The sequence below is a fragment of the Perognathus longimembris genome, chromosome 3, assembly GCF_023159225.1.
Source record: "Perognathus longimembris pacificus isolate PPM17 chromosome 3, ASM2315922v1, whole genome shotgun sequence".
Classification (NCBI taxonomy): Eukaryota; Metazoa; Chordata; class Mammalia; order Rodentia; family Heteromyidae; genus Perognathus; species Perognathus longimembris.
This window is the reverse complement of record NC_063163.1, coordinates 120138349-120278514: the sequence shown is the minus strand read 5'-3', so window position 1 is coordinate 120278514 and position 140166 is coordinate 120138349. Positions and strand designations below refer to the sequence as shown.

Below are 140166 nucleotides of genomic sequence, written 5' to 3'. Positions count from 1 at the left end.
GTTCCCGAGTCAGTTCACATAGTCTTTGGAGGAAATATCTCACAAAGGCAAACCGCTTCTACCTCAAGACTAGAAAGGTGATTGCCAGAGTCAAGACATTCTCAAGTCAGGACTATTTTTCCAGGATTTGTTTTCTTTGAGCATGTTTATACTTACGAGTTCTTGTGCTATCTGTAAGTTACAATCTCTTACGTCACCCTCTGAAAAATAACAGAAATAAAATTATGTTTACAATGAATGGAAACCCCGACTTTGTAGATGAGGTGCTATGTTAGTTAGGCTACCTTACATGCTATGTTTCATAGACATAACTTCATCGTCTGTAAACAACGGAAACCATAATAATGGAAGCATCCCCGTTGGCACCAATATATCCTGGTATCACAGGAAACGTGAAGAATTGACCATGAAGGTATCTGGAAAAATTGAAAAATCCTGATGACTTATTCTATGCATCTCTTATTCTACACATCTCTAATCAATGTATCGGAAGCTTAGTTCTGTGAGTGCTTTTGTTTAACGTTGGAGCTCTGTCATCTGCAAACCACTTTTTATGAAATCACTGTATGGAGTTGACTTAGTTGGCATCTTGTGTCCTGAGCACTAAGATTTCCACCACACACACACGGACACAGATACACCTATACACCATTTCAGGATGTTTTACTATGTTTCAGGACTGGCTCCATGTTCTAAAAGTATGATTTATCTTAGAAAAATATAAGAAGAAGTCACTGTTATTATGCATCTTCAAGTCTACAGATAGAAAACTGAAGCTCAGGAACATGAAGGAAGTTGCTGACGTTTGCAAAGCAATTACACGGGTGCTTCATTCTTTCAACTCTGCTCAGCACCACTGCTGCACTGGGCCCTCTAAGGAGGCCTGCTGCGCAGGTGCACCAGGACGCTCCTGTAAGTAGTTCTTACTGCTGCCTGGTATGAAGGTGGAGAAAAGCCTTCTCGGTTTTGAACGCAGAGCTTCATGCTTGCACATCTGGTATTCTGCTTTTGAACCATGCCCCCAGCCCACTTTTTCCTAGTTGTTTTGGAGATGGAGTCTTGTGGACTTTTCTGGGCAGGCTGGTTGTTTTCCCTCTTCTTGGTCATTTACTGCCCTGACTCTAGAGTTCTCTCCGAGGTGAGTGGCATGCTTCTCCCACTCCTTAGCCACACATTCGGCGCTGGCCCCACTAGTGAGCTTCCGTGGGGTGCAGCCGTCGCCAGAAGCTGGCAAGTACCACGAGAACACATCTGACCCTAAAGGTGGAGACCGAGTGCGTGTGTTACACAGCACCGTCCTAGAACTGGGCAGGAGGAAGAGTCCGGAGACGGCCCGGGATCTGAGGGCGCTAGCAAGCCCAGCCGCACAGCCTCCGGGAGCTCGTCTCCCTCCGTGGTCAGAATGTGCTCGGACCCCACACACAACCTCGCTCCTGGGCCGACACCCGCACACACTGACTCCAAATCTGGGTGGATTTTAAAGCCCATTTCAGGAAAAGAGAATCCCTCAGAGCCAGAAAGGTCTCCATGGGTGTGCATGCATGAGTGTGCGCGTGTGGGCATGCCTGTGTGAGGATTTGTCGGTTACGAAGGGGAGAAACAAAGAATGAGACACAGGGCTGGGGATATAGCCTAGTGGCAAGAGTGCCTGCCTCGGATACACGAGGCCCTAGGTTCGATTCCCCAGCACCACATATACAGAAAAACGGCCAGAAGCGGCGCTGTGGCTCAAGTGGCGGAGTGCTAGCCTTGAGCGGGAAGAAGCCAGGGACAGTGCTCAGGCCCTGAGTCCAAGGCCCAGGACTGGCCAAAAAAAAAAAAAAAAAAAGAATGAGACACAGAAGTTCAAATACTCACAGCTCACCTGGAAGCGGTTGTGTTTTCTGGAACGCGGTTACGGCCTGACCCTCACCACTTCTGTGAGGAGCACAGTCCCTGCCTGTAAGATGGGGAGCCCAGGGCTCCCCCAGTCCCTGCTGTGAAGATGGAGATCTCAGCCCTCCCTGCCCACCACCCCGCAGACTCTGCCTGTGAGGATGAAGATCTCAGGGGCTCCCGCAGACCCGCCCCCCCACCACCCCACACTGCTGCTCTCCACATAGTTGGCTTGTCAGAACCATTTCCCTATTCTCCTAAGCCTGACTGGGGACCCAGTGATGGCGCTGAGGGAGAACGTGTTTGTCAACTTCATTCCTCGCGCAATCATGAGCAAAAAGCAAGGACCTCACTGGAAAGAGATGTTCCACGAGAGAACTGTGTCCATGGATTGCTCACCTCACAGAATGGATGCTTAGTCCAGCACCAGCATGGACTCCAGAGCATGGTCTCCAGGTCCAGCACAGAGCATAGTCTCCAGGTCCAGCACGGAGCATGGTCTCCAGGTCCAGCACAGAGCATAGTCTCCAGGTCCAGCAGGAAGCATGGTCTCCAGGTCCAGCATGGAACATGGTCTCCAGGTCCAGCACAGAGCATGGTCTCCAGGTCCAGCACAGAGCATAGTCTCCAGGTCCAGCAGGAAGCATGGTCTCCAGGTCCAGCACGGAGCATGGTCTCCAGGTCCAGCAGGAAGCATGGTCTCCAGGTCCAGCATGGAACATGGTCTCCAGGTCCAGCACAGAGCATGGTCTCCAGGTCCAGCACAGAGCATAGTCTCCAGGTCCAGCAGGAAGCATGGTCTCCAGGTCCAGCATGGAACATGGTCTCCAGGTCCAGCACGGAGCATGGTCTCCAGGTCCAGCACAGAGCATAGTCTCCAGGTCCAGCAGGAAGCATGGTCTCCAGGTCCAGCATGGAGCATGGTCTCCAGGTCCAGCACGGAGCATGGTCTCCAGGTCCAGCACGGAGCATGGACTCCCAGTCCAGCCCAGGAGCACCTTCAATGCTCTCTCTATGCATTCTTACACCTCCCAGACTTCACTTCTGACCTTATTTGCACATCCAGTTACTGATACCCAGTTACTACAGCCAATACTGGTGCACATGCTGTGTAAATGCAGTGGTGGAGGGGGCAAGGCGGTGATAGAAGAAGTGAGGGGGTGATGGAGGAGGTGAGGGGGAGCGATGCAGGGGGTGAGGGGGAAGCAATGGAGGAGGAGGGGGGTTGGAGGAGGTTGGGGGAGCGATGGACGGGGAGGGGGGATGGAGGGGGTGCGTTGGTTTAGGTTACTTTGTGTGATTACAGGGAAATGTCACAATGGAATCCACATGTATACGTAATCGATGCTAATTTTTAAAATCTTCAGAAAGCACATATTAAGGAAAAATGTATTTCGGGAGGCGCGGTCCACGCAGGAGAGAATTCAAACGGTGGGGCTCTTTTCAACACCTGACCTTCTGTCTCACAGAATGCATACCAGGAGGCTGGAGCTGGAGCCGCGTGGGGAAGGCTGGGGGGGGGGGGGACGATGAGTGAGGAGGGGACCGGAGGATGCAGCGGTGGGTTTCGGAGCACAGCTGATGACACTAGGGACATCGCAGGGAGGGGTGGGGTGGGAGGAACGGGAGGGGGGCACGCGAGACATTGAAAGCAGTGGTATCCGTCAACGTGCACGATGCTCATAAACTGATGGGTGGATTGGTCACCCTTCCATACAACTGCTTAAAGAGTAGGATTTGAAATTAAATAAAGCTGATAAGCAAATAAAAAAATTGCCATTCAACGCAGAATTACAGTCATTTAGTAAACATTCATTGTGCATCAACTATCAGAATAAATCCTAAAATAATAAGGCCCAACCCATAACATAATTAAAATAAAAGTTCTAAATAATTATTTCTTAAAAGAAAGTAATACATAATATTTAATTAACCAATTACTGTAAGCACTTATCACATGCTGAATGCTATGCTAAATTTTAAAACTCATTAGTGCATTCCATCCTTCAAAAAACTTTATGAAGTAGACTATTATTTAACAAAAATAAATTTAAAAAAAAATAATAATAATAAAAAATAAAAAATAATAATAATAATAATAATGATCTAATGCAATAGAAACAAACCTTCGAATTAATGCTGAATTCAACTAACTTATGCAGTAAAAGACATTACAAATATACACAATAGTCGTCACAAAATGACTGTGGGCTGTGACCATTACCTCTTTCAAATCTCACCAGAAATGTCTTGAGCCAGCAGTATTTCCCAGATTGTCGTTGCTGTTACTGTTGGTCGTGGGGCTTGTACTCGGGGCAAGGGGAACACCCCTTAGCTCTTTTGCTCGAGGCTAGCACCCTACCACATTGAGCCACAGCTCCACTTCTTTCTGGTGGTTGATTGGAGATAAGAGTCACTCAGACTTTCCTGCCTAGGCTGGCTTTGAACTGCAATACTCAGATCTCAGCCTCCTGAGTAGTTAGGATTGCAGGTGTGAGCCACCAGCACACCCGACCCCAGATTTTTTGGGCAGGAAAACATTTAGTATCAATTGAATCATTTTAAACAAGGAAGCAGAGTTGAGTTAATGGTTGAGCTGCATCTCAAAGTGGAAATGATGTGTCTGTTTTCTTGAAGCTACCAAAAAGATACGTTCACTACTCCTTCTGGTTTTCAACTTTTCACTCACTGCAATCTCATGGAGCATGGTGGTAGCTCGCATTTTTCAGTGGATTAATTATCAAAGACTGTCAGGCAGATCATCCTAAACTCATTTTATAAAGAAAGGCCCTAGGACCTCAGATGACTCCTCTAACGTGAGACCCACAGGAAAGCCCGGGCGTTCCTAAACTTAGCTCACTTTCCACGACATCACTGACTGATTCCTGAAGTTCCTCCGCAGGCCGGCCAGCTGTCCCTGGGACCGGGGCAGGGGGAGGAGGGGGGCGGGGGCTGGGAGCTTGTCTTACAGATCAGGTCAGGTCTCCTGCCAGCCTCAGACTTAAGGGCTTCAAAATGGGGACTCTAGAGTTTTCTGCTGAAATAAAACTGTCGTTCACAGTCACCCTCTTTTTTTTTTCTATAACAAAGTATAGCAGGACTAACTTTTGGTTGTTGTGGTTTTTTTGGGGGGGAGGGTGGGCGTTGCAAAATAATTCTAGTCTCAAGAAACTTGGCCTATCTACAAAACTTCAGCAAGGATGGTAATTCTATGCATAGCTGAAAAGGTGGTATTTTGGGCAAAGACTTGATAATATTCGAGGGGACTTAGTATATCCATTGAGCTAGCCTTAGTGGTGTATTTGTGAAGTGGAGTCTCAGTTATACCTGTAAGCTTTTATGCTCTGCCATGCTAGGCAGTCAATCCCAAGCCCTTGCCCAGTGCTGTCACATTACAGGAAGACACTCGTGGTCAACTTATACAAGTGTGGATCTTTCCTTGAAGGTGGTAATATTAAATAACGCTTTCAATGCTGGAAGAACCCGGTAGGGTGAAAATAAGATAAAATTGTATTTATTTATTTATTTGGTCTTGGGCGTTTGGGCTCAGGGCCTGGACACTGCCCCTGAGCTCTTTTGCTCAAGGCTAGTGCTCTAACACTTTGAGACAGCGCCACTTCCAGTTTTCTGGCGATGAAATGGAGACAAGTCTCACAGGCTATGCTGCCCAGGCTGGCTTAGAACTACAATCCTCAGATCTCAGCCTCTTGAGTGGTCAGGATTACGGGAGTAAGCTACTGGCATCTGGTTCAATAAATTAATCTTTAAAAGACTAGACTTAACAAAGAAAGCATAGGCACGATCATTTTAATAACGATACAACATTGGTTTTTAAGGAACAACCCATCAAGGAGAGTGATTTCAATGAAGCCGAAGGGTGAGAACCAATCATGGTGAGATCCAGTTCAGGTTCAGACTCGACTGCCCTTAACCCTGACTTAGGGTCCTGGGAGGTGGTGGGGGGGGGGGTTTGGAAGGGGGGCGCTGTGGGCATCCATTACAATGACGGCACAAAACTGACTCAGAGGGGCAGAGCACGGCCAACCCCATCCCGGCAGGAGGGCTGGAGAGGGGAGCGCTGCTCCTCAGCGGAACAGGCGAGGGTTCACGGAGCACTTCAGGAAGGCGTTGCCTTTCTTCACCAGCATGGGTACCCCGGGGCCTGGGGAGGAAGGCCAGAGGCGGGCTGAGGGGCGGCCAGTGGGCGGGACGCTCCCCCCACATCTCTCCCTTGAGCCCTATGTTATCCTTCCTCGGTACCCCCCCACCCAGTTTTCTTCTCCGTTCTGGATCCTCCATTGATCTCCTCTGGTCCCAGAAAGCCATGGGCACTGAGATGATGAGCAAGGGGCCTTGGATGGGTTCAAGGCTCCAGGAATCATCTTGGTGGAGGGCGACAGTGGAGGGCGAGAGGCACCGCGTGCCTGCAGTTCCCGAGTCCCGTTCTTTCTCACCCACGGCCCCCGCCCCCCTGACCACGCCTCCCGCCCCCCCCCACGCCTCCCGCCCTCCTCCAGGGAGGAGCCAGAAAAGGCCTGAGCCAGGCCAGTGGGCACGGGGCTGGGCTGTTACCCTCGTGGCTGTGGAGTGGGCGCGGGGCTGGGCTCTTAGCCGCGTGGTTGTGGAGTGGGCGCGGGGCTGGGCTCTTACCCGCGTGGCTGTGGAGTGGGCGCGGGGCTGGGCTCTTACCCGCGTGGCTGTGGAGCCATGCCACGGCCTTCCTTTCCAGAAGGTGCCACTCCCCTTTCCGGTCGCTGCAGTTCGCGTGCAGCCAGAGCACGGCCAGCATGGTCGCCCAGTCCGAGCCGTCCACTTGCTACATAACAGACAGAGACCTGGAACTCCCGCCCCGGCAGCGAGCCCTGCAGAGGAGGGGAGGCCGACACCCCAGCCCCCCCTGCCACACCAGGAGAGGGCAGGCCCTCCATGGCTCTGCTTCCATCACCAGCTTGCAAGGCACAAAGCCAGGTCCTGAACCACAGCAATGGCCCCTGGCTCTTGGGGTGAAGGTTCGTGGGTTCTAGACCCAGGGAAGTACGGAGGACGCACTGGAGGGCCTCGAGAGGTTGTCACGTCTTCCGCTAGGAGGACTGGCCGGGAACATACCCCGAGTGGAAGAGGGGCTTGCTGCCCATTGCCACCATCACTCTCGACACGAATTCCTCATACCGGTCCTGCTAATTCCTCGGGCTTCCTGCCTTAGCTTCCAAACGTTCGGTGTCTCTTTTGCTAGCCACCAGTTTAGTTGAGGACAAGCTTGTGTTCCCCTCTCTGAAGCGGGCTCCCCTCCCCTCCACGCCTCTTCACCCGCCTCCCTCCCTCAGAAATAGTCGTCTGTGTGTTTTCTTGAACTCTTACCTCGTCAGGGTAGGAAGTCTGCATATCTTCCAGCTTGAGACCCAGGACCTGAGCCAGAGACCCATCCAGGTTCCAGGAGCCATCTGCATTTTGCAGGTAAATCAGGAGCACCATGGCAGTCTCTTTGCGGACTTCCGAGAGAGGGTAAAAGGAGAAAAGCTGGGTGGTTAGGGGGCGATTGCCTCCTCCGCCCCCCTGAGATGAGCTGCCCATTTCAGAGACCAGCCGGAGCAACCGCAGCCTGTGGCTCTGTCCGCAGAGCCGGGGCGGGAGAGGACCATCCGCGATCGCAGACCCGAGCGGGGCGGCAGCCAGTCTGCCCAGGCGGAGAGGACGAATGGGCTCCGCTCAGCGGAGCCCCTCTAGGCTCCCGGGGGGGCCATGGTTTCGGGGCCTGCGGCGGTAGCTCGTGAGGCTGGGCCCAGCCTGGCAAATCTAACCGCTGGACAAGGCTCACCTTCCGCCTCACTCGCTTCAGTCCTGGACCCCCGAGGAAGAGAAAGCTCTGGGACAGCAGAGCAGCGAAGATGGAGGGCTCGGCCCCCCGACATCAGAGACGCCAAGCAGGGCTCGCTCACCTTTATGGCCGCCTTTCGAGCCGGAAGACTGGGCGTTCTGGCTCAGGAAAGGGGCTCTCACCACATCTGGAGGGGCAACACACACAGACACGGGTGAGGCCGCGTGGGGGGGGGGGTGGCGGAGACGGCGCGCGGTAAGCCCACTCACCGCTCCTCTGGTAGGTCAGGGCGGCACAGACACCGGACTGGCGCCCGCGGTGGTGAAGGAGAGACGATGAGGTGGCTGCCAAGGCTGAAAAACACGCGTGGGGAGGTTGAGGCAGGCCGCCGCGCTCTCCGTGGCAGGGACAGACAATCAGGGCCGGTGGCCTGCGGCCCGCCCTCCACTCTACCCCCAGCCCCCCTCCACCGCACCCCTGCACCCTGAGCTCCCGTTCAGCTTCGCGCTGCGCCCTCCGACGTGCCCGGCACACAGGGCGCGGAGCCCCCCCGCGCGGATCTCCGTCCGTCCCGCGCGGTGCTCCGCCCCGGCGCTCACCTCTGCTGTAGCACTGCGCCCGCGAGGCCGTGGACACCGACGAGAAGAGCACGGGCCTCGGCATCTCCCTGTGCGCCATGGGGCCCTGCACCGGCTCGTTGAGCTCCTTGTTGATGGCCACGAACGCCGTGAAGGAGCTCATGACCCCAGACTCCAGGCTGGTCCTCAGCACCTCCATCTTGCTCCTGCCGATGGTCTCCCGGAAGCCCAGGTCCTTGGTCTGGATCAAGGACTTGGCGGCAAGGCGGTGAAGGGTGAGGCTGAAAGGGAAAACTCCTGAGCTGCAGAGGAAAATAAAAGCCACCCCCCTGCCGGGGCCTTGAGACCCTGCTAGGCTGTGCTAACCGAGAGAGGGAAGCGCAGGGCTGAACACAACACGAGACCAGAATGGGCTAGAAAAGAAAACGGATTACAGCGAAATGACGGGGTTCAGGAGTTTAATCAGAGCAGGGAAGAGAAAAGAATGAAAAGGGAGAAAAATAAGAGAGTTCTTACTTGGCATCAGGCTTGGGTTGTAGCAAAAATGTCACCTTATTCTCGAAACTCTTGCCCTGTAGGGTGTACTTCAGACATACCTCTCCGGTCGCCTCGGTTGGCTACGAATAAGAGCAGAGCAGGCGTGATCAAAGGGAGAGCGCCCCAGAATCGCTCCCCAGCTCAGGGCGTGAAAATGCCCGGCTCGGGCGGGAAGGGCTGGGAAGCCGGTATGGGAACGCCACCCGACAGGCAGGACAGCACCTCGCTGAGAGCTCTACCGCAGCGAGAAGAGAAGGGGATAGAAGCGGGGCTCACCGGCATCACCCCGCTCAGCTGGGCATACACGATTAACCTCTGACCCCTAAAGATGGCCGTCTGCTCTGGAGAAGTCAGGCTTACAGACAGACCGGGAGGCAAATCCCAGCTCAGAGAGACGTCTTCTACCACAGACTGGAGAGACCGCTCCAGAGACCTGAGCGCCTAAGAACAGAAGCCAAACGGACCAATAAGAATAACATGACGATAATGTTATGTCACTTGCCGAGAAATGGGAACCATGTCAAGTGCGGTAAGCCAAGCTCAGAGAGACACACCCTCCATGTTTCCTCGCAGGGGCAGAAGCTACATGTAAAATGCTGGCCATGATAAATGATACAGGACTCTAGGCATCCACACACAAAATAATGACCGTGACAGCTACTACCAGTTAAGTATTTATTCTGATATGGTATGTGTTAGGTTTCATCCTTAACCTTATATTTGGATTAAGGATTTCTTTTGCTCTGCACGCAGTGGAGCTAAAGTTGAAAGATTTAACATAAATATGAGCGAAGAAAATGTTTAGGAAACATTCCTCTAAAGAAGAAAATGATATAAACACCAAGTGAAAAAGAGGGTCTTGAAAACTACAACCAGGGATGATGTCTCTTTATACATATGAGTAACATCAGGCATCATTTTCCACCCTTCCAGCCTCCCACATAGCACTTGTGCTCCTTTGCCTACATTCTATACTGTTTCCATGGGTGATGGGCTACAGTACCGGAGAGACGCGGAGTCTCAAACTTGACACCAGAACTCAGCGTTCCCCAGTCCGATTTTCAACGGAAGCCCCTCAAATTCTTTTCAGTATTTTGATTCTCCTCTTGTGGCTCCCAGGGCCAGATACCTGACGCTGCTGCCCCTCACCTTCGCCTGCATCCTGTCCTTGCCGGTGATGAACTCGGCAGTGCCCCCTGACACCCGGGCAATGTTTTTTATTAAACTGGTGGAGGCGCCTTCTCCAATACCAAATGAGAAACACCTGCAATCATTAAAAAAAAAAAAAAGACAGAGATTAGTGACAGGTACTCAAGAACGGAATTAGCAAATTAACACTCAAAGGCATACGCATAAGGAGAGAGATAGCATCCTTTCTTAACCAAAAGTAGATAAGCACCATTGACTGAGGGCATGTCAGGACCCATTTTACAAACCGCTATAACTCAGTGCTGCAGTTGGATGCTCGTGGGTCTCCCAAGGAGAAGCCCTCTGCTTTATTGCAGGTGAAGATCTCAAGCTCTGAGTATCATGGGAGCCAGTCCAGAATCACTGTTGTATTCAATGGCAGAGTGGGCATTGGAGCCCTGGGCTTTCTGGCTACCAGGCTTCCCTGAGAACCATGGGAGGGAAATGGCCCCACCCCACACACCATCCGGCAGCCCTCTTCCCAGCGAGGCCCTGGGGTGGGGGGAGGTGGGGGGGGGGCACTGCTCTCCCGGCAGGCCGGGAGGGAGGGCCTCCACTTGCCCGGCCCCTGCCACCAGCTAAGGGTGGTTCCTTCATCACAATTTGGTTTCTCAAGCAGAGCTGCCTGGTCACAGAAGCTTTAGATACAATATCCAAACTCCCATAAAAACAAGAACTCGGGAAAACATGAATAGTTGACAGTAATTCCTCACAAATTCCCTAGGTCCAGATAGCTCCCTAGTAATTTCTAATAAATAATCTAAGAAAAAAAATCTTGTAGAAAACAAAAAAAAAAGCAACCTATGATGCCATTTCAGATGGACAGAAAATGTGACAAGATTTTGTAAGAAAGAAAAGAAAATTCGCCCTCTTCCTTCTGCAATAAGGACAAAATAACATTATTTTTGAAGTACTAAAGTTAAAATGGTCAGTCCCTTGGATAAAGTAACACTGTGTCATACCTGTGCCTCTTGCTGTGGAACTTAACTTGTTTAATTACATGGAAAGTCTCAGCCACCTCTCCATCAGTGAAGACAAAAACCTGGACAAAGAAAGACAACACTCAACAACAGTCAAGTCTGAGGACTTGAAAAATGAACTGATTTTAGAGGCGTCGAGCTGGCACTGGCTCCTCCGTGTTCCAGGATGAAAGAAAAGAACGTAAGCTAAAGCCCTTCCTGCCTGATTTTCACATGGACCCCAGTTGGAAGGGGCGTTGAGCTGTTTCCCCCTCCGGCCTGAGGACGAGGTGACAGCCGGTCCCAGGTTGGCTTCGTGGGTAGAACTGTTGGACCGTCGAGTTGTCTTTCTGCTTGCTTGCTTTTCTTGCACACCTACCCTGTGTTGGTTCGAGTCTGTTCAGACCCCTGGGTGTCTCCGCCCCTTCTAACATCAGCGTCCCCTGAAAACCTTGTCCCTGCGTGGTGCTGAGGAGGAAGAGGAGGAGTGCCCGTTCTCCTTCTCCTTTGCTACGTGAGAGGAGGCCGGAGCAGACACCGTGTTCACGTGTGTGTGTGTGTGCGTGTGCGTGTGTGCGTGCGATCGCACAGCCCCGCCCGGGCACGCAGGGGCGTACATTCGGGGACAGGCCCCCCTCTCTCTGCCTGCCTCTTACCTGCAGCGGGTGGCCCGGGATGGGACACCCCCTGAACACATTCTGGAGTGGGGTCAGGATCTCGGTGCCCCCTAGGTCTGCCGCCATGAGCTTCACCCTCTCCACCGCCTCCTCCATCGTCTTCTGAGTGTACTTCACGCTCTCCCTGACAGACACGCACAGCCGCAACGGGTGACCCCACGCTGCCCCACGGGGCCCTGCCAGCTCTCCACTCCCCCAGCCTTTCTTTCCAGTGTTTTTTCTTTTCTCTTCTGCTGGCCTTTCTAGGAACTTACGGGAAGAAGGCCTCGTAGGAAGCGCCGAATCCGTAGATGTTGAAATAGCAGCCCATGGGCAGACTCTTGAGCAGCAGGACCAGCGTCTCCTGAAGGTGACAGGGCCGGGAGGCGGCATGAGAGGCCCCGTGGGGACAGACAGGCGCCCCATTGGGCTCTTGACCCTGATGACCTTGAGCCCAAGGGCGGCCTCCCTTCCCTCCTAGCCGATAGAGAACGCATCCACGTGAGCCTCCCCGAACCCCCCAGACTCCTCTCCATTGTCACACACACGCGCGCACACACACACGCACACACGCACACCCGCAGCAGAGCGAGCATGCCTCTACCTTGGCAGCCTCTATGCGCGTTTGGGAGCGGTTCTCCTTTCCCATGGGGCACTGCATGCTTCCGGAGCGATCCATGAGGAAGACGAACTCTCCACAGGTCCTCGAGGCCTCCACTTCGGGGATCTCCGGGTAGAAGCTCACCATGGCCCACGCGTCCCCCATCAGACTGTCTGCACACACAGCACAGAACCCCGGGGGTGAAAAGGAGCTCGGGTTCCCAAAGGCACCCCCACCCCACCATCAAAGGCAGTGGATTTGACTGGGGAAACTCAAATCCAACGCCCAGGGATGTGTCGGCTTGCAGCGGGCCGGGAGGGAGACAGAGTCCTATGAAAGCGAAGGAAGCCGGGCTCCCGGGCAGGCGTGATCCTGACAGTACACTCCCTTAGCAGCTTAGCAAGCGAAGGGATGGACTAGGAGGCACATCCCAACCGTCGCCCAGGGGGCACCCATTCATCTGAGAAGGGAAGCCTTCCCTCCACGCCGCCTCAACGGGCATCCATCGCAAGGGCTCAATTGTGACTTGACCAGAAAGATGGCTGCTCCTGAGCATCAAACAGACGATCAGAGCAGTCACGAGGATGGAAGGGAGCCGAGGTGCATGTGGGGGGGTGGAGGGGTGGGGGGGGGGGGTTCGTGCCGAGACACAGCTGGTTTTAGTAAGCGCAGAACTCTGACATAATCAGCAAGGCTGCCAGGAGACGCGCGTGAGTGCATGCACGCTGGATTCGTAACGAGCACCACGTGTGTTTTCGCTCTGTGCTTCTCTCGGGCAGACGCGGATTGTCTGTTCCTCCGCCGCTCCGGGTCTCTCGTTCTCCAGTGCGCCATGACAGCCCCTCCTCGGACGGCCTGGGCTCTTCCTCGCGGGAACCCAGGGGCACCGGGCACCGCGCACGCGCGTCCGAAGGTCTCTAACTGCACGTGGCGCGCTCTGGTTCGGGGACCCGGGTGAGGGCTCGGCTCAGGGTAAGCCCCGGCTAACATCATGGAGTTGGGCTTGCGTTTGTTGCATCAGACTATCATGTGAAATGATAAAGGCGAGGAAGAAATACCTGGCTGGGCTTCCGGGTCCCCCATCTCCACCACCACGCTGGGGCTGTGCACCTCCGTGTAGTAAACCAGGAGCTCCACGTCGCGATCGAACTTGTGCCCTTCCTCCAAGGAGACCTGAGCGGGGGCCCGCGAAGGACGGGGTGAGAGCCGGGCCCGTGGCTCCCCCCGGGGGTGGCGTGATGGGAGACGGAGAGGACGGCGCCCGGGCCGGGGCTACCTGAGCGCAGGTCTTGTCGCCGCCCGGGAAGGCCAGGGGGCTGAGGGCGCAGTTGGACTGGACCCGCTGGACGCCGTGCTGGGAGCGGAGGGCGGCGCGCAGCCGCAGCGTGTAGGGCAGCTGCTCCAGCGGGGCGAGCGGGCTCTTCAGGTCCAGGCTGCTGTCCCCCGGCAGCGCTGCAAAACCAGACCTCCGTGCCGGTGACCTCGCCGGCTTTCTGTAGCCCGTCTGTGGATGCGGGGGGGGGGGGCGGGGAGGGCCCCACTGGGGACAGGGCGGGGACTCTCACCTGCCAGGTGGTATCTGGGATTGAGGACGGCGGGGAGCACGTAGCGCAGGGCCCCGTCGGCTTCCAGGGGCAGCTCCTGGACGTACTTCAGGGTGAGGGCCACCTTGGCACCCGGCTGCAGGTTCCCCACGTTGCAGCGGAACACGTCCCGCGAGCACGCGTCCTCTTCCAGCAAGTACGCCTGGTAGCCCTGGGCCAGGGCCTCCTCGTACTTCTGATGGGCCTGGGGAGGGCAAGAGGACAGAGCGCTGAGGACCAAGGGCCCAGCACCGCCCAGACAGCATCAGTCGAGTGCAGAACACGGCCCGGCAGTCAGCGCCAGAGCCAGGGAGGCAGTGTGATTGATGGCCTGTGGATTTCACAGGATGCCTCTAGTTCCGTCCCCTCCTCGCCCCTTCGTTATTATTCGTGTATTATTATTAATTATTATTACCCTTTTAGGCAAATAATAGAAAGTCGTGGACGTTCCCTGCGGGAAAGGCTGAGTTTTATGGCACGGTAGAGCATGTCTTCAGGAAATAGGAAGTGAGGCGAGAATGGACTCTCCTCCTCACCTTCATCTTGTCCTGTAATTCCGCTACAATTCTCTTCTCATCCACAAGCGCCTCGAAGCTGTAGACGGCGGAGTCTTCATCCATGGGGAACACGAAGAAGGCCTCCAAGGGGACGTTCTCCTCATTTTCATAGTTCAGGGTCGCAGACACGCTGGCCACAAACTCGCAGATGGACAACTCCACGGAGATGCTCTTCAGTGCCACTGAGGCGAGACCAGGCAGCAGAGTTCAGCAAGCTTTCCTACACCACCGCCCTCGAGCTCAAGACCTGGCGGGGCACCCCAGAGACACGGCAAGTCGGAGTCACCAGCCTGGCTTACCTGGCTTGTTCTGACCAGCAAGTAGGCCACTGGCACGCACCATGGTGGAATGAAGTTTCTGTGGAAAAGACTCATTGTGAGCAGAGGGACTTACCGGGCATTATCCATCCAACACCAGCATCTTACGCGCGTGTCTCAAGCAGACGAACACAGCCAGAGGGGTAGTGCTGACGCTAGAAAGGCAGAGAGAAGTGGGCAGAGACGCCAGTAGGAAGGCCCCTACTGAACACCTACCCGGGCTGTAAGACTTACCCAGTGCCACTCCACAGGAAATCATCCGAACACATTGAGGCTGCCTCACGCACCAAGCCCACCTTTGCAAACGTGTTTACTCCTGGGCCTTTATCCAAAGGGCGCAGCCATGTTCACTGCTGCCCTCTTCACCATAGCCAAGTTACATTTTATATATAAGTACATATGTGTACATAAGAGAGAGAGATACATACACACGCCTGTACGTGTGTGTGTGTGTGTGTGCGTGGAGAGAGAGGAAAAAAACACTTTCTTGACCCGTGTATATGAGTATATACAAGAAAATGTGATGAATGGATGGACAGACAGACAGACAGGTGTCACATTCTGACAGCAGCGCCAAGCACACGCAGGAGCATGGAAAAGGCTTCCGTACAACGCATCGGAGGGCAGGTAGAGGAGGCTGGGGCGGGGAAGGAGAGAGTCCCTCGTCACAGCTGCAGAATCAAGCAGGAGACTCCCACGAGCGAAGGGTGGAAAGCCTGACCCACTCAGAGCTCCCAGGGTTGACCATCAGACGCCAGAAGCGCGCCTGGGTCCCTTACGGCGAAAACAGCATCCACCTCCCGATTCTAAGTCCAGAGCAAACCCCTGGCCGAGGGAGCCCCCCACACCGCACCCCGCCCCCTTCCTGCTGCGCACGGCGTTATTCAGAGGAAGAATGACTGTCTCTCCGCATGCAACCTCAGATTTCCACCAGGAGAGAACGGCCCGGGGAGGCCACCGAGGAGAGGCCTTGCATTCGAGGTGTGGAGGGAGGAGGGAGGGAACCCTCAGACATGAGATGCCAGGGTGAGGGCTCAGCCGCAGCAGGGGAGGGGGGGGGAGGAAAACGCAGCCGGCCACACCCTGCAGCCTGTTGCTGGAAGAAGGAAGCACGGAGGAGGAGATTTAGGACGACCCTGGCCTTCTCAGCCCTGAAGTTTTCACTTCCCGGGTATTTACAGAAAGGACAGCGTGAGCCCCACGTCCTCGCCCAGCGTGGCTGAGCCCTGCAGGGCGGCTGAAAGCCTGGCTCCCACCGCACAAACCCCGGATAACACTGAGAACAGCTCCTTGAGGAAGAAGAGGTTGGGGTCAGGAGTGGGGGAGGCGGAGAGACAGAGGGGGATCGGGAAGGGGATTGCAAGCAGACGGCGCCTCTGTTCACAGCTTCACCACCACCCGAGATCACAGACAGCATCACGGATCACAAACCAGGGCAGCCCCCGCGGGTCAGGTCGGAAGGCCGGCAGTGGGGAGGCCGCGGGGCGGGAGGTCCCGGTGGTCAGACGCAGCCTCCGAGCTGGGCTGGAGCTGGGCTCCGCTCACCGCCTTCCCTCCGCAGCCCCAAGCTCTGAGTCACCACCACCCAGCCAGCTGCAGCCCAGCCAGCGGCAGAGGCAAGGCCCGCCCCCTGCTAGGGAGCCCGTACAATGCAGGGGTCTATCCGGCTAAGGGACTGAGGGAAAATTCTTAAGCAAATACTCAAACATCTGCTTTGGAAGGGGAAAATCAAAGTCTTTAAGCGTAGCACCTTTGCATTTTTCTTCACCCTGGCCTCAGCAAAGTTCTGATTAGAGGATATACTAATGGAACAGATCTATGTGTCAGCTGGAAATGTTACAACCACCTCCCTCTCTATCAGTCTTCATGACCAAGGCTGTCTTTGTGAGCACTCCTGCTAATAAGACTCTGAGGGGTGCTCTACCCTTGCCTCCCAGCTCTGACTTGAAGCTCCAGCCCTTGGTCAGGCCCAGTGGCAGGCAGCGTATGGCAGGCAGCATACATTTCTGCTCAAGTGTGAAAACACCCAGTCACCAAAGACCCAGTTTTCCTGGCCTGGGTTCCTTACTGAGCTTCTCATCAGGATAATGAAGCCAAGTGCTTGTATAACAATGTATACACACACACACATAGGATAGATGCATATGTAAGTACGTGTGTGTGTGTGTGTGTGTGTGTGTGTGTAGGTAGGTAGGTATGTCTCCTCAGATCTCAACCTCTCGAGTATCTGGGGATCACCATAGCCTGGCCAGTTCCTTTTTGATAGGGAGAACACAGTATAAATTACACGCCACGTGTGGCAGTCCATGCCTATAATCCCAGCTACTCAGAAGGCAGAGGGAGGAGGATGGCGATTTCAACACCAGTCCCGGTAACGTTAAGGTGACCCTAACTCAAAATACAAAATACACAAGATGATTCTAAGCAAAATGAACCCCAAGTTATGGAAACAAGTAGTTTATCATTGTTATTTTCAACATACCATGTGAAATTATGCCTTTTTCTTTTGTTTTTCTTCTCCATAGTTTTACCCCTGATATCACCATAACTGATTTGGTACCCTGGATATTGTATATATGTGTATTGGAACTAAGGAAGGGAAGGGGAATATCAAAATGGAGGGGCAAAGGATAAAAGGTGAACCAATGCAACAGCAATACTTACAAAACTATATACTGTAAACCAACTGTACAACTCATAGTGGGGGAGGGAAGGGGGAAAGTGGGAGAAATGAGGGAGGAGGTAACAAGTTGGATAAGAAATATATTCATGGCCTTATTATGTATGACACTGTAACCCCTCCGTACATAACTTTGACAATAAAGAAATAAATTTTAAGAAATACAAAGTGATCATGATTCAAGGTCAGCTGGAGCAAAGCACTTTGGGAGACTCAATTGCAACTGGGCCCGATGGCCCACGCCTGTTTACCCAGGAGACAGAGGCACAGAAGCAGGCATGCAACATTGTGCCAGCCATCCCCAGAGATGCAGGAAGCACAGCAGGAGAAGCACAGCCCGGGCTGCACCAGACATAGAGAGAAACTGCTTGGAAAATAACCAGTGTGAAGAAGGAAGCATGGTTCAAGCTGGAGCATCTGCCTAGCAAGCAAGCGTGAACGGATTATATGCAGATTGGATCGATAGATGACAGACGATAGATAGATAGATAAATAGATAGATAGATAGATGATAGACAGGCAGACAATAGATAAACACACAGAGCTATGCGAACCAAAGGCTCTGCGTGTGACTGGGTGGTAGAGCACCAGCCAGGCAAGGGGAGGGCGTAGTAAATCTGTAAGCAAACAGGAAAGCCTGGCTGTGGGCCGCCCGTCCCAGGAGTCTCGGCCCTCTTTGTGGGTGAGGGTAGCACAGCGCAGGGGCTGCTCACGTGAGCCTGACGAGTTACCTCATTGCACCATCGTGTCATGAGACTGAAATCACTGGACCACTGGTGCCTTCCAGCCCCGTGGTACCTGACTGATCTATTGGGCTCACCTCGAGGCACCTCAGAATTGTCCGGGACAATGATTTTGTTTTGTCTCTGGGACATCTTCCTGCTCCCCAGAATCTCTCTTACGGGAATGTCACAAACTAGAACATTCCCTTCATGTTGTCTCTCTCCTAGGACACACTGGAACACAGACTGCTTAAACTGGGCAAATGGTTCCTGAACTTCTAATACAGGAGTTCTAACTTTAAGGTGACCAGTGCGCCCCTGGATTATCATCGCTTTTGCACCCTGTGCCCTGCTGTGTATGCAATGTCCCCCTAAAACTGTGTGTCCTTCTTGGCTAATCACAGATGCTTCATGGACACTTGCCATTCAATGTTTGTTGGAAAATAATGAATTGTGTACACATTAGTAAATAAATGAATGAATAACTACAAATGGATGAATAACCCAAAAAAGAATTAAGTTTCACATGCTTCTTCCCAGAATCTTTATTGAGTGGTCAGGAGACGTAACATAGAGGCCACAATAAACACCAACACGTGAAGGGTTCCAACACTTGGGGCCTCCGGCATCTCCCGCCCTGCCCGGCGGACACCGTCCAACTCTGCTCCCCTGTGTTCCGGTCTGGGGCCACCAGGACCACATCAGCAAAGAAGCTTGCTTTGCTCTTGAGCCTGCGGAAGTGGAGGCTGCTGGGAATGAGGCATGCAAAGCCCGTGCTCTGGGGAAGGTCATGGCCCCAGGACGGCCCCCATTCTCACGCTCCCTAGGCCGGGCTTGAACCAGGGCTTCCCGCCTCTCAGCCAGCTGAGCCACTCCTGCCCACATTTAAGTCAATCAGGTTAGTACGGTGTAGTGGCCTCTGAATAACTGTTTCACAAACACACAGCACATGAAAAATAATAAACATTAAAGTGAACACGTAGATATGAGATAGAAGTATCAGGTGCGCCTTTCAAAATGTACCACTCCATAAAGAATATTGTATGCAAAGAAATTATATTTATCTCCCATACAGTTGTCTACCTGCTCGCCCTCTTTCTCCCCCCCCCTTCAAATTGTATCAAGTAGTTAGTTGTACACGTGCTTAATAAGGCTCTTGACTTTGGGGATTTCAATGATTAATACCCACAGGAAGACCAAGATGATTTAAAATTTTCCTGGTTGCGATATCATTGCAGTTCCTGGAGAATAGAGGACATCATCGCAAGGCTGCTGAAATTCACTCCGATGGGTGGCCTTCGGCTCGACCCTGAGTGAAGAGGAGGGGAATTCTGCAGAGCCTCTCCCAGGCCGTCGGGGAGGGGGCTGTAGGCAGGAGGAGCTTCCTCCTGCGAGGACAAAGGAGAACAACTTGCGGCAGCCACAAGGGCTCCCTGCCTGCCATGTAAGTGCCAGGGTGTATTCTTTGTTTTCACCCTAGTGCCCAACCCGGAGATCAGAAAACAACAGGCACACAGATTGATATAGATGAGAGATGACAGACAGACAGATGCATGCATACATATATGCATTCGTATCTATGTAGACAGGTGCATGGGTAGATGTAGAGGTTGGTAAGAGATACAAGATAGAGAGACAGAGAAACACTGAGGCAAATACATTCTCGTCTTAGACAAGGTCGATGGGTTGATATGTAATGTACAGATGTCTCTTATATTGGAAAACTTGAAACCAGGCCGAAAAAGATCACCATTTTTCAAACTAGGGAACTAAGAGAGGATTCTTGACTTGAGAGGACTCGAGTCTCCCTGGGATGAAATGAGTGGTGTTGAGCATGGATCTGATTAGATAGAGCGTTGCAGTCTGGATCCTGAGGCAGACGCGGCCAGCTGCTCATCTCTCCCGAATTCTAGAAACTCCGCAGCTCGCAGTGGGAGTTCCACCATCAAAAGATTGTTTCCCTTGACCACGTGCTCACCGTGGGCCCTCTGATCTAGGGGGACAGTGCGGGGAGGCACTGTGGCGCTTGTGTTTGTGGCTTCCGTAAGCACGGATGGAGACGTGAGGGTGAAGATGGGGCCCCGGAGGCAGCCCCCCGCCCGGCGCTGTAGGCACAGAGTCTTGGGTGTGGCCCCCTAGAATCACCAAGGAGCATGCGCATTGGGCGGGAGGCCACACCGGGCCGCACACACGCAGCCCTGCAGGCATTTCCGGGGCGGCTGGAAGCCAGCGCCCGGGAAGCCCGCTCCGCTCCCCGGGCAGGGGCCCCTTGTGCCCTCCCGGACGCCCTCCTCCTCCCCTTCCTCCCCCCGCCACGGTCGCTCCCGATCCCCGCGCGGGGGCCCCGCACCTGCCCACCCATGCCCCTGGACTCGCCGGCCGGAGTGGCCGCCTGCGGGAGGCTGGGGAACCGGTCCTGGGTGCGGGAGTTCGTCCTGCTGGGCATCCCGGGCGCGCGGGGCCGGGAGCGCGCGCTGCTGCTGCTGCTGGCCGCCGTCTACGCGGGCGCGCTGCTGGGCAACGCGCTGCTGCTGGCCGCCGTGGGCACCGCGCCGCGGCTCCGCACCCCCATGTACTTCTTCCTGGGGAACCTCTCCGTCTTCGACCTGGGCTTCTGCTCCACCACCGTGCCCAAGCTGCTGGCCTACCTGTCCGGCCGGAGCCCCGCCATCTCCGCGCGGGGCTGCGCCGCCCAGCTCTTCTTCTACCACTTCCTGGGCTGCACCGAGTGCCTGCTGTACACGGTGATGGCGTACGACCGCTTCGCCGCCGTCTGCCGCCCGCTGCGCTACGCGGCGCTCCTGCGCCCCCGGGCGTGCGCCGCGCTGGCCGCCGGCACCTGGCTGGGCGGCTGCGCGCACGCCGCGCTGCTCACCGCGCTCACCTTCCGCCTGCCCTACTGCGGCCCCGCCCACGTGGCCTACTACTTCTGCGACATCCCCGCCCTGCTGCCCCTGGCCCGCGGGGACGCGGCGCTGGCGCGCCGGGTCAGCTTCACCAACGTGGGCCTGCTGTCCCTCGGGTGCTTCGCCCTCATCCTCGCCTCCTACACGCGCATCGGGGTCGCCGTCGCCCGCATGCGCTCCACCCAGGGCCGGCAGCGGGCCCTGTCCACCTGCGGCGCGCACGTGGCCGCCATCGCCTGCGCCTACGGCCCCGTCATCATCATCTACCTGCAGCGCCGCCCCAGCCCCCTGCTCGGGGCCGTCGTGCAGATCCTGAACAACCTGGTGGCGCCCGCGCTGAACCCCCTCATCTACAGCCTGAGGAACAAGGACGTGAAGGACGCCCTGCGCGCCCTGCTTCCCGGGCGCAGCCCGCTCCGCGAGAGATGAAGACACCCGCAGCTCTGCTGCCTCCCCCCGACCCCACATCGCCACCTGGGGGGAGGGGGGGCTTTCACCTGCTGCACCCCCTCCCGCCCGGACAAGTTGAGCTAAGCCCTACCGTGCTTCACTTTCCTACGAGGGAGAGCAGGGAGGAAGCACGTGACCTTTCCTAGTGGCCCTCCACCAGCATTAATGGAGAGCCAAAGCAAACAAATCGAGCAAAGGTAGAAATTGCAGGGGGCCTTCGCTGTCTTCCCATTGTTTATCACTACAGCCACCTGGTTTTCATCATTTCCCTGTGCTTTACATGAAAGGTAAGGCCACTTAGCAGACTTACGCTGCCTGTGTTTCGGAGCTTACTGTGCCTGCATTGGGGGAGAGACAGGAGGCCAAGTGTGGAGTTTTATGAAATATTTTTACTAGCATGCTGGAGTTGTACATGAGACTTTCATTGTGGCACATATACTCTTCGTAGTGTCTTCGGATCACCCTCCCCCCCTTCTTCCCTCCCCTGGCCCCTCCCCACCTCTTAAAACAATTTCAACAGGTTTCAGGGTTTCATTTTCATTCATGGATGCCAAGTACTTCAGCCATACCCATCCTCGGTGCTCACCCTCCTTGCTCCGAATGGAGCCTCACTTTCCGGTCGCCTTGTATCCAGTGTAGGTGAATCGCTCAGGGGTTTCTGCCGTGGTGCCTCCCACACTCCCTCGTGAAGTTCCACCCACGTCTCCTCCTCCCGTGGCTCCCGCCCCCCTCCCTGTGCCTCAGCTCGCAGTGGGTTTTCTTATGCAATCTTCATACACAGGTGGAAATGTATCTCGGTGTTAGTCACTCTTCTTCATTTTCTTTACCTCTCCCCCAATCCCATCATGCAGTGGTACTCTCGTGAGATATATATGTATGTAGAATTGTGCATACATTTATGTGAATATCTGTGTGCATTATAAGGACCACGTCTGCATATCAGACACAGAACACTTATTCTTAGGCTTGGTGGGTTCTCTTCCGGCACCACTGTCACCCTGAGACATTTCTCAGTTAGTAAATCTTCGAGAGAATTGAGAGAAGGCACCAGGTCCAGGATGGGCTCTGAGCCACACTGTGCTCCGCTCTGCGCTGTGCCCCGTCAGGACTGACTTGCTATAAATTCCCCCGCTGCTGGTGAAGTTGGTCCTGGTGAAGTAGGAGGAGTGTAAGCTAGATTACCCAACTGCAAGGTGATTCTGCTTTGTCTCATTAACAATGAACTTGTGGTCATGTGTAACTATGTAACAACCCTTTAAACTGTTTCCTGCCAGCTTTAACATCCACTGTGATTTGGGCCTGAGTCAATTAAACATATTATTTAGCTTATGTTTGTTATGCCCCCCAAGGAACCCCTGGAAATTGTACATATGAAGCTAAAAATGCATTTACACTAAGGAACTTCCCAAACCTCCAGCGTAGGTATAAACTATCCCTTAACCATGCTCAGAATACTTCCGGCACACCGTACGTGGATAAAATCAATGAACCTAGCACCTGTCTTATTTTTCAAAGTGTTGAGGGCCTCCCACCCACACTCAGATGGGCGTTGATGAGTACACAAAGCTCAGTACCCGGAAAGTGCTGTCAGCACAGCTCAGAGGTCCCGCCGGGGTCTGGGCGGCCCACAGCTGACTGAGAGCAGCAGCTGGCTGCGGCCGGCTTGGAGTGGGTCTCACACCGGCGTCCTGTGGCAGGACAGGGTCAAAATCCCAGCTCTCAATAATGGCCGCCATTGAGCACACGCCCCTCCTTTTTTTTTTGCATCATCATAAAACCAAAACATCATAAATTATACCACTTTAGGCAGGGTACCATCTTTATTATGATGATAATTGCCAAATAATTATATCCCCGTGGAATCTCTCCTCCACTCACTCATTGCCTTTATGCTGGAAAGAAACTTTTCTCTCTTTCTCTCTCCTGTTACTTTTAACCAAATGACATTTGCAATACTGAATTAAGTACAAGACACTGATTTTCCTATTGTTTGAACTTTTAGTTGGAATAATAAATGAGATAACTTACTAGGTAATTGCTCTCTTTGAAGAGTATTCACTCGGTTTTTAGTTGAAGTGATTAAAAAAAATCAAAGAGTATCTTTGCCCTAGTCTGGATAATTCTTATTCTAACCCAGGTCTCAAATGATAAATCTATGATTTTATAGAAATATCTCATTTGCGTGCAGGTGGCTCATAGCTGTAATCCCAGCTATTCAGAAAGCTGAGATCCAAGGATCACAAGTCAAAGTCAGCACAGGCTGAAAAGTCCATGAGACTATTAGCTCCAATTTGTTGCTTTAAAAAGTAAGCAAGAAGTAGAGGTGGGGCTCAAGTGGTAGAGTGCCAGCCTTAAGAGAACCAGACAAGTGAGAGCGTAAGGCATTGAGTTCAAGTGCCACAAAAAAGAAGGAGGAGGAGGAGGAGGAGGAGGAGGAGGAGGAGGAGGAGGAGGAGGAGGAGGAGGAGGAGGAGGAGGGGGAGGAGGGGAAGGAGGGGGAGGAGGGGGAGGAGGAAAAGAAGAAGAAGAAGAAAGAAGAAGAAGAAGAAGACCTTTTAACTCTGGACTTGCTTACTTACATGGATTAGAGGTAACAATAAGACTAGAGGAAGGACTGTCAAATATAAGCTGATAATGAGATGGAAAGAAACATTTTGGAGGTCTTGAAATCCTTCCATACAAATACTTGCCTGTGTTTGCCTTTTACAAATACTGGGTAAAATGCTGATTAGGTAGACACCAGTCGAGCAATAATAGGGTTGATTTGTTTGTTCATTTATTTATTTTAGGACATAGGGGACAAGTAGCAAAACACGGACATTATTAAAGAGAGGTCAACAACATTTTTCAAAACAGAAGTTTCCGCTTCCTGGACTTCAATCTTGACAAGAGGGGCTACGTAGGATGCCATAGGAAGGAACGTAATGGTGTTGATGCCTGGCAGACTCAGGCTGTGTTAGAACCTAAGGCTACAATGTTCTCTTATCTGTGTGCTACCAGTGACCCCAGCCTTGCAAACCTCAGACTGCACGCGCACACACTGGCTGGGAGATGCAGGGCCCATGAACGCGAGACTTCAACCCAACCGACAGCCACCCCTCCCACGCTCTGCCCCTTGTGGTCTCTGCTGTGGGAACATTCCTGCCCCCCGACTGTGGGATAAACAGCCAGGTTCCCAGTGCTCTAGCAGCATCACCCCAACACCCCAACACCCGTCTCAGGTGCCACCTTGCCTCCATCTGTGCCTTGAGGCTACTTTTCACACTGCCTACAAAACATCGCCATCCTAGAGCTTGTATTATCCAAGAGCCTTCCATTTCAATGACCTGGGGCCCAAGCTGGTGGGTGTGCCCACTGAGATATTACCCAGCCTTCGCCGTGTGTGCTAAGTCTCACGAATGAGCCCATGGCATGAACAACTTTGCCTATAACTCAGGTGGTGGGCAAAGAAGGGGGACGCGACAGGGCCTGGCGTGGATTTGATGAACAGTATGGGATGGAGGGACACAGTCAAGGAGTGATATTCACCTCTAGAAAAAAGATTTAGGGGAGAGAATGCAAAGCCATAAACACTGCTACATCACTGTAAATGTGAGGCATCCTGATTGTGAATCTGGATGACTATACTCCGTTCTCAACTGTGGTCACAGAAACACAAGTCTCAAAAGGAATAGAAATGACCAGGCTAAGCATAGGTTGTTCAAACATGCGAAGTGGTTAGCGTAGTTAGGGTACAGAAGTGCATCCCATGAACATGAATCTACCTTCAAGAAATGTGTGTCAGAAGAGTGCCAGGGGCTCACACCTGCAATCCCAGCTCGTCAGGTGGCTGAGATCTGAGGATCATGGTTCAAAGCCAGCACCGGCAGGCTCATTGACCCGGGTCAAGGGACAGGTACATTGTCCAGCAGGTTATTCAATGTTGCTTTATGCGAATAGAACTAAGAGCAGGGACCGTGGAGACAAAGGCATCCGAGTTCAGTTGCGGTGGATTGATTTGTGTGTGCCTTGAGTCTATTCTGGGAGGTCTCTGCTACTCGTAGCTCTTATGGAAAATATGGCATCTACATGTGAGGTGATAGGAAAACGCAGTAAGGCAATAACTGAGAACAATTTCACAGTTCCTGGGTCACTGTTCATGCTCTATATATGTTACTCACTACTCTTACTTGTCAAGTAGAGGAGCCGAAACACTTGCAGACAGACAGAATAAAATTACATCCTAGGGAGGAAGAATTGAAGGTTTGTTTGGCACAAAGCACAGGGAATGAAGAGTCGCCATCCTCTCCTCCTGTGTGGGCCTGGGTGGGCCTGGGTTTCTCCTGGCACGGAGAAACCAGGTCTGTCCTGCTGTCTGCTGTGGCTCTTGTCGTCCTACAGAGGTAATCGTGAGGGTCAGAGCTGCAGAAAACACCACCACAAGAAGTCGAACTACACATACCGTTTGCAGATGCAGTGATTCCTCCCTGTCGGGTTTGTACGAGAAGGAAAGGCGGTGGGTGTGTAACGTACCGCCCAGCCGTGACAGCAGCCGGGCCGCTCATTCCCTCGCGCGGAGGACTGCGCTTTCCAGCACCCTTTGCAACCATCTTTTCACTTGCTTGTTCCTCAAGGAGTGGATGAATGAGTTGAGCACGGGGGAGACGGTGTTGTTTAGCATTTGCCCCACAGCGCCGAGCAGGGGGTCGGGCAAGGGCCACAGGTAGACGATGATCGCGGGCCGCAGGTGGATGATGATCACAGCCGCAGGTGGATGATGATCACAGCCGCAGGTGGATGATGATCACGGGCCGCAGGTGGATGATGATCACAGCCGCAGGTGGATGATGATCACAGCCGCAGGTGGATGATGATCACAGCCGCAGGTGGATGATGATCACGGGCCGCAGGTGGATGATGATCACGGCCGCAGGTGGATGATGATCACAGCCGCAGGTGGATGATGATCACAGCCGCAGGTGGATGATGATCACGGGCCGCAGGTGGATGATGATCACAGCCGCAGGTGGATGATGATCACGGCCGCAGGTGGATGATGATCACGGCCGCAGGTGGATGATTATCACGGCCGCAGGTGGATGATGATCACGGCCGCAGGTGGATGATGATCACGGCCGCAGGTGGATGATGATCACGGCCGCAGGTGGACGATGATCACAGCTCTAGGTGGACGATGATCACGGGCCGCAGGTGGACGATGATCACGGGCCGCAGGTGGATGATGATCACGGGCCGCAGGTGGATGATGATCACAGCTCTAGGTGGACGATGATCACGGCCGCAGGTGGATGATGATCACAGCTGCAGGTGGATGATGATCACAGCTCTAGGTGGACGATGATCACGGCCGCAGGTGGATGATGATCACGGCCGCAGGTGGATGATGATCACGGGCCGCAGGTGGATGATGATCACGGCCGCAGGTGGATGATGATCACGGCCGCAGGTGGATGATGATCACAGCTGCAGGTGGACGATGATCACGGGCCGCAGGTGGATGATGATCACAGCCGCAGGTGGATGATGATCACGGGCCACAGGTAGATGATGATCACAGCCGCAGGTGGATGATGATCACGGCTGCAGGTGGATGATGATCACAGCCGCAGGTGGACGATGATCACAGCCGCAGGTGGATGATGATCACGGCCGCAGGTGGATGATGATCACAGCCGCAGGTGGATGATGATCACAGCCGCAGGTGGATGATGATCACGGGCCGCAGGTGGATGATGATCACGGCCGCAGGTGGATGATGATCACAGCCGCAGGTGGATGATGATCACAGCCGCAGGTGGATGATGATCACGGGCCGCAGGTGGATGATGATCACAGCCGCAGGTGGATGATGATCACGGCCGCAGGTGGATGATGATCACGGCCGCAGGTGGATGATTATCACAGCCGCAGGTGGATGATGATCACGGCCGCAGGTGGATGATGATCATGGCCGCAGGTGGATGATGATCACGGCCGCAGGTGGACGATGATCACAGCTCTAGGTGGACGATGATCACGGGCCGCAGGTGGACGATGATCACGGGCCGCAGGTGGATGATGATCACGGGCCGCAGGTGGATGATGATCACAGCTCTAGGTGGACGATGATCACGGCCGCAGGTGGATGATGATCACGGCCGCAGGTGGATGATGATCACGGGCCGCAGGTGGATGATGATCACGGGCCGCAGGTGGATGATGATCACGGCCGCAGGTGGATGATGATCACGGCCGCAGGTGGATGATGATCACAGCCGCAGGTGGATGATGATCACGGGCCGCAGGTGAATGATGATCACGGGCCGCAGGTGGATGATTATCACGGGCCGCAGGCCAGGTGGGCGCTGCAGGGGGAGAACGCCTTCTGCCTGCCCTCTGCCGAGCGCACCTTCAGCACGGCAACGCCCAAGTGCGTGTAGGAGACACACGCAGAGTAGGAGCAACAACGCCAGAAAGCCAACGCCAATGGAGCCCACCTTGTGGGCCAAGGAGCTGTCAGAGCACGCCAGGGGCAAAACCGCAGGCATGTGGCAGAAGAAGTAGTCCACGAGGCTGGGGCCCCAGTACGTTAGCCTGAAGGTAAAGGCAGCGAGGATGGAGGCCTGAAGGCTCCCCACCAGCCGGGCCGCAGGGCTTCATGATGAGCATGTACCGCAAAGGTGGCGGATGGCCACGAAGCGATCGTAAGACATCACAGAGTACAGGCACCCTTCAGTCGCACCCAGAAAATGGTAGAAGAAGAGCTGGGCCGCACAACCCTGGAAAGAGATGGCACGGCTCTGTCCGTAGAGGGAGGGCAGCATCTTAGGGAAGAGCACGCCAAACACCGAGAAGAGTCCCAAGAAGAAATACATGGGGGTGTGCAGGGTGGGAGAAGAAGGGATGGTGGTGAAGATGAGCAGCTTCCCCAGCAGGGTGAGGAGGTAGAGGAAGGAGAAGAGGGCCAAGAGCCCGGCCTCCAGTCCTTCCGTCTGCGGAACTCCCAGCAGAACGAACTCTCCCACCGACGCGCCGTTGCTCATGGCTTGGAAGGGCGTTGGTGCCCACCACCAGGGAGGTCGGGAGGAGCAGGGGGCGGGCGATTCCAAAGCAAGGGAAACACATGTGTATTAAGACTGAAGCTCAACTGGAAGGAAACCTGTGGGAAATAACTCATGAACACAATTGCAGATGGCTACATTCATCATTTGAAAGCAGTGCTTGTCCTTATGACTCTGTATGTAACTTTTTTAAATATAAAACAAACATCAGGGCTTCTTGCCATTTCTATGCCTACCACTAGACAGGGTAGTGGCCACCAAAGACACATGGAGGAGGGGGGGAGAATACTTCAAATAGGAATTAATGTTTTCCCCTAGTAAAAGTGGATCCACCTTTCCTAGGACACTGGACTGAAACTTAAACATGAGAAAAGACAATGTAATGAATTCGTTCTAGAGACTTAATGGCCTAAGCGCAAATGTGAATTATTTCTTCACAGGTGGGTATGGAGCCCTGTGCTTCACGCATGCTAGGTAGGAGCTGCGCCTGGAAGCCTCCAGAGTCTGACTTTCTTTGCACTTATTTTCATTATTCTTGGCAGTACTATGGATTAAACTGAAGAGCTCACACTTTCTAAGCAAGCAATGTGCCATACCCCCAATGCTTTTGGCAAGTCAAATCTCAAACCATAATCTTTCTACCATCTCTCAAACAGCTGGGATTACAGATGTGAGCCACTATGCCTAACCCCAAAATTCAGTTGTTTTTTGGCCAGTCCTGGATCTTGGACTCAGGGCCTGAGCACTGTCCCTGGCTTCTTTTTGCTCAAGGCTAGCATTCTACCTCTTGAGTCACAGTGCTACTTCCAGCTTTTTCTGTTTATGTGATGCTGAGGAATGAAATCCAGGGCTTCAAGCACGCTAGGCAAGCACTGTACTGCTAAGCCACATTCCCACCCCTCCAAAATTCTGATTTTTGATGGTGTGATTATGAGTTAGTCATTCTTAACCTCTAAACTTAGTTTCTCATCTTAAGAAAAAGGAACTGCAGAACACAAGAATACTGAAAATTGATGACTTAAAAAGAAATTATGTATATTTTTACATATATAATGTCTAGGGTCTATATGCATATGAGTGTGTGAGGCCTCAGAATTCTATTTGGTATATACAAGGCACCCACCTACTATCTGATTTTGCATTGAGTGACATAATATTTACCTCATAGAATTGCCATAAAGATTGAATATGATGCAGTCCTTTGGTGTTTACAAAGATTCTATATAATGGCTTGTCATTATTACATTCATTATTGGAATGCCATGCTAGTTACAAAATTTGAGAACTTACCTACAACGGTGATTAAAAAAGTGCTTGTCTTCGGCTTGAATGAGATCATTAGAGGAGAAGAGGTAAGGCCAGACAACAGTGGAGGGAAGGGATGGTTTAAGAAATACTACAGTTGAGGAAAAGCAATCCATTCAGAACAAATGCATTTTTTTTTCAGAGAATTTGGACGACTCTTCAGAAAATGACTTTTATGTATCATTGCCTGATAAATACTAATTTCCATTCCTAAACAATTCTGTGATGCTACAGAACACGGGAGATGCGGAATTAATTAGCAATGAACAAAGAGCTAATAAAAGAAGGCTCATTTGCCTCTCCCCACCTGCTGGGCGAGGGGTGGGGGTGGGGGGCTGGACGCTGCCACCACTTCAGAAGGAGAAGAAGCCCTGGGTGGCAGCTCTGCGAATTTACGTGGTCAGGTGGCCCCGCTGGCCTGGCGCAATCAAGGAATACGTTTTCCTTCCGTCTATCTTCGTCTTCTTCCATCAAGTGGTGGTGGGGCTCTTCACTCCAAACTCCTCTTACCCACAGATGGCATGGGGTCAGGCTTGGGTTCTGTAGCTGCAGGCTGTGCGTGCTCGTTCTTCATTCAGAACCATAGGAAGACGGAGCCCTGCATGCCAGCACTGGGCTCATTCGCTCACTCCGGGAAATAAAAACTCCCAGGGTCCCTGAGGAGCCTCGTTCATTGGGGGGCGGGGGGGGGAACGTGTCCCGGCACCAAGGGAGCAATTACATGTACAACATCGGGAGAACTGCAAAGTTACAACATGCAGCAAAATGATCACGATCATCTTTATTCTTTTTTACTGTAAAGATGTGTGGAGGGGACACAGTTACAGAAGTCTGATACTGAGTACAGTCCTTTGGAACAGTGCCACCCCCTCCCTCATTTTCATTATCACCTTAAAAAGGATTGGGAAACCAGGGGCTAGGAACATGGCCTAGTGGCAAGAGCGCTTGCCTCGTATACATGAAGCCATGGGTTCGATTCCTCAGCACCACGTGTGTAGAAAACAGCCAGAAGTGGCGCTGTGGCTCAAGTAGCAGAGTGCTAGCCTTGAGCAAAAAGAAGCCAGGGACAGTGCTCAGGCCCTGAGTTCACAGCCCAGACTGGCAAAAAACAAAAAGGATTGGGAATGCAAGAGTTTGTGAATCACTCCTGACCACCTCATTTCCTTTTGGAGACAAATACCTCATTTGCTCTCATTCCTTGTTGTTGTTGTTGATGTAGCTCTCAGGGATTGGGCCTACCACTTGGGCCACACCTGTCATCTTTATAGTTCGTCCCTGTTCTTTCATCTTAATATGATGCCAGCTTTCAGGGACGCTTGACAATGTCATGATTCTGAGACGCCATGTACAGCTCCACTGGGGCTTCCTAGTCCTATTTCCAAAAAGCAATAAAAGGCCAGAAGCATTATTGGAAGATGCCTGACAAATCTAAGTCACCATCACAGACTTCTGCATGGTGGTATCCATTGTGAAGTAGCGTGGACATGAGCTCTTTCATCCTGCATGCGGCTGTGCCCCAGTGCCCTGCATGCGGACACTTCCATCAGAGAAGAAACATACCACGTCCTCGTGGTTCCACAAGATTACGATGCTGAAAATCCTCATTGCCAGCTGGGTGCTGGTGGTTCATGCCTGTAATCCTAGCTACTCAGGAGACAGAGATATGAAGATCGTGGTTCAAAGCCAGCCAGGGCAGGAGAATCCATGACACTCTTCTCCCCAATTAAGCACTAAAATCTTGGAAGAAGAGCTATGGCTCAAGTGGTAGAGTATCATCCATAAGCAAAAAAGAAAAAAAATATATATATATATAGGACAGTGCCCAGGCCATGAGTTCAAGCCCTGCCCCTCCTCCAAAAAACACACAAAGTGTTGTTAGAGATTCCATGGCCATCATTATGCCTTTCATATAAAATAAGTGCAGAGTTGGATAATCAAACTTTTGAAAGAAAACCACGTGACCCCTCAGGTGGCCGTGTGCTGGTCAGGTTTGTGTGCTCCCTGCAGAGTTCTGCTCATGCGCTATGGGGTAGCAGCAGGACAGATGAAAACCTGAGCCTTGGGGCTGGAACTGCAAGAGGTGAAGTATTGGAAGAACAAAATATTAACGAAAAGAGACTTTAAATATCTGATGGGGACCGTGTTTGGAAAAAACATCTTGCGTGTTGTTTCACTGCAGACACACGCTCCAACTGTGAGCACTGGCTTCGCGCTGTGACCTGACAGAGTCCGGGGCCCCCCCAAGTGAGGCCTGGGTTCCACCAGGGTCTCCACACAGTGAACACTGTGACCAACACACCGATACACAGAGAGATTAAACTATTTTACCTTTAATAAATAATTTTAATTTATAATGAAGTAAACACAACATCAATTTCTGTAATCTGGTAACTATCCTGCTCAGTTTCACTGTGCCAGTTACACCATATTCAGGGCGCTTCCTTCGGATAAATGGTGACCCATCTCTGTCACCCACACCGGCACCTGTACTTGGTGGAAGAGCTCAAGCCCTCAACCTTCCTGAGGATTTGCCTGTGCACGAAGCAGAGCACGCACAAGGGCCTTTCCTGTGGCGCTCGTGTGGAGCCAGGGTGATTGGATTTGCTTATGTGAGAGGAGAACATGTAGTCAATCCCACTGAACTCCTCTGCACTGTGGATTTGCCTTCAGGGTTTACCCAGACCACTGTAGAACATGCTTATAATTGGGTTTTCTTTCTCCCACCCCGATTTTCTTACATGACTTGATTCAGCATGTTATACTTTAACTCCGAGTCCCATAAAATGATGATTGCTATGATGTCAGACACAGAATATCACCCACAGGTAGCTAATGAGTGTTGCAGACAAAGATTAAAAAGGAAATTTTAATGACTTCCCAACAGCTCATCCCTGGTGAAAGGAAATCTTGAGGGACTCTCCTGCCGTCTGCCTTATGACACCTCTTCCACCTCCAGACTCTTAATGCAGTTCACATTGGCTGCTCAGAGCCTGGACGGCAGGAGGGGGCCATGCCACTTACTTCACCATGCGTGTGAGCACCTCACAACTTGAGGTCTGCACCCTGACCCCCAGGTCAACAGAGAACAGGAGTCTTCATTTGTTCGGCCACCAGCATCATCCAGATACTCCACGTCGGAGCACAGGATCTGTCACTCGCTCACAACCAGGACGACAAACACTGAGTACAACAATTCCTGATTAATTGAATTCTTGATTGTATTCTCCCTCCCCATACATGGCCAGGTGAATGAAGAGGAACAGGAAGGGGGGTGATACAAGTTCTTATCTGGATTTTGAGTTTCATTTGACTGATCTGTTCACGAGACAATATCATGCTATGTTGAGTATTGTAACATTACCACAAGTCTTAAACTGTAGAAAGGTGAGCCTTCAAACCTCTTTTTATTCTTTCAAGTTTGTTCTGAATATTCTGCATCCCTTCCACTTCGTGAAGAGGTAGCATGTCAGAACCTGAAACACACAGCTTGGATTTTGGTAGAGACTGAGCTGAGCTGGTAAATCAGTTGGGGAAGTATTATGGTTTTCACAATATTGAGTCCTTTGAGTGATGAACACAGGATGTCTTTCCACTTATGTAAATGTCTAGTCCTTTTCAATAATGTTTTGTTATTTTATAACTACTACCTGGCATTTTTAATTTAAGTGTTTGTTTCCAAAACTTTTTATTAATTTGCATAGTATTACCATGTATTTTATGGTTGTAACTTTTACTCATTGGGTCTTCTGTTCTAATTGGCTGAACTTCCTAGGTTCTGATAATTCTTTATCATAGATGCTTTAAAATTTGCAATATAAAAAAGATACTTTACATTCTAAAATAATGTATAGATACTTATATAGTTTACTTCCAAATTGGGAGTTATTTTAAATTCCATTTCAAATATCTGTGCCTCTAATCAGAGTATCCAGTATAATGTTCAATAAAAGTGCAAGGATTGTACATTGCGTTTTATCCACTGACCGATGGGAAAAGTCTGTCAGTCTTTCAGTGGATTTGTTACTGGATCTGATGTTCCTGTGTCCTGGCACTAAGTACTAGGCAAGACTTAAAGCAGAGATTGCAAACAGTGGGGGTCCTAGCTTGTATTTATTAGCAAGTCAGGTATGTTTAAGATCCTGGAGTCTCTGTCTTGCTACCACACATGAGGAGGGATCAAGGAACGAGAGATCACCTACATCATTTTCTTTTTCCCAGGACAAAATGGCAGAAGGAAACCACTCCCTAGTGACTGAGTTCATCCTGGCTGGGTTGACGGAGAAGCCAGAGCTGCAGCTGCCCCTCTTCCTCCTCTTCCTGGGGATCTACGTGGTCACGGCGCTGGGGAACCTGGGCATGATGGCCCTGATCGGACTCAGCTCTCACCTACATACCCCAATGTACTACTTCCTCTGCAGCCTCTCCTTCATTGACTTCTGTCAGTCCACTATCATCACCCCTAAAATGCTGGGGAACTTTGTGACAGAGAAGAACACCATCTCCTATGCTGAGTGCTTGACTCAGCTCTACTTCTTCCTTGTCTTCGTTATTTCAGAGTGCCACATGCTGGCCGCCATGGCCTACGACCGCTACGCGGCCATCTGTAATCCCTTGCTCTACCATGCCACCATGTCCCACGGAGTCTGCTCCTGGATGGTGGCTGGCGTGTGTGGTATGGGATTGATTGGTGCCACGGCTCACACTGTCTGCATGCTGAGGGTGATTTTCTGCAAAGCTGACATAATAAACCATTACTTCTGTGATCTTTTTCCATTACTCGAGCTCTCCTGCTCTAGCACATTTGTCAATGAGGTAGTGGTCCTGTGTTTCAGCGCATTTAATATCATGGTCCCCAGCCTCACCATCGTGGGCTCCTACGTCTTCATCATTGCCAGCATCCTGCGCATCCGCTCCACGCAGGGCAGGGCCAAGGCCTTCAGCACCTGCAGCTCCCATGCCTCTGCTGTTGCTCTCTTTTTTGGTTCTGCTGCCTTCATGTACCTGCAGCCATCCTCAGTCAGCTCCATGGACCAAGGGAAAGTGTCCTCTGTGTTTTACACCATTATTGTGCCTATGTTGAACCCCATGATCTACAGCCTGAGAAATAAGGATGTCAAAATTGCCCTCAGTAAGTTCCTGGAAAGGAAAGGTTTGGTATGAAAAATAACATTTTCCTCAACAAATGTATGTTTTCTAGAGATCTGATTAAAGATTCAGCAATGAGGCACAGAAATGCATATCCTCAAGTCAGTGAGTATGTGAAAGTAAGTGCCCAGAATAGGAATCCATCCTCAGAGTCCAACACAGGGGACCTCACGGCCCTACGGCTCCCACACTCCACCCGCTCAGATCCACTGCATCTCCTGCAAATACAGTTCCTTTCAGCTGCTCAAATCCTCCTTACAATTGACTAATCTTAGGCTTCAGGTATTTGAAACATGAATTTTTACAGTCTAAATTCAATTGTCTTATTGAAGCGACTAAGTATTCATCAAAAACTTAGTTCTCGCATATAATCCACCTATAATGAGAAATGTCTAGCTTTGTCTTTATCTGGAGGAATATTTTATGAATGTATGTTATAAATAAAATTATTTTAAACCCTTTAAAACCTTGTTTTGTTTTTATTTCCATACCATCAACAAATCTAGTGACTTCTATGGTGCCATGAAAGTGCTAAAGAATTCTTACTTTGACTTCTGTGTACCTTTCATCTGACTTAACTTTGAATATGCATGCAAATTGAGGTATGTTTGCATTCTGACTTGACTCACCGAATTCCAATTTCTACAGAAATGACTACAAATATGCCTTTCCATTCTAATTTTAATGTTTTATTCAACACATTTATTCTTTCAAAAAGTGTATACCAGCCTCCCTCCACTGATTGGGTGAAATGGGGACTGGATGCTGGCCTTCACATCAGAAGAAAAAGAAGCCCTGGGTGGTAGCTCCAAAGCATAGGGGTTTGTCTGTCCTGTTGCTGTTCCAGGGCCCATGAGCAGAACACTGTGCTGAGCCCAGAAACCTGACGAGCACGCCGCCACCTGAGGAGTCACGTGCCTTTTCCTCACAGGTTTGATTATCCAACTCAGTAGTGATTTTATATGAAGAGTATGAAACAATTCACTATGTTTAGCCAAAATATGAAGAAACACAGATAAAACACATTTTACTTTAATAATAATTTTAAACTATACTGAGGTCAATACAACATCAATTTCTGTAATCGGGCAACTATCCTGCTCAGTTTCACCGTGCGAGTTACACGTGTTCAGGGGACTTCCTTCAGATAAATGGTGACCCATCTCTGTCACCCACACCAGCACCTGTACTTGGTGGCAGAGCTCAAGCCCTCAACCTTCCTGAGGATTTGCCTGTGCACGAAGCAGACCACGCACAGGGGCCTTTCCTATGGCCCTCGTGTGGAGCCAGGGTGACTGACTTCGCTTATTTGAGAGGAGAACATGTAATAAATCCCCCCAAACTCCTCTGCACTGTGGATTTGTCTACACAGTTTACCCAGACCAGTGCAGAACATGCTTATAATTGGGTTTTCTCCCTCCCACCTCGATTTTCTTACATGACTTGATTCAGCGTGTTGTACTTTGACTCTGAGTCCCATAAGATGATGATTGCTATGATGTCAGAAACAGAATATCACCCACAGGGTAGCTAATGAGTGTTGCAGACAAAGATTAAAAAGGAAATTTTAATGACTTCCCAACAGCTCATCCCTGGTGAAAGTAAATCTTGAGGGACTCCCCTGCCGTCTGCCTTATGACGCCTCTTCCACATCTAGACTCTTTGTGCAGTGCACGTCGGCTGCTCAGAGCCTGGATGGCAGAATGGGGTCATGCCACTTTCTTCACTGTGTGTGTGAGCACCTCACAACCTGAGGTCTGCACCCTGACCCCCAGGTCAACAGAGAACAGGAGTCTTCGTTTGTTCGGCCACCAGCATCATCCAGATACTCCACGTCGGAGCACAGGATCTGTCCCTCACTCACAGAGCGACAAACACTGAGTACCTCAATTCTTGATTCATTGAATTCTTGATTGTATTCTCCCTCCCCATACATGGCCAGGTGAATGAAGAGGAACAGGAAGGGGGGTGATACAAGTTCTTATCTGGATTTTGAGTTTCATTTGACTGATCTGTTCACGAGACAATATCATGCTATGTTGAGTAGTGTAACATTACCACAAGTCTTAAACTAAAGAAAGGTGAGCCTTCAAACCTCTTTTTATTCTTTCAAATTTGTTTGACTATTCTGCATCCCTTCCACTTCGTGAAGAAGTAACATGTCAGAACCTGAAACACACAGCTTGGATTTTGGTAGAGACTGAGCTGAGCTGGTAAATCAGTTGGGGAAGTATTATGGTTTTCACAATATTGAGTCCTTTGAGTGATGAACACAGGATGTCTTTCCACTTATGTGAATGTCTAGTCCTTTTCAATAATGTTTTGTTATTTTATAAGTACTCCCTGACATTTTTAATTTAAGTGTTTGTTTCCAAAACTTTTTATTAATTTTCATAGTATTAGCATGTATTTTATGGCTGTAGCTTTTACTCATTGGGTCTCCTGTTCTAATTGGCTTAACTTCCTGATAGGTTCTAATAGTTCTTTATTATAGATGCTTGAAAATTTGCAATATAAAAAAGATTCTTTATATTCTAAAATAATGTATAGATACTTATATTGTTTACTTCCAAATTGGGAGTTATTTTAAATTCCATTTCAAATATCTGTGCCTCTAATCAGAGTATCCAGTATAATGTTCAATAAAAGTGCAAGGACAATACATTGTGTTTTCTCCACTGACCTATGGGAAAAGTCGCTCAGTCTTTCAGTGGATTCATTATTTGATCTAATGTTTCTGTGTCCTAGCAATGGGTACTAATAGCAAGAATTAGAGCAGAGATTGCAAACAGTGGGGGTCCTAGCTTGTATTTATTAGCAAGGCAGGTATGTTTAGGATCCTGCAGTCTCTGTCCGCTACCACACATAAGGAAGGATCAAAGAACGAGAGATCACCTACATCATTTTCTTTTTCCCAGGACAAAATGGCAGAAGGAAATCACTCCCTAGTGACTGAGTTCGTCCTGGCTGGGTTGACAGAGAAGCCAGAGCTGCAGCTGCCCCTCTTCCTCCTCTTCCTGGGGATCTACGTGGTCACGGTGCTGGGGAACCTGGGCATGATGGCCCTGATCGGACTCAGCTCTCACCTACACACCCCCATGTACTACTTCCTCTGCAGCCTCTCCTTCATTGACTTCTGTCAGTCCACCACCATAACCCCAAAAATGCTGGGGAACTTTGTGACAGAGAAGAACACCATCTCCTATGCCGAGTGCCTGGCTCAGCTGTATTTCTTCTGTTTCTTCATTATCGCCGAGTGCCACATGCTGGCCGCCATGGCCTATGACCGCTACGTGGCCATCTGTAATCCCTTGCTCTACCATGCCACCATGTCACATGGAGTCTGCTCCTGGATGGTGGCTGGCGTGTGTGGTATGGGATTGATTGGTGCCACGGCTCACACTGTCTGCATGCTGAGGGTGATTTTCTGCAAAGCTGACATAATAAACCATTACTTCTGTGATCTTTTTCCATTACTGGAGCTCTCCTGCTCTAGCACATTTGTCAATGAGGTAGTGGTCCTGTGTTTCAGCACATTTAATATCATGGTCCCCAGCCTCACCATCGTGGGCTCCTACGTCTTCATCATTGCCAGCATCCTGCGCATCCGCTCCACGCAGGGCAGGGCCAAGGCCTTCAGCACCTGCAGCTCCCATGCCTCTGCTGTTGCTCTCTTTTTTGGTTCTGCTGCCTTCATGTACCTGCAGCCATCCTCAGTCAGCTCCATGGACCAAGGGAAAGTGTCCTCTGTGTTTTACACCATTATTGTGCCTATGTTGAACCCCATGATCTACAGCCTGAGAAATAAGGATGTCAAAATTGCCCTCAGTAAGTTCCTGGAAAGGAAAGGTTTGGTATGAAAAATAGCATTTTTCTCAGCAAAACAAATGTATGTTTTCTAGAGATCTGATTAAAGATTCAGCAATAAGGCACAGAAATGCATATCCCCAGGTCAGTAAGTATGTGAAAGTAAGTGCCCAGAATAGGAATCCATCCTCAGAGTCCAACACAGGGGACCTCACGGCCCTACGGCTCCCACACTCCACCCGCTCAGATCCACTGCATCTCCTGCAAATACAGTTCCTTTCAGCTGCTCAAATCCTCCTTACAATTGACTAATCTTAGGCTTCAGGTATTTGAAACATAAATTTTTACAGTCTAAATTCAATTGTCTTATTGAAGCGACTAAGTATTCATCAAAAACTTGGTTCTCGCATATAATCCACCTATAATGAGAAATGTCTAGCTTTGTCTTTATCTGGAGGAATATTTTATGAATGCATGTTATAAATAAAATTATTTTAAACCCTTTAAAACCTTGTTTTGTTTTTATTTCCATACCATCAACAAATCTAGTGACTTCTGAGGTGCCATGAAAGTGCTAAAGAATTCTTAGTTTGACTTCTGTGTACCTTTCATCTGACTTAACTTTGAATATGCATGCAAATTGAGGTATGTTTGCATTCTGACTTGGCTCACCGAATTCCAATTTCTACAGAAATGGCTACAAATATGCCTTTCCATTCTAATTTTAATGTTTTATTCAACACATTTATTCTTTCAAAAAGTGTATACCAGCCTCCCTCCACTGATTGGGTGAAATGGGGACTGGATGCTGGCCTTCACATCAGAAGAAAAAGAAGCCCTGGGTGGTAGCTCCAAAGCATAGGGGTTTGTCTGTCCTGTTGCTGTTCCAGGGCCCATGAGCAGAACACTGCGCTGAGCCCAGAAACCTGACGAGCACGCCGCCACCTGAGGAGTCACGTGCCTTTTCCTCACAGGTTTGATTATCCAACTCAGTAGTGATTTGATATGAAGGGTATGAAACAATTCACTATGTTTAGCCAAAATATGAAGAAACACAGATAAAACACATTTTACTTTAATAATAATTTTAAACTACAGTGAGGTCAATACAACATCAATTTCTGTACTCCGGTAACTATCCTGCTCAGTTTTACCGTGTGAGTTACACCATGTTCAGGGGGCTTCCTTCAGATAAATAGTGACCCATCTCTGTCACCCACACCAGCACCTGTACTTGGTGGCAGAGCTCAAGCCCTCAACCTTCCTGAGGATTTGCCTGTGTACAAAGCAGACCACACACAGGGGCCTTTCCTATGGCCCTCATGTGGAACCAGGGTGATTGGCTTCGCTTATTTGAGAGGAGAACATGTAGTAAATCCCCCCAAACTCCTCTGCACTGTGGATTTGCCTACACAGTTTACCCAGACCAGTGCAGAACATGCTTATAATTGGGTTTTCTCCCTCCCACCTCGATTTTCTTACATGACTTGATTCAGCGTGTTGTACTTTAACTCCGAGTCCCATAAGATGAAGATTGCTATGATGTCAGACAGAATATCACCCACAGGGTAGCTAATGAGTATTACAGACAAAGATTAAAAAGGAAATTTTAATTACATCACACCAGCTCATCCCTAGTGAAAGGAAATCTAGAGGGACTCCCCTGCAATCTGCTTTATGACGCCTCTTCCACCTCCAGACTCTTTGTGCAGTGCACGTCGGCTGCTCAGAGCCTGGACGGCAGGAGGGGGGTTGTCACTTTCTTCACTGTGTGTGTGAGCACCTCACAACTTGCGGTCTGCACCCTGACCCCCAGGTCAACAGAGAACAGGAGTCTTTTTTTGTCTGGCCACCAGCAACGTCCAGAAACTCCACATCAGAGCACGGTATCTGTTGCTCACTCACAACCAGGACGGAAACTTCCAGGAGGATACAGAGTGTGTACCGGGATTCCACTGCCTCAGAAGCTTTCGGTGTTGGATGCGGAGGGCTTCCTGATCTCCAGGCTCCACATGCCACAGGAATTTCCCAAACCTACCTGACAGTGATAACCCATATTTGCTATGACACAACGAATGAGAGAAAATTGCCTGTCATGTTTCAACACATATTTCCTTCATTTGTGGTTCACACAATTGGGCTAACAAGACAAAACGAACCAGGTCAGCTGTAGCTGTGCCTTCCTAAGTAAGTCCAATCTTTATCTGTGCTGTGAGGCATGAGAATTTCTTAGCACACTCTATCAGTCATTGGATGGGTCCCTGGTTGAGACACTATCCAGATATTAACATATCCTATTGAGAGCCACTCTTACCTCATAGAAAACAAATAAGGATAATTTTTATCTGGTAGTCATTTACCTATCTCCTATGTACTGGGATCCCAAGCTCTAACACTAACACATAGTTCAAACTTTCAGAGAATTAGAGATACCTGGCTGCTCTTCACATCTCAGTGTTTGGTGAGGCAATACATTCTTACCTTGTTCTTGTTTTTCTTCTCTCCTTACATGCAATGTCGCAAGGAGAAATGTCCCCAGGAAACCACTCCCTAGTGACTGAGTTCGTCCTGGCTGGGTTGACGGAGAAGCCAGAGCTGCAGCTGCCCCTCTTCCTTCTCTTCCTGGGGATCTACGTGGTCACGGTGCTGGGAAACCTGGGCATGATGGTCCTGGTCGGACTCAGCGCTCCCCTGCACACCCCCATGTACTACTTCCTCAGCAGCCTCTCCTTCATTGACTTCTGTCATTCCACCGTCATCACCCCCAAGATGCTGGGGAGCTTCGTGACAGAGAAGAACACCATCTCCTATGCTGAGTGCTTGATTCAGCTCTACTTCTTCCTTGTCTTTGTTATTTCAGAGTGCCACATGCTGGCCGCCATGGCCTATGACCGCTACGTGGCCATCTGTAATCCCTTGCTCTACCATGTCACCATGTCCCACGGAGTCTGCTCCCTGATGGTGGCTGGCGTGTATGGTGTGGGATTGATTGGTGCCACGGCTCACACTGTCTGCATGCTGAGGGTGATTTTCTGTAGGGTGAATACAATAAACCAATACTTCTGTGATCTTTTCCCTCTACTGGAACTCGCCTGTTCCAGTATTATTATTAATGAAACAGTAGTTCTGAGTTTAAGTGCTTTTAATATCTTTATCCCAACCCTGATCATCCTGGGCTCCTACGTCTTCATCATTGCCAGCATCTTGCGCATTCAGTCCACGGAGGGCAGGGCCAAGGCCTTCAGCACCTGCAGCTCCCACCTCTTGGCCGTTGCTCTCTTCTTTGGTTCTCTGACATTCATGTATCTGCATCCCTCCTCAGTCAGCTCCAAGGACCGAGGAAAATTGTCTTCTGTGTTTTACACTACTATTGCTCCTATGCTGAACCCGTTGATCTACAGCCTGAGAAATAAAGATGTCAAAATGGCCCTAAATAAGTTCCTTGCAAAAAGAATATCCATATGAAAGGAGTATTACACTGTAGCGAAATATTATAATTCAAGTCTTCAGGTCGTGTGATTCCTACCACTGCTATCTGATTATGTGGAAGAACATTGTTGAGGGTAAGACAGGAGTCATCCCTCAAACTCACTTCTATCACATCCAAACAGTTCTCAAGGCTGCTGATAGCCTTCTCACGGCTGATTCTGCTTCGTGTGCCTGGACTATGGCTGCCCTTAGGCTCGTACCTTGGCTCCAGGATCTGTATGATTACTAGAATGATCCGTGGCTTGGGTCATTGAGGCTATGGTTACAGCCTGTTGAGAATCCTGCTCCACACATCAAGTATTTCTGATTCATGAGCTTCCTAGGCACCTGTCTTCTGCATAACTTTCATGAGGATTTCATACTTAATTCATTTATTATAATTAAAATACAAGGTTAAAAATTGATTCTCATCAAACAAAAACAGGGCAAAATCATAACCACCAGGCTGCCTTGGTGGCCCTTGTTTTTGTCTACCCAGATGCCTCCTCAGACCTGCTTGCCTCTGCATTGGGGTGAGCATGACAGAGGTGTGGCTGGTCCTCTGCTCCTCTCAGTTGCATGATTAGAATTTATTTCTGCAGATTTGATGTGATCACTTCCTATTTCCTTGATCTTCCTCTCCTCTTAAAACACTCTTGCTCTAGTGCCTATTTCCCTGAATTACTATTCTTACTTGCTGGAAAATTAGTATCCTTGGGCTGGGAATATGGCCTAGTGGCAAGAGTGCTTGCCTCGTATACATGAAGCCCTGGGTTCGATTCCCCAGCACCACATATAGAAAAAAAAAACCAGAAGTGACACTGTGGCTCAAGTGACAGAGTGCTAGCCTTGAGCAAAAGGAAGCCAGGACAGTGCTCAGGCCCTGAGTCCAAGGCCACGACTGGCAAAAAAAAAAAAAATTAGTATCCTTATCCCGAGCCTGAACAACCCAGGCTCTTACAACTCCATCATTGTCAGACCCTCCATGGAGGAAGGTCCAGGTCTGCACTTGCATCATCCAGCTGTTCGTAATTGTCTTCACTTTGTTTCTGTAATGTTTGTGAACCTCTGTCCACCATCAGTCAGCTCCATGGATCAAGAAAGAATGTCCTCTGTGGTTATTCTGCAATTATCTGCTGACTTCCAGAATGAAGATTCCAATGTTGCCTGATGAAAATGCGAGATAAAGATTATTGTGAACAGAAACAATAGGGAAATGATGCATTGAATTTCAGTCATTGACTACTATAATGTTCAAATTGATATTCAATTAATGAATATTTAATTAATTAGTGGTGTGAATTAATGCTCCATATGAGTGCATTGTAATGCTTTCACCTTATTGAGTCGAATCCTACTGTCATTATTATTTCTTCTTCCTGTGGACGTTGACCTCATTGCCGTGTGGCCTTGTTCTCTGACACACAGCACTGTGACACTGATTAGAAATGCTAAAAATTATGTGAACCCGATCCTTTCGTTCACCTTGCCTCTCTTTTCCTTTGCAGTTGGTATGAACTTGTCTCAGTCCTCCTCAACTACAATGAAAACACCACCCCCACTAAAAGTTAACTTCCTTCAGTGTATCTACTCAAAAAGGTAACAAGTCATAGTTATGTCATAGCTGCAACCTCTCATCTTTGCACAGTCACAGCCTGTCCTTCCTTCCATGTTTTAACTAACATGCGCCTTATATTCTCTACCACAAAATCAGAACTTTAAATCTGAGATACAGATATAGGCCTGTGATCCAACAAGCCTCTGGTTTCCCCTTTAGCTTTCTAATTTGTATTTGCTTGCCTGTTCTTAGTTTTCCACTCTAGCTAATTTAACTTGGCTCCATACTGCATCTCTGCAGGAAAAACAATGAGCTGTCACTATACTATGCAAGTTCGGGTAGCAAACACAGTCCTTTCTAAACATGGACACACTGTCTTCCATATAACTCAGCTGCACCAGGGGGAGTGGAGTTCTGATTCTGTTTTCATTTAAAACAGAAACAAAACAGCCAGCACCAGTGGCTCACACCTGTCATCCTAGCTACTCAGGAGGCAGAGATCTGAGGATCACAGTTGGAAGCCAGCCCAGGCAAGAAAGTCCATGAGACTCTTACTATCAATTCACTACCCAAAAGCCACAAGTGGAGCCACAGCTCAAGTGGTAAAGAGCTTGCCTTGAGCAAAAGAGCTAAGAAAGAGCATCCAGGCCCTGACACACGCAGGCACACACATACACATGCATGTGCACAAAGACACATGTGTACATTTGTGAGGGGTGTTTCTGATATATGACTGCCTTTTCAACTTTCAAATGGTTTCTAAAGTGAAAGGAAAAACATAAAGTCAAATTCCAGTGTTTGTAAATAGAGTTTTTTTTGGACATGGTTCTGCCCCTTCATTACAATATCGTCTAAGGCTGATTTCTCTAAAGGGAAAGAATCAGATAGTTGCAGTAAAGACCTGAAGATGTATAAATCATCAAGTGTTCACTATCTGGTTCAAGGAAAGAGAAAAAAGGAGATGATTGAGACCACCCGGGGAGGCCCTGCTGTGTTGATTTCCAGCCCCTATGTATGCTTCCTCCAGAGGGAAAGCCACCATTAACACACTTTTACCTCCATTGGTTTGCATTGAGTATGCTGGCACTTAGAGGAAAATGAGCAATAATACATTACGTACACATGCTTCCTGGCCTTGATTACAGAACTCAAAACGTGAGGCCACTGTGAACCGGGCAGAGAGTTCCTCCCTTCACGGTCCACAGACACCATCCCCAAGAGGAAGGTCAGGCGGAAGAGCCCCTGAGCTGCTTCCCATGCAAGACCACGTGTGACTCTCGCAGGTTTGTGGGAACTACAAGGCCCAGGAACGATTGTCTGCTGCGTCATTTTCTCAGGGAAGCACCCAGAAAGCGCACAGCAACGTGCACTGCCAAGCGTGGATTCACGGCTGCTTACACCGGAGGGGGAGAAGGTTGACAGGGGCAGGTTCCAAAGAAATACAAAAGGATTCTCATGTGCTGCATGTGTTTATTTTTTGTTCAGTTCAGCAAATGACTTTATGGGTAAGCACATATGTCACGTTTACCTAAAATTATACACTTATAATGTGCTGCAGCTGGGAGTCGATTATACTTCTCATAGACCCATTAAACTTTTGACAAAGAAGTGAAAAGGCAATGTACAATTATTTTCATTGACAAAAAATGTCATGTTTGCGGTTAGTTCTGAGCTAGGAGAATGTATAGACATACAGTTCCCAGAGAGAGCAACTGTTTAGAGACAGCATCTCAGAATTCAGATTACATCTTTTGAAATTACAAGACGGAAAATGGGTCACTCATTCTCTATTTTTTCATCCACGGGTAACACTCCGAAATGCAAAGAGGGTTAAAAATAAAACACATTGTTCACATGTTTGGAAGCTAATGAAGTGAGCTTGAACTGATTTATAGAAAACTTTATTATTTTTTATTTATTTTTTTTTGGCCAGTCCTGGGGCTTGGACTCAGGGCCTGAGCACTGTCCCTGGCTTCTTTTTGCTCAAGGCTAGCACTCTGCCTCTTGAGCTACAGCGCCACTTCTGGCCATTTTCTGTATTTGTGGTGCTGGGGAATCGAACCCAGGGCCTCATGTATATGAGGCAGGCACTCTTGCCATTAGGCCATATCCCCAGCCCCTATAGAAAACTTTAAATTGTAAAGAAAGGGTATTATTTTTTTGTTTTGACGAAGCAATTTAATGTTTTCACATAGTATCGAAAGTGTGCTCTTTCTTTTCTTTTCCTTTTTTTTTTTTTCTTGCCACTAGGCCATATCCCCAGCCCAGTGTGCTCTTTCTTAAAGAAGCATTATTAATCTCTCTCAAACACAGGGGGGAGTTTGATCTTTTGTTTTCCATGCCTTGAGGATTATTAGGAATACTTCTATACTGCCAGGAAACGTGAACTTTGTAATTGTGTCTTCCCGGTAGAGTCTACTGGGAAGAGGAGCCCTCCAAGGGGAGCACCGGCTCAGGCTCACCTCCTGAGGTCCGAGCAGAGCCAGGCACAAATCCCCTGGAGCAGGGAAGACGCCTGCTCTGCTTGGCTGAGTCTTAAACTGCTCCTCTCCATCAATATTCCTTGACTTCTTATACAGAATCAACTCCATTACTTTTCCAGGATCTGAAGGCTATGGGGCTAATCTCATAAGGGGTGTGTGTGTGTGTGTGTGTGTGTGTGTGTGTGTGTGTGTGTGTGTTCACATGCATACATTCCATGAACGTGAAAATAAAAGCATACACAACCAGCAACAATATTCCTGGTGATTATTTGCAGGTAAGTCTGATCATTCTACAGAGCTCTGATAAGAGTATGGCTCCTAACAGTATCTGAATTTTTTTTTCACAAACATTCTGTGCACTTGTGTTTCATTGCTATGGGGCAGATCTTGGTATATTCTGTTCCAGTCTATTTCCTTATATTTTACCTAGTATATTTTTACCTTCCTGATCTCTGCAGAGGAAATATTTTTATTTCACATCACTTTCTAAAATTGAAGAATTAAGAGGGGAAGGTTTCTTGCTGAGTTGCCTTTCTGATGTTTTATGAGAAGTTTATAAACTCCTTATTTTCAAATCACCTCTAAGTATTTGTACAAAGGGGCTTCAATTCCACATGTCACTTTATGAGTACAATGCATCTTGATCTGTGTCACCTCTTTCATCATTCTCCCCTGTCTCTCCCAACCCCACCCCTCCCCTCTATCTTGCTGGTTTTATTTTCACAAACATACATTGACTATTATAGCTGCATTCTCCCACCCTTCCTTCTTCCTCTCTTCATTTGTCACCCTGTAACTTCTGCATCTCTACATGTCTGCTTTTCTTAAAGACAGTGAGGTGACAACAGTCTTTTTTAATATAAGACCAAAATAGCTTCAGTACTTACTGGAGGCTCTAAAAGACTAGAACTCCATTGTTAAGAGTTAAGAATATGGAAAATAAACCATTAGAGGCAATGGTCTAGAAGCAAGGGTAGTGTGCAATATATAACTAAACTTAGGAATGAATACACTTTGTCTGGATTCAGGGAGAGAAAGGTGTTGTACAGGGTGCGCTGGCTTGTAAATAATCAGATGGAAGAAGTCCTGGTCAGCGCATTTTCAAGGTGACCTTGGAAAATTCTGCACGAATACATTTCTGTAATTGTGACAGAATAGCATCCCCAGTCTTTGGGGCTGAGAGCAAGTGCTTAATCCCTTCCTCTGTCAATGTCATCCAGTGGAGGCAGGAGCTCCGCCCTCTCGTGGCATGCTGTGATTCAGTGGTCACAACCGCGTGGCCTCCACACTGGCCGGCGTGCGGAGGATGTGTACGCTGCGGCCATGTCTGTGCGGTCCCAGGACAGCTTTCCCTGCGGCCGTGGCCCTCTCTCTCCTTCTCTCTCTCTCTCTCTCTCTCTCTCTCTCTCTCTCTCTCTCTCTCTCTCTCTCTGTCTCTCTCTCTCTCTGTCTCTCTCTCTCCTCGCTCACAGGCTTCATTCCCCTCACCTGCGATGCAGCAGAAGCAAGGAAATGCCAGTTTACAAAACAAAACGACAGAGGAAGGGGAGGCGAGAACCTCAGAGCAGGGCAAAGGGCTTCGTGGAATTAGGATCTGAGGAGCTGAATAAAGACGCCGACACAGGAGGGGAAGTTCAGGGGACGGGGGCAGAGAAGACAACGAGCTGCAGGTGGAAAAGCGGGGAGCTGAACGGCAGGTCTGTGCACATGCTCCCTGAATAACACTGGGTATTGGCTGTTTTCTTTTCCTTTATAGGGGAATCTGAAGCTCATTTTGCAGAGACAAAATGAATTTCACCTTTAAATGCTACCTGGAAACCATTAAAAAAAAAAAAAACCTGAAGCAAACTGAGTTTCACTTCTAAACCAGGGGTTGACGAGAGTCCGCTACAAAGTCGATTTTGCCTGCTGCGTGTGGACGCTGAGTGTGGACACTGAGTGCGTCCTCTGGGCCCCGGGTCGCCCAATCCCCGGGATGCCAGCGGGGGTCTGACGGGACCGTCCCTGCGGAACCGCTGCCCCGCCACAGCCCCGGGAAGAATGGACGCTGGGAACTGCTCTTGGGGCTCTGTCTTCATCCTGGAGGGGCTCACGGACAAGCCGGGCCTGCAGCTCCCGCTCTTCCTTCTGTTCCTGCTCATCTACGTGGCCTCGGTGGCGGGAAACCTGGGCTTGGTCCTCCTAATCAGGCTCAGCTCTCCGCTCCACACCCCCATGTACTACTTCCTCTGTCACCTGTCCTTCATTGACCTCTGCTACTCCTCTGTCATCATCCCCAAGATGCTCGTGAACTTCGTGTCCGAGCGAAACCTCAGCTCCTTCCCCGAGTGCATGGCCCAGCTCTTCTTCTTCTGCTTCTTTGGCATCGACGACTCCTACATGCTGGCCGCCATGGCCTATGACCGCTACGTGGCCATCTGCAGGCCCCTGCTCTACCACGCCACCATGGCCCGCGGGGCCCGCCTGCTGCTGGTGGCCGGCGTGTACGCGGCGGGGACCTTCGGGGCGCTGGTCCACACCAGCTACATTTCCAGGCGCTCCTTCTGCGGGACGAACGTCATCCACCATTACTTCTGCGACATCCTCCCTCTTCTGGCGATATCTTGCTCACGAGACTACAGCAAGGAGCGCTGGGTGATGGTTCTGGTTGGGTTCAACGTGTTCGCCTGCGCCTTAGCGATCGTCGTCTCCTACGCCTTCATCGCGGCCAGCGTCCTGCGCATCCGCTCGGCAGAGGGCAGGGCCAAGGCCTTCAGCACCTGCAGCTCCCACCTGGCTGCCGTGGGCGTCTTCTACGGCTCCATCGTCTTCATGTACTTCAAGCCATCCGCGGAGGACACCACCCAGGAGAAGGTGGCCTCGGTGTTCTACACCACCGTGATCCCCATGCTCAACCCCCTCATCTACAGCCTGCGGAACAAGGACGTCAGGGAAGCCTTGAAAAACATCCTCAGAGGTGGCACACTCCCAGAGTAAAAAAAAGAAAAAGGGAGGGAGGGAGGGAGAGAAGGAGGGAGGGAGGGAGGGAGGGAGGGAGGGAGGGAGGGAGAGAAGGAGGGAGGGAGGGAGGGAAGGAAGGAAGGAAGGAAGGAAGGAAGGAAGGAAGGAAGGAAGGAAGGAAGGAAGGAAGGAAGGAAGAAAGGAAGGATGTTGATAGAAGGATGCTGGGTGCTGTTAGTGGCTAAGTTAACTCCCCTTTGTCTCGCTATCTGTAGAAGGTAAACTGAGGGAAGTGACGGGCAAGGCGGAGCGCCTTCCCTGGCCTCTCCCGTCAGGATCTGGTCAGTGCTGAGACCAGGGAATTCCATCCATTCTGTGGGTACTGGGGGAGGACTTCCCCCAAACCTTTGGTGTTTTGTTTTGTGTTTTTTTTTATCACCTCCTTTTTGGCATCCACTTTTAAACTCTGAATGTAAAGGTTGTAGGTGGTGGGCATGGTAGGCATTCAGAAGGTTAAAAGAGAACACAGAAAGTGTTTGAAACCTCCTACCCTGGCCGACCGGCTTCTGAACCGCCCCCCCCACGAGGACCCTCAGAGGGCAGAGGGGGGAGCAGAAGGTGCTGGGATGCTGTGTCAGTACCATGGCCTTGTCGAATGTTGGCGTCTCTCTGGGCTTTAAAATTGTTCCTGTGGTCACTGGTCAGGTAGACAAGAGGGCTATCCTGTGGGAAATACAGCAATTTTAAACACAGATCTTTATCATTTGCTTTATCTTTTTCTTTTGTAAAAGTCGTTTCAAGTTGCCCACTTTAGGAGAGCCTCACACCTTCTCTCAGGTCCTCCCCGCCCCTTCCTCTCCTGCCCACCTGGTGGAAGCTCATGTTAAATTAGGTTATACTGTATTAACCACAGTATAATCAACAGGAAAAAGGAAGACAATGCAAAACTTCTCTAACTTCTCTAATTGTAAGAGAGCTAGCCATGGTTCTTTGAAGCATCAATATCACTTAACAAAAAAAGAAGACTAAGAAACAATTCTGTTGGTATATATTAAAGGAAAATAACAATCAACCGTTGATGCTAGTCAGAATTCAGACCAAAAAAAAAAACAAAACCCAAAACCAGAAGGAACCTATACGCAACATTATTGAGGCAACTGCTGCTGTTCTCATGTGGATTATGCATTCAATAAATCCAATTCCACCTATGGTGACTTCCTGAGTGGGACAGATGGGTTGCTGTTTTTGCAGGAGAATGTCTTAGTTCTCAGAAGACACATACTAAGAAAGGTAAGGCGGAACCATTGTGACATGTAGCCAATTTCCAAATGCTAGTCCTTGGGCGTGACAGAGCTGTGTGAAGGTGCGTGTGCCTGTTAGACACAGGTGACAGGATGTGGGGAAACTGACAGCTGGAATCGGTGAGGCAAATCCATAGGAGAAACACATGGAGGCCTGACCTCTGTTCCTATAAAACTTGTCTCTAGGTTAAACATTGTTTGGAGTAAGAAATGGAAGAGGCAGAAATCACCACGTCTGCCCTTTGGCTGAAAAGACATGGTGAGGATGGCCAGAAACAGGGAAATCGATGAAGAAGCTCTTACAGGAGCCACGTGAAACATAAAAGTGACACGGGTGGGGAAGGATATAAAAAAAGGTAGTGAGAAGAGGTGAATCCTGGGTATATCTTGAGGGATTTGAGGTGGGCTACAAGAGAAGGAACACAATGGGAAATCACTCCAATGACTTTTCCTTAATAGCTAGAATGATAGGGGTTGCAATCCTAGTGATGTGGATAATTGTGAGAGGAAATGGTTTGTGGGAGGACATATTCAATCCACACTGTTAATAATCACATCTTCTTTGCAAAAAGAAAAGCAAGAAGTAAAACAACCGACACAAGCAGGAGATGAAGGGGTATGGTTTGAGTGGTAGAAGAATGCCTGCCTAGCCAGGTCAAGGGCCTGAGGTCAATCCTTAATATTGTCAAAATGAAAAGAGAAAAGATTTTTAAATGTGCATCGGTTTACTAATTAAGCCTGATCAAACTCAGAAAATGCTAGAAAAAGAATTCTGTCCTCTAATAATGATGAAGTACATATATGTTACCCAAAGTATGACTTCTTTTCCATTTCTTTATTGTCAAAGTGATTGATGCACAGAGAGGGTTACAGTTTCATACATAAGATAGTGTCTACATTTCTTATCCAACTTGTCTTATCCCTCATTTTCCCCCACCTTCCCCTCCCCAACAAAGTATGACTTTCTTAATGACATAAGACTCGGAAACATTAATGCTTTATTTAATGCCATAAATCTAGTAAATAATAAGATTATAATGCAAACCCAGATAACCTGTGGTCAAGACCAGTAATTATTCCTATGCAAACCAGACCTGGCAATCACCACTTCCCACTGAAATATTTCCAAATTAAGTTCACTGTCAACATCCTATTTTCTCGGAAAGTCCATTTGACCTGGCATGGCAGATCTTCCTTACCTAGTAACAATTACCATCACCATAGGAGTCTCACCCCCCAATCTACTCATCAAGCTCCAGATTTATTGAGACTCCCAGGTTTTTGTATCAGCTGTCTCCCTTGCTTAAGTACTGTACCCCAATATGCTCACGTCTCTACTGCTTCTTGGCTCTGAGGTCCCACTGTCATCTCTTTGGAAAGGCCTTGCCTCACCCATCGCCCTAAGTCATATCACCAAGTTTTCTTTTCATCAGACCGCACGTCAACCACTACCACACACTTTCTTATAAAGAGCAGTTTTCTGTTTGTTTCATCCCTCTTAAGTGCAAGCAGCCCAAAAGCAAGGACTTAGTTTGTCCTGCTCATTTCTGCATTCAGAGCACATTGGAGAGAACTTGAAACTGAATGATTTAAGAGAGAAGACGAAAGAGGAGGAGGAGGAGGAAGAAGAGGGGAGAAGAGTAGGGGGAGAGGAAGGAAGGGAGAAAGGAAGGAAGGAAGGAAGGAAGGAAGGAAGGAAGGAAGGAAGGAAGGAAGGAAGGAAGGAAGGAAGGAAGGAAGGAAGGAAGGAAAAATAATGAAATTTGAAAGAAGACTATGAAAAATAAAATCCTCCACTGGAGTTATGTTTGGTTCAGTGAGGAGCAGAAGGGCCTCCTGTGTCACGAAGAGGGATTCTGGAAGTTTCTCAGCCTCCTGACGGCCTGCTGGCTCATCCTTCCCCCTTGCCTTTAGAGAAATCTACATGAGTGTAGTCTAGGAAGTCTTATAAGGTTTTTGATTATGGGATCAGTTGTAATCTTCTAAAATCTCTCCGTAATCTCTAAAATACAAAGTAGGATGGAGTCTCAGGACTACATGAGTCAATATTTAACAAACAGATTTTTCAGGACAATAAAAATATAGAATATGACTTTTGAAAAGTTTATTTGGGCAGAAAGAGATAGAAGAAAAGTCATTATGAAAACTTCATTGGTCTCCAGCATTAACTATTTGTGTTGGCAAAGTCCGGTGAAGAGCAGGGAACTGACGTGAATGAAAGTTCTTTGAATGAAAGAATGCCACTATGAGCCTGATTCCCTGGTATGGAGAGTGAAATAAGCACACACTTCAGAATCCTCACATGACTTGTGTGGGCAATGAAATATGAAAACAAGATCTCCTTTAAAAAAAAAACAACTAATGACCTATAATCCTAGCTACTCAGGAGACTGAGATCTGAGGATAGTGGTTCAAAGACCTATCTCCAAGTAAGCATCCAACAGCCAGACGTGGAGCTCAAGTGTGGCTCAAGTGGTAGAGTGCCAGTCTTGCACATAAAAGTTCAGGAATAGGGGCTGGGAATATGGCCTAGTGGCAAGAGTGCTTGCCTCCTACACATGAAGCTCTCAGTTCGATTCCCCAGCACCACATATATGGAAAACGGCCAGAAGGGGCGCTGTGGCTCAGGTGGCAGAGTGCTAGCCTTGAAGGGGAAGAAGCCAGGGACAGTACTCAGACCCTGAGTCCAAGGCCCAGGACTGGCTAAAAAAAAAAAAGTTCAGGAATAGCATAGGCCCTGAGTTCAAGCCCCAGGGATCAGTATTCTAGTGGGCACACACACACACACACACACACACACACACACACACACACACACACAGAGTTATAGTTTCTTTCCTTTAAGCAACCTAGCAATTATTCCATCTAAATTGAATTATTTTGCCTAGCAATTAATCCATCTAAATTGAGTTATTTTGCTTTTTATGATGATGAAGATGTTGACAGTCAGCAGAATCAGGCCGTCACTGATGCAAAGTTAGAACTGGTACAGAGGATTTGTTTTCTTGCTATTACAGAAACAATGCAGCATAGCAACTATGGACATAGTGTGTGTGCATTGGTTAGGGGTTATAACTAATCTAGATATTATTTAGATTATGCAACCACATGAGAGGCTGTAAATAGGTGCTACCCAAATGCAATGTCATTAATCCAAGGGACCTGGAGCACCTATGGGTTTGGGCTCCCTGTGGCTTCTCAGGGTCGACTTTTAGATCATTACTTCTAAAAGGTCATTGTGTTAGTGGACTTCCCATTACTGTAGCAAATACCTGATATGATCATTGTACAAAGTGTGAAGGTTTATGTAGGCTCCCTGGCCTTCAGAGACCGCTTTGGGCCTGCAGCTAGGCAGCACATCATGGTAGCTGATGCGTGGTGGAGGAAAGCACATAATAAGTGCCTGTCTTTGTATTTGCCCTTCCATGTGTCTGTTTTTCTATATGGGTGGGCACCTTTGTCTGTTTCCCTCTATGATTACCAAGTGATACTTGGTATTTGACTTTGTGATAACCTTCTATAGGTATCTGGAAGTGCACTTAAATGGAAAGCTTCTATTCTTTTACTTGATTGTCTTATTTAGATGCCTTTGAAATGATAATAAATTATTTTCATGGAAGAGAAACTGATGATAAATCTCTTAGCTGATCATCGTAACCAATGGAAACAGAACACTGTCAAGAACTCCTCCATGCCTTATACAGAATGCCAAGGATGGAGAGCAGAGAAGAGGGGCTGGAATGCCAGGGTTAGAGAGCAGAGAAAAGGGGAGGTACCTCTTCGCCTTGCTGGTTCTGGCTGCAAAGCACTCTGGGAGGCAGCTATTGCTATCACTGTTCCCTTTGGTGTGTCTGTCTGTCTGTCTGTGTGATTGTTAGGCCAGGAAATTAGTTATGCTGGGGACACAATAGCAAATAATTCTGTTTTACCACAGTGACTATTAAGGGAAGCATTTGAAAAACAAAAGGCCTCATGGAATTAATTTAGACAAATTGAAGTTGAAAATAATTACTGCTGAAATGTTCACTAGTGTCTTGAATAAACCAAAGGGAAAAAAGTCCTGAATACAAAGCAGAGAGGGAGCAAGACAGGAACAGAGATAGAGAGACAAAGAATCAAGTAGTCTGGAACGCTGAACAAAGGGGATACAAATGAACTCCAGTTTCTTTCAGTCCCAATTACTTTTTTCCCCACATATCAGATCACAGAAAACAATGCAAGGTTTTCTTTAATTGACTTTGGTTGCTTCCATATACACCCTTAAATTTTCTCCATGTCTCTTTGTGGTTTCAGACTTCATTTTTAAAAATCAATGAATAATATTCTATTGGAGGGATACACTGCAGATTGTTTATGTGTTTGTCTATTAAAGGCATCTTAGTGACTCTGACTATTGGCAATTATGATAGTTAATCTCGATTGTAACTTGGCTAGATTGAGAAGCACCTACAGAACTGGACAAGCCCACCTTTGCTTGGGCTCTAGGGAGTGAAGTTTTTCAGAGATCACCCCAGGGGGATGACCTGCCCGGTGGGGGAAAGCTGGGCGTATCTCATTCAACTTGGTGATCTCCAATTCCATTCACTTTCCCACAGCCAATACCATAACCTGCTTCTTCTTTATGGGGGACTAACACTACATTGTGCATATGTATCCCATTTTCTCCATTCAATCATTGTTTGCTGGCACCTAGGTTGGTTCTATAACTTGGCTACTGTAAGTCATTCTGTTACCAACACGATATGCAGGTGGATTTCTCTTCTAGACTGGGTTACATTCCTTTGCATAAATGCCCAAGTGTTGCATAGCAGGATCGTGTAGCAGATCTATTTGTAATTTCTGGAAGAATCTCCCTACAAGCTCAGAAAGACAAATATCATGTTTGGGATCATATATAAAAACTAGACTCCAAAATAAAAATACTGTAACAGGATAATAAAAAAGAGACTGTTTTAGAAGGGACTAGTGAAGAAGAGTGAAGGAAGCTAGCAATGCTGTGAACACTATAGAAGATGCACATGGATGTGTCATACATGTGTGTGAACATATGTATGTGAACACTTAAATACAGACACACGTATACACATATATATCACAATGAATATAATATATGTATATACACGCATATCATACCGAAAACAACCAAAACCAGAGGGAGGAGAAGGAAGGATTAAAAAGGAATACTCTATGTGGGGAAAGTCTGATCAAAGTACATACTATACATGCTGTAAACATCACAGCGAAGACCCTTTGCATCATTAATTTACACTAATATATTTTTAGTAAAAAACAAAAACCATGATTTTTTAAAAGAAAGCAATTATGTTATTTTGGCAAATCACAGAGAAGATGCTGAATTAGGAATCCATGTCTCAGTCTCTGCCATATAGTTATCAAAAGTCATGAGATCAGAGAAATGCAAACGGTCCCCCATCGGCTAGGCGGCAGTTCCCTGGGCACCGGGCGGCGGTGCCCATGAATCAGAAGCCTCTCGACCGAGGGTTCAGAGACTGATTGTCCCTAGTCCTTATCACCCAGAGGCCGGGCCGCGGGAGTCAACACCTTCCTCAACGCCGATTTCACCTCCTTGTTCCTCAAGGAGTAAATCAGTGGGTTGAGGGAAGGGGTGACCACGTTGTTGAACACCTGAACCGCAGCATCGAGCCAGGGACTGGAGGCCGGCCTGAGGTAGACCACGATCACCGGCCCGTAGAAGAAGAGGACGGAGGTCAGGTGGGCGCTGCAGGTGGAGAAGGCTCTGCGCCGGCCTTCCGAGGAGCGGATGTGCAGGATGGAGACGGCGATGCGTGTGTAAGACGTGAGGACCAGGAGGAAACACGTGAGCGACACCGCACCGACGTTGGTGATGCTCACCGTCTGCACTAGCGCGGTGTCGGCGCGGGCCAGGCGCAGCACCGCGGGGATGTCACAGAAGAAGCTGTCCACCTCGTTGGGGCCGCAGTAGGGCAGGCGGAAGGTCAGGAGCGTGAGGACGCAGCCGTGCACGCAGCCGCCCAGCCAGGTGCCCACCGCCAGGCAGGTGCACAGCCGGGCGCTGACCATGGCCGCGTAGCGCAGCGGGCGGCAGATGGCGGCGAAGCGGTCGTAGGCCATCACCGTGTACAGGAAGCACTCGGTGCAGCCCAGCGCGTGGTAGAAGAAGACCTGGCAGGCGCAGCCCTGGAAGGAGATGCCGCGGCCCTGCCCCAGCAGAACCCCCATCATCTTCGGGGTGTTCACAGAGGGAAATAAGATGTCAAACACCGACAGGTTGCCCAGGAAGAAATACATGGGGGTGCGGAGGGTGGAGGAGGCCAGGATGGCGAGCAAGATGAGCAGGTTCCCCAGCAAGGCGAACAGGTAGAAGGCCAGGAAGAGGAGGAGGAGCATGGTCTCCAGTCCTCGGGTGTGGGCGATGCCCAGGAGGATGAACTCTGTCACCGGGGTGTGGTTGCCGCAGTCCATGCGGCCGGCGCCCTGGAGGAGCAATGCGGTGGTGGAGACGGGAGCCCAGCTCCGGAGACGGCCAGGGAGCTGAGTAGCAGCTGACCTTGACCTCCGCCGTCTCATGGGCTCGGTCTCCACGGGAAGTGAGGCGACGGAATCTTTTAAGGTCGCAAAGCATGTTACAATCCTCAGCTCTTGCCGCGCCTGCTGCCCGCCATCGTTCCTGTCTGCTTTACCACCCGGGAGCTGGCACCTTCCAGCTGGCCAGCACCCCTGTGCAAACTTGCTCTCAGCAGCAGCCTCGTCCAAGTCTGCTTCTAAGCAGGCCCCTCCCCCCCCGCCAAGCCAGTGCGTGTGCACACCCGCCATGGCTCTGTCCCCCTTCTCCTTCTCACGTCCAGCCGTCTGATTGCAGCCTGCCATGGTGTGTATTTAGGAGGCGAGTCCAGGCAGCGGGGCCTGCCTTGCTCACTCGGGGGAGTGGAGGGAACCCCGCAGCTGCCTCCTACGACCCTCCCTCTTCAGGAGCTTTCCCTCCACATCCCGGCTCTCACAGGGCACATTTCAGGACAGAGAACGCCTTTGGCTTTATTCATTCACATCAGCCTTGGACAACCCTAAGAATACCTGAACTCTCTTTTCTGAATCCCCAACTTCGCCTTCTATTTCTTTCCCCACCCTGTGTTGCCAGTTATCACTGGTGTTTGTGTACAGGAAATGGTCTAACCTCCCTGTTCCACACTGTTTCCAGTTTGACCGGTGTAAGTGCTTGAACTATAAATAAAAATGAGAATAAAGTCACAAGTGTGATTACCGGTCAGATGGCAGAGGGCAAGGAAGCAGGAGCTCTCAGACGGCAGCTGACGGTAGCCTCTTCCCTCCAGGCTCTGAGGCTGGACCTGCAGGAGCAAGCTGACAGGCGACAGGCCGGCAATCGCCTAGCAAAGATGAAGACAGCCTGTAGGAAAATTCCTCCACCCCCCAACATCCCTTCCTCCCTCCAGCCCACGGCTCCCCAGACAGACAGCCTTTACATCTGTAGCTCAGTACTGGTGTTGTTTTATTATGGTGTACCACCACCTTAGGTATAGAAGAATAATGCACAAAGAGGGAGAGAGAGAGACAGACAGACAGAGAGACAGAGACACAGAGAGAGACAGAGACAGAGAGACAGGGAGAGAGATCGTGATGAAATCCACCAAACTCAGGTGGAACAGACAAGGAGGAAGGGCTGAGGTACAAGACTATAAAGAAGGGGTGAGCTTCTTCCACTTGCCCTGTCCACATAAGGAAATGATCACAATGAAACCTTCTGTTACTAGTTAAAAAAACAGAACTAATTTTTACAAACAGGTTCCTTTCCGGCTCCAGCTATGATCCTGGCACTCACTTTGGATCGCTAGCCACCCATACCGTTTCACAAACATTCATTTTCTCTCTACCTGCTAGAAATGTAAAAATAAAAGCCATCAGCGCGTGGAGCGCTCCCACTGGCTCTGTGTAACACTAGCGTCTAACCCGCTCCCGGCGCTGCGCTCGGAGGCCTGGAACGGCATGGGCTCTTGGAGTCTCAACGGCTGAAAATACAAGTGGATGTTTTCTGCCTCACCGTCCTTGTAAAAAGCAAGTGAGCTACTGAGATCGAATGCTGCGGTCATCGCTGGGCATTTTGTTGTAAATAGGCAGCACGATTACTTTAACACCACAGCACACAATACTGCATCGAGTTGATGGTGTTGTAAGGGCAAAAGCACTGCAGATGCGATGTCCACGCCGGCCACTCTCTCCCTGTGAGAGAGCAACACGGAAATCTCAAGTGGAAGCTACACTCGCCCAAGCCTAAGCTTCCGCTCAGCCACACTAGGTGACAGGCTGGCCTTTGGACCTAAGTGTTCATCCTCACATCTGCGTGACTGCCTGCCACCACCCCTCGCTCACAGACGCACGCGTGTCCCTGGCCTGTTGTACTTGAGTGCCAGACTCCCCTTCCTTCCTGCTCCCTGTTTGCCCCACTCTGCCCGGGGTTACACAGCCCCTCTGCAGGCGGACTAACGCCCCGCCCGGCCTGCGGAGGCCTCCGCCTTCTTTCTCTCCTTTTGTCTGCTTGATCTTTCCTAACAATAACTTTCACATGAACTGAAAACAAGGGCTCCTGAACAATGATCCATCCCCTCCAGGTCACCAGGAGTCCCCCTAAAGGCGCTTCGACACACACACACACACACACACACACACACACACACACACACACACACACACACACCTCCTCCTAGCCTTGCTTTCTAGCGCCTCACCGAAGTCAGCGCCGGGAAGCAGCTCTCCAGGCCCCGGGTTCTCCTCTGGCATGCGCAGACCCAACAACCAGGACACAGAAAAGTCTCAGTAGGACAGAGGAGAGGAGAGAAAGAAGGATGAGCAGAACAGGCGTTAACAGAGGCAGGAAGAGCTTTAGACACATCCCAGCATCCCAGCTGATTAAATGGCGCGGAGGGGGGGAGGAAACCCACACGGAGAGGTTGGGGAGCTGCTGTCATCAAGCTCTAGGGGAGAGGAGTTCGTTCCTTAACCCCAACCCTACTGTGTGCAAGACGCCATGGCGAAGAGCCAGGACTGGACACTGTCTCCTCTTAGACACAAGACACACGCGGGCACTCTGCCCCCCTGCTAGGCTGATCCTGAAAGTCTGAATTTATGATGTTTTCAAACTGGAAAGAATTAATGGTCCTGAGTTCTACTGAGACAACATCCCCAGGGCCCAACTCCTAGACTGGAGAAGCAAGAATGAGCACAGGGAGTAATTAGAGATGTGGATGTCTCCCCTTTTGTCTGTTCCCATCCTCTTCTCATTATTTTGTAATCTCACATATTCCTTATGGAAATGTTACTTTAAAAAATTATCATTGAGCCAAGAGGCATTGGCCCACACCGGCAATCCTAGCTACTCAGGAGGCTGATCTCTGAGGACTGCAGTTCAAAACCAGCCCAGGCAGGAAAGTCCGTGAGACTCTTCAGTTAGCCTCCCATGTGGCACTGTGGCTCCATCAGCAGAGCTCCAGCCTTGAGCACAAGTGCCGGGAACAGCTCCCAGGCCCTGAGTTCACGCCCTAGGCTAGCACACAGAAAGAAATTGCCACCTATTTGGAAAATACAGTACGCCTGCCTAGTTTGTGGATTTATTCTACATGGTTGTAACCAAGCATGTAAATAAATAAATAATACGGTGGCATTGATCAAGAGGCATTGTATCCATACACCAATATATTGAACTGAAACTCCTGTACATAACTACCTAGAGATAACTTGCTTTAAAAAGTAACATTATAGGGGCTGGGGATATGGCCTAGTGGCAAGAGTGCCTGCCTCATATACATGAGGCCCTGGGTTCGATTCCCCAGCACCACATATACAGAAAATGGCCAGAAGTGGTGCTGTGGCTCAAGCGGCAGAGTGCTAGCCTTGAGCAAAAAAAAGAAGCCAGGGACAGTGCTCAGGCCCTGAGTCCAAGGCCCAGGACTGGCAAAAAAAAAAAAGTAACATTATACACCTTAAATATATACAATAACCTGTCCCCTAGTTTAAAAATACAAGGAATAAATAAAAAGAATTTTTAAAAACAAATTACACGTAACTCAATTCATGCCCAGTGTCTTGGAGTTGAGCTTACGTTATTATTAGGTGTGTTTAAACCATTGTGTGATCGCCCCGCTCTTGATTCTATGAAAATATGTCTCTCGAAATGTAAACGGTGGCCGCTGGGCTGAGTAGCGTTTCCTGTAATGAGTTGTGGTGATGAAGTGTGATTTTGGATTTGCTTGGCGGCGGTGGCACGGAGCTCTGCACCCTGAGCGCTAGGGCTTCTCTCAGCAGAACGTCCTGGGGTACCAAGCGCTGTCTGTGCTCAGCACCGTCCTGGGGTACCAAGCGCTGTCTGTGCTCAGCACCGTCCTGGGGTACCAAGCGCTGTCTGTGCTCAGGAAGAAACCGCCACTATTTCCTTGACACCCACTCCATGGGTGTTAAGATTCCAGCGCCACCTGCCCAGTCGCCCCACCACAGGCTAATTACTTATAACCACGCTGTGCAGATTTCCATCACCTTTGGTTAACATCATCTTGATTGGCAATTTTTTTAAATATTTTGACATAATTCAACTGTAACTCTCTATTACTGTTCATACTAGCATTTTACCTACACATTATATAAAGCAACTGTTGTTCAACCACCTCTGTTTTTCTATATGCAAGTAGCTTAAGTAGTCCCTGTGTTTACCAAAATAAACAGAAGCAAACAAATAATGATGAATATATATGCGTTAACGCCAGCTGCTCACGCGCACAGGATCTGTGAGCCCGGCCGTCTCTGTAGAGGTGCATGGTGTCCAGAATCCAGTCCCTGCTCTGGCCCTGCCCGGCTGCCCACACGCGGCACCCCAGGTAAACTGAGGAAAGCTTTCCCTGGGAAGATGTGGGCACACAGTGAGCATGTCACGATTCTCATCATCATCTCCGCAGCTCTTCCCTCCGCCTCTTGTTACCATTCCAGTGCATTCATCGGACCCAGGGGCTTCTCGTGGTGAATGGGTGCTTGCCCCATCTGCTCTCCTTCCTGTTCCCCATCCTCCCTTCCCGCCCAGCTTCCAGGGGGGCTCACTGAACCATCTTCATGTAGCGGCACAATGCACCCCAGTGTTATTCAGCCCTCTTCCATCTCTCTACCTTTCTCCTCTCCCCAGTCTTGATCTTACCAATTCAGTTCTGGGAGCTTTACCCTGCAGTAGGCAGTGACAGATGCAACTGCACCCCAATACCTCCATCTGCTGGGCAAACTAGGTCACTTCACCCTGATTTGGGGCAGCATTTCCCAGCCAATAGATTTAATATTGGCTCCTCCCCCTCACATGCAGAAATCAGGACACTTTTGCTTTTCAGAACTAGGGCCCGCTCCTAATAAATAGCCGTTCCTACAGAGACACACATTTCTATATTACAAAGAATTCTTTAAAGTGGCCAAGTTCAACCTCGTTCTGTGTTAGAAAACAAAGCCGTACAAGTAAACGCACATGCCCGCGGCCACCCCCAACGTTATGAGAAGGACGGCTGATGGCTAAGTAAGTGCTTCTTACACAGTATGGGCAGAATGCATTTTCCCTTCCCCCACACCTCACCGTAGACCATGATGGAAAAACACACTTGTAATTGCCTCTCCTCCATGTACAATCTTAAGCTATATCTAAAATAGCTAAAAGATTTGAATGGTCTCACTACAAGAAAAAGAGAACTACTCTAGGTAATGAATATGCTAACTGCCTGGCTTGATCATCACGTACTGCATCCGAACCAGTGCTCCACTGCACCGCACAAACATTTGCGCCTCATAATTAAAATAAGACAGTGATTTTTTTAATCACTGGGTAAGTTCATTTAATGTTCTTTTTGCTCCACCGTATATGTTCATTGGTGTGTGTGTGTGTGTGAGCGGTGTGTTTGTGAATTGTGTTCATTGTGGTGCAAATTAGTAAGGGCTAAGATCCCTGCTTCCTGGAAGGCCCAGAATATAAAAAATGACTGCAGCTTGGTGCAAATAGATGACATCTGTCGTCCTAGCCACTGAGGAGGCTGAGATCTGAGGATCAAGGTTCAAAGCCAGCCCAGGCAGGGAAGTCCCTGAGACTCTTATTTCCCATTAATAACCAAAAAGCGGAGGCTGGGGGAACCATACTTTGAGGCCACCCTGGGAGGACACGAAAACCCTGTTCTTGCTCGACAGCTGGACATGGTGGCTCATACCTGCCATCCAACTATGAGAAGGTGAGAGCAAAAAGATGTGTTGCCAAGCCAGACTGGGCAGAGAGGCCTTGGGATCCCATCTTAGTGGACGAAGTTGAGTGTGGTCACATGCATGTGGGAAGTGAAAAGTTGTGGCATCCCATTCTAGGCACATGCTCAAGCAGGAAGCAAGACCTTACCTCCAAGATAACCAGGGAGCCAGGGACTAGTGGCTCATGCCTGGAATGCTGGCTATTCAGCAGGCTGAGATCAGTGGATCCCAACTCAAAGCCAACCGGGGCAGGAAAGCCCCTGAGATATAGCTCCAATTAACCACCAGAAAAACCAGAAGTAAAGCTATGGCTCAAAGACATAGAGCACTAGCCTTGAGCAGAGAAGATCAGGGACAGCACCCAGACCCTGAGTTCAACATAATAACCAGAGACCAAAAGAGTTGCAGACATGGCTCAGTCACACAGCACCTAGCAAAACAGATGTTGAAACATAAAAATGTGTACACAGATGTTAAGAACAGCACATTAACCAAAAGAAACAGCCCACATATCTGTCCACAGATAATAGATTAAAATATTGTAGCACTGCCATACCATAAAAGGTGATTAAGCCTTGGGAAGAAACAGACTGTGACACAAACTTGGTAAACGTCGTGCCACAGAATCCATTACAAAAAAACCCAATGCAATGAAATGTCTAGATTGTGACCGTCTCTAGAGAAAGCTGCTCAGTGTCGGTTTGAGGATGGAAATCAGGAAGTCAGAGCTACAGCATGGGTGAGGAGGGTATGTCTTGGTAAGTAGATGAGAAACCACTGAATTCTATACTCGGAATGAATCATTAGAGTTATCATGTATCACACAAAAACAACACATGTTTTCAAACATTTGGCAATTGAAGGGTTTAATATGCTATTAAAAACAGAAAATATACACACAATATGATCACATCTCTTTATACCAATATAGGTAACATAGATCGAGTTCATATAGAGCTGAATTTAATTTAAGAGTTTAAATTCAACCATAGTTGCAATGAGAGTTAAGAAAAATGACCCCAAAAAATTAATGGACATTTTCTCTTTCAGGAGAGAAGTGGGAGAAATTTTCTGATTTCCATCACCTTAATTTTTGCAATTTCTCAAGTTTTTACAAAGCTGCTTACATGAAGAGAAACTCATATTAGAAAATCCAGAAACTCTAGGCTTGACATTCAGCCCTTGGCTGAATAACTTTAAGTGGGAACTTATTCACAGAACTCAAACCATTGGCATAAGCAAAAGCATTTACCTGGAAATGGAGGCAATCTACTGGGAATCAGCTGGTAATATGTATATTTTACCAAGTTTCCAAAACATAAGAGAATTTCTTTATAGTCAAGCTTACCACTAGGATTCACCAAAAGGGTGACTAAAGAATCAAAGGAATCAATACTTAATGGATTGTATAGTTTTTTGGCAAATGAAATAATTTACATCAGCAAAAAGGAGGCTTCTGGGAGAATTAATATCTACAAAATGATTCTTGCATTAGCTCTAGGTTGAAGCCTCAGGTTCTCATCTTAGCTAGGTGACTTCCTAGCTCTGGAACACTGTGCCGTAAATTACTTGCTCCCTGCATTACGATAATAACATTATCCACTCCACATGATCATTATATGAACTAGAAGGGCAGTGTTTATAAAGTACAAAAAATAGTGTCTAGCAAATAGAAAGATTATAAAAGATTTTTGAACATGGTAAGAAATAATTCAGCCATTGATCAACCCCAACCCTATGCAATCTAACTAACCAGTACCCAACATTCACAAAATAAGAATTTCCTACAAAGAACAATAGACAAACTGCTAAGATGGATCATGACATGAAGCCTTCTCCCCACTAATCCACACTCCGTGGGGTAACACCTTCCTCAGAGCCAACTTCACCTCCTTGTTCCTCAAAGAGTAAATCAACGGATTCAGGGAAGGATTCACAATGTTATTCAACACCTGGACTACAGATTCCAGCCGAGGATTGGGGCCTGGTTGCAGGTAAATGAGCATCACAGGGCCGTAGAACAAGAGGATGGAGGTCAGGTGGGCGCTACAGGTGGAGAAGGCTCTGCGCCGGCCTTCCGAGGAGCGGATTTGAAGGATGGACACCACGATGCGAGTGTAAGACATGAGGACCAAGAGGAAACATGTGAGGGAAACCACACCAACATTGATGAGACTCACTGTCTGTGCAAGGGAGGTGTCCGAACATGCCAGACACAGCACCACAGGAATGTCACAGAAAAAGTTGGCCACCTGGTTGGGGCCACAGTAGGGCAAGCTGAAGGTGAAGAAGGTGAGGACAGATGCGTGCACGAAGCTCCCCACCCAGGCCCCCGCCGTCAGTGAGGCGCATACCCGGCCACTCATGATGGTCGTGTATCTCAGGGGGTGGCAGATGGCCGCGAAGCGGTCATAGGCCATCACTGTGTACAACAGGCACTCGGTGCAGCCCAGGAAGTGGTAGAAGAAGAGCTGGGTGGCACAGCCCTGGTAAGAGATGCGGTGATCGTGGCTCATCAGGTAGAGCATCATTTTGGGGGAGCTCACAGAAGGGAAAAATATGTCAAACACGGATAGATTTCCCAGGAAGAAGTACATGGGGGTGTGGAGGCTGGAGGAGCTCAGGATGGCCAGCAGAATGAGCAGGTTCCCGAGGAGAGTCAATGCATACAGAGCCAGGAAGACCACAAAGAGGACATTTTCCAGCCCGGCCGTGTGCGGGATTCCCAGCAGGAGGAATTCCGTGACTGTGGTGTGGTTTTCCATCCTCAGGTCTGCTTAAGCCTGGAAGAGCCCAAGGGCTCACACACTGGAGCTTGCCCAGAGAAGCCAAGCTCTGCAGCTCAGCCCCCAGGAAACTGATGATGCCTACTGAGAAAGAACCTCTAAAGGCGAGTCCAGCCCTGTCCCTAACTCACCTGTGCCTTTGAGTCATTCATGTACTTATCTTTCCAGTTGCTACTTCAGAAGTAAGGAGATAACCTTATAGATGATATGGAATGGGAGAAACTAGAAGAATCTTTACCATTGCAAATACCCAGTTCAACTGGCACATCTGTCTCCCGGGCCAACTCCATGTATGTGAGAAACCTTCCCATTTCCTATGGATCCTTGTGTAGAACACCAGTGTTTCAAGGATCTTATAAAGGTCTATGTTCTCAAGTAAAATCACTGTGCCCCACCAGTCCTTGTTTGTTTTCTTTTGTTCGTGTGTTTAGTCCAAGCACATGGGCTAACACCTAAGAATCCTAGCAATTCAGGAGACTGAACTTTGAAAATTGAGGTTCAAGGCCAGGGCTGGAGAGCTTATGAGACTTCTCTCCAACTAACCAGCAAAAAGGCAGCAGGGAGAGTGGGGGAACTGGCAGAGCACCAGCCTTGAGTTAAGCCAAAAGCTAAGGGGGATTGCCCTGGACCCAAGTTCACACCCGCACTGGCACAAAAGAACAACAGTGTTTTAAAGCTGTGTCGGAAGGGTGAGTCAAATGGTACAACAGAAGCCCAGGGAGCAAACTCAGCAAGCTTGGGGCTCTGAGTTCAAACTCTGGTGCTGGCAAAACCCAAACTGTCCTTAAGCTGCCGCTGTGCCAGTGTGGATGAGCCCTCTGTCAGGCCAGGGGCAGCACGAGCCCACCTGCCAGTGTGCAAGCCTGGCCAAGAAGCACTCCCCATCACCCAAGGGAGCCAGGGCCCCAGGGGGTCTCAGTGTGCCCCAAGCTGTCTACTGCACTGGCAGTAAAGCAGAACAGAAGCTGCGGCGCTGGAGGAAAGGCAAGTCCCCCTGTAGCTCCCAGTGGTGTTAGAATGACCTCATTCACTAGCTTTTCCTCTCTCCATCACCGCCCTGTGTGCAGTGGCGCTGGGCAGGTGCATGCCCAGGGTGGAGTTCAAGGTGAAGAAGCTCTGCCCCTCATGCAAGCTCACTGCAGATCCCCTCCCAAGCAGCACCCAACCAAGCTCCAGGCATGCGGGTCTCCCAGTGCCCGGCCGGCCAGCCAGGAGTGCCCGCTGCCTCTGAACATGAGGTCACCAGGAGGAGGGCACTAAGGAGCAGGTGCTTAAAGATGAAACACAGGCCCCTCTCCAGCCCACCTCCATTTCATTTCCTCCTGGAACAGCTGCCCAGATGTTTCTCCTCTCAGCTGCAGCCAGTCAGGCCTGGACACCGGGACCCTGCAGCAGCTCTGCTCTGAATGAAGGAGCAGCAGAGCAGCCAACCAACCTCCCAGGAAGGAAGAAATGTCTTCAGCGACCTCTGAGACCCTCTTCCCTGGGGACATGAGCTGGTGTGTGCAGAGCAGAGGGACCAATTATCCCACAGACACCCCTCCTCCCTCCTTCTCCTCTCCCCGCCCTCCCTCTTCACTTGTGGGAGCCTGTTCTGGTGCCTGGACCTGTTCACTCCTGAGCCACAGCTCTACCTTCAGCTGGTTGGGATTTCATGGGAGGTGAAAATGTCACAGACCTCCTGGCAGGGCAGGCGTCCATCTGTGACCCTCAAATCACAGCCTCCTGAGCCGCCCGGATTACAGGCAGGAGCCACTGGCACCCAGCCTTCACTACTTCTCAACTAAAACGCAGTTGCCTAAGCACCATTCCTTATACTCACATTCAAACCTTTGTGATTCTAACTTTCTGGCTCTTTTCAGCTAAGAGAGGCAACCATGGCTCACATGTTTGAGACTGCTCCTCCGTGTTCTAAGGTCTGGAGGGTCCACATTTGAACCAAGAGCTGGAAATTAGGAAATAAAGCATGGACAAAAGAGCAGAGGGCCAGCGCCACTGGTGGGAAAAGGCAAGCCCCATGGCTGCCACTAGTTCCACAACCCAGAGAATCACACGGCGGCTTGCAGTTCTAGCTCGCTCATTTTCTGGAAAGTCCTCTTTTCTGTTTTCCTCGGGCTGCCACCTTTGTTCATGTTCATATGCATGAATTTGTAATGAATTTACTGAATGTGTTGAGTGTCCACACCGTGGACTTTTTATAGAGGCCAGTTCAGTGCACAGTGGTGTCAGGCACACCGTTAACCATCCACAAACAAGCACACAGCCCAGGAGAAACATCAGCTTCCAAGAAGTCCCTTGAAACAACACAGCAGGCACAAAATGAGCACCAAGATATGTTAAATGAGTTAGAAACTTTCTTACATCCTTGCACTTCTTTCTGCCACAGGAATACAGACATGCTGTCTTCTCCCTGACTTTGAATTAGTAATTACTGCATGTTTGCAGTCTCCTCTATGGTTAAGCCACACTACCCAACACCCTTACATGCTTGTCAGATTCTTTTTCTTTTAAGAGACAAGTGAGGAGAGAAAGCTGGGAAAATGCAATCATAATATTCTGTGTGTGTGTGTGTATCTGTGTTTATGTCTGTGTGTATGTGTGTGTGTTGGTGTGTGTGACAGGTGGGGGGAGAGAGCATATGAAAATTAAACTAGGAAAATTGAAGGGATGGCTGGGGCTTGCAGAAGCAGGGAAGAAGAGTAAAAGGTGACACTGATCAAGATGCACTGAACTCGTAAACTGACATGTTGAATTGAACACATTTGAAGAACTACTTCAACTTAATTTTTGAAAATTAAGAAGAAACATTGAAAAGCAAATAGAAGATAAAAATAAGGTTTAGGCAGACACAAGGGCCTATGCCTGCTATAATCCTAGTTACTCATGCAGCTGAGATTTGAAGCTCACAGGTTAAAGCCAGACTAGGCAAAGATGTTCTAGAGACTCTTTTTAGCTAATCAGCAAAATCCCAGTGTAGGGATGGGCTCCATGACACAGTATCAGCTGTGAGAAAGGAAGGTAAGTAAGAACATGAGGCTGAGTTCAAGCCTTTTGGTCAACTCCATCATAAATAACCAGGGGTCAAAACAGCTGCACTCATGGCTCAGTGAAAGAGCACTTAACAAAATGGATGGGGGGGGGGAGTATGTACACAGATCTTAACAGTGGGCCATTAACTGAAAGAAACAGCCCAATGTCCATCCACAGATAATAAGTAAACATAGTGTAGCACCGCCATACAATAAAAGGTTATTAAGCCATGAAAAGAAGCAGCCTGTGACACAAACTTGCACGCCACAGAGCCCATGACAAATGACCCCAATGCAATGAAATGTCTGGATGTGTCCTTCTGTAGGGAAAGTAGTTCAGTGTTAGTAGAAGGACAGACATAGGTGAGAACCAACACATAGATAACAATGGTATGTATTTGAAATATATGAGAAATCACTGAATTCCATACACTGAATGCATAGTTTCATAAGTAACTTATATCACAGAATAACATTTTCCAATATTTGGCAATTGCAAGGTTTACTACATCATTAAAACCAGAAAATATACACACAATCTGATCATATCTCTCTCTATACCAGGCTAGACAGATAACGTAGATGTAGTTAAACACAGATGTAGATAACATAGATCAAGTTTGTACATCACTGAAACCATGCTAAACAGGAAGGTTAAGTTCAACCATACTTGCAATTAAGTCACCAATGAGGCAGTTAGGAAAAATGACAAAAGATTCATAGATATTTTCTTATGCAGGACAGAAATGGGAGAAAAATTCTGTTCACCTTAAGGTTTGCAATTTCTTACATTTTTTCAAAGCTACTTACATGAGGAGAAATGAATATTATATTAGCAAATCCAAGAACACTAGGATTGACACTTAGTCTTTGGCTGAATGACTTTTGGCCATATCTACAGAACTGAAACCATTGGCATAAAGACAGGTGCTTACCTGGGAATAGGAAGAATCTATTAGTAATATGTTCGTAATATCTATAGTTTACCTAGTTTCCTGAGTGTAAGAAAATCTCTTCATATTCAAGCTAAACATTATGACTGACCAAAATGTTGACTAAAGAATGAGAGGAATCAATACCTAGTGGGCCATAGAGTTTCTTGGCAAAATAGAGGACAATATATGTCAGCAAAAAGGAGGCTTCTAGGAGAACTAACATCTACAAGATAATTTCTATATTAGCAGGAGGTTGAGAGCCTCAGGTTCTCATCTTAGCTCGGTGACTTCCTAGCTCTGTGACACTGTACCTAAAATTATTTCCTCCCTACATTATAATCATAAAATTATCCACTCCACATAATTATTTTAGAGACTATAAGAGCATTGTTTGTAAAGTACAAACAATAGGGTCAAGGAAATAGTAACATTATAAGAGTTTCTTTGAATAAAACATTGTAAGCTACAAATAACATTAAGCAATTAATCAATTCTAGTTATCTCATGTGACCCCAATTCTCCAAAAATCACACAAAATAAGAGCAATTGCCCCAAAATAGGAGGCAAAATCCTAAGATAGAAAATGAGACAAAGCCTGCTCCTCACAATTCTACACCCTGTGGGGTAACACCTTCCTCAGAGCCGACTTCACCTCCTTGTTCCTCAAGGAGTAAATCAACGGATTCAGGGAAGGAGTCACAATGTTACTAAACACCAGTACTACAGACTCAAGCTGATGGTTGGGGCCTGGTTGCAGGTAAATGAGCATCACAGGGCCGTAGAACAAGAGGATGGAGGTCAGGTGGGCGCTACAGGTGGAGAAGGCTCTGCGCCGGCCTTCCGAGGAGCGGATTTGAAGGATGGACACCACGATGCGAGTGTAAGACATGAGGATGAGGAGAAAACACACAAATGAAACCACACCAACATTGATGAGACTCACTGTCTGTGCAAGGGAGGTGTCTGCACATGCCAGGCACAGCACCACAGGAATGTCACAGAAAAAGTTGGCCACCTGGTTGGGGCCACAGTAGGGCAAGCTGAAGGTGAAGAAGGTGAGGACAGATGCGTGCACGGAGCTCCCCACCCAGGCCCCCGCCGTCAGCGAGGAGCACACCCGGCCACTCATGATGGTTGTGTATCTCAGGGGGTGGCAGATGGCCGCGAAGCGGTCATAGGCCATCACCGTGTACAACAGGCACTCAGTGCAGCCCAAGAAGTGGAAGAAGAAGAGCTGTGTGACACAGCCCTGGTAAGAGATGCGGTGATCATGGCTCATCAAGTAGAGCATCATTTTGGGGGAGCTCACAGAAGGGAAAAATACGTCAAACACGGATAGATTTCCAAGGAAGAAGTACATGGGGGTGTGGAGGCTGGAGGAGCTCAGGATGGCCAGCAGAATGAGCAGGTTCCCGAGGAGAGTCAGCACATACAGAGTCAGGAAGACCACAAAGAGGACGTTTTCCAGCCCAGCTGTGTGCGGGATTCCCAGCAGGAGGAATTCCGTGACTGTGGTGTGGTTTTCCATCCTCAGGTCTGCTTAGGTCTGGAAGAGCCCAAGGACACACACTGGGGCTTGCCCAGAGAAGCCAAACTCTGCAGCTCAGCCCCCAGGAAACTGATGATGCCTACTGAGAAAGAACCTCTAAAGGCGAGTCCAGCCCTGTCCCTAATTCACCTGTGCCTTTGAGTCATTCATGTACTTATCTTTCCAGTTGCTTCTTCAGAAGTAAGGAGATAACCTTATAGGTGATACGGAGTGGGAGAAACTAGAAGAATCTTCACCATTGCAAATACCCAGTTCAACTGGCACATCTGTCTCCCAGGCCGACTCCAAGTACTTGAGAAACCTTCACATTTCCTGTGGATCTGTGTGTAGATCACCAGTGTTTCATGGATGATATTAAGGTCTATGTTCTCAAGTAAATTCCTCATTAAAATACTGTGCCCCACCAATCCTTGTTGTTTGTTTTCTTTTGTTCATGTGTTTAGTCCAAGCACATGGGCTAACACCTAAGAATCCTAGCGATTCAGGAGACTGAACTCTGAAAATTGAGGTTCAAGGGCAGCCTGGGCAGGAGAGCTCATAAGACTTCTCTCCACCTAACCTGCACTGGCAGTGAAGCAGAACAGAAGCTGCAGCGCTGGAGGGAGGGTAAGTCCCCCTGTAGCTCCCCATGGTGTTAGAGTGACCTCATTCACTAGCCTTTCCTCTCTCTGTCACCGCCCTGTGTGCAGTGGCGCTGGGCAGGTGCATGCCCAGGGTGGAGTTCAAGGTGAAGAAACTCCGCCCCTCAGGCAAGCTCACTGCAGATCCCCTCCCCAAGCAGCACCCAACCAAGCTCCAGGCATGCGTGGTCTGCCCTCCCAGTGCCCGGCCGGGCACTAGGAATGCTCACTGCCTCTAAACACAAGGTCACGAGGGGGAGGGCACCAAGAAGCAGGTGCTCACAGGATGAAGGGAAATTTGGCTGCCTCTGGTGAACCTCAGGCCCCTCCCCAGCACACCTCCATTCCCTTTCCTCTTGGAACAGCTGCCCAGATGTTTCTCCTCTCAGCTGCAGCCAGTCAGGCTCAGAGACTGGGACCCTGCAGCAGCTCTGCTCTGAATGAAGGAGCAGCAGAGCAGCCAACCAACCTCCCAGGAAGGAAGAAATGTCTTCAGCGACCTCTGAGACCCTCTTCCCTGGTGACATGAGGTGGTGTGTGCAGAGCAGAGGGACCAATTAGCCCATAGACACCCCTCCTCCCTCCTTCTCCTCTCTCCCATCCCCACCTCTTCACTTGTGGAAACCTATCCAGGTGCCTGGACCTGTTCACTCCTGAACCACAGCTCTACCTTCAGCTGGTTGGGACTTCATGGGAGGTGAAAATGTGACATACCTCCTGGCAGGGCCGGCTTCCAACTGTGCCCCTCAAATCACAGCCTCCTGAGTCGCCCGGATTACAGGCAGGAGCCACTGGCACCCAGCCTTCACTACTTCTCAACTAAAACGCAGTTGCCTAAGCACCGTTCCTTATACTCACATTCAAACCTTTGTGATTCTAACTTTCTGGCTCTTTTCAGCTAAGAGAGGCAGCCATGGGCAGCCATGGCTCACATGTTTGAGACTGCTCCTCCGTGTTCTAAGGTCTGGAGGGTCCACATTTGAACCAAGAGCTGGAAATTAGGGGGAAAAACCATGGACAAAAGAGCAGAGGGCCAGCACCACTGGTGGGAAAAGGCACGCCCCATGGCTGCCACTAGTTCCACAACCCAGAGACTCACACGGCGGCTTGCAGTTCTTGCTTGATCATTTTCCGGAACGTCCTCTTTTCTGTTTTCCTCAGGCTGCCACCATTGTTTATGTCAATATGCATGAATTTATAATGAATTTACTGAGTGTGTTGAGTGTCCACACCGTGGACTTTGTATAGAGGCGGGTTCAGTGCACAGTGAGGTTAGGCACACCGTTAACCATCCACAAACAAGCACACATCGGCTTCAAAGAAGTCCCTTGTAACAACACAGCAGGCACAAAATGAGCACTGCGATATGTTAAATGTGTTAGAAACGTTCTTATATCCTTGTGCCTCTTACTGCCACAGGAGTGAAGAGATGCTGTTTTCTCTCTGCCTTTGAATTAGTAATTACTGCATATTTGCAGTCTCCTCTTTGGTTAAGTCGCACTACCCAAAGCCCTTACATGCTTGTCAGATTTTGTTTTCTTTTAAGAGACAAGTGAGGAGAGAAAGCTGGGAAAATGCAATCATAATAAGATGGTGCCTGATGGTGAACCCATTGTGTCTGTGTTCTGTTCCTGTCCTGTCTCCCATCTCCTGGACCTTCTCAGGTCATAGCATCCCACTTCAGCCCCCCCATTGGAGCTGAACTGGTTTCTAAAAATATGGCTTCCTCATTTCCTCACTGGATAATCTGTGAAAATTGTTGTTTGCTAAAAAAGTTTTCTTGTTTTCTAACTGACCAAGTGGTTCTAAAATATGGACAAAATAATATCATTTTGCCACTGGAATTCCAGAAAACTTACATGGCCAGTTCAAAAACAAAATTTCTAAGCGCACCCCAAAGCTTGTGCACAACTGTCTGTATGTTTGTCTGTCTGTCTGTCTGTCTGTTGGTAAAATATGTAAAAATTGGCATCATGGTTTCAAAATTACTTGCTTTTGACTACTATTTTAACTTGCTTTTAAGTCTTGTGTTAAACTGATCTTTGCAGCCTGTGGGTGGGGTCACAGTGAACAGCCTGGAGGCAATCCTGACTCGTATCCCCAGACTCCGAGCCAAAAGGAAAAAAACCCAGGTTTTAAACCCAAACTGATCATGTTTGGGTGCAAGCAAATGTGTCTATGAAAAACTCCAAAAAGTTCTAATATGTAGCATGTGGTGTAAGTACAATGATGTAAAACCAGTGTGCTATTCTTTATGTCCATCTATGCTAAAAGTCAAGTGTACATCTGATCCTGATTTTGCTTCTCAATTTTTCGCTCCTGTGCTCTCATAAACTCTTTAAGATTAAGGGACCAGAGTCATTGTGGAAAAAGTGTGCAAATGTGGCTGCTAACCTAGATTTTCCTGACCCAGGATTAATATTTTGCTTTATACGATGCAGGTCAACATGTGTGCTAGCTACGTGGACTGTGGCAGTTCGTGACTACAGGAAGCTGCCTCCACAGTCTGCTCCCAAACTACCTGGCTTCACTGCTAATGATTCCTTATTCCCTCTTTCTTGTATGGGAAACTGCTCAGGGAATCTAGGAGTCCTGTAAAGATTTTGACAGGCCCTGAAGTACCCAGATTTCAAGACCCCAAAGACAACCACCAGAATCCAGCGTCAAAGCCAAACCGCCAGGGTCGTTTATTACGAGTGCGAACCCGGACCTCCACGCACTCGTTGCCAGTGATGCTAAGAGGCCGCGAGCAAAATTTCAGCACAGCTTTTATAGACAGGTACAGGGTAGTTGGGGAAGACCCCGGTTACAAGTACATAATTGGTTGACATTTGCTCTAGTTTACTGATCGCCTCAGGATTGGCCTGGGTTTTCCCGCCAAATGTATGGTGCCAGACAGCCTTAACCCTGGGGTACGGATCCGGGTGGGCCTCCAGGAGTGGTCACGTAGCCACATTCCTGGAGCCAGATGGTTCCTATCTCTTGTGCCCAGATCCGGGCCAGGGTCTGAGACCGGGCATTTACTCATGTCCAACCTTGAGTGGGCTCCGGGTGCCGACGATTAATCACATCCTGGCATCAGATGGCCGTTATCTCCAGTGCTCAGATTCGGGTATGTACAGAGTTCACAGAGGGGTGTGGGGGGCGTGTGGTTACAGAGTAGCTATAGGGAGACTGCTGGTATTTTTCCACTTCCCCATGGGTTAGCAAGCAAAGGTACAGAAGCAAAATAGCTGTTAGGGGCATAATGGTCATAATTTTATTCTCTATACTCTTCAGCCCAGAGTGCTACTGCCCTGGCTCTGCCTGCCCCAAGATTAGAGTTGGGCTTATAGCAGGCCTATCGTGACAGAGTTGCAACCGAGACTTACTCCAAGGTTAAAATATCTGAGTTGTTTGGTGGCCACAGGGTTGCCTTGGGGTAGCATTCGTTTCTTCCCCCTCCATGTCTCAGAAACTGTCATGACTGCTGCAGAGAGTAGACTTGGTTGGCCTTTGGTCTGTGTGGATTTTGTGACTAGGAAGAGGGTTAAAGGCCCAAGCCTTCTAAAATGATTTTAAAGTTGTCACCCTGCTTAAACCAGCCTACAAAAGCCAGAGTACTCAGAGTAAGCAACCAGGGAATACTGGGAAATTTAAATGTCTTTAACCAGTCTGTGCAGAAAATTTCAGGCAACCCAGCAGGAGGTGTGACAATCTATCCAGGGGACTCTGAGAGATGCTACTACAGCCTTGCCCAGATCCAACCCATCTCTCCTGCCTGCCTCCATCACACATAATTAAGGAGGCCTGCTGATTCGGGATGGAAGAAGCTGAACATTGTCCTGACCCTTTGCCCTCTGGATTGTTATTCATTTGTGCTCTCTTCCACCTGCCAGTAATGTTAAATGATATGATATGATTTGATTAGATGGCACCTATACTTTGGTGGAGCTACAAAACTGTTAGGTGAGATTAACTGGTTAAGGCCTTGGTTTCACCTGCCTACAGAAGATCTGCTTCCGCTTTTTGACTCCTTAAGGATAAAGCCCCCACTGATATTATTACAATAACTCCATCACATCAAGAAATATTTCAAAAAATTCACATGGCCTTAAATACAGCACAACTGGCTCACTATAGGCCCCAATGCCCCCTTTGTCTTTGGATCTTTCCCGACTCAGAGATTTCCTTAGCCACCATTACTCAGTCAGGCAAGCCTCTCCAATGGAGGCCCCTCCTGGGAGGGGTTCCCAGGGTTTACTCCCAGCCAGACCAGCTAGCTGACCTGGTAATTAAGAGCAGGGATACTTCCCTGAGACATTATGGGTGGGATCCTGATGTGCTAGTTATTCCCTACCGGCTGTCAGATTTTGAGTGGGTCAAAAGAAACCATAATTGGGTGTCTAATGCCCTGGAGGGTTTCATGGGGAAGTTGGATTGCCATTATGGCACTTCAAGATGGGTAACTTCATTTCCGAGGTTACAGTGGACTCCCCCCATACTTTTCTCTACCAAACCTCTTATTAAAGCTGTAAATGTTTTCACTGATGGGGGAAAAGTGGGATCTCCCACGGTGATATACTCTACCTCCTCCCCTGCCAATAGAGAAGAGGGCACCCACAACTTTGAGCCGGTTACAGGGTCTGCACAGTTTAAGGAGCTATACGCAGTTGCCCTGGCACTAACCCATGTTCAAAAACCAATGAACCTGTTTTCTGATAGTTCGTATGTGGTCAATTTGTTACCAACTCTAGTGTCATCATACATTAAACTAAATAAAAATCCAATTACTCCCTTAATGATTCAAGTCCAGTCTTTACTAAAGGAACAAGCTGAGCCCATCTTTTTATAGCGTCACAGAGGACACCAGGAGTTGCCTGGAATTTTGGCATGAGGAAACCAAATGGCTGATCAACTGGCTACTAGTGGGACTATTATAGCCACTGCACAGCCTCAAAATCTTCAAACGGTTCAAGGACTTCACGAGCTTACGCATTTAAATTGGAGAGGGCTACATCAAAGATTCCCCCTGGTCCCTATAAAGGACTTAAAAAAGATCATAAGGACATGCAAATCATGTATGCCATTTCTGCAGGTCCTGCCTCTGCAATCTCCTGGAGTTAACTCCAGAGGCCTTAAACCTAATGTTATCTGGCAAGCTGATGTAACCCACTATACTCCCTTTGGTAAATTAAAATATATATTTATGTCCATAGACACCCACTCACATGCTTGTTGGGCAATTGCTCATTCAGATGAAAGGGCCTGACATGCTGAAAGCCGTTTCCTACAATGTTTTGCATCCTGGGGCTACCCCTACAGGTAAAGACAGACAACAGGCCTTGCTTTATAAGCAAACCATTGCAAAGATTTTTTCAAATATGGAACATTAAACACACCACTGGAATACCATACAATTCCAGGAGTCAAGCCATAATTGAGAGGCATAATAAGACCCTAAAGGACCAATTAATAAAACAAAAAGGGGGAAGCAACTACCATGACCAGTTAAAGACAGCCATGCTTACATTAAATATTTTAAATTTTTCCAAAGACCAACCTCTGACGGCTTTTCAGAGGCATTGGTCAAATCAGACACCTTATATAAAGGTGGAATTCCGATGGAAGGACCCCCTTACTGGATCATGGCAAGGTCCTGACCCTCTTATTAATGTGATAAGGGGCTTTGGATGTGTTTTCCTGATTGGGGAACCAAGCCCAATTTGGGTACCTGCTAGAGACCTAAAATATTGTTCACCTGAATAACTACCCAAGAGCACCCCCTCTTGAGGTATGATTCCTTGTCTGTTCTCTCTAGGAATGAAAAGACCGTAGTGGATTTTTCCTGATCCTTCCTGGAAATACGGTAAACCTGCCTGCATGTATCAGCAATTGTGGGAAACAATGGAGGCAGCCAGCCTCCCTTCCTTCCAGTTTCCCAGTCCTACCCCCTCGTTCAGGGGTATCCACCCCTACCCTTTCCCTACTAAATGTTACTTGCCTTGTTGGACTCTACCTCGACGTCTTTATGGCACAATGTTTCTCTGTGGCGATACCACTACAGCTTATTGTCAAAGAATTGGAATGGAGTTACAGCTTATTGTCAAAGAATTGGAATGGAGTTTGAACTATTGTTTTCCTTCTGCCCTTCCCCTGTTGCTGAGCTTAGGGATTCCTGTTGGGGTGGGAACAGATGTTGGGGGTCTTGATATCTTGCTTCATGTTTACGATAAACTGTCTACTAATGATATGCTTCAAGCTGCTAGCACCATCCTAGATCTGCAATCTCAACTTGACTCGTTGGCTGCCGTGGTCCTCCAGAATCGCCGGGGCATGGACCTGCTCACCGCCAGAGAAGGGGGACTCTGCCTGCTTTTATCCTGAGCGGCACCAAAACGGACTGAACTCCAATTTTCTCTGGACTGGGCTAAATGGGTGGCTCCCTTAACTTCTCCCCCTTGTGGGCCCCTAGATTACCATGATTCTTGTGTTTCCATTTGGTCTTGTGTTTACCTTTGGCCCTGTGTTTACATTTGGCCCTTGTGTGGTTAATAGGCTTCTCCAATTTCTTAAGAAATGAGACAGAGCGGTCTAGTTAATGGTGGTCCGACAGCAATATGCTGCCTTTTGCAGATTGGAAACCTTATGAGGTTGGCCATGACCCCTACCAGAGTGTACAGGCGTGAGGCAAAAATAACGGCCTCCTCTTGTGTGTCAATTCCTCCCCCAAGTCCTTCTACTGGGCTGGCAGGCCCTGCAGGTAGGATTGTCTGAAGAGCTAGAGTGGTAGTCAATGACAGGTAAGATCCTCAAAGGGGGGGAACCTAAGACAGGCACACTCTCCAGTAGGGTGGCCACCTGCTGATAAAACAAAAAGGGGGAGATGTGAGACATGCTGGGGCATGTTACATCAGAATGAAGCAATTAGCTTTTTCCCAGCCCTGGGGCCACTTGGCTATTACACCGGAAAGGGGGTTCTAGCTGGCCCTCCCTCCCAGCCTTGGGACCACGTGTGGCTAAGATGGCGCCTGATGGTGAACCCGGAGGCGGTCCTGTGGGCTGTGATGTAAAATTAGGCCGCCTCCTAGGATTGGTCCATCAGCCCTTCCACCCTTGATGGAAAGCTCAGGCTGCCCCTCACAGTCCCTAGATAGGTACACGAACACCCCTCCCCTTCCAGCCAATTTTGGACCTGATTGGCTCCTGTGCCTTATTTAATGGAAGGATCTACCTTAATAAATGAGACTTTGCACTGACTTAGCTCCCGGGCCGTCTGTTTGTCTCCGGTGAGGGAGGGTTGGGTGGGGGTGGTCTGTCGACCCTTTCCTCTTCTTGGCTCGCCCGGTCGGGGCATGTTTCCCCAACTCTCCTGCAGGGGAGGAGAGCATGGGAGGGGGGGCTAGAGAGCCAGACAGAAAACTTGGAGGGAAGGCTGGGGCTTGCAGAAGCAGGGAAGAAGAGTAAAAAGTGACACTGATCAAGATGCAATGAACTCGTAAACTGACATGTTGAATTTAAACACATTTGAAAAACTACTTCAACATTTTTTGAAAATGAAAAAAAAAACATTAAAAAGCAAATAGAAGATAAAAATAAGGATTAGACAGACGCAGGGGCCTATGTCTGCTATAATCCTAGTTACTCATGCAGCTGAGATTTGAGGCTCACAGGTTAAAGCCAGACTAGGCAAAGATGTTCTAGAGACTCTTTTTAGCTAATCAGCAAAATCCCAGTGTAGGGATGGGCTCCATGACACAGTATCAGCTGTGAGAAAGGAAGGTAAGTAAGAACATGAGGCCGAGTTCAAGCCTTTTGGTCAACTCCATCATAAATAACCAGGGGTCAAAACAGCTGCACTCATGGCTCAGTGAAAGAGCACTGAACAAAATAGATGCAGGGGGGAAAAAGTGTGTACACAGATCTTAACAGTGGGCCATTAACTGAAAGAAACAGCCCAATGTCCATCCACAGATAATAAGTAAACATAGTGTAGTGTCGCCATACAATAAAAGGTTATTAAGCCATGAAAAGAAGCAGCCTGTGACACAAACTTGCACGCCACAGAGCCCATGACAAATGACCCCAATGCAATGAAATGTCTGGATTGTGTCCATCTATAGGAAAAGTAGCTCAGTGTTGGTTTAAGGAGACATAGATGAGAGCTAACACATAGATAACAATGGTATGTATTTGAAATATATGAGAAATCACTGAATTCCATACACTGAATGCATAGTTTCATAAGTAACTTATATCACAGAATAACATTTTCCAATATTTGGCAATTGCAAGGTTTAGGACATCACTAAAACCAGAAAATATACACACAATATGATCACATCTCTCTCTATACCAGGCTAGATAGATAACATAGATGTGGTTATACAAAGTTGTAGATAACAGATCAAGTTTATACATCGATGAAACCATGCTAAACAGGAAGGTTAAGTTCAACCATACTTGCAATTAAGTCACCAATGAGGCAGTTAGGAAAAATGACAAAAGATTCATAGATATTTTCTTATGCAGGACAGAAATGGGAGAAAATTTCTGTTCCCCTTAATGTTTGCAATTTCTTACATTTTTTTAAAGCTACTTACATGAGGAGAAATGAATATTATATTAGCAAATCCAGGTACACTAGGATTGACACTTAGTCCTTGGCTGAATGACTTTAGGCCATATCTACAGAACTGAAACCATTGGCATAAAGACAGGTGCTTACCTGGGAATAGGAAGAATCTATTAGTAATATGTTCGTAATATCTATAGTTTACCTAGTTTCCTGAGTGTAAGAAAATCTCTTCATATTCAAGCTAAACATTATGACTGACCAAAATGTTGACTAAAGAATGAGAGGAATCGATACCTACTGGATCACATAGTTTCTTGGCAAAGTAGAGAACAATCTAAGTAAGCCAAAAGGAGGCTTCTAGAAGAACTAACATCTACAAGATAATTTCTATATTAGCAGGAGGTTGAGAGCCTCAGGTTCTCATCTTAACTCGGTGACTTCCTAGCTCTGTGACACTGTACCTTAAATTACTTCCTCCCTACATTATAATCATAAAATTATCCACTCCACATAATTATTATATAGACTATAAGAGCATTGTTTGTAAAGTACAAACAACAGTGTCTAGCAAGTAGTAACATTATAAAATTGTCTTTGAATAACACATTCACATTGTAAACCACAAAAAACATTAAACAATTACTTCTAGTTATCTCAACTATATGACCTCAACTCGCCCAAAATCACACAAAATAAGAGCAATTCCCCCAGAACAGGAGGTAAAGTCCTAAGATAGAAAATGAGACAAAGCCCGCTCCTCACAATTCTACACCCTGTGGGGTAACACCTTCCTCAGAGCCGACTTCACCTCCTTGTTCCTCAAAGAGTAAATCAACGGATTCAGGGAAGGAGTCACAATATTATTCAACACCTGGACTACAGAATTCAGCCGAGGGTTGGGAGCTGGTTGCAGGTAAATGAGCATCACAGGGCCGTAGAACAAGAGGATGGAGGTCAGGTGGGCGCTACAGGTGGAGAAGGCTCTGCGCCGGCCTTCCGAGGAGCGGATTTGAAGGATGGACACCACGATGCGAGTGTAAGACATGAGGATGAGGAGAAAACACACAAAAGAAACCACTTCTACAATGGTGAAATTCACCGTCTGTGCAAGGGAGGTGTCCGCACAGGCCAGGCACAGCACCACAGGAATGTCACAGAAAAAGTTGGCCACCTGGTTGGGGCCACAGTAGGGCAAGCTGAAGGTGAAGAAGGTGAGGACAGATGCGTGCATGGAGCTCCCCACCCAGGCCCCCGCCGTCAGCGAGGAGCACACCCGGCCACTCATGATGGTCGTGTATCTCAGGGGGTGGCAGATGGCCGCGAAGCGGTCATAGGCCATCACCGTGTACAACAGGCACTCAGTGCAGCCCAGGAAGTGGTAGAAGAAGAGCTGGGTGGCACAGCCCTGGTAAGAGATGTGGTGGTTCTGGCTCATCAGGTAGAGCATCATTTTGGGGGAGCTCACAGAAGGGAAAAATATGTCAAACACGGATAGATTTCCCAGGAAGAAGTACATGGGGGTGTGGAGGCTGGAGGAGCTCAGGATGGCCAGCAGAATGAGCAGGTTCCCGAGGAGAGTCAATGCATACAGAGCCAGGAAGACCACAAAGAGGACGTTTTCCAGCCCGGCCGTGTGCGGGATTCCCAGCAGGAGAAACTCTGTGACTGTGGTGTGGTTTTCCATCCTCAGGTCTGCTTAGGCCTGGAAGAGCCCAAGGACACACACTGGGGCTTTCCCAGAGAAGCCAAGCTCTGCAGCTCAGCCCCCAGGAAACTGACGATGCCTACTGAGAAAGAACCTCTAAAGGAGAGTCCAGCCCTGTCCCTAACTCACCTGTGCCTTTGAGTCATCCATGTGCTTATCTTTCTTCTTCAGAGTTAAGGAGATAACCACATAGGTGATACGGAGTGGGAGAAACTAGAAGAATAGTACCACTGCCAATACCCTGTTCAACTGGCACATCTGTCTCCCGGGCTGATTCCATGTACGTGAGAAACCTTCACATTTCCTGTGGATCTGTGTGTAGATCACCAGTGTTTCATGGATCTTTTAAAGGTCTATGTTCTCAAGTAAAATCCTCATTAAAATACTGTGCCCCACCAATCCTTGTTGTTTGTTTTCTTTTGTTCATGTGTTTAGTCCAAGCACATGGGCTAACACCTAAGAATCCTAGCGATTCAGGAGACTGACCTCTGTAAATTGAGGTTCAAGGGCAGCCTGGGCAGGAGAGCTCATAAGACTTCTCTCCACCTAACCTGCACTGGCAATAAAGCAAAACAGAAGCTGCAGCGCTGGAGGGAGGGTAAGTCCCCCCATAGCTCCCCGTGGTGTTAGAGTGACCTCATTCACTAGCGTTTTGTCACTGCCCTGTGTGCAGTGGCGCTGGGCAGGTGCATGCCCAGGGTGGAGTTCAAGGTGAAGAAACTCTGCCCCTCAGGCAAGCTCACTGCAGATCCCCTCCCTAAGCAGCACCCAACCAAGCTCCAGGCATGCGTGGTCTGCCCTCCCAGTGCCCGGCCAGCCGGCTAGGAGTGCTCGCTGCCTCTAAACACGAGGTCACCAGGAGGCGGGCACCAAGGAGCAGGTGCTCACAGGATGAAGGGAAATTTGGCTGCCTCTGATGAAACCCAGGCCCCTCCCCAGCACACCTCCATTCCCTTTCCTCTTGGAACAGCTGCCCAGATGTTTCTCCTCTCAGCTGCAGCCAGTCAGGCCTGGAGACCGGAACCCTGCAGCAGCTCTCCTCTGAATGAAGGAGCAGCAGAGCAGCCAACCAACCTCCCAGGAAGGAAGAAATGTCTTCAGCGACCTCTGAGACCCTCTTCCCTGGTGACATGAGGTGGTGTGTGCAGAGCAGAGGGACCAATTAGCCCACAGACACCCCTCCTCCCTCCTTCTTCTCTCCCCCACCCTCCATCTTCACTTGTGGGAGCCTGTCCTGGTGCCTGGACCTGTTCACTCCTGAGCCACAGCTCTACCTTCAGCTTGTTGAGACTTCACGGGAGGTGAGAATGTCACAGACCTCCTGGCAGGGCCGGCGTCCATCTGTGACCCTCAAATCACAGCCTCCTGAGCCGCCCGGATTACAGGCAGGAGCCACTGGCACCCAGCCTTCACTACTTCTCAACTAAAACTCAGTTGCCTAAGCACCGTTCCTTATACTCACATTCAAACCTTTGTGATTCTAACTTTCTGGCTCTTTTCAGCTAAGAGAGGCAGCCATGGCTCACATGTTTGAGACTGCTCCTCCGTGTTCTAAGGTCTGGAGGGTCCACATTTGAACCGAGAGCTGGAAATTAGGGGAAAAAAACCATGGACAAAAGAGCAGAGGGCCAGCACCACTGGTGGGAAAAGGCACACCCCATGGCTGCCACTAGTTCCACAACCCAGAGAATCACGCGGCGTCTTGCAGTTCTTGCTCGCTCATTTTCTGGAACGTCCTCTTTTCTGTTTTCCTCAGGCTGCCACCTTTGTTTATGTCCATATGCATGAATTTGTAATGAATTTACTGAGTGTGTTGAGTGTCCACACCGTGGACTTTGTACAGAGGCGGGTTCAGTGCACAGTGGTCTCGGGCACACCGTTAACCATCCACAAACAAGCACACAGCCCAGGAGAAACATCAGCTTCAAAGAAGTCCCTTGAAACAACACAGCAGGCACAAAATGAGCACCAAGATATGTTAAATGAGTTTAAGACGTTCTTACATCCTTGTGCTTCTTACTGCCACAAGAGGACAGACATGCTGTCTTCTCTCTGTCTTGAATTAGTAATTACTGCATGTTTGCAGTCTAGTTTTTGGTTAAGCCGCACTACCCAAAGCCCTTCCATGCTTGTCAGAATTTTTTTTCTCTTTAGAGACAAGTGAGGAGAGAAAATCTGGAAGGATGCAATCATAATATCCTGTGTGTGTGAGAGAGAGAGAGCAGATCAGAGTGAAACCTGGAAAACTGAAGGGGTGGGTGGGGCTGGAGAGACGGGAGAAGAATGAAAGGTGGCGCTGCTCAAGGGTGTTATTCTCATAGTGTGGAGAGTCCACCAGAACAGGCCTCTCAGACACGGTACACAGTCCACACGAAGTCTTTAGGACCGGCCGGGTCTACACGGGGCTATCAAGGGCCCAGAAGTGCAGCCCTGTTTCCTTCCAGGGCCACTTGGAAGTCACAGTTTGCGTCCCTGTTTGCTTAGGGATGGAAAGTCCCTAATGGTTCCTTTCTTAGGCGGCTGCCGAGCATGAAGGTATGGAAGCTAAACAATGCTGCGGGCAAGCATTGAGCTAGGGCAGCATGACCCATCCCTATGACTCGTCTCCATGATCCATTACCTGGTAACATAAATGGAACAGTGGAGACACATTTCTTTTCATGTCAAACCATAAGGAACTAGTCTCACGGGTGGGGGTGCAGTCCTTTCTTTCAGATGGAGTCACAAAAGTAAAATGGATTTACAGATGCTGAGAGTTAACCCCAAGACAGTGAACTCTGATAAACCCTATGACACTCATAAAGTAACATGTTGAATTGAAACTCCTTTGTACACATAATCTTTGAAAATGAAAAGGAAATATTGAAAAATAAATAAAAGATTAAAAATAAGGTGTAGAAGTGGCTCTGTGGCCCAAGTGGTAGAGCGCTAGCCTTGAGCTAAAGAGCTCGGGGACAGCACCCAGGCCCAGAGTTCAAGCCCCACAAACCAACCAAAAAAATAAATAAATAAAAACATAACAAAATAAATTTTTCAGTTAGAACATGAGACCCTGAATTCAAGCCTCAGTCTCAGGGAAAAAAAATCAATGTAAGCATGTTGTGTCATATTTTCTTCTCATTTTTCTGTTCACTACTCTTGTTTTGAGAAAGTGCTGATTAGGTTATCATAAAATCTTGTTTCTACCACTAACAATTACTGCATATTTTATACAGCCTTATGGCCATACCACTCATACTTTAATCCCACTCTTTTATGGCCAGGAGTGTGTCTTGAACCTGTCATCTCAAGGGCTCAAGGGGGAGAGGCCAGCCCAGAACAAACCCCAGATGCCCATCACAGGACCCTTCTGCTTCCGGCCTCTCTTCTCCGAGAGTGATGGTGAGTGACAGGCTACTCGATCACAGAAGGCTCTGCAGATTCCTGCCCAGACCCCCTGAGGGCTCTCCCCAAGCAGGAAACAGCTGGCAGATGTGGGAACAGGTGGATGGCTAAGTGGAGCGTCCCGGGTGGTGGGTGGTGACCTCCCGCGTGGAGACCCGTGCTGAGCTGGAAACAACTCCACGGCATGCAGAGGGCCGTGTTCCCGGCTGACAGTGTGGCTACACCCCAAACCATCCAGCCCCACCAGCCCATCCCCACCCCACCCACCTCCAAGACATCGAAGCATCGTGTGCTAAGCTGCCAAGGGTTGTAGTAAACTACTACACAACAGATTCTAGCACTGCACAGGGATTCCAAACTTCCCAATAAGCTTGTCTGCACAAGTAATTGTGCCATGCTATTAGCACATGTGGGTGTAAATAAAGGTGATTTAAAGCATGAGAGAGCCAGCTGTCTCCCCCGAAGTAATTTTCTCCACTTCATCTTCTTCTAGGTCGACTGACAAACACTCTACTCAGCTCGTGACTGAGCCTTTCAGATGGAGGGTTCAAAGCCGGTGGGTCGGCAGATGACTGAATGAACACACAGCACCATGGAGTGGACAAAAGCAGAGGAGATTCTTTTCCAGTCATTTCCTGTTTCTGCGACTGTTACCCAGAGTGCTGGCCCACACGCCCCAGTGAAAATGGCTATGCAGTTACATAAAGTGCCCGAGTCTCACGTCTCCATTGTGTAATGGAGGATGTGTTTCAGACTTCACTGGAGAATAATCAATGCAAAGTATTTAGAACAGTAAATAATGCATAGCAAGCTGGATGGGATATAGACAGCTAGTAGTGTAAAGAATTTAAGGCCTTGCTTTTCCTCTCATATGGAAGCATACCAGAGGGAAGTCTTAGGGTTAGATGTGGGTACACACAGCCTGTTTATGAATACTGCTCTGGTCTTGGGTTTTTTTTTTCCTACTATAAAATAAATGTTACCATCAGAACAAGGGAAGGGGAACACCAAAATGAAGAAACGAAGAGTAAAAGGTGCATCAATACAACAGCAATACTTACAATATGCTGTAAATCAACTGTACAACATGGGGAGAGGGTGGGAAGGGAACTGGGGAGGGGGGAAAGTGGGAGAAAAATCAGGGAGGAGGTAACAAGTTGGATAAGAAATGTACTCACTGCCTTATTTATGTGACTGTAACCCTTCTGCACATTACTTTGACAATAAAAAAAATTAAAATAAATAAACAAATGTTACCTCTAGGACAGTCATTAAGGTTGTGGAGGGGAGGGTCGGTTAGAGTGCCGGCCTAGTAAAGATGAAGCCTTGGGTTCAAACCCAAGGCTATTAAACACAAAAACAAACAACAACAATTTAGTCATACATTTATCACCATTTATCCTATATACATGCTAATCAGACTGGCATTCTTAACTAAATCCGGACTTTTGAAAACATTAATCTAAATAGATGGGCCCCTGTCTTGAAGTTAATTTGATTGAATATAAATAGATAAAGGTTGAACTATTCCAAAATAGGCCATAAATATTGTAAACAGTTTAATTTCCACTGATCATAAGTATTCTAGGTTTTTAAGAAATGGAAAGTGCCTACAATAAACAGGAATCTCCAGTTCAAAAAGACATTACAAAGTTACAAACTCCATTTCCTTATTTTAAACACAGCTTGATGAGCAACTTCTCTCTTGAGATGTAACAAATGACATGTAACTATGTAATTCCCCTGGAGCCAAAGGAGAACCTCTCAAAGCTTAGTTCTTTTGTAGGAGTAAGTCTAGCTAAGTCAAATTATTTCCAGACTGAGTGTACATTGTTTTGATCAAAGAGCAACCCTACTCTGCAATGTCAGCGCTGGCGACTCCAGGCATGGGAAGAGAGGCGCTGTGGGATACAGGTACCAAGGTCAGAAGGAAGGGAGGTCGGGAGGCAGAGGACAGTCCATGGCCTCTCAAACAATGTCAGTTTCAGGACAATCCAGCAAAATGCAGTTCCAGCAGGAACAGAGTATAGGAAATAGAATCGATACATTCCTGGCATGATAAACAAGAAGAACCGCTGGGATGGTAAAATGCTTCCGGAAGGGGTAGCTGCACATTTTACGGTGTATCCATAGCTGCACATTTTACGGCATATCCATCGCAGCGCTCAAGAAGTGAACGACAGAAACCTCTCCCTGCCCACCCTTTGGCAATACACTGAGATCAAAGAAGGACACCTGAAACCTTTCCTACGAGAAATTCAGAGCCAGGCACCGGTGGCTCACACCTGTCATCCTAGCTACTTGGGAGGCTGAGATCTATGGATTGCAGTTCAAAGCCAGCTCAGGCAGGAAAGTTCATGAGACGCTTACCTTCAATCAACTATCAGAAACCCCAAAGTCCCACGATGACGCAAAGTGGGTACAGCACTAACCTTGAATAAAAGAGCTCAGGGATTAAACCTAGGCCCTAAATTCAAGCCCTATGACTGACAAAAAAGAAAAAAGAAATTGGGAATCAATTGTGTTTAGTCCTTATCACCCAGAGGCTGGGCCACGGGAGTCAACACCTTCCTCAACGCCGATTTCACCTCCTTGTTCCTCAAGGAGTAAATCAGTGGGTTGAGGGAAGGGGTGACCACGTTGTTGAACACCTGAACCGCAGCATCGAGCCAGGGACTGGAGGCCGGCCTGAGGTAGACCACGATCACCAGCCCGTAGAAGAAGAGGACGGAGGTCAGGTGGGCGCTGCAGGTGGAGAAGGCTCTGCGCCGGCCTTCCGAGGAGCGGATGTGCAGGATGGAGACGGCGATGCGTGTGTAAGACGTGAGGACCAGGAGGAAACACGTGAGCGACACCGCACCGACGTTGGTGATGCTCACCGTCTGCACTAGGGAGGTGTCGGCGCGGGCCAGGCGCAGCACCGCGGGGATGTCACAGAAGAAGCTGTCCACCTCGTTGGGGCCGCAGTAGGGCAGGCGGAAGGTCAGGAGCGTGAGGACGCAGCCGTGCACGCAGCCGCCCAGCCAGGTGCCCACCGCCAGGCAGGTGCACAGCCGGGCGCTGACCATGGCCGCGTAGCGCAGCGGGCGGCAGATGGCGGCGAAGCGGTCGTAGGCCTTCACCGTGTACAGGAAGCACTCGGTGCAGCCCAGCGCGTGGTAGAAGAAGACCTGGCAGGCGCAGCCCTGGAAGGAGATGCCGCGGCCCTGCCCCAGCAGAACCCCCATCATCTTCGGGGTGTTCACAGAGGGAAATAAGATGTCGAACACCGACAGGTTGCCCAGGAAGAAATACATGGGGGTGCGGAGGGTGGAGGAGGCCAGGATGGCGAGCAAGATGAGCAGGTTCCCCAGCAAGGCGAACAGGTAGAAGGCCAGGAAGAGAAGGAGGAGCATGGTCTGCAGCCCTCGGGTGTGGGCGATGCCCAGGAGGATGAACTCTGTCACCGAGGTGTGGTTGCCGCAGTCCATGCAGCCGGCGCCCTGGAGGAGCAACGCGGTGGTGGAGACGGGAGCCCAGCTCAGCAAGAAGGGGCAGAGCTGCCGCGCAGAGGCTGCAAACCAGCGACGGCCAGGGAAGGAACGGGACCGATAGTAATTGTGGCATCCTGGGGTACCAAGCGCTGTCTGTGCTCAGCACCGTACTGGGTATCAAGCACTGTCTGTGCTCAGGAAGAAACCGCCACTATTTCCTTGACACCCACTCCATGGGTGTTAAGATTCCAGTGCCACCTGCCCAGTCGCCCCACCACAGGCTAATTACTTATAACCACGCCGTGCAGATTTCCATCACCTTTGGTTAACATCATCTTGATTGGCAATTTTTTTAATATTTTGACATAATTCAACTGTAACTCTATGTTGGGGATTATTATGGCCTTGGGAAGGCTGCCCTTCCGCCAGCTTTGGGACAATGGAAGTCCCTCCCACCTTCTGGCCTCCACCCCTTGGGAGGTGAACACGTGCGTGCCACCATGATGGGGTTGTCCCGCCCACAAAGGGAAGTTTCGTGATGTCACTTGATGAACGTGATCCCTAGCCTATGACTGGCCCTTTGGCCAGCCCCCTTTTCTTTCCCGCCATTACTTCTATATAAGTGCCTTTCCATATTAAAGTCTTTGAGACGCTTCCCACCACCGCAGCGTGTCCCTGATGCCTTCCTTTTCGCCTCCGCCCTTGGTAACATGTGAGGGGACTGGGGGGAGGGGAGGCTTCAGCAACCCTTCCTCAACTTAGCGCTTGCCCATGTGAGCACGCCTTTGGCCTTCCGCTGGCGGAGGGCCAGGCTGAGTGCTCTTTCATAGAGTTTGTGGTTACCATTCTCCCCGTGGGGGGAGAAAGGGGTCGTCCAGACCCCAACAACTCTCTATTACTGTTCATACTAGCATTTTACCTACACATTATATAAGGACTTCATTGCTTTCCTTGTAGACTTTCCCTTTCCTTCCCTCACTGTTTCAGAGTCAGATGGAATTATTTATTATGAAAGTACTGCAAACATTGATGACTTTTCTTCTGGCTTTATGGACTGCCCATCCATTGTTTTTCCCAGTGGTCACCCCGCAGTCTAACAGCATGCCGGAACACATTCCTCTCGCCTGTCACTGGGTGTCAGCGGCTCGTCCCTGTGTCCTGGCTACACAGGAGGCTGAGACATTGGGAGCATTGCAGCTTGAGGCTGGCCTGAGTTTCATTCTTAGAATCCTTCTCTAAAATAACCACAATTAGAGAAGACTAAAAGTAAAATGTCTCCGATTTAAAAGAAGAAGCCAAAGCACAATTTACATGTAGACAACGATATCTAAGTATAAAAGCTGATTTTTAAAAATCTAAACTATTACCCATTGGAAGCCAGCCCAGGCAGGAAAGTCTGTGAGATTCTCATCTCTAATTAATCCCAGAAAAAGCCAGAAGTGGTGCTATAGCTCTCATGGCAGAGAACACTTGCCTTGAACAAAAGGAGCTTAGGGACAGCAACCAGGCCCAGAATTCAAAAGCCAAGCACCTACAAGAAAGAATCCAAAAATTGGAATAAATTAAGGAAATGCAGAGATCTTGATGAAATTGTTTTGTGAATATTGCTCTAGTGGAGACTTTACACAGTATCCCAAATCTCATGTACACATATTACCGTGTCCTTGTGTAAAATGAAAAATGTTATTTGTTCAATGTAAAAGCACAAAATATAATTTCATGCTGTACTTGAAAAAAAAAAAAGAAAGAATCCAAAAACAGTTCATCTTCTAAGACTCAACTTGAAAAAGTGCAAATTGAAATTGTGTTCTTGTTGCTAGCCACTACCAGGGACAGCATGAGGGGATCCTGGAGCTGAAGGAATGTCAACAGACAGAATAGAAAAGCAGGAGCCAGGGGGTCCAGTGCCCACCAGCTATTGGACCCCTGGCTCCCATAAGCAAGCCTGTTTACTTAGTTCAGTACAGAGAAGGCTACCACAGGTACGTGAAGAAAATAAGGTATCAATTTTTCTTGTGGTTACAATCATTAACGTTGACATGGTTTGTGTATACAGTACTAACCCCCTGAAGTTAGGGAGCGGTGAGAGGCCATGAACGCTTTTGACATCCGAAAGAATAACATAAACATTCGTCATATTCCCATTGCCTCAACCATCAAAGGGCCCAGTCAACTGCGACTCAGACATCACCGGTGCAGTTCATCGTAAGTTATACGTCTATCGATCTTGCCTTGACTGTCTCAGGCTTCCCAGGGTGCAGTTCTCAGCCCTCAGTACTGACAAGGCTGGGTCCCCACCTCTTAACCCTCTCCTGATCTCACAGCTCGGCTCCAGAGTTCCCGACACCTCAATGCCATTTAAAATGGCGTCTAAAAGAAAACGCTGGATGAGAAATCTGACAAAAGGCGCTAGGCCTGACCTCTTCAATTATACATGGCTGGGAGAGGCAAAGAAATACAGGTAGTGTTCCCAAGGCAGGATTCTTATCGAGGATTCTTCCACACCTGCTCTCTAGGTTTGATGCAATTCTACTCCGAGTTCGGGCAGATTCACCAGCCCATTGAGGGGCAGCTGGGCTGATTCCATCCCTTGGCTATGGTGCTGCAATGAAATTGGGTTAACAATACAAAAAGATAAACCATAGCCAGGTGCCAGTGGCTCATGCCTGTAACCTCGCTACCCAGGAGGCTGAGATCTGAAGATGGTAGTTCGAAGCCAGCCCAGGCAGGAAAATTTGTGAGACTCTTATCTCCAATAAATAGCTGAAAAAAAGCCACAAGTGGTAGAGCAGGTCTGGCAGAGAGAGAGAGAGAGAGAGAGAGAGAGAGAGAGAGAGAGAGAGAGAGAGAATTGCTTTTTATTCAGAAAAATGGTAAAACCCAACAAATATCGTAACTAAGTTCTTGATAAGGAAAATGTATTGAACAAAATTTGTGCAGCTCTTACAAAAGATCTAAGTAATGTTTGAATAGTGATAGTGGTTTTTGCCAATGCAATATGACAGGAAAGAAAATTAATAGATATTCAATTGGAAAACAATTAATAGTTTATGAAAATAATGTGTATACCTATATAAGCCAACATAACCTCAATAAGTTAATAGCATTCATAAAGAAGCTAAAAGTATAAATTAACAAGAAGTAATGACGTGTATCTGATAGAGGCTTCTGATTATCAATAGCCTTTCCTAATCTAAATGGATACCTAATGTCTGAAGTTTTGGTATTGTGGTCCTTTAAATGGGTGATTTAAATGGGTATGCCATAAAGAAAGTCAAACGTATGTTTCTTACCACTGTATTGGCATGCCAGTCACCTTTCCAGCACTGTAACAATCACCCGAGACAATCATTTTATAAGAGGAGAAGGCTAGGTAGCTTCCTGGACTTGCTCTGGCCCCATTTCTCTTCGGGCCTCTTTACCATTCAGGTGAGAAGCAAGGCATAGAACAGCCAGGAAGAAGAAGGGAACAGCCCCAAGGTCCCCTGTGAGGAGATCTCCAATGACAGGACGCTCTTCCTCCCGGACCCAACCCCTAAGCATTCCACCGCATTCCAGGAGCAGCACTGCCTGGGACCAACTCCTTCACGTGGAGACCTCTTATGGGACATTTATCTAAATACCAGCAATGAATTTATATGACCATAAACTTAATGAATGCAGCACCAAGCCATAGCACTGCCTTTCTGTGGGGCTTCCAGAGGCTGGTCAGCCGGCTCAAAATTTTCCCCTTGAACGGCAGAGTGGTCACCAGCCGGAGACGTAACCGCATCTGAGACGGAGTGTCCCCCTCCATGCGGTTGATGTTGCCCACACAGCCCTCCAGTTGTAGGACTGAAGCTCGTGTTCCTGCTGGCTCTTAGGCGCTCCAATCCTGGAGGACACCTGAGACTCTGGGATGATCTCACCGCGGTCCTTCCCACAGCCAGCGGCTGCTTCTTCTAAGGCAGGGGAGAAGCTCCCTCCGGCGTTAGGACACCCAGGGTCATCAGAGCATCCACGATGACCAGGACTCTTCTCAGAATCTAAAACGTGAACACTTCTGAAATTCCTACCGTGGCCACTTGGTACATAACTACCAAGGTAAGTTCATATTCAGCTCTGACTCAAGTGCTGAAATTTTTCTTCAGGTGACACCTAAGGTAGCCTGAGACGTGAGCAGGAATGTCAGTCGGGGGTGAATATTGGACTTGTCTGCTACAGTAACTTGGTTACCAATTGCAGCTACTTCACTACTATGTCTACCCATCTATGTCTCTTTAGCTAGCTGTCTATCACTTGTCTATCACCTCTATCAAGAAAGACTGCATAGATAAAATGAGGATGAAGTCTAACAATTTCATACTAACATTGCTATGCATGAAAGTTTAAGGTTTAAAGAAAAAAAAAGGACAAAAGCAAGGAAGAAGAAAATGTGTTAAATCTAAGAACTTACCTTACAGGATACAACTCATTGCAGGCGTAAACTTACCTGAATTTTTTGTACAAATTGTTCCTCTTTTACACGGTCTGCATGGACACTGATTGTGAGCTCTCAAAGCACAAACACGCCATTTTGAGAAATAGTCCATTTCCAGTCGAGAGCCAAGCTAGTAAAGCACGGAGAATGGAAACCAGCAGACCTGGGTAGGAGCTTAACTTGGCTTGGTGCCTCCTGGTGCAGCCTTGCTCTGGAGGTTCCAGGGTTCCTAGGTGAGTGTGCACACGTACACACATACACACACACACACACACACACACACACGACACCAAGGAAAAGCTCCTGTGCCCACCCACGGTTCCCCCGTGGTTCTTATTTGATGCCTCTGGCACGATGGCCAGTCTCCTGAAGCCAGTGTTCATGCCTAGAGGAGAGAGCTGCAAGTTCCCCCTCACCCGCCACACTGCGCGCTCTCGAACTAAAATGGTCAGAAGCCATCACTTCTCTCTACTTGAATAACCCTCTGCCATCACCTTAACATTTAGATTCCCAAATCCTATTGTTCCTTATGGGGGGGTTGTATTTTTTTTAAGTAATGTACAGAGGGGTTACAGTTACATACGTAAGGCATTGAGTATATTTCTTATCAAACTTGTTACCTTCTCCTTTGTTTTTCTCCCACCTTCCCCCTCCCGGATTCCCTCCCCTCCCTCCCCTGAGATGTACAGTGGTTTACAGCATATTGTCTTGTAAGTATTTCTGTTGCTGTGGTTTGTTTTTTTACCCTTTGTCTCTCCATTTTGGTGTTTCCCCTTCCCTAGTTCCGATAAACGAACATACAATACCCAGTGTACCAAAGTCAGTTACAGTGACATCAGGGGCAAAACCATGAGGAAGAAAGACAAAAGAAAAAGGCATCATTTCATATGATACATTGAAAATAACAACAACAAAAATCAATCAATTATTTCCAAATCTTGCCGGTAATTTCACTTAGCATCATCTTATGTGGTCATATGTACCTTGCTATTGAGCTATTGTGCTCCTCTGCTAGAAGAATAGACCTGAGGACCAATGGAATAGGACTGAAGACCCAGAAACGAACCCACAGACCTATGGCCACCTAATCTTTGATAAGGGAACCAAAAAAATAGGATGAGAGAAAGACGGCCTCTTCAACAAAGGGTGCTGGCAAAATTGGTTAAACACCTGTTTAAAAAAAAAAAAAAACAATACCTAAAGCTAGATCCTTATATATCACCCTGCACCAGAAACAATTCCAAATGGATCAAAGACCTAGATATAAAAGCAGATACCCTGAAAACATTGCAGGAAGGAATAGGAGAAACACCAAGGCTTCTTGGCACAGGTCAAAACTTTCTTAATAAAGGCCCACAAACACAGCAAATCAAAGAAATGTTGGACAAAAGTGACTGCATCAAACTGCAGAGCTTTTGCACAGCAAATGATATAGCTAACAAGATAAATAGAAAGCCCTCGGACTGGGAGAAGATCTTTACTGGCCATACATACAACAGACAAGGACCTCATATCTAAAATATACTTAGAACTCAAAAAATTAAGTCCCCCCAAAACAAATCCTCAAGGAAACTGCTCCCTCAATAAATGGGTTAAAGACTGAAAGAGAGACTTCTCTGAAGAGAAAATGAGAATGGCCAAGAGGCACATGCAGAAGTGTTCAACATCATTGGCCATAAAAGAAATGCAAATCAAAACAACTTTGAGATTCCTCCTCACCCCAGTAAGAATGGCCATTATCAAGAAAACTAACAACAACAGATGCTGGAGGGGATGTAACCAAAAGGGAACCCTACTACACTGTTGGTGGAAGTGTAAACTTGTTCAACCACTTTGGAAAGCAGTGTGGAGGTTCCTCAAAAGGCTAAACATAGAGCTCCCCTATGACCTAGCAACCCCGCTTTTGGGCATTTACCCCAAGAATTACAAGCAAGATCACACTAAAGCTACCAGCATAACTATGTTTGTCGTAGCACAATTTACCACCACTAAAATATGGAACTAACCCAGATACCCTTCAATAGATGAATGGATCAAGAAAATGTGGTGTGTATACACAATGGAATTCTATGCTTCTATTAGAAAGAATGACTTGGCCCCATTCATGAGGAAATGGAAAGACTTGGGGAAAAAAAATCATACTAAGTGAAGTGAGCCAGACCCAAAGAAATGTAGACTCTATGGTTTCACTTATTGGAACTGGCATTTTTTAAATGATGAGTTCCATTTTCTGAGTACAATGTAATCCCCATTTCTCTGGCAGTTTTGTGTGTATCTCTACAGCATTTTGTTCAGATCTTAACTTGGGTGGTCAAAGCCTCTTTGGAGTCAAGTGCTCTTTCCCCTCAGACTGTTCTGTGCATGTTCCCATACACATACACAAGCCAAGGGTGCGTCCTACAAGGGGAGGACTGCGAATTTGAAGCTTTACGTCTCCTCTATCTTCCTTTCTCTATATAGAATTATCTATTAGCAAACCCCTAAGTCTGATGTATACTGACCACCCACAGAAAGTAAAAAAAAAAAAAATCTAGAAAATCTTAGCCATGCAATAGGGAATGAGACTTAGAAATACAAACCAAAAGATTTCATGTTGACTTTATATGATTCCTTAAGTGAAGATTGCTCCATCCAAATAAATAGATCAAATTAGTGTACTCTTTCACAATGGACATCTGAAAATCCCCACATCATCAACGGTTCACAACAATTAAAAATGTATTAAATAGTATGCCAGGATATTTTAACAAACATTCCTTGATCTGTAATTGGCCCAGAACTATAAGGTAGAATTGCATTTCTAGAGTTGGATGAATCCCTATCATTTATCTGCATAGACTTGAATGGTAAAAATTTTACCTCTGAAAAAGTCCTTAGTCTCTTTAGAACTCAGTTTTTGGGGGTAGAAAATGGAGATTAGCTGTGCATGGCTCTGAGTTCAATCCCCAGAACAACAGGGAAAAAAAGTCACTGACATGACATTTATGTAATGCCTTTAGCTCCAGAGTTTTTTTTTTCCTAACTCCATTGAAACTGTTATAAGATAAGTGGGTAGGACAACATTATGTCCAAATTACAGGTGAGAAAAATAAAACCCAGAGAAGTGCCAGAGGTCTCTCAGTTCTTTCTTGTTCCTCCACTACGAGGATGAACTTCCTGGAATAGCTGTCATTCCAAATTTGCAGGCAACAAAGCCCAGTGAAACTTATTTCCAGGTAGTCAATTAATTGCCCCCAAAGGATGAAGCTGAGTTGATGTCAGCCCCCCGTCTCCCACCCCATGGGAGAAGGAAGGAAGGAGCTACTTGCCAGAAGACAGGACTCCAGAGGTGAGCACCTAGGAACACCCCTGCCAAGAGTTTCAGCAAGGCTATAAAGGGGATGGGAGGGAGAGAAATGTGCAGAAAGGCACAAGGACACCAGAAAGAAGGGGCATGTGCAAGCAGGAGCCCAGCAAACTCGCTACGCTTGGAAATGGCCCTTAAGGAGCACTGAATAGCAAGGAGCTGAGGAGCCCGGGGGGCAGAGGCTCCGCCACAGCCTCTAGCCTAGGAGGCCAGCAGCGGGAGAGACTCCACCAAGGCAGGAGAGGTACGGTGACAGAAATTCTTGTGAGAAATTCTTCTGAGATAGATAGGTAGATAGATAGATAGATAGATAGATAGATAGATAGATAGATAGATAGATAGACAGACAGATAGATCTTTATTTGTTAAATGTTGGAGTTGATAGAAACAGAGTTGGCAGCTGAGACTTGCTAATAGCATTGGGCTTGATAGTTTGTGTGTGTGTGTTTATAGAGAATTTCAAATCCAAATCATTCTAGTTAAAATCTCAGAGATTATGAATGTACTAGGTTCACACTTGGATGGGAATTTATAATTCCAGCTCTTGTATTCCTTTTTTAAAACATCAGTAAGCCGTGACCTAACTCTCACGTGTGGATTATAAATCAAATCGGAGGAAAAACAAAATAGTATATACTATGTAATCCTTCGTCAGTTGATTTAATGTCACTATGACTCTTCCTGACTTGAATGCCCAGCACACAACCTTTCCATCAGTCTCCTGAGTCACATACAACACTCTGCCCTCCACATTAATGAAAGATAGATGCTGAAACCAGATGTAGGATCCTGAAAGTCTAGGGCCAAACCCTTCACATGCACATCTGGTGAGGGAGAATTTATACATCAGGCAGAGCCAAAGGTCAGCAAGCAATAACAACGCGGCAGAATGACTCCAACGGGACAGCTGAGTGGGGTCTGTGTGGACGTGGCCTTCGCTCTTGGAAGTGTCGGGATGGCTTGCCTCCCGACGGCAGCCAACTAGCGGTGGCTTCAGAAAGCAGGGCCGAGGAGGAAGGACACTCGAACCCCTCCACGCTTGAGAAAGGAAGCAAAACTCCAGGGAGACAGAGAGGCGAAAAGTCACGGTAAAGAGCAAGAGAACAAGAAGAGTCAAATAGAGAAAGAGAGGGAGACGGGCACAGAGGGAGAGGGAGGGAGAGAGGGAGAGAGAGAGGGAGGGAGGGAGGAAGGAAGGGAGAGAGAGACGGTAGACAGAAAGTGAGACGGAGAGGCAGCGATGGGACAGAGCGTGCTCGGGGCGGGGACAGAAGGACGGAGAGACGGCCACACTCCTGACGAGACCCGAGGATGACGGGCCGCACGGGTGCCGGGTCTCGCGTGTCGGCAGCCACCGGGCCGGGCCGCGGCCGGGGGTGAGCAGGCGGGAGATGCGGAGCGGGAACGGCACGTCCTCCGTGTCGCACTTCGTGCTGGCGGGGCTGCCCCACCCCCCGCAGCTGGGCGCCGCGCTCTTCCTGGCCTTCCTCCTCATCTACGTCCTCACCGTGGCGGGCAACGGGCTCATCATCCTCACCGTCCTGCTGGACGCGCGGCTGCACCGGCCCATGTACTGGTTCCTCTGCCACCTGTCCTTCCTGGACATGACCATCTCCTCCGCCATCGTCCCCAAGATGCTGGCCGGCTTCCTCCTGGACAGCAGGCTCATCTCCTTCGGGGGCTGCGTGGTGCAGCTCTTTGCCTTCCACTTCCTGGGCTGCACCGAGTGCTTCCTGTACACGCTCATGGCTTACGACCGCTTCCTGGCCATCTGCAAGCCCCTGCGCTACGCCGCCATCATGAGCCGGCGCGTGTGCAACCTCCTGGCGCTGGGCACGTGGCTGGGGGGGACGCTGCACTCGCTCTTCCAGACCAGCTTCATCTTCCGCCTGCCCTTCTGCGGCCCCAACCGCGTCGACTACTTCTTCTGCGACATCCCGCCGGTGCTCCGCCTGGCCTGCGCCGACACCGGCCTCAACGAGCTGGTCACCTTCGTGGACATCGGCTTCCTGGCCCTCACGTGCTTCGCGCTCATCCTCACCTCCTACGGCTACATCGTGACCGCCATCCTGCGCATCCGCTCGGCCGAGGGCCGCCGCCACGCCTTCTCCACCTGCGCCGCGCACCTCGCCGTGGTCTTCGTGTACTACGTGCCCTGCACGTTCATCTACCTGCGGCCCGGCTCCCGCGAGCCCCTGGACGGGGTGGTAGCTGTTTTCTACACCGTCATCACCCCCTTGCTGAACCCCATCATCTACACGCTCCGCAACAAGGAGATGAAGGCCGCGCTGCGGAGGCTGGGCGGCGTCGGGAACGTGCAGCCCCGCTGAGCGCCCACGCCCGCCGGGGAAAGACTCCGGCACGGGGGGAAGGACCTGGGGGGGAGGGGAGGGGCCGGGGGAAGTCCTGTACTGTAATCTTCTCGCAATTATGGTTTTGAAAATCAGTCGGAGGGGCTGGGAATGTGGCCTAGGGTAGAGAGCTTGCCTCGTATACACGAAGCCCTGGGTTCGATTCCTCATCACCACATATAGAGAAAACACTGGAAGTGGCGCTGTGGCTCAAGTGGTAGAGTGCTAGCCTTGAGCAAAAAGAAGCCAGGGACAGTGCTCAGGCCTGGAGTCCAAGGCCCAGGACTGGCAAAAATAAAAAATAAAATAATAATAATAATAATAAAGAAAAAGCCAGAAGGGGCGCTGTGGCTCAAGTGGTAGAGTGGTAACCTTGAGCAAAAAAGAAGCCAGGGACAGTGCTCAGGCCCTGAGTTCAAGCCCCAGGACTGGCCAAAAAAAAAAAAAAAATCAGTCGGAGCCACTTAGTATAAAGGCGGTGCCCTGTAAGAAGCAGCCCAGGATAAGCGGGAAGTCCCCACCAAAGCTCAGCTTGTCTGTGGCCTCCGCGTGTGTACGTTATTAATGCTAATCTCTGTGTTGACACAAATAAACCTTTGTGCAGATGATCAGGCTCGACCTGGACAGCCGTCATGTGAGGTATGTATGTGTTGTTGCTGCTGCTATTAATTCTGAAGCTACAGGGAAGTTGACTTCAGTGAAGGGGGTGGCTTTTCCAAACTCCCTGTCCTTGGCGAGGAAGATGGAGATGACCTCAGACTTGACCACAGGGAGTGCGTTCACCTCAGCGTGAGGAGCCCACTCCCTGTGCGCTGAACCAGGACCTGAGTGGGGGTCATCTTCTTAGTCTGCACAGGGCTTGGTGGACTTGATAAACACAGGTGTGTCGAGTGAATGTCCTCGGTCCTTCCTCCTCCACAGAGCGCGATCCACTGCGATGGCGGGTGTGGGTGTGGGGGGGGGGGGGTGTGCACGCACACGCACGCGTTCCGTACGCAGCTCTGAGGGTCAAGTGCGGGGCAGGGTAGGAGGGGGCAGGCACCTGGCCGCAAGGAGACGGTGGGGGCTGAAGCCCACCCATCCCAGCAGCCCTTCTCATGGGAATGCTGCCCACATCGTCCTCCGATGCCACCCAGGCTTTCCAGCATGTCGCCAGAGGACCTGGGCCACGCGACTCAGGAGGATTCTGGGTTCCTCAAGCTCCGATTCGACTGTTAAAACCTGCAACAAGATGGGCGGCCATGGCTCACGCCTGTCACCCTAGGTACTCAAGAGGCTGAGAGCTGAGGGTCACGGTTTGAAGCCAGCCCAGGCAGGAAAGTCCATGAGACTCTTATCTTCAATGACTATTCGGAAAAACCTGGAAGTGGCGCTGTGGCTCAAGTGGCAGAGCGCTAACCTTGAGCGCAAAGAGGCTCAAGGACAGCACCCAGACCCTGAGTTCAAGCCCCGGGACTGGCAAAATAAAACCCTAGGAGAGCGGAGGTACAGATGGGTCCACACTGAAAGGAGAAGGGTGTGCTGTCTGTGGAACAACGGAAATGCGAAGTTAAACATCAAACGACGCATCCACAGGCAGCGCAGATGACTTCAGGGAGAACTCCAGATCAGGGGCGTTACTGCTGGTCCCTCACCTGCTTCTATGATTCCTTATGAGGCAGGGATATAAAATGTGCCACCAAAAACTAAGAAACAGCCGGCATGATTCATTGTATAGTATTATTGTTCATGAAAAGATCTGGTATCTTAGCCACTAAAGATAAACTTCTTAATGAATAGCCCTAGCGACACTGAGCAGCTACTTGGAAAAAGATAAAATTAGATCTATATCTTATCTGCTGTAGGCCAGAACAACTTGCAAATGAATTTGACATTTAAGTAGAAAAAAAATACAAAACCATGCAAGCACAGAGAGAAAACATGGATGAATTATTTTTTCACCATTGTATAAGGGAACATTTTTGTACTGTAACTCAAGATCCACAAGCGATTTTTAAGAAAACATTTGAGTGTGTATGTCAATATACTTAATAACAGGAGGTAAGTTTCTCATTATTGGAGAAAAATACCAATAAAGAAAGAAAGCAGGCATGGCACAATACTCAATGTGCATATATGAAATTGGAACCCAGTAACTGGAGGCAGTGGGTGGTGTTGGGAGAGATGGGGTAGAATGGCAACAGGAGTGACATTGATCAACATTCATGGCATTCATAAATAGACACGGGGAATTGAAACTTCTCTCTACAACTACTTAACGATAATTAAAATAATTTTAAAAATTAAAGAAGGCAGACGTGGTGTTTGGAAGACCAAAAGCACAACAGGGAAAAAATAAAAGAGCCAATTAAAAACTGTTCACACAATGCAACACTGAATTAGCTTTAAGACATAAAAGATGGGAAGAGTCAAAGAGAAATCCCAAGTGTTGATGTTGGCCCTGGAGAGAGGAAGAACAGCGCAGACATAAGAGAACGATTCCCAGTAGAGTAAGACACAACTTTACGGGAACAGCACGGAATGTGCTGAACAAATTGTCCTGCTACCTATTAGTTCTGCTCTCCAGGGCTTCGATGTCATGCACTTGAGAGTTGTGGGGGGCTGGGGATATGACCTAGTGGCAAGAGTGCTTGCCTCGTATACATGAAGCCCTGGGTTCAATTCCCCAGCACCACATATATAGAAAATGGCCAGAAGTGGCGCTGTGACTCAAGTGGCAGAGTGCTAGCCTTGAGCAGGAAGAAGCCAGGGACAGTGCTCAGGCCCTGAGTTCAAGGACCAGGACTGGCCAAAAAAAAAGGGGGGAGCTGAAATTTGAAAGGCCCCCCTCTGTGGGATGCAAGGGCACCCCAACGCTAGGCAAGCTCTGCCCGTTGACAAACAGCATTAAGAACCTACCTGCGCAAATCTACTTCGCGCCCCGTGAATGAGGAGGGCACCCGCTCCAGAGCTGGGCTCCCGCTGCAGCGCATGCCCTTCACTATTCCTTGTGTCCGTGATTGCCAGGCGGAAGCCGCAGATCACACCGTGAACGACCCCTGAGCACCACCGACGACCCGGGAAGCCCACAGCAGGGAGACGCGAGCTCCCTCCCAACCTTGCCCTGGCTCCTGACACAAGCGCGCCTGGGGGATGGACGGTTCCAGGGAAGAGACACGCTGGCCACGCTGCCTGGGGATGTGGGGTCTGCTGGAAGGAGCCAGTGGGCTGTGTGTGCACACGCGTCTGTGTGTGTGCGTGCATGTGCGTGTGTGTAAGACGGCTCCGGCGCCAGAGCCCCTCAAGCGGATGAGCACGGCGAGCGGCTTCACCCGCACCCTCCTCTCCCTCCTCCTCTAGGGCACCACGGCGGCCCTCCACCTGCTCGCCCTGGTGGCCGTGGGCTGCGCCCGTGGACCACTTCCTGGGCCACCCGTCCTTCCTGGACGCCCGCCTGCCCAGCGTGACGCTGCCCACGGTCCTGGCGGGCCGGCGGGCCTCCCCAGCAGTTCTACTGCTTCCGCCTGCTGGCCGCCACCGAGTGCCTCCTCTACGCCGTCAGTAAGATAGGTGCCCGCCACCCACGGCTGGCTCCCCGGCACCCTCCAGGTCAGAGCAGCGGGGGGGGGAGGGGGCACCTGGCACCCCTCCTCCCAGGACCCCCTCCCCCCAGGTCCCCACAGACTCGCGGGTCACCAAAGACACAGCGCCTGGGCAGCCTGGGAGCCCCCGCCTGCTGAAATCACGGTTCTAGTCGCTGCAGAAGGAACGGAGAGTTAGAGAATGGAGACTTCCGTCTGCTTCTGGGCACAGAAATGACCACACGGCTGGCTCACAAAGCAGTGTGGTGGCCACTCGCTGAGGACTAGAGAGAGAGCAATGGAGATGCAATGGAAATAGCAATGCATTGTTGTTGTTTTCTTTTTTTTTTATTTATTATTTTTTTTTTTTGGCCAGTCCTGGGCCTTGGACTCAGGGCCTGAGCACTGTCCCTGGCTTCTTCCCGCTCAAGGCTAGCACTCTGCCACTTGAGCCACAGCGCCGCTTCTGGCCGTTTTCTGTATATGTGGTGCTGGGGAATCGAACCTAGGGCCTCGTGTATCCGAGGCAGGCACTCTAGCCACTAGGCTATATCCCCAGCCCCTTGTTTTCTAAAAAAGAATGTTCTGAATGAATGGCTACTGAGTGGTTCCAAGAAATAGAGCTAGGCAAGAGATGCTGCAGAAGAATCCCGAGTAGGATTTCTCACGAAGGTGACGGGAGGGGACAAGCGGTGTACCCGATGGTGCTACTGCGAGAAGTAAGAATTCAGAAAGGGGACATCTTGCTTAGAATTCTATATTCAATCTTGGACGTGGTGAGCTTGAATTCAGCCAATCAGACATCAAGTAGAAGTATGTATTTGGTAAATTCCTAGGTAAATGTAGTTACTTATAGATGACAAAAATGGCCAGGTCTAAAAGGAAGGTGATGCATTGTATGATGCTATGATCTGAAAATACGCCCCTCTTAGAAAGCGAAGAGGGGCTGGGAATGTGGCCTTGTGGTAGAGTGCTCGCCTCGTATACATGAAGCCCTGGGTTCAATTCCTCAGCACCACATATATAGAAAAAAGCCGGAAGTGGTTCTGTGGCTCAAGTGGTAGAGTGCTAGCCTTGAGCAAAAAGAAGCCAGGGACAGTGTTCAGGCCCTGAGTTCAAGGCCCAGGACTGGCAACAACAACAAAAAACAAATAAACAAACATCAAAAAAATTAAAAAAAAAAAAGAAAGCAAGGAGAATGCAAAAAACTCACATTGTTTTCACGAAATGTTAGTGGAGTGTTTTATAGCATTAATCTGATATTAATGTGTATCTACTGTTGGAAATGCAAATGAACAATAATAAAAATTCTTTAAAATAACTAAAACCAGAACTGGGATAACAATGGATCAGACCACTAACCTAACCAAGATTACCTCCTCTATCAGCGCCCTTCCTTTCTTTCCCCTCTTCTACAAAATGTCAAAGTTCTAGTTAGCCCCTTAAAGCTAGACTTGATATCACTGAACCCGTATCTGTTCTTCCCAACCTGGACACGTTGATTAGATTCCTGCAACGCTCATCTCTTTAATTTTGGCACAACGTTTCAGTAAGGAGATGCTAAACTTGTTATCTCGTCCCTGCTTTTTTGTGTTTGGAGTGCCCCAAGAATGGGCCTAACAATTTCTCTTTTATTAAGAATTCAGATATTAGGGCTGAGAATATGGCTTAGTGGTTAAGTGCTCTCTTTGCATACATGAAGCCCTGGGTTCAGTTCTCAGCACCACATAGATAGAAAAAGACAGAAGTGGTACTGTGGCTCAAGTGGTAGTATGCTAGCCTTGAGCAAAAAAGAAGCCAGGGACAGTGCTCAGGCTTTGAGTTCAAGCCCAAGCACTGGCAAAAAAAAACACAACAAAAACCCTTGTATACTAAGACTCTGGCTTTGGGAAAACTTTACTCACTCAAGTTTCACGGGAAGAGAAGTTTTATATGCCAAGAAATAACGGGGGTCTTTTATATTAAAGCTAAAGTCCCCTTGCCCAAACAGCACAATTTCAGAGAATTTTTTTATCACACATTTAAAGTGTTAGCCATTCTGTTGTAAGAAATAAAGAGAGCCCAATATTCACATCTTTTGAATTACACTAAGTCAATTATTTAACAGCTACTTAAATGAATATTTGATAGTGTTGTACACTGAGCCAGGAAACCAGGGGGTCATAAGGACTACAAGTTACTAAAACGCTAGTAAAATGGTAGCTGTGGTGCATTTCTTCTAAGGTTTCTCCAACCCCACATCGCTGGCTTGCTCGAAGGCCTCCTACATCAGACAATGCCTGAGCAGGTTTGTTACAAAGCTCTTCCTCTATACCTCTATACCTCTATACCTACTCCCCTACTCATCATAGAAGAATCCCTTGAACTGCCTTAACTCTCCTTTCCCTATCTATGATAACAGTACGACCTGTTTCAAGGCTAGCTGGGGGATTTGACATGGCATATAAATTTCCTGGAATATAATATAACTGGTGTTCTGTATCATCTGTGTTATTATCATGAGACTGTCTGCTGCTGTCATCTGCTCTTCCCCTTACAAACCACTTGCAAGCAGGAATATAGACCCAGTTGTTCGCAGGAGGTAAGAAAGTGTTGGGTTCTCAGTGCAGCTCTGTGGTGGACAATCTCAGCACCATTTCATGACTACAGCATGGCTGCATTGGCACTCTGCACCTGGAAAAATCAATTTCTCATTTCCTTTGCCTTCCTAGTTATAAAAATAAAAATGATTGAATCTGGTAGCTTGAATCTGGTAATACTTTAGGGTATCATGTGTATCTCTGAGATTTTCACAAGCTCAGTAACACCTTTCCTCCAAAGAATTTGTAATAGAAACGCTTAGCTTAGGATTTCACGTTGTTTATAGAGCATTTTAATCTAGCTCTAGAAGCCTAACGTAGGTAGTCTAAAGTGTTTGGGCTCTAACAACCTAAACTTTTGTATGTTTCTGAGAGAAGTCTATTTTATATCTAGATCTCTCCTTTCTAATAGATTCTGATACCAAGCACCATCACAAGCATTATATTTCAGTAATGAGATTTGAGAGATATATGGATAGAGATAGGTAGATAGGTATAGATTAGATGGATGGGTAGACAGATAATAGATAGATAGATAGATAGATAGATAGATAGATAGATAGATAGATAGATAGATATGAGGCGAGTGAGACAGAAAGATATGTCTTATCATTTTATACATTAAGTATATGTAGCTGAGGGGACTGGAAATATGGCCTAATGGTAGAGTGCTCACCTCGTATACATGAAACCCTGGGTTCGATTCTTCAGCACCACATATATAGAAAAAGCTGGAAGTGGTGCTGTGGCTCAAGTGGCAGAGTGCTAGCCTTGAGCAAAAAGAAGCCAGGGACAGTGCTCAGGCCCTGAGTCCAAGCCCCAGGACTGGCAAAAAAAAAAAAAACAAGTATATGTAGCTGAAGTATAAGAAGTAGGTTCTATTGTATACTATGGGAAAGACCAATAAATTTTTCCATGTCTTAGACAAGCCATTTGAAGACCAAATGACACTCTGGATATAATGGGTTTTAAGTCACATATGCCAACTGGCATATCTGAACACCCTATTTCCAAATCAGTTCATTGGCCTCAATTCTAGCCTCTGTCATTTAATTGGGTCACCTGAACTATGCTGATTTATTTCAGAAAAGGGATAAGTAATTTTTATTGGAAGAATAAGACATACTCAACTCTGTTTTTTGGCCACCGCTCTACCAACCGCTCTGCACCCATTAAATCACATGGCCCTGAAAGTGATGTTTCCCTTCTAAAAGAAAAGATAGACAAACATACTACCAGCCAGCCAGCAGCTTCAAACTTGTGTTCTTTCTGATTATAAATCTCCTTCATTTCCTCAGCTTCCTAAAGCCTTATTGCAAGCTACAGGGGCTGCTTAACTCTTGGTTCAGATCTGCAGGAACCCTGAACAAAAGTCATTGATTTCCAAGTCACCTGTGTGGGCCTTCCCAGGACTTCTTCCCGTCTGTGCAGATACATCGATTCTGCGGTCTATAGGAACTATCTAGTAGTTCAAAGGGCAAACATTTTATGAACAATAAACCGAAGTGTTTCAACTCATCCCCTGAAACCATTTCTCCATTAACCTTCTTACTGCAAAAGTTTCCCCATCAAGTTGAGGGAGAGGGAGAAATAGAAAGAAAAAGAGGAGGGATGGAGGAGACGTGGAGTCTCGTGAGTCTTTCGACTGTTATATCAAGACGATCATCACGAACAGTTGTGGAGTCCTGTGCCTGCAATCCCAGCACAGAAGAAAGTTAGGACCGGAGAGTGTTGAGGTCAAAGTCAGAAGACCTCACAAGAAGACAGAGGAGGAGAAGGGGGGAAAAGGGGAGGAGGGGGGGAGGAGGAGGAGGAAACATGATGGCTGGCTGTTGACTAAGAAGAAAGAAAATGATTTTTCTATTTCCCTTTCTTGTCACCTTAACACATCAGGGTCTAGACCTGAGTAACTTATTAGGTCATAGACTTTTGCCTTTAAAAAAAAAATGTCTTTAACGTAAAGGCACCGGGACGTCACGGGAGGAAATGGCGACTGCAGAGGGCAGGGTAGATTGCCGTGCCTCTGCTGCCCCTGGTGCTGAACCCGAGAGATTGCCACGGCCAGCCGGCTCCTTCCTGCCCGGTGCTGAGGTGTCTTGAATGGATGCGCCCGGTCACAGGGTGTCACCAGATAAAAACGTGGTGATGTTCAAGTCACCGGAGAGAGGCGGGGTGGTGCGTAAAGGGCAGATGCCCCTCCGTAGCCGCGCCCGTGCTCCCCCAGGCTCCCGGGGTGGCATCCAGATGGATTCTGCGCCAAGCTAGGGAGCGCAGCGCGGGACGACACGACCCAGTGCGTGCGGTGAACAGCTTGTCTGCCCCACAAAGCCATCCTTGCAAATAAAATAGTGTCTGTTGTGAAACAATAGTCACAGGTGGGTGCTACATGGCTCCTGCATATCACTAGCTTCTCACTAGCTACTCCAGATAGCAAGAGCTAAGGATCACGGTTCAAGGCACATGGGAAGACAAACCATAGACCTTGTCTCAATTAACCAGCAAAAAGCCAGAAATGGAGATGTGACTCAAGAGGGAGAGATCCAGTCTTGACTGGAAAAGCTAAGGGAGAGTGAGCGGCCCTGAGTTCAAACCCCAATATTGGCGTTCATTAATTGATTAATTAAAAGGTCACCGTTTGGTTGCATTATGATTTTATAAAAGTAAATGTATGGCCTTCTACAAGCTCACGGTAATGAGGAAAGACAAGTCAACCCTTGCTGTTACACTGAATTTTATGGAAAGAGAGCTCTGGACCTGGCTCTTCTGAGTCTAAATTTTTCTTTCTACTAAAGAACACTCTTTAAACACCCAAAGTGTTTACACTACCATTTCTCCTCCTTCAACATCACAAATGAGTTATTTATTCAGGAGGCTGAGGTGTGACCATTGCAGTTCCAAGACAGCTTGAGCAAGAGACTCATCTCCAATTAACCATCAAAACGCTGTAAGCAAAGCTGGGTGCCGGTGGCTCACACCTGTAATCCCAACTACTCAGGAGGCTGAGAGCTGAGGATTGTTGTTCAAAGCCAGCCAGGAAAAGTCTGTGATACTCTTACCTCCAATTAACCACCAGAAAAACCAGAAGTGGAGCTATGGCTTAAAGGAGTAGCAAAAAAGCTCAAGGATGGTGACCAGGCCTCACAACTGACAAAATAATAATAACAATACTACTAATAATAATAATACTAATAATAATAAACTGTAAGTGAAGCTGTGGTTCAAGTTGTAGAGTGCCAGCCTTGGTTACAAACGCTAAAACAGGGGCTGGGAATGTGGCCTACGGGTGAAGTGCTTGCCTAGCATACATGAAGCCCTGGGTTCAATTCCTCAGCACCACATACACAGAACAAGCCAGAAGTGGTGCTGTGGCTCACGTGGTAGTGATAGCCTTCAGCAAAAGAAGCCAGGGACAGCTCTCAGGCCCTGAGTTCAAGCCCGATACCAGCATGAACATGGGGGGGGGGGTGTACAAGCACACACACGCACGTTTCAAGCTTTTCAAATGCACTATGTGTCCACCAAGTGTGGTCAGCACACAGCTGGACCGCCTGTGAGCACCCTGGGGTCCCCTCGGCTCTGAGGGTCCTCTGGGATGGAGATCACGGTTCCGAGTGGCTGCGAAGCCCCTTCCGCCTCCTCCACAGCTTCTTCATGGCCCGGATGACATCTTTGTTCCTCAGCGTGTAAATGGCGGGGTTGAGCATGGGGGTGACCACCGTGTAGAGCACAGAGACCCCCTTGTCCATGGGGAAGGTCCGGAAAGGCCTGGCGTAGATGTAGACGCAGGGCACGAAGATGAGCGTGACCACGGCGACGTGCGAGGCGCAGGTGGCCAGGGCCTTGCCGCGGGCCTCCCCGGCCTGGCCGCGCAGCAGCAGCAGCAGCGCCGTGTAGGAGCCCAGCAGCACCAGGAAGCAGAGCAGCGTCACCAGGCCATTGTTGGACACCATCAGAAGCTCGAGGACGAACGTGTCCGCGCAGGCCAGCTTGATCAGCTGCGGCACGTCGCAGTAAAAGTTGTCCAGCTGGTCGGGCCCGCAGAAGGGCAGGCGGACGGTCAGCCCCACCTGGACGATGGAGTGGATGAAGCCGCCCACCCAGGAGGCCGCCAGCAGCAGCCCGCAGGCGGTCTGGTTCATAATGAGGGCGTAGCGCAGCGGCCGGGAGATGGCCACGTAGCGGTCATAGGCCATGACCGTGAGCAGGAAGATCTTGATGCCGCCGATGAAGTGGAAGAAGAAGAGCTGCGTCAGGCAGGCTCCCAGGGAGATGGTGGGGTTGCCCGACAGCAGGTCCGCCAGCATCCGAGGGGCGGTGACGGTGGAGTAGCAGAAGTCCAGGAAGGAAAGATTGCCCAAGAGGAAGTACATGGTGGTGTGCAGACGCGGCTCCGAGGTCACCACCGCCACGATCAGGAGGTTGCCAGCCACCGTGAGGAGATACACGGCTGAGAAGACGAGGAAGAGGGGGAGCCGGAGCCCCCATTCCCGCGAGAGCCCCAGCAGCACAAACGCTGCCACCTGAGAATGGTTAGCCGGGCTCATCCGCCTGGTCGGTGCCTCCGAGCGCGCGTGGAGATGGAGCGCGGAGAGCACGCGGGCGTGGAGGGCACACGGGAGAGGCGAGCCGCCTCCTCCGCCACCCCGCGCTCCCTATGGGGGCGTGGCTGCTGTGTCTCTCCCCGGAGGAGGGGCCCTGGCCGTGGGTCCACAGGACATCGTCTCCTGGCAGGACACAGAAGGAATAAAACTCAGCCCAGCACCGAGAGCGTCTCAGCTGTCAAGGACTGAGAGGATAGAAAGAGGAATGGCGCCAGGCTAGACATTCACTTCAGCTCTGCCATGCGTCACGCGCTCACTGTAGAGCGAGAAATACCGACTGCGGAGTTGTCAAGGCCTCCCTGCCTGCCTGGTTCATGACAGGAAACTAAACAAGGCCAGGGGCGGGGGGCTCAGTCCCATCCTAGCTGCTCGGGAGGCTGAGGCCTGAGCATGGCTGCGGGAAGCCAGCCCTGGGGAAAGCCCGAGAGACTCTATCTCCAGTTAGCCACCAGCAAACAAGAAGTGAGGCTGTGGCTCCAAGGGGTAGAATGCTCACCTTGAGGGAAGGAGCTCAAGGACAGCACTCAAGCCCCGAGTTCAAGCCCCACGACAGGAAAAAAAAAAAAATGTCTGCAAACTGTCCTGGAGTTGAATTTTTTTTCTTCTTTTGCCAGTCCTGGGCCTTGGACTCAGGGCCTGAGCACTGTCCCTGGCTTCTTTTTGCTCAAGGCTAGCACTCTGCCACTTGAGCCGCAGCGCCACTTCCGGCTTTTTCTATCTATGTGGTGCTGAGGAATCGAACCCAGGGCTTCATGTATATGAGGCGAGCACTCTTGCCACTAGGCCATATCCCCAGCCCCAAAATACATTTTTTTTAAAACTCAAATCAATAGCCACAAAATAAACAACCTGATTAAAAAACAAGAAAAGAACCTGAAAAGGCATTTCTCAAAAGAAGACAAGCAAATTGCCAAATATATATACGTATATACACACACATACATACGGAAAAAATGCCCAGCACCACTAATCATTAAAGAATTGCACATCAAAGTATTAATGAAATATTCATTTCACACTTCTCAGAATGGCTAATATCTAAAATACAAAAGATAAAAGTTCCTAAGGATGTGTTGAAAAGAAAATCTTCCTGTAGCCAGAACCTGATCCTTGATCTGGCTTTGTACTAGAGTTCCTGAAGCCTTGGAGCATTTAGCTAATCTCTCTCACTTTAGCTTTCCTATATATAAAATAAAAATGACACCAGTAAACCCATTTGCCTCACGGAGATACTTTAAATACCAAATAAGGCAAACTATGGAAAGTGTGTTACGCACATGCACGCGGGCACACACGTTAATGTTCGTCCAGCCCCAGCCTGGGTTGCAGCAACTCCCTGTGTCAGACTAGACTGAGCCCAGCGCTTAGACTCGAGCTTATCATGGCTAAAAACCTCCCTTGGACTCAATAAAGCTCCAAAGTAATTATGCCTTAATCCTAGAGTTGTGTGATTTTTCAATTTTATATTGGCGTGCGAGATTTTGTCTTCAACAGGCATTTCTACGTGTAATCCTGTGCAAACGTGTGGATTTCCTTTCTTCCAATCAAGTGCTCATTTAGCCTCAGGATGTTTCGTATAAAGCAGAGAATACTAACAATCAGAAGAATAAGAGAGCTGAATAGAGAGGGTCACAAGTTCAAGACCAGCCTGTGCCACCTAGTAACATAGATTTTATCTCAAGAAGGAGTGGGAGGAGGTACACTGGGAATGTGGCTTAGTGGTAGAGCGCTTGCCTAGCATGCCTGAAGCCCTGGGTTCAATTCCTCAGCAGGACATAAACAGAAAAAAGCCAGAAGTGGTGCTGTGGCTCAAGAGGTAAAGTGCTAGCCTTGAGCCAAAAAAACTCAGGGACAGTGTCCAGGTTCTGAGTTCAAGCCCAGAAAAAGAGAGATGGAGGAGGGAGGGAGGGAGGGAGGGAGGGAGGGAGAGGAAAAAAGGAGAGGAGAAAGTGGAGGAGGAGGAGGAGGAAAGGGTAAAGGAGAAGAAGGAGAGAGTAATTTAAGAGCTCTGCTTTTTCTCTTTGTGGCTGGTTGTGCCACTTGAACTCAGTCTTTTACCAAGGCTGGCACTCTACCACGTCGAGCCACAGCGCCACTTCCAGTTTTCTGGTGGTTAATTGGAGATCAGAGTCTCAGGGCTGGCTTTGAACCTCAGTCCTCAGCCTCCTGAGTAGCTAGGATGACAGGTGTGAGCCACCGACACCCAGCTTGATCTCTGTCCTCTTGGAGCATATTTCAGATGATTAGAAAAGAACCTTTTTCATCATTGGGAATGAAATAAAAAGAGAGAATTGAAAAGGTGAGTGTCTCTAAAAGTCTGTAGCTGCTCTGCCTTGGGGTTGGAAATTCCCCTACGTGGAGAGCTACGCATTTCCTTCGCCTTTGAGCTCTGACCCCTGGTCGGCTGGGCGTTTGCTAGCTCTGGGAGAGGACGCACGCCCTCAGTCAGGAAGGAGGAGATCACATGTTTGGAACCAGACCTCCCACACACACACACACACACCCCAGTACAGACCCTGGCTTTGATGCCCATTTTACTGTGAACATCTGGGAGAAATCTCTAATTGCTTCAGACAAAACCTGAAAAGTGGATTGTTTTCATCTGAGCCAAGGTAAATTGTCCTGCCTGGTGTCTGTCGGAGCCTGGGGCGGTAGAGTGGGGGTCAATCCTCCAGTACATACCTTACCCTGTGGGGGGGAGGGAATGGGGAGGGAGGAGGGTGGGAGGAAAATGCGGGAGGAGGTAACAAGCTGGATAAGAAATGTACGCACTGCCTTACGTATGAAACTGTAACCCCTCTCTACATCACTTTGACAGTAAATAAGTTAATATAGAAACAACCTGAGAGTAATAACAGTTGCCCTTCAAGTGAGGTAAAGGTGAGAGCAGGCACCATGTGAAAAGCATTCAGCCTGGTGCCTAGAAGAACGCCAGGCAGTGACGTGTTGAAGATTAATCTATGGGTGGCTGAACCTGGGAGTTTCTTGTCAGAAGGGAGGGTAAGTTTGGAAGGAAAATGCAGGCGCTTGCGAGTCAGTTCAAAAGGCCGGGCTTGAACCGAGAAGCCTGGTGGGGTGGGACGGATGGGAGGGCGACGGAAGGGCGACACTGGCCGGGACGCAGGCCCTGGGGAGCCCACAGGTTGTGTCGAAACCCTCTGTGCAACTACGTGAGGATCACCGGAAGATGCCTGGCGGGCCGCAGGTGCGTAGCAGGACCGCGCCGTCAGAGTGGAGGGGGCGGGCTGTGGGTCTCCACCCGGCTCTCCCTCCCTGTGAAGCAGCCGCGGTGCAGGGCGCGTTTCTGAGCCGGGAAGCCGAGAGATCGAAGCTAGGCTTTGGTACTTCCTAGCTGTTTAAGGGAGCTGTCTGAGTCACAGTGCATAATTTGGGGCTCCGCCCTCCGCTAGGAGCCGCACAGCTAAGTTTAAGTCGTCAAAGGGCCCTGTTTGAGCGGACACGGACTTGTGTGCCGAGAGGAGGCACTCAGTCTAGTTTTAATCTTGTTCCGTACCCCCGAGGTCACCCCACACAGCCGCTCAGGATGGACGCACAGCGGGGGTCAAGGACCCTCTGGGTCCCCCAGGTCGGTGAGTGCGGCCGGGCCCCCTGAAGGAGAGGAAGGCGAAGCAATTCGGGAGACGCCCCCACCCACTCACCTGCGGCTTCCCACTCAGGGTGTCGCCCGGCCGGCTGGGGTACAGACGTCAATTCAGGTCAAAGCGCTTACAGTGACAAAGGAGCCACGCCGCCCTTGACAGGGCTTCAGAACTGGAAGCGAGGGAGCTCGCGCACAAAGGGATTCTTGACGGGGGAGGAGGAGGAGGCCCTGTGGGATGGGACCTTGCCCGGGGCCTTACGAGGAGGGGCAGTGACCCAAGCCAGTGGTCCCTGAGGAATCAATCAGCTGCTGTCCCTGCAGACCACACCACAGCCTCCCCATTCACCAGGCGAATCATTTGCCTCCAGAATTCTTTGGTCCTCTCTTTCTCTGGGCACAATCTTTTTAAACCCACCTACTACACAGATCAAAGATTTAAATGCACAATTTTATTTTATTTTATTTTATTTTTTCCAGTCCTGGGGCTTGGACTCAGGGCCCGAGCACTGTCCCTGGCTTCTCTTTGCTCAAGGCTAGCACTCTGCCATTTGAGCCACAGCGCCTCTTAGTTTTAATATACATTTTCCTTCTTATTGAGGGTGAGCATATCTTTTTGCCCTTAGCATTTCTTATAGGGAAATTCCTGTTCCCTTTGCTTGCAGTTAGCTAGTGTTTTGACAGCAATTTACTTGAGGGGAGAGAAGGAAGGGAGACACACAGAGACAAAGAGACAGACATAGAGATAAACAGACAGAGAGACAAAAACAGAAGCAAAAGGTAAAAGGAGGGAGAGGAAAGGAAGAGAGAGAATGGAGAAGGAGAAGGGAAGGAAGAGAGAGGAGAGCAAGATAATAATTTTTAACTTGCACACTGTACACATAACCTGAGTTAAGAAATTTGTACAGCTCCTTAAAAGTAACAATAAAATGCTATTTAAAAAAATAACTCGTCTTTGCAGACTGGCTCTGTGCTAGGGCACGACAATTCCTCCTTGGCCATGTTTCCTTCTTGCACTGACCCTTGAGATCAACCCTAGCTGGGGTTGAAAGAGGAGAGGGTTCTTACGTCTTTTCTTGGCCTGTGTCTTGTCCTGAGTGCTTGTACGGCTATCATTAAATAAGCATTAAAAAAAAGTCTCTTTATTCCTGGGCTTTTAATACCCTTGCTTTTGTTGTTGTGTGTGTGTTTTTTTATTATCTTTAAGTATTGTACAGGGAGTTATAATTCAACATGTCATCTATGAGTACAACACATCTTGATCAATGTCACCCCCTTTCATCATGACCCCCAATCGGTCCCAACCCCACCCATGCGCCCAGTCTGCAGGCCTCAGCCTCCTGAGTAGCAAGGGCTGCGGGCTCGAACCACTGGCACCCAGCCTACGTCTGAGCTGCATTTCCAGACATCAAATGCGCTCCCTGAGGCGCCACTGGCTTTCCTTCTTGCCGAGTCTTCCTCACAGAATTCTCCCTTCACAGAACAGAACGTGGCCCTTGAAGAAGTCCTTTAGCATTAAACAAATGTAAAAAAAAAATTCTTCCACATGGATTACAAACTTTGGGGGATGACCCTCCTCACACTTAATATTTCTTACACAGATTTCCATCAGAGAAAAGTCATTTTGAAATTTGATGTGTGTGTGTGTGCGAGTGTGTTTTATTTTTCTCCTATGACTATGCCATACACCAAAGTTACACTTTATTCCTTTGGAGCCTGGATTCAGGAAACGAAGAGCCGAAAACCGAAGTTCAATCCCAGCAGTGAGACGAAGCATTGAATTGCGAATGCATACTACTCGCCACCCTGCCACACGTGCCACGTTCTGTCGCGTCCATCTCGCAAGTGCATGTGTTCAACAGTCCGAATACGCGCATCCCTCGATTGAATACGGCGTCTGGGCTCGGGTGTCCTTTGTGTCGTGACGATAAGATCACCTGCCCACCCACGCGAGGATGGCCGCACAAACAGCTGGTGACACAGAGACCGTGGGTTAGGAAGAGACCCTGCTGCGCGCCGGCTTCGCCAGCGCGGTCTTCACGTCCTTGTTCCGCAGGCTGTAGATGAGGGGGTTGAGCATGGGGATCACGGTGGTGTAGAACACCGAGGCCGCCTTCTCCCGCAGGACGGACGCGCGGGACGCAGGCCGGAGGTACATGGACATGAGAGACCCGTAGAACACGAGGACGGCAGTCAGGTGGGAGCTGCAGGTGCCGAAGGCTTTGGCCCGGCCCTGTCTGGAGTGGATGCGCAGGATGCTGGTGAGGATGAAGGCGTACGACGCGAGGATGGTCAGGCTGGTGGCGCCCATGTTAAACCCACCAATGACAAAGATCAGAAGTCGGTCGACGTGCGTGCTGGAGCAGGAGAGCTTCAGGAGTGGGGCGATGTCGCAGAAATAATGTTTGATGGTGTTCGAGCTGCAGAAGGACAACCTTAGTATACAACCCCCGTGAATCACCATGTCGACGAGGCCCACGGAGAAGACGGCGGCCACCAGCAGAAAGCAGAGCTGAGGGGACATGATGACACTGTAGTGCAGAGGGTGGCAGATGGCCACATAGCGATCGTAGGCCATGGCCGCCAACATGTAGCACTCGGAAATGACAAAGAGGCAGAAGAAGAACAGCTGGGCCATGCATCCCGAATAAGAGATCGTCTTACCCCTGCCTAAAAACCCTGCCAGCATCCGGGGGGTGATGACGGAGGAACCGCAGACGTCTATGAAGGACAACGCGCTGAGCAAGTAGTACATGGGCGTGTGAAGGTGAGGGGTCCGCCTGATCACGGCGATCATGCCAAGATTACCGCGGTGACGGCGTAAACCCCAAAGAACAGGCAGAAGAGGGGCAGCTGGAGCTCCGATTGCTCCGTGAGTCCCAAAAGAAGAAACTCGGTCACCGTAGAGCAATTGCAGACACCCATTCTCCTCCCAGAAATCTATGGGGCCGAGAGGAAGAGAGTCACGTTAGACAGGCGGACTTCTAGCCTGTCCCCAGTTCCCCGGAGACAGGGCATTTCAGCCGGAAATATACTGATTTTTGTCTTACGAGAACCAGGAAGCAGCACTGAAGTTGGATGGGGTCGGTGACCATATACCCACCATAGTTTTTTTGAGTGGTACTGGAGTTTTGAACTCAGGATCTAGCACTTTCTAGGCAAGCAAGCACCACGAGTAGTCTACCACTTTGCCGGTACCCCCAGCCCTTACTGCTTTATTTTTTAGGTTGTATCCCACTTTGCCCAGAGACAGCTTTGAATGGAGAGCCTCCAACCAGGATCCCAGGTAGCCGGGTAACGTCTCTGAGCACGGGGCCCGCTGCTCCGTGTGAGCCACGGCACCGGCCACGTGACATCCCCTCAGCAAACCACACAATTCCAGGTCCGGCATCTTAACCAGATTCCTGCATGAGAGTTGGAGAGGGCATTTTAGATCGCTCTCCCCTCGACTTGAAATGGTCTTTCTTCTTGCTCACTTCCTCCTCTCAGCCCTCTTTCTCCAGGCCAGAAAGCATTCCAGGATCGTGCAAAGCCTGACTCTGAAAGTGTCCTCAGTAAAAAGCCTCCCTAGATCAAGAATAAGAGTTGCACAAGGCTGGGAATATGGCCTAGTGGCAAGAGTGCTCGCCTCGTATACATGAAGCCCTGGGTTCGATTCCCAAGTACCACATATATAGAAAACAGCCAGAAATGGTGCTGTGGCTCAAGTGGCAGAGTGCTAGCCTTGAGCAAAAGGAAGCCAGCGACAGTGCTCAGGCCCTGAGTCCAAGGCCCAGGACTGGCCAAAAAAAAAAGAATAAGAGTTGCACAAGCTTTATATTCCATCATTTTCTCAACCATATGTGAATTCGAAGATTCCAGAGCCCGGTGGTGTGTATGTCAAATAGCTCGTAAGAACACATTGTGTTGCATTTTAGACAGAAATGTTATAGAAACTTGTCTTAAGAAACATTAAAATGAGCAACAGTAGTCAGCTGTTAGAGGCTCACATCTATAATATCCTAGGCTACTCAGAAGGCTGAGATCGGAGAATCTCCGTTTGAAGCCAGCCCAGGCAGACAAATCTGAGAGGCCCTTATTTCCTATTCAACAACTCAAACCTGGGAAGTGGAGATGTGGCTCAAAGGGTAAGAGCACTGGCCTTGAGTAAAAAAGCTAAACAAGGGCTTAGGTCTTGAGTTCAAGCCCCAGCATGGCAAGCACATGCACACACACGTGCACACACACACACACACACGTACACACACATGCACAGAGCAGAAATAGCCAGCATCTACTTTATTAAACAACACTAAGACGAAGAACAAAACTTTGTTAGTCAACATTTTCTACCACATTGGCTCAGCCCTGATTCAGAGCCAATGTATTTTCATCCATCTTAAAGCATAGCAGGATGTTTTTAAACACTGGGACTTTTAAAATTAATTTTCCATGTGTATACACATAGAAATACCATCATGTTACCCCTTTGGGACAGTACGTGTTAATAAAAGCAAACAACATAAAATGTTCTGCGAGCCTAATTTTAAAAATTTAAAACACATGGAATCAATTTTAATAATATTGTTTTATTTGATTCATATTCAGAATATCACCACTGCAACAGGTGTGCATTAGAAAAATTATAAGATATTGTGCAATTTTCTTTTTTCTCAAGAGGCAGGTCTTGGGATCCATACCGTATTTTCCATTGACAGCACAGCTCCAACTGAACTAGCCACACTTCAAAAGCTCTGCAGCCCCCAAGAGCTAGTGCTATACTCCTGGACAGCAAAGGTTTAGAATGAGATTTTTTTTAATATCTGAAAATATCAGTGTAATATCAGTTGTCCCAGGAGTCCGTGGGTGGAGGGAAAGCCGCTCAGTCATGAGATTGGGTGCCGGCCCTGCGCTACGCCTTACAGCTTAGCACTTAACTCATGGTAGACTCTCCGTGGGCTCTGTGTTTAAATCCGTAATTTAAAAAAAAAAAAAAAAAAGCAATAGTAATAGATACTTAAAGGATTGTAAATGAGAGCGCAAGTGTGCACAGTGAACAGTCTTTGTCACAGTGGGGCTGCCTGAACCTATTCGCAAAGCACTTCCTGGGATAGTGACTGTGCAGATTAGGGGCGAGGGCTATGGTGGGGGGGGGGGAGTGGGGAACACATACCTGTCCAAGGGAGGGACCAGTGGCTGCTTCCTTCTGTTCCTGTGACTCAGCTGGGTGCAAATGTGCAGCAGCCCCTGTGGGCGATCAGGAGTGAAACGTAGAATGTGCTTTAATACACTAGAAGCACGGTAATTGTGAAACTCGCCTTCTTCCCTGACAATGGATGGCGAGCGTCTCTCCTTTCCTCCAGTCTCGTCACTTTGCGGGTGAATGCGCCTTGCTTTAAAAGCATCTGTAGAGCCACGGGTAACAAGGACCTGGGGCTGTGACTCCTGGTTCAAGTATTTTATGTCTAGAAATCAGAAGACGACTTGGAGTCCCTGAGGCTTCTCGTCTCTTGGGCTTTGACGTAAGACTCCGTGTGTGGGGCCCCGTCCCCCGCTGGCCTCTCCCTGGGGCCCCCGCACAGCTCAGGCACACCGGGCGAAGCTTCCAGCGAGTCCCTTCTGAACTGTGCTCCGCACGGGGGGGGGGGGGGGGGCTGTGTCCTGGAGTCCCGCGGTGTGCAGGAGACAGGGCCCCCACCTGCACCCTCGCCGGCGCTGTCTGAGCTCAGAGAGGGGGGCCGGTTGCGCGACGGACTCTCTCTATGGAATGGCAGATCTCAAACTGAGACTCGGACCGTGAGATGCGCTCGCTGCAGGAGATTCAAGGGGACCGTCGGGTGTAGCTAAGGTTACAAGCAGAGCAACGACCACATCGGAAACAAGGATTACATGGAGCGCTTTGGGACTGGCTCCTTGAGTAGACTAGACGCAAGGTTTCTAGTGCCTGGTGACCCTGAAAACCAGTAATAGCCGGACCGCTGAGCTGCCCCGGGCCCGGTGCCGGCTCGCCAGGACATCGGGTAGAACGGACCTGGCCGTCTTTGGATGAGCCATTCCCGCTACCCTTGAAGTCAACCTAGGCACTTCTTTTCAGAAGCAAACAGCTGAATTTCAATCAGGCTGTGGGGAAGATTGAAATCTTATTTCATAGCACCTCATCATCAGCTGTAAAGTACCTACTGTGGTAAAACCAAAATTTCTGGGGGTTAGAGCAAAGGTGAATAAAACATGGCTCTTACCCTACCGATAGGTTATGGGTATTGAAACATGCTCCCAAATCAATCTCTGCTTCTGGGGAACGTGCCTGTGGGACCCCCCGTGTTCCTGTCTGCAAGTCCCACACCCCCCACAGAGCAGTGGACTTTGCCGGCATTTAGAGGTGGGTTGAAATAAGGGGCGGTTCCCCATCGAGTCCCGAGGGCCTGGCGCACCCCGCGGCTGGCACTCAGGAGAATCCGCGCCTCTGCATCGCACGCAGCCCCGCCGTGTTCTGTTTCCATCAGGACGGTTTGTGCTCGCCCATCTGCGAAAGGACACTCTGAAAAGGCAACCAGGCAAGTCACAAAGTGACACGACTTCTTCGCGGAAAGAAACGGGTCACGCACGATGGGCTCGTGGTACAGCAAGGGTAGGCGAACGGAACACGAAATTCCTGCTGAGCTACGAGATCAACCCCACGGGCGATGGGCCACTCTGCCTTTACTCATCCTGACAGGGGACTGTACGGAGGCCCGCTGCACGGAAACAGCCAGACTCAAGCTACACGCAAGAGAATCCAGGGCACCCACCACCAACGCGCAGATCCCGGTGCCAGGCAACCGGGGCCACCACTAGAGGCGCTTGTGTTCGTTGGGGTTGTAAATGACTCTAGCCGTGGTGGGAAATTGTATGGATGTCCCTCAAAAACAATCCAAAAATGGAACTACCATAGGATCCACTATCCATAATCACTATCTATAGCAGTACCCCTACTGGGCACAGACCCAAAGAAAGTAGACTGGCTGCACCGAGGAGCCCGGCACGCCTGTGTTCATTGTGGCTTTATTCACAGTAGCTAAGATACGACCACTAACTAACAAATGGGCAAAGGAATACTCTGCAGCCATAAAAGAGAATGAAACCCTACCACCTGGGACTCCGTGGATGGAACTGGAGACAACTAGGTGAAGTGAAATAAGCCAGATGCACATGGGGTGTCTATGTGGAAATGAAGTGATATAGAGATATAGACAGACAGACAAGATAGATAGATAGGTAGGCAGACAGGTGGTCAGACAGACAGATATCATAAAAGTCAAGGGTAGAGAAATTGCTACCTGGGAGTCAGAGAACAGAGGATCATAGTTCAAGGCCAGCCTGGGGCATAAATGTTTGCAAGTCTCCATCTCAACCAATGGATGGGTAGAGTAGCAAAGGGAAGGACAGTAAGAAGATCATAGCCCATACCCCACGCACCAAAGTGCTGGAGGGATGGCTGGAGTGGTATGGTACCTGCCTGGTGAGCGTGAAGCCTTGAGTTCAATCCCCAGTGCCACCAGATGAAAGGAGTACAATGGTTATCACCAGAGCCGGGGAGAGTCGGAGGGTAGGAGGGATGGGGAAGGTCTGTCAAGGTAAGATGGAAGCAAGAAAGTCTGGGTACCACCGAAAGAAAGGGTGTTACCGGAAACAATAACGTAACATACGTGTTGCAGTGCAAAGAGAAGGCTGTGGAGGATTTTACCATAAAGGAAGAATGTACGCTTGATGCAATTGGTAAGTTTAATCTGATTTAGACATTATAGAATGTATACATCAATTGAAAATGAAAGCATGCATTAAAATATGTGCTTTGTATTTTTACACACCAGTTAAAACAAATTGCATACATAAGTGTGTGATACACACTAAAGCAACAGTCAGTATGCAGAAATCACCCAGAGCCCAGGCTAAAAAGCTAGCCATGTCCTTCCTTCCAATCTTGGTAAGCCTGCTGTTGGGAGTTCCGCACCCCAGAGTTCAGGAAGAAAAGCACGGGGAAGCCCAGCATGGCGTGCGTCTGAGTGGGAAGATGGACGTCCCACGGACGTGTGGCGTAGGAGATTCGCGCCTGTCAACACCACGAACACCACCCCTTCCGGGGCCGCGCTGCCAGCTCCCAGCGTCGCGCACTGCCGAGAGCCAGGCGGCAGACACCCACCTTCTATGTGAAAGCTTAAAACCAAATTGAAAAGTGTCTGAGTGCGAGTCCCAGGAACACTGGTCCCCCTTGCCCTGGGTTCGAGGCGCAGGGCACCACAGCTGATCAGGCTGGTTCGTGTGGTTCACAGAGGGCCCTGACCAGGCTGGCTTAGCCACTGCCACGGGCTGAGAGAACAACCGCTTCCTTCTACTCACGGTCCCCAGAGCTCATGGTGCTTAGGAAAAGTTTTAATTGCCCCAGAGGGGACTTAGCCCATGACCCACAAGTGAATCTTGCCATCATTAAGGCCACAATATGAGTTCCTACTTTTCCGTAAAACAGTGGGAAGGTACATTTAGCTACATACACCGCTCCCAGTGGATCCTCCTCACTCCCTGCCCGCAAGCCCTCCTGCTTACGTGAATGATCATGGAGTCGGGTCGCCCACCCTCTCCCTTGAAGACCTTAGTAATCTCATGACTAGACCTGGATGTAACAAACACTCAGAGAGAGAGAGAGAGAGAGACTATGCATAGACTTTTCATCTTCAGGAGTTTTTAGGTCCATTTCTGAGACTTACTATCTGTGTACAGCGTTTAGGTCAGTCATCAGACCTCCCCAAGTCAAAGTTTCCTTATCGATAAGTTAGATACAAAAATGTGGCTTAGTGGTAGCGTGCTTGCCTAGTATGCATGAAGCCCTGGGTTCGATTCCTCAGTACCACGTAAACAGAAAAAAGCCAGAAGTGGCGCTGTGACTCAAGCGGTAGAGTGCTAGCCTTGAGCAACAGAAGCTCAGGGACAGTGCCCAGGCTCTGAGTTCAAGCCCCAGAACTGGCATATAGATGCCTACACTGTTCAAAAAGCAATGTACTCAATAAATGACTTACGTTCCTGTAACCCCCTGTACATCACCTATACAATAAAAATTTCAAAAAAAAGAATTCTTTTTTCATTTTTAGCGTGCTTTGAAGGACATATAAGAAATAAGCACAAAAATATTTTGTAAAAAAATAAAGGGCTACCTAGGCATTGGCGGCTCACATCTGTAATTCTTGCTACTCAGTAGGCTATGATCTGAAGATTGCAGTTTGAAGCCAGCCCAGGGAAAAAAGTCCATGAGACTCTCATCTCCAATCAACTACTCAGAAAATGCCACAAGTGGCGCTGTGGCTCAAGTGGTAGCGTGCTAGCCTTGAGTACAAGCCTCAGTGCCCAGGCCAAGTCCAAGCCTCAGACTGGCAAGAAAACAGAGGGAGCCTCTCACACATTTGCTGCTATAAACAGTGTCTCTTGGTGTCTTGTGGGGGAGGGATTGATATAGAACTGGGGCGGCCTCCCATGGGAAAACAATCCCACTGCAGCAGGAGGACGCGCACGCAGACGCCTGTGTGCTGAGACTGTAGACAGGGAACGCGGCACAGAGGTGGACATCTGCTCATGCTGGTGGCCACTTGAAATGTGAATACGTTTTTGCAGCCATGTGTAACATGCATGGACATGGACAAAAAAAGAGGGGGGGAGTGACATGCAAAAGGAATTTAATTGCTGCAGTAGGATACTAACATTTATGTACTTTTAACTATCCTATTGTCTTGTAGATATTTGCAATTGTAATTCATTTCTTACCATTTAGCTGTCTTGGTGCTTTTCAGTAGAGCTAGCTCTCCGGTCTTTCTCAGCTGCTAACTTAGTTTCTCCTTCAACTTGTGTCTCACTTGCCGTAAGTCCTCTCTCCTCCTCTGAGTTGGCTACAACGACTTTGAATTTTTGTTGACATTATCTATTTTAAACAAAACCTAAAAGAAGCTACGTATCTTTCATCCTGGGATCTTACTCTTAAGGGCCTATGGCACAGAAATAAAATGCATCAATGCAGAAGAATATCATCGCTTGAGCTGCAAATATCTGTCCCAGAAGGAGAGATGGAAGCCGTAGAGGGCAGATTCCAAGGCCCCGGGGCTGGCAAAGCTCTCGGGAGGCGGAACCAAGCAGGGAGCCCCGAAAGCTTGCTCCCACCGCTGCCAGACTCCTGACCTGAGGAACGCAGAGGCGGAGAGTTTACACACTGGAGAAAGAAGAGAAATCTCCATGGGACAGACTGCACCCAAAGCCAAACTGATGCCGGGGTCAGGGGTCAACTCTCTCGCCTCTGTCCAGGGGGGATGTGAAGGGCCGCCCGAATAATCTGGCACCGCCGTGGGGCTGGCTCGGATTTCCTCCATCGCCACACCAGCTCACCTCCACTCCGCTGGAGCGGACGTGGTTCCCAGGAGGACTGCCCTCTCAGGGGCACTCAAACACACTTCTGCCTGAGGTAGCATCACCATCTCTTAAAACCGCCCCACTGATGAGGTAGTAGAGGCAGGATTTAATCCCAGGACCAGGAGTCCATTTTCTTAACTATAAAGCCTTAAGATTCAATATACTGTGTTCAAAGAAGTGAGAAAGATAAAGAAAATATAATAGTATTAAAAGATGTGCCCGGCGCTGGTGGCTCACACCTGTCATCCTAGCTACTCAGGAGGCTGAGATCTGAGGATCCCGGTTCAAAGCCAGCCTGGGGCAGGAACGTCCATGAGACTCTCGCCAATTAAGCACCGGAAAACTGGAAGTGTCACTGTGGCTCAACGTGGTAGAGCACTAGCCTTGAGCTGAAGGGCTCTGGGCCAGCATCCAGGCCCAGAGTTCAAGCCCCATGGCTGGCAACAACAACAACAACAGCAACAGGTGCGTAAAGAGGTTGGAGAGACCGTGTGACATGTTTACAGAGTTCCCCATCCAGGAAACAGAGGAATAGGCAGAGAGAGGCATCTCGGAGATGACTGTCCAGGCATTGCTCTGCACCTGCTGTGTGTACCGACTGTCTTCTCCGTGTGCACCATGGACCCCACGGTGTACCATGAGACCACGGAAGAAAAAAGAAAAAGCAATTTCCCGGCCAAATACCCAAGGATCGCCGGTCTTGACATTAACACTCCAGAAGGGGGCAGTGTATCAAGCCAGTTTTCCAGTATCCAAGGCAATGGTCTTTTTCCTGGATATCTGCCTAGAAAGTTCTTTTCGGTGAGTTCCCACATGTATTCAGCGTTTCCTCCGGCAGTGCTGGCTCCGTGGTTCATGTCAACGATCTTGGAATCATATCTGAGGACCCCACCAACGCCCCGCTAAGCCCGGTCCACGCCATTCTAACCCAGCAACCAGGACCCCTGCAGCTGCGCCCATCTTCAAAGCCTCTATGTCCCCCTGTATCTGGTAACTCCCTCCAGCTGTGACCTCTGACCCTTCTGGGCATCTGATCGGCTCTCTCGGGATCCCCGAGCCTCTGGGTCCTTCCACTGCCCTAGGCCCCAGGGTCGAAGGTCACACCAGTGGGCCATTCCGAGGCAGTGGGTAGCCCTGGCAACGGGCCTCTCTCTCTCAACAAAGGAGTGGCGAGGGGAGCTTCCGTTCCGCGCCCGCTTCGGCCGCCGCCGCCACCCATGCTTCCGCAATCGCTGACGTCCAGAGTTTCCCCTTCTTGCTGTGAGTGGTCCAAACAAAGAGGAGACCTATGAAGTGTTGGCGGTGGCCTCAGCTAGGATTCCCCTCTCACCATGGTCCTAAAGAACAGAAACATACAGACCGCCAACATCCTCTTCTCCTCCTGGGCCTTAACCTTGCTGGTGATAGGCCTCATCATGGAGGAATGGGCTGAATTGCTTCCCAGAACGAAAAAGAACAAGATTAGCCACAGCCCGTGGAAGACATGTTGCACTGCCTTTTGGCCAGGTCAGAACTATTCTCCGTACAGGGGTGGGTGGAGAGGAGGGCTTCATCTCCCCTCGACCTCTGGAGCCTCGGTTCACCCCATAATCCCACGGGCCACTTCCCCAGACAGCGCGCCCCTACCCCATGGCCAGCACAGAAATGTAGACTCCTAAACCTCACCGTTGGTGTGTCGAGGAGAAAGGGTTAGAAGCTGACAGTCACTGGACATTTGAGACATCTTGGCAGGGGGTTCAACATGACCGGAATGAGAGGAATGGGAGGGGAAAGGGGAACTGGAACGAAGAACAATACGTTGTTCTGGTTCTAGGTGAGGAAGAGATGGACGAGGGTATGGAGTAACGAATGAATTCCGAGAAAAGGAGAGAAGAAAAGGCTTATAAGGACACTAGGACCAAGAACCTCCTCTAACTCTCTCCCAGCTTCTTTATTCTTTCCACCCTTCTCTCTCGATTATTTAACCAAAACGTTCACCTTGTCCCCTCCTTGACCTAGACGTCGGTGGGCCCTGGGGGGAAGGAGCCTCGAAGAACTAGCTGTCCGTCTCTCAGTACAGCTTCTGCTTTCCGACAGATGGGCTGAAGGCGATCAAGATGACCCTGGTGGTGGTCCTCAGCCTGGCCTTCCACCTGAACTTGATCATGGGCTTGCAGCTCACCTCCATGCTGCCGCAGAATAAGTGCGTCCACATCACCATTGCCTTCCTCGGTTTCATCACAGGTGGCGTCCCGGCTCCCCTGGGGGAGGGGCGGAGGAGGGGGGAGGGGAGACCTCAGGGCCCCCGTCTCTGGCTGTCTGGCCGTCTCGGCTCTCTGGATTCAAGTGTACACGCAGCTTTTAAGGCAGATCTGGAACCAAGGGGAGATGGGCAGTGGGGCGGCGTGGGGGCTGGGAAGCCGGGTTGGCTTGAGTGGCTGAGGAGGGAGCCTCTTCTTCTCCTCCCTGGCCACCAGGTTTCCTTCTGCTCTATGCACTGGTGAAATACTACCTTAAGCTAAAGCAAGGCCAGGCTGTGTACTTCTCCAGCTTCAGGACCACCTGGGTCTTCATGGCCACCTGCTTCGCGGTCATCATCTTCCTTACCTGTGGTGAGTCTCTGGGGCCCTGGGAGAGTGCTGAGGACCAAGTCCCCCATGCGAGAGAACAGGGTGAAAGGATCGGATGGGGCAATGGAAGAAAAGGCGCCAATGTGAATTTCAAAAAAGCTCCGTAGTGTTCTCGCTGGTGGCTCGAGTCTCAGGAGGCTGAGATCTGAGTGGGGGGATGGGCAGCCGGCTCAGGCAGGAGAGACTCGGACTCCCCCTGGCCACCAGAAACAAGGAGAGCCACGACTCCCCTGGTAACCTTGAGCGCAAAAGCTGCCCAGGCCCTGGGTTCGAGCTCCAGGACCTGGAAGGACAGTTCCTGGAGGGAGCTAGAAGTTAGGCCTGGCCGCAGAGGTCTCCGAGCCTGCCTCGGATGGCAGCTCCTCATACCACTTCCCACCGCGAGGGCAGCGTGGGCTCCTTCCGGAAGAATCCCGCTCAGCTGCTCCGCCAAGCGTGGACGCCGTCTCTCCCGCCGGAACCCCGACGGCCCCGCGTCCGGGCGGTGGGGTGGCGCCGGCGTGCCCGGGCGTGGCGCGTGCGGGTGGCCAGCGCCGCCCTCGGTGTGTGCTTCCCAGGTGTGCTCTCGCTCCTCCAGTGCAAGCAGTCCCTCCAGAGCTGCAGCTGCCTGCGGCTCCGGGCCTCGGGCGCGCGTCTCCCCCTGGCCCGCAGCTCCATCGAGGTCATCTCGGAGCGCGCGGCCGTGCCCCGCAGCATCGTCCGCGTCCACTCCACCAACACCACCTCCAAGGAGGAGGAGCTGCTGGGCAGAGCCAGCGCCCCCGAGCGCCACGTGTCCTGGGCTGTGTGAGCGGGGAGGTGGGGCATGTCTGTCCGCGCACACCAGCAGGATGGGAGCCGCGGTGTGTATGTGCGCGTGTGCGTGTGTGCGTGTGTGTGTGTGCTGTGCAGACCTTCAAGCCATCCCATCTGTGTTTGGCATTACATGAACAGTGATGAATGGGTTGTGGGGGGCGGGGGGATCTACAAAAAACGATTCGGAAGATGGTTTTTTAAAAAATTAAATTCCTGGCCTGCTAAGCACATCATTTCTTCTGCAACGTATTATTACTGGAATGAATGTTATATAAACCGTACTTGCTGTGCTGCTAAGTCATCACTTTGTCCCCCAAACACGTTTCTACTTCCTCTTGGGGACGGTGGTGTTGATCCTCTTGGCTGTCGTGACCTCCGACCTCTGCCTGGCCCCTGCACTATGACATCGTCATGAACCGCAGAGCCTGCCTCCCCGCTGGTTGTAGGGAGCTGGGGTGCTGGGTGGGTATTTCCGTCTGCATGGTGGCATGCGACCGGAAATAAGTCTTTACTGCAGGAAGAAAGTAGGGTAGGGCGACCCTGTTTTCCGTGACCTTGCCCTCTCCTCCACGTGGCGTGCGCAGATCCTCGGCTTGCTGGGGGGGCTCCGCTCCACCCTCCAGCCCGGCATTCAGCGGGGGGCGGGGGGCCATGGCTGCGGCTTTCCCAACCCGCACCCCCACATCACCGGAGCCTGCGCTGCTTTCTGGAGCCTCGTCGCCCTGTCTGTGAGACCCAGGCGGGGCCACCCGAGGGACCGCTGTGGTCCCCGCCGCCCCTGTGACCTGTGACACGGGGGCCAGGAGCCTCAAGGCACAGCAGCGCATGCCCGGAACACCGAGTGCATCTGGAGACTCTGCAATCGCCACGCCACACAGAAATCCCTGCTCCCATCTAGCGGGAGAAGAACACGTGGCGGCAGACACTAGCTCGTGCATTCCTAGTTCAAAACCATGACCAGTGCCAACAGTGATTGACAGGCCACCAATTCTAATTCCAGTTAGTCTCCTGGGCTGTCCAGGGACCGCGTCCACATTACAACCTGAACCCCAAAGCCTCCGTCTCTGAATGAAAAAAGAGATCAGAAAATATGGCTACTTGTACGCGTAATGTTAGAATCTCTAGCTTCCCGTGAGGCATTCTTGACCATTTCAAGACACCAAGTTTTGTCTTCTCTTCACCAGGTGAAGTAAAAGCGTGGTCAGCAGACAAGTGAGGTGAAAAGAGATAGAACTGCAGATTGTATCAGGTCTATCTCTGTACTTAAAGGAGAGATTATTGGTGAGAAAAGAGACATAAGTGGGGTGAATTAGTGGTGGACCGATTGAACTGGAGGTCCCTGTGCAATATTTGACTGTAAGCAGTCCACTGATAATAATGTGGAGCTTGGGAGGCGACTGGAGCTAGTTGTCATTTACAGAGTCACCTTTCTAGTCCTCAGAGGCAAGAGCCACCAGCACCCAGAGCGGGGACCTGGAGACCTGGTGATGAGACCTGGTGATCACTATGATGGGGTGTGTCGAGGCTGAGTTTTGGTGTTAAATAAGTTCTCTAAGGAAGCTTTCTCTGAGGAGGCAATGCCAGACTGAAGATGTCTAAGCAGGGAAGCAAACATGGAACACTGGAAAGGAAGCCTTAGTGTTATGTCGGGGTCTCTAGCACCCCCCTCCCCCACCCCCACACTCCCCCCAACCCGCGGGAGAGACGGGGAAGGCACACCCCGACCGGGCGAGCCAAGAAAGGAAAGGGTCAGCAGGCCGGCCGCACCCAGCCCTCCCTCACTGGAGGACAATCAGACGGCCTGGGAGTCTTGTTGGTGCAAGATCTCGTTTATTGGGGAAGTATGTGCCACTAATATAAGGCACAGGAGCCAATCAGGTCTCAGATGGGCAGGAAGGGGCGGGGTGAGCTGTCCATCAAGGGCGGAAGAGCCGGGGGTCACCGCCCACAGAACCGCCTCCGGGTTATCACCAAAGACACTTGTAGCAGCTGCGCGTTGTTGTGAGGCGCCACCATCTTAGCCACACGTGGCCCCAAGACTGAGAAACAGGTGGGGCCGTCTAGTTGACTTCCAGGTGTGCCCCACAGTGTTACGAGAGGCAGAAATCAGCTGACAGCTGCGTGGCCAGATTCCCAGGATTCCATGAGGAACAGGACAGAGACCCAAGTCTATTGAGCCAAAACACAGAACACCGCGAGGCATAGGAATAGCATGCAAGAAAATGTCTCCTTGGGGGGCTGAGGTTCTTGAAGTAGAGTGGGGGTTCGCTACAATGAAATGGGGTCCCCCCCAAGGGAGGGGATTCCTGGTTCCCCCAAGAGTCCACCACACAGTCTCCAGCTACAAGATGACAAAAAGACAGATTTATTGGGAAAGTAAAAAGTGGACAAAAAGTGAACCGACCGGCCTTGGTCGCAGCCCAGACTCGGGAGCCGAAACTGCCGACCACGTGTGCAGGGTCAGGGCCCAGACTCGGGAGCTGGAGCCGCCCGCACGTGTGCAGCCCAGACTCGGGAGCTGGGACCGCGCGTACGTGTGTGGCCTTCCAGCCTGGTTATAACACAAACATCACAGACAAACTTGCCACACGCAGGTGGCCAATGAGGATACAACACTTACAGAGCATGCTAGGCCGCACGCAGGTAGCCAATAGAGTTACAGTCTGTCTCATAGTATCTGTTTGAACCAACCTATCATTCTAGTTAGAATTGGCCGTGGATTTGTCGGGGCTCACAGGATGCAGGTGGATACGCCTACTCATAGGAGGGCACAGGTTCCCTTGAAGCTCCCAGGCCTCCGGTGGTCAATTTACATAGCTTATCATAATAAAGGGGAGCTTCCCTGGATAGGGTGGGGGAGGGCTTAGTGGAGATGGAGTTGGCTTCTGCTCTAATCTGAGCTGGAGTCAGCCTGAAGTCCCTCCACAGTTAATGATGGCACTGGCCAGATCTGACCTCCCTATTACAGTTCTCAGTAAGACACAGGTGATGTAATCCTGAATCCTGCAGTTAGGGCTGGAGTCACACCACTGGCCGAGTGCCTGACAGGACATGCTGTTCTTCATGCATGGTCACAGTCTGCAAATGCGCAGCCCCAGGACAGCACTGGTGGGAAGAACACACCGCCGTTGATGGCACCGACCTCGGCAGGGACCAACTGAAGCAACAGGAGCAGCTCACAGACGGCTGAACCTGAAGGCCAATGAAGGCAGAACAGAAAAGTGAAAGCCCAACCAGAGGAAAACTCTGGGAATCCTGGAAATGGCCAGCTACACGACAGGCTTGAGTGACAAAGAGTCCGTCACACTCAGTTTCTATCTTGTTCAAACCTCAAAGGGGCTGGAACTCAGAGCCCTGGGCGCTGTTCCTGAGCTCTTCAGCTCAAGGCTAGCGCTCTACCACTTGGAGCCACAGCGCCACTTCTGGTTTTTAGGTGGATAATTGGAGATAAGAGAGTCTCTCTGCCTTTCCTGCCCCATCTGGCTTTGAAGCAGGATCCTCAGACCTCAGCCTCCAGAATCGCTAGGATTACAGGTATGAGTTACCAGTCATTTTCAGCAGCAAGTCAGTATGTTTCTATTTTCTCAGTTGTCTCAATCAGTGACAAGAGCTGGCTGCGTCGTTAGTGAGATCACGCTTCATCTGAAGTTGAAGAAATGGTGCGTCTCAAACATTAGCCTGGAAATAAATTCCCTGGAGAGCTTGTTGAAAACGGAGCCCTGAAGGGCTAGATCTTGGGAAAGACCGACCAGTTTGCATTTGCACTGGGGTGATGCAAGGTTCTGTGCAGTAGCACTTTTTGTGTAGGAAGGAGCTGGAATTTGCGTCTCTACGTTCCCAGGCAGGAGGGAGGAATGGGCAGTGTAGGTGTCTCGTGGCCCTTTCAGGTGATGGGGCGAGACAGGTGAGTGAGTAGAACACGGATCACGACCATAAATTGTGCAAGCACAGCATGAAACGCTAAGGACCTGTTTGCCCTACAAGTTGGCCTGTACATTTACCAAAAACGTCTCAAAAGCATTGGTGAGGATGTGTGAGCCAGTAAGCAGCAGCAGCTCTCTGGGGAGTTTCCACCAGGTCGTGGGTGGAAGTGGATAGGAAGTGGATGGGGAGTGTGGATGGGGGAAGTGGGTGGGAAGTGGGCAGGGAGTGGGCGGGGAGTAGGCAGGAACTAGGTGGGAAGTGGGCGGGGAGTAGGGGGGAAATGGGTGGGAAGTGGGTGGGGAGTGGGTGGGGAGTGGGTGGGAAGTGGGCGGGGAGTGGGCAGGAGTAGGGGGGAATGGGTGGGAGTGGGTAGGGAGTGGGCGGGGAGTGGGTGGGAAGTGGGCAGGGAGTGGGCGGGAAGTGGGCGGGAAGTGGGTCTTCTTCACAAAGTCTCATGGAATTGGAACATGAATTGATCAGGGAGAGCCTCGGAAGCCATCTGGGTGCGTGGAAAGCTCTAGCTTCCTTTTGCTTCCCTCCCATAACCCCTCAGGGTGGGTCGGGCGTGGAGAGTTGTGAAAGCTGTTAGAGTTCAGACAGAGTCCAGAGACCCTTAGCTCCAAGTAACCAGGGAAAACCCAGGGTAGAGCCGTGGCTCAAGTGGTAGAGCACTAGCTGTGGACAAAATAGCTCAGGGACAGCGACCAAGCCCTGAGTTCAAGCCCCCGTACCAGCGTGCACACACGCGCGCACACACACACACACACACTACTTTTGGCCAGGTGCTAGTGGTTCATACTTGTAATCCAAGCTACTCAGGAGGCTGAGATCTGAGGATCACGGTTCAAAGCCAGCCTAAGCAGGAAAGTCCATGAGACTCTTATCTCCAGTGAACCACGAGAACACTGCTGTGGCTCAAAGTGGTAGAGTACTGGCCTTGAGGGGGAATTAAAAAAAAAAGCACCGAATTCAAGCCCAACAATTGACAACAACAGCAACAAAATACTCTCGTAAAGATAATTGTTCATTCTACTCAATGACATCCCGTCTCTTAAGGCAACATTTGAAGTTGCTTTAAGATCTAGATTTGAAATTAGCCCCGAGACCTACAGACCACTGCAGGAGAAGCCTGGGCCCGCGGGCTAAGGCTATGGAGGGTTTGCCTGCAGCTGGGGGAGGCGGCCGGAAGTCCCCATCACTGCAGCTGGGGGAGGCGGGGCCAGAAGTCCCCATCACTGCAGCTGGGGAGGCGGGGCCGGAAGTCCCCAGCACTGCAGCTGGGGGAGGCGGGGCCGGAAGTCCCCATCACTGCAGCTGGGGAGGCGGGGCCGGAAGTCCCCAACACTGCAGCTGGGGGAGGCGGGGCCGGAAGTCCCCAGCCCTGCAGCTGGGGGAGGCGGGGCCGGAAGTCCCCAGCACTGCAGCTGGGGAGGCGGGGCCAGAAGTCCCCATCACTGCAGCTGGGGAGGCGGGGCCGGAAGTCCCCAACACTGCAGCTGGGGGAGGCGGGGCCGGAAGTCCCCATCACTGCAGCTGGGGAGGCGGGGCCGGAAGTCCCCATCACTGCAGCTGGGGGAGGCGGGGCCGGAAGTCCCCAGCACTGCAGCTGGGGGAGGCGGGGCCGGAAGTCCCCAGCACTGCAGCTGGGGGAGGCGGGGCTGGAAGTCCCCAGCACTGCAGCTGGGGAGGCGGGGCCGGAAGTCCCCAGCACTGCAGCTTCTTCCTGGCAGGTTCCCAGGACACAAACCCACCCAGGTCTCCCGAGCTCTGCTTTTCCTGGCTCTCCCTTCCACCTCAAGCCAGCTACCCTTCTCTCCACGCTCCACACTCCTCTCTTTTAATGACTTGTCAAGTGTCACAAGACTCAGACCCTTTTCAAGTTCCCTCCCTAAGAATGACATGAATGCAACGTTCATTAAAATGATTGCAAGGTTGAAAGGTGCCTAGAAGTTTCTTGCCTTGAGACAACTGATTTTTTTTTTTTAATGAGTGGGTCCCTTGGGGGTCAAATATATTGGAAAGCTGAGTGTCCCTAACGCTGTGAATATGTTTTATTTCATTTGTTTCGTATTTTTGACAGGACGTGGGATGCTTAATCTGAAATGTAAACAAGTTTGAAAATAAAAATGTCTGAAAATTAAAAAAAAAAAGTTTGACTTTTTCTGTCCTACCTTGAGCTTGAAAAGGATGAGTGAGATCTAAGCTTTGTTTGGTTGAAAACCATTGGGAGGGAGGGCGGTGCTTAAGTTCTGCAGAGCAAGTGTTATGTGAAGTAAACAGTGGTTGCTTTTAGAGACCATTACTGTAGCCCTGTGTTTGTCCAGGAATGCAGTCGGAAGGCTTGGCTTACAATATCTTTATGACTATTTAATCAGTCATGGAGACAGACACACCCAAAGGTCAGCTAGGAAAGGTTTGCGAAGAGAGAAGAATCTTCAAGTTTGTAGACTGCAAGTTGGAGAAGATTATAGTGTAGTTTTTTTTTAATTAAAAAAAATCACTTCATGCACAAAGCTAAGTGATAAAGTGAAAATAAACCTGGTGCATGTGCTGAAATTGATGTCCATAATGCTTCAATGCAGACCATTTGTTTTTAACTCCTTGGGTCTCAGTTCCCAAGGATGCAAGCTGAAGTAGAATCTACTAACTTATCTAATAAGAACAGAACATCAAATGTACAGGAGCCCGGAGCTGCGGCCCAAAATCTTTCCACAAATTGCTAAAGCAACTTGAAGTTTATGTTCTTCTGCTGTGAGTCTCTCTTTCTGCTCCTGGTTCAACCTCTACCCCCACCAATTCCTCTTGCCTACTTTTCTTAGCTAACTGTGAATATCCTCGTTTTAAATGGATGCATTTTATCACATGTAAAGTACTTCCACTTCCTAAGAGAGAGTGTGTGTGTATACGCGTGCACACACGCATGTTGGTACTGGAACTTTAACTCGGGGCCTTATACTCTCGCTTGGCTCATCCACTCTAGGCTGTTACTCCACCACTTGAGCCACACTTCCACTTCTGGCATTTTGCCGGTAAATGGGAGAAAAAGGAGTTTCTCAGATTTGTCTGCCTGGTCTGGCTTTGAACCGCACAGAATCCTCCGGCCTCAGCCAGAGTAGCTAGGACTGTAGGAATGGGCACGATGGGTGCCCAGCTAAAGCTGTCTGGTTTATTTTTAAGTAATAACTCAAAGCGTATTTTCCTATTGTGCAGAGCCCCTGTGCGGAGGCATCCACCAACCCAGCCAGTCTCTGTGATCTTCAATACGTTACGCTGTCTTTTCATCGTTCACCTTGACAGAGTTCACAGTAAATCAAACACAACTCTATTCTAACCATTCTCACGTTTCTGAGTTCTCGGCTACTTTGAGTTAATGAGTAAACTATACTATCTTTGCGCCACTTAGTTAGAATCTCCAAAACTGCCAATTCCTCAGCTTGGCTTATGAAGAAACTTTTAGTAGGTGCTTGGGGGTCTTCCAGGACTCTGAGCACATGGGTGGAGGTTGATGTCCCCAAGGGGGGGAGGCAGGCACCCCACCCACAAATCACAATCCTCACAGAAGAAAGCTTGCGCCAGTGTGAACCCCACATGAACCGCTGCCAGCACCGTGCTCCTCCATGCTGAGGAAACGTCGCCATTGCCTGAAAGGATCGGATGCACTGATACAGCACAGTATGTGTGCTGAGTTCTAGAGAGATCCGATTCCCGCCTGCACAAAGAAGTGTTTTCTGTGTCTATGAGACTGGCTTCCTCCGGAGAGTCTCCTTTCCTTCCAGCTGTCTGGAGGCGAGCACTCACCTTGGCCAGGGCCCAGCCCCGACCCCGACCCCGTCCCCGCCTGAGCCAGACCCCAGCCCCGACCCCGACCCCGTCCCCGCCTGAGCCAGGCCCCAGCCCCGACCCCGACCCCGTCCCCGCCTGAGCCAGGCCCCAGCCCCGACCCTGACCCCGTCCCCGCCTGAGCCCCGTCCCCGCCTGAGCCAGGCCCCAGCCCCGACCCTGACCCCGTCCCCGCCTGAGCCCCGTCCCCGCCTGAGCCAGGCCCCAGCCCCGACCCTGACCCCGTCCCCGCCTGAGCCCCGTCCCCGCCTGAGCCAGGCCCCAGCCCCGACCCCGACCCCGTCCCCGCCTGAGCCAGGCCCCAGCCCCGACCCGACCCCGTCCCCGCCTGAGCCAGGCCCCAGCCCCGACCCCGACCCCGTCCCCGCCTGAGCCAGGCCCCAGCCCCGACCCCGACCCCGTCCCCGCCTGAGCCAGGCCCCAGCCCCGACCCCGACCCCGTCCCCGCCTGAGCCAGGCCCCAGCCCCGACCCCGACCCCCGTCCCCGGTTCCAAGAGCTGTGAGGCCCTCACAGAGAAAAAAATGAGCACTGGATAAAGTTTGAAGGAGTGAAAAACGTATTCACTGACATTAGCCGCATATTCTGCTTCTGTAAACCTGCTTGCTGTCCCCCGCGTTCCCACCCCCTTCCGACAGCTGGGTGACAAAGACCGTAGAAACCCTTCCAGAAAGAGCCTCTGGCCGAGTTTGGAGTTTCGAGAACTGCCCCACCCCGGGGGAACGTTCTGGAATGCTGTCAGGTCACCTTCATCCTAAGGTAACCGGTAGTTAGGAAAAACCAGAAGCTGGCAAACATAGACGCGAGTCAAGATAAGGAACCAAGAGACCCCAGGAGAGCATCCGCCAGTAACCAGTCCCGGGGCGCCAAATGCATGTGAGCTCCTGCGACCCTGCTTAGGATTTGTCTTTAAAAGTGTCCGGCTTGGCGAGCGAGGGGCCGCTGCGCTGTCCACACTGCTGTCCACACCGCTGTCCACACCCGCTGTCCACACCGCTGTCCACACCGCTGTCCACACCCGCTGTCCACACCCCTGCCCACACCCCTGCCCACACCGCTGTCCACACCGCTGTCCACACCGCTGTCCTCACCGCTGTCCACACCCGCTGTCCACACCCCTGCCCACACCCGCTGTCCACACCCCCGTCCACACCCGCTGTCCACACCCCTGCCCACACCCGCTGTCCACACCCGCTGTCCACACCCGCTGTCCACACGGCTGTCCACACCCCTGTCCACACCGCTGTCCACATCCGCTGTCCACACCCCTGCCCTCACCGCTGTCCACATCCGCTGTCCACACCGCTGTCCACACCCCTGTCCACACCGCTGTCCACACGGCTGTCCACACCGCTGTCCACACCGCTGTCCACACCCGCTGTCCACACCCGCTGTCCACACCGCTGTCCACACCCGCTGTCCTCACCCGCTGTCCACACCGCTGTCCTCACCCGCTGTCCTCACCCGCTGTCCACACCCGCTGTCCACACCCGCTGTCCACACCCGCCTCCAGCTTGCCCTCAATCAAGTCCCTTTGCTGTGCATCCTGCATCCGGTCTCCTTACTCTGGGGGTCGTCACGGGGGTCTCGAGTTCTGGGCACTTCAAGTTCAGCTGTTTTTTGGTTTGGTTTGGTTTTTTTTAAGAATAGAGAGCTACGTTTAAGTCCCACAAAGAAAAGACTTCCGGCCGTGCTCCTGACCTGCCCTCCCGAGTCTCAGTCCCGAGGGGGAATTCTTCTCCCGTGCTCCTGACCTGCCCTCCCGAGTCTCAGTCCCGAGGGGGAATTCTTCTCCCGTGCTCCTGACCTGCCCTCCGAGTCTCAGTCCCGAGGGGGAATTCTTCTCCCGTGCTCCCCGTTATTTTTCACTAGTTGTAAAGAGGGCTCCCACCTCCACATGTCAGTTGATCTAATCGTTGTTGCTTTTTAATCTTACTTTAGAGTTGTGGCCCACGAGCTGCGTTGTCACCCATGGGGCCAGTGTGTGCCCTGTGTCATCTCACCCTCTGCTCCCTTCCCCCTTCCCCATCTTCAAAGGAATTCACCAGGCTCAATCCTTTGGCCTCCCTCATCCTCCTGCACCCCCTCCCCCCTCCCCCCCCCCCCCCCCCCCCCCCGCAGAACCAGCCCTGTGGACGCAGCAGCCGGCTCTGGCCGGCTCCACACGCGCGGAAACTTTACGGCCAAAGTCTCCAAGTCGGACATTCCTGTCAATGATTAAAAAGCAAAACAAACAACAACAAAAGCAAAACGAAGAAACAGGGCTACGGATGTTGTTTCCCCCCGTGTCCAAATCTAGAAGACAAAGCATATGAATGCTTTTCTTATTTTCTTCATCTAAGGCAATGGGAAGCTTAAGGGAAAATGACAAGGTCCCTCATTACCACACCATAGCTCAGGGGGAAAAAATGGCTCAACTGAGTCTGGAGCCATGAAGCGTGAGGTGGGTTAGGAAAACTGTCTGTGCCGGGGCGGCCCGGAGGGGCGGGGAAGGGACCAGGGTGGCCAGCGTGAGCAGAACCGTCTCCATGCAGCCGGCCGGCAGGGGACGGGAAGCAAGCGGAGGCGGGCGGAGCCGAAGCTGCGGAGCTCCCGGCGGGACAGGACCACCGCCCCAGCAACAGAGCGAGCAAGCGCACACTCCACGCACGCGCACGGAGAACCGGACACAGGCTGCCGGCCACGGCCACTGTCCGCGTGCATGGCATTGTTTCCCCTGTGCCCTGGGCTCAGGGTCCTGTGGACCTCCTGGGTCTACGGACGGGCCAAACAGGCGAGAACACACCTCTGCAAGGCTCAGATTGGGGACGGGGGGTGGGGGGACAAGGGGGGCTCATTGTGGCTCCCTAACTGGACTGGAGGTGAGAAATCAGGAAAGGCTGTCCACAGCAAAGGCTCTTAGATTAAGATCCAGAAGGCAGACAGAGCTTAGCCAAATAAAATACCACGTGAATAACTTGGAGGCAGAAGAAAGGACAGCCTGACCCCACAAACTAGAAGAGAGTCAGCAAACTGTTTTCCTGCAGGGCCAGGTCGGTCATGAGCCACGCCGCCTCCGGAGACCCGTGTATTCAACTCTGCCATCGCAGCGGAGACGCAGCCCCAGACAGTATGGAGACTGGCCCGCGTAGCCGTTTCAATAGACCTGATTTACAAAAACAGAGCAACTGTTTGCCGGCCTCTGAATCTGAGTAGTTTTGTCAGTCTACTTAGAAGCAAAAGTCCGGGCCTGGGGGTTGATACTCAGAGAGAGAGGGCGAGCTAGTTACTGGCGAAACTCAGACTTGATGCCTGCAACAGCAAAAGCACACAGGAGAAAGAAGGAAAGGAAGAATTCTTAAAAAGAGAGACAGAGAAAAGGGAAAGAGGAGGGAGGGAAGGAGGTAGGGAGGGAGGGAGGGAGGAAGTCTATATCAGAATGTGGAGGTACATTTATGGGTTCACCAGAAAAGCATCCCTCCTGTTATCTAAGTGATATCTCACCACTACTAGCAATGCTGTTTAATTATTTAATGTACAGATGATATGAGCTTCCTTAAAAATACCTATATTTTCTAGACTTCCTTTTGGGAATACACCGATGTATTCTTCCTCTGCAGCCTGGCCTTCCCAGAGGCCTGCCACACCCCCGTAACCCTGCCACCCCCAAACTGCTGGAAACCTTAGCGGTGGCAAAATCCACGCCCCGCGCCCCTGCTGCCTGGCCCCGGGCCTTTCTCCCCTTCTTCCTGGGCATCACCGGGCTCCTCATCCTCTCGGCGGCCGCGTCCTTTACCCTCCCCGGCCATGGCAAGCGCCTTCCCTGCCCCCCACCATGCCCAGCCGTCTCTGCGCACGCCTGGCCCCGGGCTCCTGGCTGCCGGGCTGCGCCTTCGCCTTGGCTCACATCAGACGCGGGCCCGGTGGCCTTTCCGCGGTGACGGTGCCTTCCATCGCCTCTCCTGCGGCGTGGGCCCCTCCTGACGGCCGCCCGTGGAGACGCGAGCGCGCTGGAAGTCTGGGGGCGCCATCCTCGTGACCCCGGGCTCGCTCTTCTTCCCCATCATCTCGCAGGCCTCCATCCTGTCCGCGCTCCGGGTCCCAGCGCCCGCCGCGCCTCTTGCTCGCCCAGCCTGGACGCCCTGCTCTAGGGAGCCTCTGTCCACGTGCCCGACGCCCACCACACACTCCTGAAGGGGCACAAGGCGGGTTCTGTGTTGAGCCCCATCCTCACTCCCCTTGATTACACCATTCCACACAAGGGGGTGACGGGGCCCCCCGGGAAGATGTCAGAAGGAAGCCTGCTGTGCCCCAGGGCGCACCTAGCACGGACACGAGATGCAAGGGGAGAGCAGGTTGGGTTGAATTTGATTAAAAACCCCAAACCAGGCTCATCCCAAACCTAAGAGGTTTCAGTTCCGCGCTGCTGTAGCAAGGGGCAGGTGGGGCAGGTGTGGGGACCCTCTAAGCATGTGTTAAAAAGCGGGGGGGGGGGTGCGGACCCCGAGTCCCTAGAGGAGAGAGTGACCCAGGGCTCCACCCAGGAAGCTGGGTGGAACCCGGACTTCCTCCATCACACCCAAAGCAGAGACCACTCAGGCGGGAGACGAGGCCTTGTTCACGACAACGCTCTCCTGCAAGGCCTCCAAAGCACAAGCCACCCGCACCCCGTCCCCGCGCGCCCGCCATCCTTTACCGTGAGAGAAGCACGCTGGGGCCCCGAGCCAATCGTCACGGGCGGCCTTTCGGAAGTGCTCAAAACCCGTCAAGTGGTACTTGATTAGACGTCAGCCGGGTACTTCCGCCGTGATGCTTGGCCATTGTCGGCTAAGCCTCAAGGGATGTGCCCCCGGGTAGCGCCCAAAGTTGCAATTTATACTTCCGGGTCCCTCAGACTCAGTCCAAGCAGAACACACAGTCCCAGGTTCTCAGAAGCCAGGTGGCCGGGGCGGCCCTGTGGGGGGCCAGCTCAGCCCCAGGCTTTTCATGAAGCTCCAGCAAAGGCGCTCAAGGGACACACAAACCCCTGAGGCCGGGGACTCCACACGCTCGTCGCGTGCAAAGGGAAACGGCGGCTGACCGGTGAGCAAACGTGGGGCTCACAGTTTCCGTCTTGCCGGGCCCCAGCGGCTCACATCCGTCACCCTAGCTACTCAGGAGGCTGAGATCTGAGGGTCTGAGGTCAGCCTGGGCAGAAAAGTCCGTGAGACACTTAGCTCCAATTAACCACTCGAAAACTGGAAGTGGGACTGTAGCTCAAAGTGGTAGAATGCTGGTATTGAGCGAAAAAAAACCCTCAGGGACAGCACCCAGGCCCTGAGTTCAAGAGCCACAACCATAATAATGATA

The 140166-nt window shown here is 49.8% G+C and overlaps 16 protein-coding genes across 16 annotated transcripts; 7 read left to right on the top strand and 9 right to left on the bottom strand.

The window, feature by feature from the left end:
• Nucleotides 1–5668: 5668 nt before the first annotated feature.
• On the bottom strand, nt 5669–16223 carry Vwa5a (von Willebrand factor A domain containing 5A). Its single transcript, XM_048344035.1, has 19 exons — nt 16098–16223; nt 14649–14706; nt 14329–14531; nt 13775–13997; nt 13486–13661; nt 13268–13382; nt 12213–12382; nt 11884–11972; nt 11609–11753; nt 10956–11035; nt 9955–10069; nt 9082–9246; nt 8785–8885; nt 8290–8549; nt 7960–8043; nt 7812–7877; nt 7234–7364; nt 6565–6691; nt 5669–6037 (listed from the first exon to the last, which is right to left on the bottom strand). The coding sequence occupies exons 2-19, from the start codon at nt 14689–14691 to the stop codon at nt 5961–5963; spliced, it is 2370 nt and encodes a 789-aa protein (XP_048199992.1). The 5' UTR covers nt 14692–14706; nt 16098–16223; the 3' UTR covers nt 5669–5960.
• Nucleotides 16224–20221: 3998 nt separating this feature from the next.
• LOC125347820 (putative olfactory receptor 10D4) lies at nt 20222–21403 on the top strand. The gene has a single exon (XM_048340774.1). The coding sequence runs from the start codon at nt 20222–20224 to the stop codon at nt 21401–21403; it is 1182 nt and encodes a 393-aa protein (XP_048196731.1).
• Nucleotides 21404–25964: 4561 nt separating this feature from the next.
• Nucleotides 25965–28446, bottom strand: LOC125347819 (olfactory receptor 148-like). Its single transcript, XM_048340773.1, is given in 3 exon segments — nt 25965–26169; nt 27760–27858; nt 27860–28446. Coding segments are annotated over 3 exon segments (891 nt in total).
• A 5541-nt stretch (nt 28447–33987) lies between these two features.
• On the top strand, nt 33988–34929 carry LOC125348060 (olfactory receptor 150-like). The gene has a single exon (XM_048341003.1). The coding sequence runs from the start codon at nt 33994–33996 to the stop codon at nt 34927–34929; it is 936 nt and encodes a 311-aa protein (XP_048196960.1). The 5' UTR covers nt 33988–33993.
• A 2903-nt stretch (nt 34930–37832) lies between these two features.
• Nucleotides 37833–38774, top strand: LOC125348059 (olfactory receptor 150-like). Its single transcript, XM_048341002.1, has one exon. It carries the CDS (start codon nt 37839–37841, stop codon nt 38772–38774), a length of 936 nt encoding a protein of 311 aa, XP_048196959.1. The 5' UTR covers nt 37833–37838.
• A 2461-nt stretch (nt 38775–41235) lies between these two features.
• On the top strand, nt 41236–42186 carry LOC125348058 (olfactory receptor 150-like). The gene has a single exon (XM_048341001.1). The coding sequence runs from the start codon at nt 41236–41238 to the stop codon at nt 42184–42186; it is 951 nt and encodes a 316-aa protein (XP_048196958.1).
• Nucleotides 42187–48270: 6084 nt separating this feature from the next.
• On the top strand, nt 48271–49206 carry LOC125347817 (olfactory receptor 8D1-like). The gene has a single exon (XM_048340772.1). The coding sequence runs from the start codon at nt 48271–48273 to the stop codon at nt 49204–49206; it is 936 nt and encodes a 311-aa protein (XP_048196729.1).
• Nucleotides 49207–55991: 6785 nt separating this feature from the next.
• LOC125348057 (olfactory receptor 958-like) lies at nt 55992–56936 on the bottom strand. Its single transcript, XM_048341000.1, has one exon. It carries the CDS (start codon nt 56934–56936, stop codon nt 55992–55994), a length of 945 nt encoding a protein of 314 aa, XP_048196957.1.
• Nucleotides 56937–64543: 7607 nt separating this feature from the next.
• Nucleotides 64544–65500, bottom strand: LOC125347816 (olfactory receptor 958-like). Its single transcript, XM_048340771.1, has one exon. It carries the CDS (start codon nt 65498–65500, stop codon nt 64544–64546), a length of 957 nt encoding a protein of 318 aa, XP_048196728.1.
• A 4595-nt stretch (nt 65501–70095) lies between these two features.
• LOC125347815 (putative olfactory receptor 10D3) lies at nt 70096–71013 on the bottom strand. Its single transcript, XM_048340770.1, has one exon. It carries the CDS (start codon nt 71011–71013, stop codon nt 70096–70098), a length of 918 nt encoding a protein of 305 aa, XP_048196727.1.
• A 9964-nt stretch (nt 71014–80977) lies between these two features.
• On the bottom strand, nt 80978–81895 carry LOC125347814 (olfactory receptor 958-like). Its single transcript, XM_048340769.1, has one exon. The coding sequence runs from the start codon at nt 81893–81895 to the stop codon at nt 80978–80980; it is 918 nt and encodes a 305-aa protein (XP_048196726.1).
• A 5930-nt stretch (nt 81896–87825) lies between these two features.
• On the bottom strand, nt 87826–88770 carry LOC125348056 (olfactory receptor 958-like). The gene has a single exon (XM_048340999.1). It carries the CDS (start codon nt 88768–88770, stop codon nt 87826–87828), a length of 945 nt encoding a protein of 314 aa, XP_048196956.1.
• A 9199-nt stretch (nt 88771–97969) lies between these two features.
• On the top strand, nt 97970–98908 carry LOC125347813 (olfactory receptor 10G6-like). Its single transcript, XM_048340768.1, has one exon. The coding sequence runs from the start codon at nt 97970–97972 to the stop codon at nt 98906–98908; it is 939 nt and encodes a 312-aa protein (XP_048196725.1).
• Nucleotides 98909–108667: 9759 nt separating this feature from the next.
• Nucleotides 108668–109612, bottom strand: LOC125347812 (olfactory receptor 4D5). Its single transcript, XM_048340767.1, has one exon. The coding sequence runs from the start codon at nt 109610–109612 to the stop codon at nt 108668–108670; it is 945 nt and encodes a 314-aa protein (XP_048196724.1).
• A 5648-nt stretch (nt 109613–115260) lies between these two features.
• On the bottom strand, nt 115261–116192 carry LOC125348055 (olfactory receptor 8D4). The gene is given in 2 exon segments (XM_048340998.1): nt 115261–116078; nt 116081–116192. Coding segments are annotated over 2 exon segments (930 nt in total).
• An 8657-nt stretch (nt 116193–124849) lies between these two features.
• On the top strand, nt 124850–127070 carry Tmem225 (transmembrane protein 225). The gene is made up of 4 exons (XM_048340766.1): nt 124850–125177; nt 125748–125894; nt 126128–126262; nt 126838–127070. The coding sequence occupies exons 1-4, from the start codon at nt 125003–125005 to the stop codon at nt 127068–127070; spliced, it is 690 nt and encodes a 229-aa protein (XP_048196723.1). The 5' UTR covers nt 124850–125002.
• Nucleotides 127071–140166: the final 13096 nt, after the last annotated feature.

Excerpts from the sequence above, each read along its gene's own strand:
- Vwa5a (XM_048344035.1), bottom strand. The coding sequence starts at position 14,691 with ATGGTGCGTGCCAGTGGCCTACTTGCTGGTCAGAACAAGCCAG. Across the intron at positions 8,044-8,289 it reads GGCGCAGTGCTACAGCAGAG|CCTTGGCAGCCACCTCATCG; the intron begins GTGAGCGCCGGG and ends CGTGTTTTTCAG. Across the intron at positions 6,038-6,564 it reads ATGGCTCCACAGCCACGCGG|GCCCCGGGGTACCCATGCTG; the intron begins GTAAGAGCCCAG and ends CTTCCTCCCCAG.
- LOC125347820 (XM_048340774.1), top strand. The coding sequence starts at position 20,222 with ATGCGCATTGGGCGGGAGGCCACACCGGGCCGCACACACGCAGCCCTG.
- LOC125348060 (XM_048341003.1), top strand. The coding sequence starts at position 33,994 with ATGGCAGAAGGAAACCACTCCCTAGTGACTGAGTTCATCCTGGCTGGG.
- LOC125348059 (XM_048341002.1), top strand. The coding sequence starts at position 37,839 with ATGGCAGAAGGAAATCACTCCCTAGTGACTGAGTTCGTCCTGGCTGGG.
- LOC125348058 (XM_048341001.1), top strand. The coding sequence starts at position 41,236 with ATGTCGCAAGGAGAAATGTCCCCAGGAAACCACTCCCTAGTGACTGAG.
- LOC125347817 (XM_048340772.1), top strand. The coding sequence starts at position 48,271 with ATGGACGCTGGGAACTGCTCTTGGGGCTCTGTCTTCATCCTGGAGGGG.
- LOC125348057 (XM_048341000.1), bottom strand. The coding sequence starts at position 56,936 with ATGGACTGCGGCAACCACACCCCGGTGACAGAGTTCATCCTCCTGGGC.
- LOC125347816 (XM_048340771.1), bottom strand. The coding sequence starts at position 65,500 with ATGGAAAACCACACCACAGTCACGGAATTCCTCCTGCTGGGAATCCCG.
- LOC125347815 (XM_048340770.1), bottom strand. The coding sequence starts at position 71,013 with ATGGAAAACCACACCACAGTCACGGAATTCCTCCTGCTGGGAATCCCG.
- LOC125347814 (XM_048340769.1), bottom strand. The coding sequence starts at position 81,895 with ATGGAAAACCACACCACAGTCACAGAGTTTCTCCTGCTGGGAATCCCG.
- LOC125348056 (XM_048340999.1), bottom strand. The coding sequence starts at position 88,770 with ATGGACTGCGGCAACCACACCTCGGTGACAGAGTTCATCCTCCTGGGC.
- LOC125347813 (XM_048340768.1), top strand. The coding sequence starts at position 97,970 with ATGCGGAGCGGGAACGGCACGTCCTCCGTGTCGCACTTCGTGCTGGCG.
- LOC125347812 (XM_048340767.1), bottom strand. The coding sequence starts at position 109,612 with ATGAGCCCGGCTAACCATTCTCAGGTGGCAGCGTTTGTGCTGCTGGGG.
- Tmem225 (XM_048340766.1), top strand. The coding sequence starts at position 125,003 with ATGGTCCTAAAGAACAGAAACATACAGACCGCCAACATCCTCTTCTCC. Across the intron at positions 125,178-125,747 it reads TTGCACTGCCTTTTGGCCAG|ATGGGCTGAAGGCGATCAAG; the intron begins GTCAGAACTATT and ends GCTTTCCGACAG. Across the intron at positions 126,263-126,837 it reads CATCATCTTCCTTACCTGTG|GTGTGCTCTCGCTCCTCCAG; the intron begins GTGAGTCTCTGG and ends TGTGCTTCCCAG.